The 144,179-nt window shown below is 37.8% G+C and overlaps 1 protein-coding gene across 1 annotated transcript; it reads right to left on the reverse strand.

The window, feature by feature from the left end:
* Nucleotides 1–16,016: 16,016 nt before the first annotated feature.
* LOC114479365 (vertebrate ancient opsin-like) lies at nt 16,017–88,965 on the reverse strand. Its single transcript, XM_028473033.1, has 4 exons — nt 88,475–88,965; nt 76,308–76,636; nt 34,968–35,201; nt 16,017–17,215 (listed from the first exon to the last, which is right to left on the reverse strand). Exons 1-4 carry the CDS (start codon nt 88,878–88,880, stop codon nt 16,931–16,933), a joined length of 1,254 nt encoding a protein of 417 aa, XP_028328834.1. The 5' UTR covers nt 88,881–88,965; the 3' UTR covers nt 16,017–16,930.
* Nucleotides 88,966–144,179: the final 55,214 nt, after the last annotated feature.

Here is a 144,179-nt window from a genome sequence, read left to right on the forward strand (position 1 = left end):
AAGAGGGATTAGGAGAAACTTTGTGATATAGAAAGTCAAAGAGGTGACCTAATGTTCTCAATAGAATCAATGTTTTTGCCCAGACTGCCTTCATCTGGAAAGTAATGTAAGGAAGAAATGAAACAAGTGGATATCTTTAAGCTTTCAATTTATGATTGACATGAACCATTGGGTTTGGCAGATGTGATTACATTTGATCAAATATCTGTCTTCAAGTCAAATAATGGTTCACTCAAACCTACGATCGCAACTACCACTAACTACTATTCCCTGATACTGTGTGTGGGTTTTCTTCAACAGAAATGATTTCTGGATGATAAAGGAGCTCAGGTTCAAGGGTCTCCCAAAAGCCCTGATTAAATCCATCAAACAGCCAACACAGTGGTTTCCTGGAGATCTGTACATCTTGTTAAAACGAGGGTCAGCGAGGGAAATGAAAGCAGAGAGAGAGGCAGAGTGAGGAGATGAATAGTGACGTTTAAATTAGGTTGAAGTGGTAGGTCTGGCTCTAAGTGTGAGGAATAAAATGGAAAGAAATAGAACCTTTTTCCTTGTATCATTAGGTACCTTATGATATATGAGAGATTGAGTACTTCAATCATCCATCCATCCATCCATCCATCAAAACACGTTAATGAAAAGATCAAATTATGAAGAAGAGAATGTTTGACTAGGGAAGAAACGAAGTTTGATGTAAAATTATCTGTGTTCAAATCAGGGGACGGATCTGGATAAGCATAATGCTTTTTTCCGTCGCCCTTTCCGGCATGCAAAAGGACAAAAAAAAAAAAAAAAAAAACAATGATGTGATTTTGCTCTGAATGTCAAAATGAATTTCTGTGATTGCAACCATGTCGGAAATGAACTGAATAAATAAATAAATAAATCAATTGATTCCCAATCTCAATGATCTCTTATGATTTGATATTTACAATGTTCTTAAAGGCTTGGTGTTCAGCCCTTTTTTTAATTATTATTTTCATTTTTTGAGAGCATTAAAATACAGTGCATACCTTCAGACAACATACACTGGTATATCTTTTGCTACTCACAATTAAGATTTTTGTACTGCAAAACAAGGAACAAAATACAGAAGGTCAAGTAAACTCAAGAAATGGGAAAGATATACAAATCTAATGTAAATAAATAAATACAATCATAAATATGGTAATACAAACCAATCATTAGGCCCAATAGGACATCTAACAATAAAGTATATGTACAGAATTACTGAGTCATCATCCTCTCCTTCTGTCTGTAAAGGGTTAACACCATGGATCCTTTCTGTTTAGTGTCTGCATGTTCCTCCCTAACATGTTAGGTTAATTAGAGTCGATGGATTGCCTGTAAATGTTGTTATATTTTAACAACGTAGTTGTGAAAATGTAATTACCTTATTTTGCACGATCCACAAATAAAATATCAGGGTTATAAACACCATTGAGTCCTTATTTAGGATGTTATAGTACTGAGTGTTTTATTCTCTGTGAAGGAAAGGATCTGAAGAATCGCACACATTGGGGTGTTCGTTACCCTCGGTGTCAAAATAACAAATCACGCTTGACAGCTGATAATTATTCTGAAAACTAAAGATAAAAAAATAATACTGCATCTTTATATTCACATTCTGTAGGCACGTTCATTTGGCTTCTTCATAGGAAAGCTCTTTGGTGCCTTTGGAAAACGACCCACAAGTATTGATTCCTTTCTGGTTTTTGGCACCACCTCAAACAGCACACGATGGGACAACTGTCCACAGACATGTTTTTAAGGAATCTTGGAGAAACCAGTATTTCTGTTTACATGAATGGTTATAGTTGCCCCAATGATATGAAACCTGAATTTAGCCAGATGGTGTAGTCTATCAGAAACACTACATTTATGGAATACACTTCCAGAAAACATCAAACTGTGGCAATTACCCAACATTCAAAGCAGTTATGTAGCCATAGATAATATTGTACTGTTTTCTTGTGTTCTTAACTCCTGAGTACTGTTTTTTTTTTTTTAATTGTAAATAATATACAGTATGTGGTATCATGTTTTCTGTCGTCTGTCAGGTTTAATGTTTGTCTCATTGTGTCATGTTGCTTAACTGTGATATATATATATACAACATTTAACACACATATTTAACTGCCTTAGGACAAGTGAAATTTAGCTATTGTGCTAACTCCAGCATATTTATATTGACGCTGTTTGCCGACGCATTGATTAATATGTAATGTCCTAATTCCAGAGGTGAAAGTAATGGATTACAATAGGTACCCACATTACTGTAATTGAGTTGCTTTTATGGGTACATTTTAAATCAATAATTTTACTTATACTTAAGTACGTTTTAAAACAAGTAAAGTGATTTGTTAAATTTCTACACCCAACCATTACTGAGTAAATAATTATTTGTTTTAAAATGATCAAAGGAAATTGGTCATTTTATTTTTTTGTAGTTTCACTGACAACAATCGAATGCATCACATCATACCCGACCAACCAGATTAAACGTAATGCACAGCACAAAAACAGCACTGAATGGAGGTTATTTTCTCAGTTTTAGAGTTCATAAATTAAGCTGGAGAATATTTAAAAAAAATTTTTTATTGAGTTCATTGGTGTTATTTTATCAAAAAAAAAAAAAAAAAAACTACAAAGGCGTTATGCTGATGCCTTTGTAGAAAATAAATTGCAAGATGTTTACTGTATGCAAGAAAGCCGTAGATTTTGTACCATAAATAAATGTGAGGGGTGACAATAACTAGTAACATTTACTTTGAGTACTATTTAATTGAGCTACTTTTTAACTTCTACTTGAGTATTTTATGCATGACTTACTTGTACTTCAATCACATACCACACAGTACTTCCATAGATTTCAGTACTCTTTACTCCTCTGCCTAATCCAAATACATAAATAAATGAAATGAAGCTGAATCCAAATGTTTTTTCTTTTTCTTTAGCTATTATACACTTTGTTTTTGTTTATACTTAAATTTACTGAATCAAATAATCTCAAATCATTTGTTTGGTGCTGCATCGTGTATATGAAAGTTATTTGGTTGCAGAACAACAGGCTAATTAAAATGTTTTTGCCCTATTCTTTGTTGTTTTTCAGTGGTGCCACCTAAAAGCCGCTATTCCTATAAAACTAGGTATCACATTTTTCCCGGACGCTAATGCTTCATATCACCAAATCGCAGAGAGCTAAACAAAGCATGAATGATTACCTCAAGACTTACAAATATATATTTGTGCCGCCCTGTTTTTTGTTACTGTAACAGCAGGATTCCACTGCTTTCTTTGAGGCAGCGATTGTGCTGATGTGAGGCCCATAAATCATGGGGCCTGTGATTGAAGATCATGTGAAAGAAAAGCAATGGAAACGTAGGGGTGAAAAAGGACAAAGAAGATGGAGAGAAGTGGGACTGGGGTAGGTATAGGTAGGACTGATGAAGACGGAGGAAGGTGCGCAAAAGAAAAGTGGAGGAAAGAAGCGTAAGGGAAGCTGATGGAGACTGACGTAGTATCCCGGCGTTTCCAATTTAGTCTAACTGTCGTCCTTGCTGGTGATTAATGAAGTATGAGATGCCATCTGTTTTCCCTTAGAATTTCACCTCTCTGTGCTCCAAGATCACCCTTCACGATCCACCCACTAAACCTGTGCTTCTTTTCCTCTACTGTAGCTTTTCAAAGCACAGTCATATTGGGATCGTCCAATTGATTGCTGATGCTAGATTTCATTTGTAGATGTAGAAGGAGAGGGGGAGGCAAGGAGGGGAAGACCAATGCATGATACAGGATGTTCAGAGAAGGTTGAAGACCTGATGGCACGAGGGAGAGCTGGAAAGATTGTCATCTACTGTAAACACTACTGCAAGCACTACCCAAAGGTATTACCCGCAGCAATGAACTATGATGAGAAATATGAAAACACGATGCACTGTTTTTCACTCTAAATGTCATTTGAGGAATATATTGGGTCTTGTTGTAAAAAAAGAAATAAATAGCTTTGGTTCATGTCCTGTTTTCAAAGAAATAAATGCAAACGTTTCTATCCCAAGGGGGGGTGATATAAAATTGTCAATCATCTAAAAAAGTATCTTATTACTTTAAACAAACTTTGAACACTTCTAAGATGTTTGATAGACTTATTCATGACAAGGAAAATCCATGGGGCTCTTTTTTTAATTAGGTTTTCTGCAACTACCCTGATATTTTGTTATTGAGTTATCATTAATATTCTAAACTTTGAATAATTTTCACAATCATATTCCTTTTACATCCTCCAAGATTGGATTCCCCATCAAAGGAATGATAGTGTAGACTTTATTAATATTATTTCAATACCTTGCTTCCCAAAGCCTTGAGGTCAGTATTAAATCACCAATACTTGAAAGGATAAGACTTTAGTCAGTGGTAAAATCATTAGAGTGGCTTGTTTTGGTCACACAGGCACCTGTTGTAGTCACAAATTCATTTTCCTTTTGCCTTCCAGAAAGAAATACAGCAACCTGCATTACAGCAATGTCAGGTTCAACAAAAGTTTTTCACACATTTCTTTTAAGTTACCAAACAAAGCAACAAAACGCTGACTGTGTAGCGCTTGCATTTCCTGCATAACCTGAAAGCCTGTTGGGAACACAGGCAATTACAATGCTGTACCTTTAACCCTGCTTTGTGTATCAGGTCAGATACTGTGTTTACTTGTACTCATAAACTGTTCTCTGACAGACCATTGTTGTGAAAGTTAATTTTCTATATGAACTATTTCAAAGTCTCATTCAGAAAATGTTAAAATTAACTATTTCAGTAAAGTTCATAGTTTATAGTTCAACATTTTGAACTAAGTTCTCATTTCCAGAAATTAGTTATTAGTTTTTTCAATGTTGCTGCAAGAGATTCCCCTCAGAATCCTGGCATTTTCCTACATCTAACTAAAGCACCTGGCTTGTATGGGCTGAAATGGAATTTGATGTGAATAGTTTACAGGTTGAAAATGAATGCACATTTTAGGACCACTGTTTTGTTTTTGTTTGAATCATTTCTCATTAAAAAGCAAGTTTTTCCCACTGTTTTTGACAATATACTGTAGGGGTGAAAGCTACAGCTGCTTCTTATGGACTGAATGGCTGCTGTTTCAGGTTTGCCGATAACATTGTTGATGTGTGCAGTTGCTTCTTGAGAGCTGACCTTTTAAGTGACGATGCCTTATTAATCGCGGAAACAGAATCTGAGGTTGAGCTGCTGCCTCTGGTGGCTAGGGTTGCCAGATGGGGTGTTTTAACTCTACATAATTAAGACCCGTTTATGGTGTGTTTTTGCCTGGAAGGCTCTATAGAAATCTGGCACTCTGCTGAACGAAGTTAGAACGTCAGAATGAACGCGCTCACGATAACGTTCATCAAGCAGAAATACCGTACGTTCAGTATATGTTCATCCAACGGATGATTGGTCATTGAACGAGTTGAGGCTCAACACTGCCACAGACACCATTTTTGCCTTGACCGGTTGGACTTTTTCTATTAACAAAGAAGTTTGGTGGTGACCAGTAATCATAGGCTATGGACACACTGCAGGTCAATTCCGATTTTTTTATTTATTTTTTTTTTTTTTATGCCCAAATGTACATGTATTTGATTTTTTCATGTCAATGTGAACAGTACAATTTGGATTATTTTTAAATCTGACCCAGGTCATATGTGGATATACAGGTATATCTGATAAGTATCTATAAGGAGAAAAGTAGACAGTGGAAAGAGAGCGAGTTCTTAAAATGAATACATATTTATCATGATATACATGTTATCATTCCCACACACCCTGAGATGAGATGCCTCCATATTTATTTACCTAAGCAGTGCATGCTTGCATGCGCATATACACTAGTCCCTCGTTTAACGCGGGGGTTACGTTCTAAAAATCACCCGCAATAGTGGCAATCCGCAAAGTAGTCAGCTTTATTTATTTTACAATTATTATACATGTTTTAAGGCTGTAAAACCCCATCCCCACACACTTTATACACTTCTGTCAGATAGACGTTGACATTGTGAGTTTTGTCGGGGAGAAAACCTGCAAACATTAAGCACTTCAGAGAGCGCAGGATCAGAAAATGTCTCAATTCGCTTCATATGCGAGTTTGAAGCGAAGCACCGCCCACCAGCGACACATCCAACTCGGTGAGTTTCATTGCCTGCTGAAGCGAGAAGCTGCGTTCTTTTTTTCCTCTCATGAAAATAAACCACCAGTGAAAAAAGCCGGTGTGATTAGAGACTAATGCTATCCTAGCTCAGTGCTACAGAGAGAACTTTTACCTGCTACTACCACCTCCTTGTTGATTCTCCTCCGCGCCAAATCCTTCCTAGTCCAGTCCCGGTTATAAAGGCCGTGTCATACAGCTCCAGGTGGTCACACACAGCTTCGACTCCATGGTTTAATGGGTGAACAGACCGGTATCTGTCTTCTTAGACTTCTGTAATCTGAGTTCTGTGTGATAATGCATCTTAACTTATCTACACTACAATCAAATCTAAAAGTTTGTAATGCTGCAGGCACTTTGTATTGATCTAACAGCAGAATCACAACCACAACTAGAATATTTGCATTTTTTAAAGAAAATGCAAGTGAGGAGGCAGGTGCTGCTCCACGTCACACATAGCATTAGCTTAGCATTAGCCTAGCATTAACCTAGTATTAACGTAGTGCTAGTGTTAGCATTAGCCTAGATTTAACATGAGCTAAGCAATAGCTTTATCCTCGCGTTAGCACTAACTACTAACCGATCATGTAGCATTAACCTGGCAATCTTTTTAGCCTAGCATTATCACTAACTTAGCATTAGCCTAGTAATATCATTAGCATTAGCCAAAACAAACATTTGCACTAATCTTGCACTAACCTTGCAACAACATTAGCCTAGTGTAGTGTTCTACGAGGAGGAGATGATGCAGGTACATGACAACATGGAACACATGCGTGCTACAAACTTCACAAAGCGTTACCCTGAGGTGTCAATCATGACATCACTAACTGTAATTTGGGTTACAGTTTAAATGTGTGGCTAATACACCACACCTACCATTAGCATTAGCCTAGCATTAACATTAGCATTAATCTCGTGTTAGAGTTGGCATTAGCCTAGCAATAGCATTAACCTAGCATGTCTCCTGCATCCTCACTAATTAGTTGAAATTACTACCGTACTACTTGGTTTTACTGTGTACGCGCAGGAGCTAAAGCTATGCTTTGTTTTAGATGCTGCATAGGTTTCCAGCTTGTTTCCAGTGATGATGCTGAGCTCTATATGAAAGAATTGACACAGCTTGTCCCAGTGGAGCTGAGACTATCTGAGAGAATTCAATCAAACTCTTCTTAAAGAAGCTCCTTCAGTGACCAAGGGAATACTCAGCGATATGAACCCATATAATCAATACATGAAACTTAAAGATGACGTAGGTCTAAGTGTTTTTTTTTTTTTTTTCAATGCTTTGCTGATTTTTCACATTCATTTGTAAATCATTGTTTTTTTACTCCAGTATTTTTTTTTTTAACTTGTGGTCATTAACATAACAAACACCAATGTTTGCTTTTACAACCTGGCTGAAGGATTTTGAAGATTTACATGCCTATAGCTACTTTAAAATACCAATGATCACTATGAGATAAAGAATATGTTGAAGGCCAGTATTAACCAAAACTCATATCTCAATATTTTTTTTCTCAAAATTGCAACATTAGATATAAATAAATATTTTGAACTTAAAGATCTTGAATCTCGATATGTTGTCCAGGACTATATCGACTAGATGACACATATTAGGAGGTTTTAAGCAAGTTTTACTCTGTTAGTATCATTTGAATTTCACATATTTTATAGAGACTTGGTAAATGTGTATTGCACACATTTATATAAATACATATCTCTATATTATTGTGTAAACGGATACTTTGACATATGGATTATCACCCAAACTTTATTAGAAAATTGGGAAAATGTAGAGACAATTCTAAACACAAATACATTTCTCCCTGTAGTGTTGTTTTTTAATACTGTATATACAGTATACATTTTTGCATTGTCTTTAACTTTATTACATTCATTGATCCATTCATCCAATTATCATGAGGAGACATATTAACCTTCCATTTTTGCTACTTTTCCAACAGCTAGTCCCTACCAGCCACTGTCTGAGCAATTATTGAGCCCTAGCTTGTGCATGTAAATAATTACAAAGACCTCTGCCATGAATCATTGTGACAAACACACAAAGGAATAGACTCATTATTTTTTTTGCTCTTAAAAATATAAATTGATTTTGTTTTCAAGGTTTTTTTTTTTTTTTTCAGTCTTCAAATAACTGATGTGTTGTTGTCTGACAAGCTCACTGTCTGGGCCTGGTTTATAACTACATGGGAGACTACTGAGAATTCCAGGTGCCACAATGGGGTGACAGTCACCCCAGGGCAGCTGCGGCTACAGTAGTAGCTCACCACCACCATGTGTGGAGTGAAAGAATAATCCCTTAATTCTGTAAAGCAACTTTGAGTGTCCGAAAAAGTGCAATTTAAATCTAATGTATTATTATTATTATTAATTTGGATATAATCTATACCTGAATGAACACAAATTATTCATAATTGCACATTGAAAGAGATTTTAGTTTAGACATCTGTTTGCATCTTGGCCTTAAAGAGCCTGACCTGATGTTTGGCATCTTTTTAGTATCACATGACTCCAATCAAAGTCTTATGATTGGCATCAGTGAGCAGTAAGCTTGTCAAACTCACTGCAGCACACAGGAACAGCGTAATGACGAATGTTCTGTCAAAGTATAGTGTCAGCTAAAATTGCGCAGATTGGTCATATTTCATGCCAGAGGTTATGTTTTTTATTTCTTTGACAGTTTTCTAAGCTCCTAACAATACTGGACACAAAACATTCCCCATGCACCAAAAACTGTCTGATATGAGTCAATGCATTATAAACGGTAGATACTGTAGACAATGATTTTTAATAGTTTAAAACATAGTGTAGGCAACATACTGTAGATCAATAAATAGAAGCTTCTTTTTTTTTTTTTTTTTGCTGAAAAAAGGTTAAAATTGCTGCTAAAAAAGTTTGTGTTGATCTTTACTGTAAACACTTGTATTGACAAACAAAACAAATCACGGTAAGAATGAAAGGAAAACACTTCCATCCATCTGTCTATGGCAGAGGTTATCAACCTTGGGTCGGGATTAAGAATATTTTCTGGACATTTTGAGCCCATTTTTGTTACTCTAACCCTTTTTCGACAACTACACCAGACTTTCCATGTTGTGACCTATTTTCATCACTTTTATATTTATATATCGTATTTTTGCTTTTTTTTGGTTGCATTTTTGCTACATTACTCCCATTTCTGCCACTTCATCACATTTCAATGCCATTCATGCAAATTTTTTCCACTTCACACATTTTCAGCACTTATAAACTCGTTTCCCACCTAATGCCACATATGTTGACCCATTATTGTCACTTCTAAGAAAACATTGACTCTTTGAAACCTTTTTACCCATTTTTCTCTCTGTTTTTAGCCACTCTAATTTGCAACTTTCAACCAATTTCTGTGGTTTTTAAAATCCCATTTCACCACCTTTTCCACCATTTTTGGGTATTTTTAACCAATATTATTTCTGATTAAAACAAGGATTTACATTTTTAAGATGACTACATTCGATGGCACAAATACTAATAAACTTCCTGGATAACAGTGGATATTATTCAGATAAATAAATAAATGTGGTTATCACAGATTCATAGAACAATGGACCATCATTTTACTAACGTTGTGGATGAGCCCCAAAAATCTCTCCCCTTATTCCCCCTTATAGATGGCCCTGTCTCCACATGACTGTTCTTCAGTGTTCATGCCTGTGTTCATCCACCTTCAGATATAGTGGGGGGTCCCTGGTCTCTGGCACCTTATTTTGGGGGTCGCGGGCTGAAAATGTTGAGAACCACTGCCGTAGAGGGATGCTGAAAAGTGTTTTTCCTTCATTGTTTCTTTGTCAGACAATGAGGTATTCCTCTTGATATGACTTGGCTCCTTAAGATATTCTATTTCAGCCCGATTAAAAAAATCTGTCATTGTTTTGCTGCAATTTTTAATCCATGAAAACACTAGAAAAGTGTTTGAAAGCCCCTTTAGCAGAGTTTTTTTTTTTTGTGGACAGACACAAGAAAGCACGGTAAAATTGAAGTAAAAACACTTCTATGCATCTGCCTATAGGACTGTGTCTCACAATTTAATGCGTGAAAGTTTTCCGACAATGTCAATAAACAAACTTTCAACTGACAATTTCAACCTTTACACCTTTTTTTTTGGATGAATCTATTAATTTATGATGCCTACACTACTGATAAAAGATATATCGTCCTTAGCAGCTTTAAGATAGCAGTTATTATCATTATTATTAATAACACATACCCTTTTAGTCTTAACAACATTTTCCCTCTTAAACGTGTTAGACCCCCTTATCAAGAGTTGCAGCTTCTGCTCTAAATGGATCTCTGTCAATAATGTGCCGGGTGCATTGGACTCAAATGAAGAAATGAATGTAAAGCATTGTCATAACAGCAATTATTATGAGATAATTAATGTTATTCATTTTGGATGCAGTTTTACTTCACTCAAAGAGGATCATATGGCAGACAAGGATGAGTGCCATTATGTACAGTATTGCACAGTCTGATCAAGGTCACATCTAACTCTCTGAGTTCAGAATTTAGATGCTATAAAAAGTTAACACAGAAACCACAAAGTAGGAGACTATGGCATGGGAATAAGATAAATGTAAAGGGAGGATAATTAGATTTGCCTGTGAGGTTAGCAAAAAGAAAAAAGAAAGTCATAAAAAAAACTGCGTTTTCCTCTTGTATTCATTTTGCCAGTTGGAATTTTTATGATGTTTACTCAAGAACACCTCCGCATCTTATTTAGTGTTTAACTTTTCATTTGCATTTGCGTCTCCCTCTTTGACTGTGACTTCCAATCCCCTTAACTAGTTTGGGCTTGTCTATTAAATAAAGCCATCAAGAATCTACAAGCATATCCTCCAGCAATTTATCACACCATGGGTTCTGGCTGGAGTCTGTCTTGGCAGGGAAAAGTCCCTCTTCACCTAGTTAATATTTTATTATATTAATGAAACTCATTGGGGCCAAACTGTCAAAACTGTTTTGGATATGGTTGATAAACTTGACAGCGCACAGACAGTAAATGTCATAAAGATGAAGAGTATTTAAGGGACCAGTAGATCATGATACTTTAATTATCTTTATGGATCAGATTGTACTTTACAGGACAATAAACATGTTGAAACATTATGAAAATGATTATTTATAGTGACAGCACGGGAGCTATGTTGTGGTATGACAGAATCATTGTTGTGATTTTATTTTCCAGACTTCCTATGGGGCACTGAATGTCAAAAATGTGTCACTGTTTCATAGCCGACATATTTTGAACATTTTCTCACTTTCCTCACATTTAGCAAATTTTTTATTAAATTTCAGACTAATTCACTTAAAACAGCATGTTCTATATCATTGTTAAAAATGTGGAAACATGAAAAATTTATGTAAATATAAATGTTAATTTAAAAATGTTATCTAAATTTAAAAGTTAAATCTAAATGGTAAATGTAAATGTAATAGTTGAATCTAAATGTTAAATTGGTCGCCAACTGCCTACTTTACACTTGATGACCGATTTAACATTTAGATTCAAGTATTATATTTACATTTAACGTTTAGATTTATTTGGACTTAAATGTCCTAATTTAATCACAAACCAACCACCCTTAAAATAAATTCAATGGTTTTGTGTTGACTTTTGTGTTTGTTCTGTAGTGTTTTTTTTTTGTAGGTTTCTGTTTCCAGTGTTGAATGTTTTGGGTTCAAGTCTGAGTCTGACTTTTTTTTCTGTTTCTCTCTATTTTTTATTCTCATTCCTGGCTTGTTTTTGGCTTCTCTGAGTTTTCAATTTGTGTACTGTTTGTTCTTTGGTTATTCCATTTTAAAAACCATTTCACAACAACAAATAGTGTGGTTATTTTGTTTTACTGAAAAATAAAAAAAAACAGATGAGCGTTAACTGATGTCTGCTGCACCTCAGCACACACAGGACTGTTTAGGATTTATTTCAGCAAAATATAAAAATAGAAAATATTTATTTTGCAAAAACAATTAGTTTTTTTGAGGGCAGTAAAAACATTTATTTTGCATGTTATAATACCGCTAGCCACTAATGGGAGCGTCAACACACACGGAATTTGATCACAAGAAACAAGGAACATCAGTAGATTCATTACACCACCTTGGGTTCCTTTAATCACATATCATGTGCATGCTTTACGTAGCATTTATTTTCTTTGTTTGGATTCATTCATGTATTAATAACGTTTAAATTCACCAGTAATGTGACTTAAACAATAAATAAATATCCAAATATCTCACAAACAGAAGATTTTATTTTTAAACAGAAAAATGCTGCTTGTCTGGTTTTTAGTTTTTTCTGTATTTACGTTTTGGTTTTAAGTCAGTAAAACAAAATAACCACACTGTTTATTTGCTATTTTGATTTGGTTTTAAAACTGAATAACCAAAGAACGAACGGAACACTGATTTTTTTTCTCATGGTCTTCGTTTCTAGTTTGGTTTAGTCCTTTCTTGTTTAGCATCCCGTATCTTCTCTGTGTAAATGCTGAGTTTTTCTTCTCTTCTGAGCCTTCACAGGTGAATCCCATTCCCTTAATTAACTCCCTGCACTATTTTAGAGGCGTATGGTTGCAGTGTTGCTGCTGCTACTGGATTATCTTCTACTGTATGTTCTCCTCCTGTCAGTTCTTCAAGGTGTGTTTCTTGGTTTTGTTTTGTTTTTTTTGCAATTTCTTTTTCACCTGTGCCTTTTGGTTCTCTTGGATTTTGTCATTTAGACTCTTATATATAAGTTTTGTACTGTGAGATTTTGGGATATGTTTTATTTTTAATTTCTTGTATTTTTGTTTGTACTTTTAGATTTCCATCAAAAGGACTATAAGTTGATACTATTCCTGCCTCCACCTCATCCCTCTGCATTTGGATCCCTCACATACACCTTCTCCTATCTACATAGTGGTAAATAAGATGATTTTTGATAGATAAAAGGATCAGAAGGACAAGTCGTTGCACTAATACGCTATTACTGTACGAATACCTGATTATTGTGCCAGCAGCTCCTTGTTTTTCTTTTGTGAGCCTATTGTCACACTTTGAAGAAAATACGTTTTTTTTTTTGGTTGTTTTTGCATTCATGTCAAAGTTTTCCGTTTGTCTGTCTGACCAGGTAGTGCTCACTTCAGCTTGTTTTCAGAGCATGAGGAACATTTTTACTGCTCCACTTCCACATCAGGTCAGTTTATTAATTCTTATTATTTTTCTTTATCTTTGGATTCACTTGTATTATTTCCACTCACTTGCCGTCAGCGTGCCTGTGTGTCAGTTTCCTCTTGCCTGTTTCTCGGCTGTATCGCTTTGATTTATTGTACTTAATCATTACGGTGTACGGTTTTCTTTTGAGTCTGTTTGAAACAGAAAGGGTTTTTCTTTGTCGGCTTCTTTTGTTTGGAAGTCCTTAAAACTTTTCGGACTTCCTGCAACCAAACTGTCAATTTCTATGTCTAGACTAGTCTAGTTTTATGCTGCCCCAAAAGAAAACATAAGAAATGACAGAAAAATACACAAAACAAAAGCAACAATACATTAAAAAAAATACAAAGAATTACAACATTGCAGGAAAATACAAGAAAAACATAGAAAATTGAACAAAATGACAAAATTAATACACAAAATTAGTCCAAACAACACCAATCGACAACAAAAATCCACAAATGATGACTCCAAAAACTTGCCTTGCCCTAAATGCTGACATGAATGTTGATAATGTGGTCCTTTGATCAAACAAACACATTTTTCTGATTTTGCCCACCCCTGGCCTAGACCCATACTGCAATGCATCCATGTCCATTTCCTCATAGAGCCAAACCTTTTTATTTTAAGAACTCTCCCAGTGAAATGAAAAAGATGAAAATGTTTTATTGAACAGCTTCCATCAAAAATAGGAAAAGGGGTTAGCTTTGGCATCAATGCATGTACATCAATAGTAGACAAGATCTTTACAGCACATACAATAGTAAGGAGTGTGTGCTTGAGATGATATACAAAAAAAGCGCAAACTATCATTGTTTGCAGTAGGAAATTGTACTGCGCCACTTTGACATTCTCTGACAACACGGTATCCAAGCCCTGCTTTCAAATCCTTGTCGTTTTTTTTCTTCAGATGTTAAACTAGCTATCAAAAACTAAACACATAGCAAAATATGATACATACATGCCAATATCTGTCTGCCCCTGCAGAATTTGGTTCTTTTTGTTGAGACATTTTGCGGAGATTTTTCTGTAAGATTTCATTGCTTTCTACTAAATTATTCAGAATCAAGACACTGACACCTTCTTGCAACAAGTGGAAGTGTGTTATGAAGTAGGTAACATTTGTCCAGGCTGCTTGAAGCTATTATTTCAGGGTCTTGAGTTCCCACTTTTTTTTTTTTTTTTTTTTTTTTTTTTTTTTTTTTCTTCTTCCCTTGTCTGCACATGCTGTCAAAGGTCAACACTACAAGAAGTGCAATCATTATGAGACAGCAACGCATGTTTTGTTATTGCAATAAAATAAATTGATTTATTTTATTGCTTAATTGTGACCATCACCAGCCCTCCCTAAGGAAGGGTAAGAAATCTTTTATTATAGGGAGGATATAAAAAGGGAGAGCAGTGTTACACCTAAGGGGAGAGGAAAGGGAGCAGGGAGGAGAGACTCAAGATAGGAAATAAAAAGGGTGGGGAAGAATAGATTGTTATACGGTGAGGGTGAGATGTGAAGTTGTAGAATATATTGTGCTTATTATGTTGTGTGTTCAAGCTAGTGACAAGTGTGAAGCTTAGTTATAATGGTGGTGGCTGTGGACAGGGGGAATGAGTGAGTGGTAGTACCTAAAGCAGGTATTTGGGATTAATGTGTCTAAAGTTAAGCCCTGTATGAGTTTTATCCCCCATCCCAAGGTGTGCCAGTGCATCGTATACCAGTATATGTGCAAAAACCATTACCGCAAACCCAGTGAGTTCCCACTCTGATGAAATACTGTACATAAAAAAAATACTGTACATTACACAACTCTGATGAAAAGAGCATGAGGAAATTTATGAAAATTTGAAATCTATCAAAAGAATCAGAGGCATATCATTTAAAGACTTGGCTAGTACTTTACTTAGTACCTATTCTAACACCAGCAGATCTAAAATCCATTGCATTTACTGTAAGAGGACACATGCACAGTGAGTCATGCACTCTTTTCATTGACTGAAATGTGTCCATTCCTGAAGATGCTCTACTTGCTGCTAGCAATGCTACATATACAACCGACCCTTTATCTGCTCCAACTTGATGAGTAGTAATTAATCATAACAAAAAAAAAAAAAAAATCAGATATTTGGAAGTAGTTTAAAGCATTAACCCTCCTATTATCCTTGGGGCCAATTTGACCCCATTCAATGTTTATCATTCAAAAAATATATTTTTTCTAATTTGATGGATACAATTAATTAAGCATAATTTATCATGATATTTTTTCAAAGTGCTGAACACATATTGCACACAATGGTATTCCTCCAGGGTCAATTTGGCCCCAAGCTGTTTTAGCTGTGCAAAACTTCTTAATTCATGCAAACATACTGTATAAAAGCTTGCATGGCAGCCCTTTATTTAAATAATTAAAAAGCAAAACATAAACAAAAAAAAAAAAAAAAAAAAAAAAAAAAAAAAAAAAACTTAACTCTGCCAATGCTGGTCCATATAACAAGAGTATTTTATAGTAAATAACCCCATATGTTACAAAAAAGGAGATAAATATAAGTAAATATGTATTAGAGGAAAGAGGGGGTTATCAACATCAATTTTGTGAGATTCATGAATGTGCATCCCAAATTAGAAAAGACTTGGATGAAAGATTTTAAGATACACTAACTCTAAAACTGAAAGTTTGACCTGTGCTGCAGAAAAGGTCAAGTCATCACCATTTGTCAATAAATTTGAGAAGATTTGGATGAAAACTATTCAAAATAATTTTATTCTAATTTTAAAAGTTTGACCTGATGGTGGCGCTAGAGAACAGGTCAGGGTTTCATTATCAAGGGGTTATTTGTTTATTCAACAAAAAAGTGCCTGACAAAAACTTGGTCAACAATTTTCTGAAAATCCTTTTCTGTGGGCTGATATCCCTGGGGTCAGATTGACCCCAAGGGTAAAATGTGTCAGTAATATTTGGGGATAATAGGAGGGTTAAATCACATTTAATATTTGCTGTTGTCCAAACCAACCATGTATTTTTGCAGTAGTCAAGGACTTTTTATCTTGCGGTTAAAATTGACACAAAAGTGCAACTTCTTCCTCTGATACCTTTCTAATATTTTAATTGTAATTAAAAAACGACCGTCGCACAAAATGAAAACATCAATATTTACCTCAAGCTTCACAACAGGAACATTATTAAGATTAATAGGGTATTTCTTTCTTGGAGGATTATAAAAAAATCTTTGAAAGGTAATACATTCTCCAAACCTCTCAGAGGTTTACTGCTTGTTTTTTTTTTTTTTTTTTGCTAATGTTATTTAGAGGGTGTCCAATGTTTCTGCAGGGTTACAACCAGTCAATCATCTGCACAAACAGGGCTCAGCTGATGCAAAAGCTGCCTTAAATCCTACTGGACTCCCTTAGTGGTGCTCTTGTAGCCTTGGTCACACTTTTGCTTTTATTAAGACCTTCCTGAAAGGAAACTTTTTGGGTTTTTAAGACAATCATCAGCCATCAAAGTGAGCCACTAGTGATACCACGACTGGTTTGTTGTCCGAGGAAGCCGCTCTGGTGATGTCAATGGTCGGCTCACACGAGGGGTTCAGCTGGGGTACCGTGACTGCCGGCTGACCCAGTGAGGCCACCATGAAGAGGAAATCGTTGGTCCGGCGTGGACCAATAGCCGCTGTGCCCCTGGCACCCTTTGTACCTTGTACCTTGGAGGAGCTCTTTACGCTTGAGCCTCGTCGAGGATTTTGACAGTGCAGAAGAGCTTGGAAACATCTATAAAACTGGGACAAGAACACAACAGACAAGTACTTAGAATTGTTCTGAGGCAACAGCGGACACAACTACAGAATGAAGTCTTTTTTTTTTTTTCTTTTTAATTTACTACATGCAGCACAATCATGCCTTGTGGTCCCTTGCAAAACAGGTATACATATATATGTATATAAGACAAATGTGAAATAAGTTTATCACCCTATAGTCTGTAATACTTGACCTTGTTTCTCGATCTCTCTCTCTGTTCTTCTCTAGCTACTTACTGTGTTCTCTCTCAACAAATGAAACATCCCCCATATTTTCCTTAATGTCAGACTCAACAGCTCTAAATGATTGATGACCTTGGACAGAAACCTGCATCAAATTTTTATCTGGAAGAAAATAGGAAAACAATTGAGGAAATAAAACACAAGAGCTACCAATACCTCCTAAAATCAGACCAAATAATTATTTCATGTCTAGGAAAGGCAGTGACGCTTCAAAATGCACCACCAAGCTTAATTCACGATATTAAAAACAAATTGAAACTTATTAAACTTTATGAAATAAAAGATTAAGATTATCACTAAAAAATCTTCAGGTTATGTATAGAATTCCGGTTCTATGAGTAATATGAGTGAGATGCAACCTCTATCTGCATTCCTCAGAAGCATTTATTTCAATCGGCCAATCCTGATTGGCTGGTGAAGTGCGTCTGTCCCTTAGGGGGTCACCCACCTCCTATAAAAGGACACGGACAGATGGGCACTATTTTAAAATAAGCGCCTCTTCTCCTTGCTCAAGCAAGAAGGATAGTCTGGTGAGACATCTCACTCATATTACTCATAGAACCAGGGTTATATACATAACCTAAAGTTATATTTCATAATATTTTGTGAGATGTCTCACTATGGGATATGGAAACTCCCATAGTGCAGACATGCTTATCGAGCAGGTCAACACCAGTGTTCATTTTGACAGCATGTTTTGATTTAGTTTGTGAAAGACGTTGGACTAAAATACAATGTAGTTTTAGTCATCAAGACTATTTCAGTTACTGTATAGTCTAGTTTTAGTCAACTAAATGACATTCAGTATTACTAAATCTGTTATAGATATAGTTGAGTGAAATATACAGATTTTTATTAAAATAAAATGTAAAATGGTAAAATGAAGAAAAGCCTTGCACTCAAATAAATGTTACTCAATAAATGGCTTCACTTAATCAGTTATCAATAATACAATACATCGTTTTATCTGAAAATCAGCAGTTGTTTGTTTAATTTTGGAAAAAAAAAAAAAGAAACCACAAAAGAACTTAGTACGAGACAAATTAAAACAACCTAAAGATAAAGCTGTAGCCTAATTGGATTCTTGTCAAAATTAATAAAATAAATAGTTTACAAAGAAAATTAAAAGGATATGGTTGTAGCTTATTTGAGACACATGGATTCAAAGTTTTGCTTTAATTTCAAGCAAATTTGCTGTATATATAGACAAAATAAGTCTGGTTAACTTATCTAAGATACGAGGATAGAGACTGGTTTCTGTTTCCATTCTCATTATTTGTATACATACAGTATATTCATACTAACAAATACCCCCACACCCATATCTAGTTCATAATAGTTTTTTCAGATTTATTAGTGGTCTTTGAGCTCCCACCCAGTTCCTATGACTTAGTATAATTTCCCTGTTTGTCAGCCTAAAACTATGGGTGAACAATTTATCTCACATCCTTTCTGACAGCATTCTTAAAGAGCTGTTTAATGAACATGTGTAGTTTATGTACCAACACACTTACTGTCCCTCCAATCATAATGGTGTACATTTCTGTTGGGGAAAGAATGTCCCACTGGTTTTACTCAACAGCTGGTGCATCAGCATTTGGTGTCTCAGTGGTTCTGTGGCAGATGGTGAGCCCTTTGGAGATAAGAGACGAGGACCTCTGATGTCCTCCTCTGTCTCTCTCCATCCCTATAGATGTTATAAATAGAGTCCGATGAAATCTTTTCCCCTCTAAATATCCTTTCATTATGTCTCAACAGCCGTAGGCAGAGAGGGTTGATGTATCCAGGTTTTCCCTGTACGTTTGTCCTTCCTATTCACACAACATTGGAAGAACCACTCTAGGGAATTTGCCTCACACATTAACCTTCAAGAAGACTGAATTATTGGAATTGGCTGGTCAAAAGGTTTTTGAACTTCATATGGTTTCGATTTAGGAATTTTAATGCTTATTCGAGCTAAGCGAAGCAGTTATTTTATGGACAACTTTGAATTTTCAAAAAGATTACTTGTCTATAATTCTCATGTGTGTCAAAATGTCATTTAAAGATTTAAAGTTTTTGTATGTCGATTTGTGGAGTAAAGTTATGGAACAGAATGAGCGTGTAGCTAAAACAATGTTCGAACATAATACGGTTTAAAAAAGGGGTTAAAGAAATGCTTTTCACAAGATATATGATTAAATCTAATCACTAATCACCAGTAATGTAATTTTTTATTTTTTAAACTTTTATTTTATCATTTTACATGTTCAAAATAAAGACCTCAATCAAAATCATGCGGTGAGAAAGTCAGGCCATGAGTGCTGTTCCGAAAACATCTTTAACGTTGCTCTAAATATATTTAAATTCATTTTCTGCCCAATTTAATATTATTTTAGTGTTTTGTATTCCTGTATAACATTTCAAACCATTACTATATCTTGCATTGTAAATCCTTGTACGGCATTGGCCCATATACTATATGCAATACAGAGTATACGTATAAATTAAGGTTAAAAGATAAAAAATCAAGTAAAACGAACTAAATGGCATGAACCTTTTGTGGCCTACGGAAGCGTAGCGCAACCCATAAATGATCAAGCTGTTCAGCAAATGGATTGATGATGACCTGAGAAGTAGAATACGGCGCACACTCGCACTTTACAAGGTCCGAATGCACGCGCACCCACCCCTTCCCACACTGCCTTAAAACACATCCTGCCCTGGCCCCTAGAAAACGATGATGTTCGTCCTCCATGTGGGAAAGCCACTCCTCAGACACACAAAGATTACACAGAAACCGTAATAGTGGAGAATCCATATTTTGACACTCATCTATCACTGCATGTGTACATCAACTTTCTAACTCCTTTTACGATATAATATTAGTATATTGTTTGTACAATATAATATCACATTTGTACAATATATTGTTCATTCAATATAGTGATCCAAAATATACGCTTCTGTAGTGGCCAATGAAAAATGAGCAAATATTAAATATTTATTCAGTTAATTTCATTTATTTAATTAGCACACATTAAAAAAACAACATCAAAGGTACAAGGTGGGAACGAAGCCCAAAGGGCTTGTAAAAGAGCTCCACTCTTTTCAATAAGCACAAACAATTTAGAATAAGGGCTAACTAATAAACACTTACACAATCAGGAGACAAAATGTCCAATTAAACTTTGTTTATACATTATTTTTCCTCATATATCAAAGTATATATCAATATCAAAAGACAAAGGAAAATATTAATTGAAAATCAAAAAAGTAAATTTAAAACATTTATTGACAATCATGTTTCCATTGTTAAAAACAAAATACCACCTTTAATTTATTTAACCAAAGGAATTGTGAAATAACTCTCCTCCACCATCCATCAACATTGTTTCAGTGTGAACAGGTCCACACCCGTCACGTGTTACAACCTGCATACTGAATCATACCGCATCACAACGTACAGTGCAAAGAAAGGACAGGTTGTCCCTGAGGTACAAAGCAAAGGCATCACGAATGTATACACACCATCTGTCAGGGTGTAATAAATAGTGAATATAACCCTTGATACATTCCCCCAACCCAGGGACCCCATCTGGAAATCTTAGTGTTAAGATTTCATGCAGATCTTTGTTTTCTGCTGACCTCTAGACACAAAGCACACTGACTTATCCGTCATAAATTCAGGGATCTTGTCAGTCTGATGGACAGCTATATATATATATATATATATATATATATATATATATATATATATATATATATATATATATATGTATGTGAATAATTTAGGAGTGCAGGAGCAGATTGAAAGCATAACAATGCCTTCTGTGTATTTGGCCTTTTTTTCAAAACATTTTAAATTGAAGTCATTTCTACTTTAATTTGCCAGGTACTCAGAATGATAAAAACAGAAATTGGCACTTCAGGGTTTCAAGTCAACATTTCCTGATATGAATGCAGAAGATGCAACTCTTGAGTAAACGTAGTATACTTAGTATACTTTTTTAATAGTATGTATACTTATAGTCTACTACATTTTCTCATGGGAGCAAAATTGACGATATATGCTGAAACTATCCGTCAGCATCAGCCCAGACTGGAGGTACACAAAAATCAGACTTTGCAGTACATGATGAAAAATGGAATGGAATTCTATGTATAGATGAAAGCAGGAAAAGTTCAAGCTGTCGACACATTATTTAAATTCTTTACAAAAGCAGACGTGGAAAAGTAAAACAATGGTGACTAAAGCATTTGCAAATGTATTGGTAGAGTTAAACATGACAACAAAAACTCTGCTCGAAGGTTTTTGAGAGATCTATTAAGTAAGTAAGTAGTTTATTTATAGAGCGCTTTTTGCAGATAAAATCACAAAGTGCTGTACAGAGTTGTGGTAAGAGTACAAGTGCAACACAATAGAATAATAAAACAAGAGTGCATAAATATCATAAGAACAGCAACATTAAAGGACGAATAAAAATTAAAATCCAGTTAACTAAAAGCTTTACTGTAAAGTGTAGTCTTCAGCAGTTTTTTAAAAGTGTCCACACAGTTGAGCTCCCTGAGAGACTGGTGCAGGTTATTCCAGAGTCTGGGAGCTACAGCCTGGAACGCCAGGTCTCCTCTGGTTTTAAATTTAGTTTTTGGGGTCTTTAGGAGACTCTGACCTGAAGACCGAAGGCATCGCCCTGATGAGTAGGGGCACAACAAGTCCGAGATATATTTAGGGGCCTGACCATGTAATGCTCGGAACGTGAGAACTAATATTTTATATTCTATGCGAAACTTAACTGGAAGCCAGTGTAGAGTAGCAAGAATGGGGGTGATGTGGGATGTTCTGGGGGCACCAGTTACTACATTTTGTATTTAGAATGAAGTTTGCACATAAAATGAGGGCCGAGTATCATCCGTAATCACATTCATTTAATGCTAAGCGATTTAAATAGTATACAGGTTTAAATCCTCTGTCTTTTTCTTTTTTTAAACTATGAATGTTTGCAAAGCACATGCATATGCTTGCTTTTCCACAGCCGTATTAAAAGACATAATAGCAAGTGTTATCATGTAAATGTCAACTCTCAATTGCGTGAGTCCTCTTATTTTATACAAAAATAAATAAATAAAAATAAGCGATGCTGTGGATTTAATTTATTTGAACTTATTGAATATTTAAAAGAGAGATTGCACATTAATAGACAGACATGCTGCAAATGAGCCAAATTTAGCCAAAAGAGGCTCGGTTTCATCTGGTATCCCTAGTCAGATTTTAAAAGGCAACCTAAAATGTAAAAGGTATTAACATACAGAGAGAACACAATACGACAAAAGAGAACAGTCATGACAATTAACAAAATATTACTGATGAAACAAAGCACCAAGCCAGGACTAAAACTCTCAGAATTGCCACACAGTAAATTACAACAGGAACACAGTTCAACCAAAAATAGTTAATCCATAGTTCACACAAAAGAAACAAACGATGTGCAAAAATCCAAATAAAATTGAATAAAAGGCTGTCAGTGTGAACATAATTGGTGGTCAAGAAGCCATATGTGCCATTGCCATACATTACCTGATATCCGACATGAAAAACAAGATACTTTTTGGATTAGTGATCAACATTTTTTGTATACACTTGAGTACATTTTCTTAAGGCTTAAATCATGGGTTTGACAACCATAGAGTTAGGAAGTTGCACATCTTTAACTTTTATTTAAAAAAAAAAAAAAAAAAATAGATGAAGATTTGTTTACAGTATGAACTCTCATCTTGTGGGGATTGACAGTCAGTTGATTTGTCACTTGAACTTCTACCCTCACCATGCTGGCTAGATGTAAGGATTAAATGGAAGTAAAGGCTCACCAAACTTTTAGGACATTTGATCAACAAGAACTCATTCCCAGTTTACCTGTTAGGTTGGCTCTAGTGTTAGTGCTGTGAAGACTATCAATAAAAGGTCACCACACCATACGTGCAATGCTTTTGGGTATAACAGCTGCGGGTAGGTGAGGATAAAGTAGGTCAGAACAAGAGCTGTGGAGGGGAGTGACAGATGATGGGATGACAGTGGGATGCACTGATGGAGTATTTTGGACAGGGTGCATGATGGGGTTTGGGATTGGCTCCACATGGGTTCTATTAAACTTGTCATTTTATGTTTGGATCTTTGAAACTTGTGCAATCTGCGCCTATCAGGTAGAGGATGTGCCAGCTGTTAGCCAACATACAGTTAAAACAGAAAATACTCAGATATTTGTAACATTATATTCTATATTTTATGGTTTACCATTGAAACGTAATTCAATAAAATGCTTTTCACTAAATTGGTTGCATACATTTTTAAATCCTTGACAATCATATTGTTAGTTTCATGAGCATTTTTCATTAAGTTTGTGGTAGTTTGGTTAATATAACTTGTCTATGTCCTTGCTTATGTCATTTGTGGAGAGGGGACTTACTTTGTAGAGTAGCATGATTATAAAAAAAATGTAAAAATCATGCTGGTTTAAGAAAAGTAGCTAAAATTACATCTCAGAACCAAATATTGGACTGTGTGTAACAGAGAATGAAGGAGAAAAGCGATGTATAGGATTTTTGTTGTTCTAAAACTGTCCTGGGTTGCTAAATAGTTATATTTTGGTATTCTTGAATAAAGTACATTCTTCATAGTGTAAATAGGAACTTTAGGCATTGAACAAATGAATTAGTTAAACCAAAGACAACTTTTTCCCCAAACATAGTCAATGTAGTGCCATGCACTCGATCTGCAGTAGTTCTTAACCCAAGTTTGGCCGAACCCTAGCGGTTCACTGAGTCAGTTTTAGAGGTCTGGATGGAGTCAAAACACCACAGTAAATATATATTATATAAAATAAATTTCAGGCCCAGACCTGCTTAGCTTCCGGGATCTAACGAGATCAGGCAATGATGGGCTGGTGTGGCCATGTGTTTGATAGAACTGCTTGCCTTTAAACCAAGTTATGCTTTGGCTCAGTCAAAGGACAAGTGCAGCTTTGGTTGAGGTCAAACAAATAAAAAGGAATCAAAAGGTATTAGAGAGATATTCCCAGTTTTGTGATTTAACATACTGTATTGTTTTCATGTGAGCAAACGGTTGCGTTTCGATAAAAAGCGAAGGCAAACTCACCCATTTGTTAGAAACTTATCACTGAAATGAAGATTTGAGTGTGACGCCACTCTTCACTGTGTGAGGAAAATTATTAAATACAGAAATATAATGATCGCGGGCCAGCCTGAGGGATTGTGAATGTATGTAAGAATCCCAAAGCGAGTCAGATGATTGTTATTCTGTTCACAGGGTCCTTCATGACCATCTTTTTCTTTTTTTTTTTCCAGGCTCCTCAGATCTATTAATTTTTACTTCTGTTGATTGATTTGCATGAGATTTCCTGACACATGGGAGTTTATTGAATCAAATGAAGTCCCCGAACTGTCAAATGAAACAGTGCTGAAGCCTATAACCAAGGCTGAGGCTTCCTGCCAGTACATACTGTAACTTTATCACCTGCATGTATAGAAGTTGATGAATAAAAGATTAAGAAACAACTTTGCTTTTAAGCTAGTTTTTAGCACTTCAAACATCCATAAGTAGTCGTATAAAACAGCACTAACATTGACACTACCATCATACTACATAACATAGGCAAGGCAAGGCAAATTTATTTGTATAGCGCATTTCATACTCAAGGCAACTCAATGTGCTTGTTTAAAATCAATAAGAACATTTAAAATCATCAGTAAAATCAATTAAAATCATCAGTAAAATCAATTAAAATCAACAACATGTCTAAAAATCTCTCTCTCAATCATATGCAGTAGAGAAAAAAAGTGCCATTAAATTTGATTTAAAAATGTTCACGTTGGATGCTGACTTCAGCTCTGCTGGCAGTTTGTTCCACTTCTTTGCAGCATAACAACTAAAAGCAGCATCACCATGTTTACTGTGAGCTCTGGGCTCCACTAATATAGAATACAATTATAGAGGTACCGTCTCCTAATAAAAACTATGCAAAAGCTCATTCCTTTTGAGCAATTATAGTGAGAAATTAAAATATGTGACAATCAAGTTGAAAAAATGTACTGTTGACATTCAAGATTTTAGGATCAAACATTTATTTGCTTCTTAATCCTACAACAACCAAAAATACAGTAAAAATACTCAATCAGTATCCAACAGCTTGCCAGTAAACCAAAATAATGAAGCAAATTATCGCTACAACCTGTGTTAATAATGTAATGCTATGGAAAGTTGTATTTATCAAGATGACCATATATTACGAGTTTACCAGTGTGCGGGTACACTTGTGAAGCAAAGTGTCATTAGTAGTATTAGTGAAGTGAAAAATGTAAGTACTTGTAAGCATCACATGCTAATAGGGGAGCAGGAAAAAGAAAATTTAGGCTTGCCACTGGCTTTTGTAAATATTACAACCAATCAGGTACTGGATTTAGTTATAATTTGCATTTGGTTTACTAGCACTAGTAGTGAATCTTTTGGCATTACCAGTAAACTAAAAACAGTCTACTCGTACTAGCTACTAGATCTGTTCTCATTCTATTGGATCTAAGTGCTGCATTTGACACTGTAGATCATACAAATTTGTTGCACAGATTGTAAACATGCATTGGACTAAATGGAAAAGTAATGCAATGGTTTAAGTCCTACTTGGAGGAGCGAAGTTATTTTGTAAGCATTGAAAACTTTGAATCTGACAGATTACTAATGTCCTCCGGGTGTTCCTCAGAGCTCTGATCTTGGTTTTGCCTTTTTATGCTTCCTTTATGACAAATTTTACAGAACTGTAAGGTTGATTATCAGAGCTACGCAGATGACACACAACTATATCTATCACTGAACTCAAATGACTATGGTCCCATAGAGGTGTTGTGTGACTGCTTAGAAAAAGTAAACTGCTGGATGAGTGAAAATTTTCTTCAACTAAATAATGACAAGATGGAGGTGATTGTCTTTGGTAACAAGGAAAGTGTCAAGTATCTTGAGTCTCAATCTTTAAAGACCAAGTCAAAAACCTTGGTGTTCTGATTGACTCAGATCTGACATTCAGCAGTCAGATCAAATCTATCACAAAAACATCTTCTACTACCTAAAGAACATCTCCAGAGTGAAAGGTTTAATGACTCAGAAAGATCAGGAGAAACTGGTCCATGCTTTTATCTCCAGCAGACTGGACTATTGTAATGGTCTTCTGACAGGAATCCCCCAAAAGAGCATCAAACATCTACAGCTGGTTCAGAACGCTGCAGCTCGGGTCTTAACCAGAATAAAGAGATCAGAACACATTACTCCAGTTTTTAAGTCTTTTCACTGGCTCCCAGTCAGACTCAGAATAGACTTTAAAGTTCTGCTGCTGGTGTATAAATCTGTGGATGGGTTTGGTCCAGAATACATCAGTGAGATGTTGGTCAGGTAGGAACCCAGCAGGTCTCTCAGATCTATGGATAGTGAAGCCCAGAGCTCACAGTAAACATGGTGATGCTGCGTTTAGTTGTTATGCTGCAAAGAAGTGGAACACACTGCCAGTAGAGCTGAAGTCGGCATCCAATGTGAACATGGTGATATGACTTTTTAGTTTGAGTGAATGTAGTTTGAAAGTCTTCCTTTCAAATCTTTAACAAATTGGGGTGGACATTCATGACCGTATTGATTATTACTTGCATAAATATATATATATTTACTTATTTTTTTATCTAGTTTTTTGTTACATATTTGGGTTTATTCACTATAAAGTTTAACTCCCTCCCATGTCATGTATCAACTAGTTTTACACAGCTAAAACAGCTTGTGGTCAAATTGACCCCGGGAAACACCAATGCGTGTTCAGCACGTTAAAAATAAATAAATAAATAAATCATTACAATTTTATCCTAATTAAAGTTGACTTCTGTAAAAGTCTTTAAATAAGAATAACTATTAATTCTAAATTCTAGCCACATGTATCAGGTAAAGCAGCATGATCACCTGACATGACCCTTTAAAATTATAGCTGGAATGGATGGAAAAATGAGAGCAGAAAACAACTATTACAAAACATAACAAACATTAGAGAATATCAAACCTCTCTGCATTAAGAGGAGCAGTGTGTCGTTGGTAACTTACCCACGTAGCGTTTCGACTGTTGGCCCTGCTGATGGTTGATGGGACAAAAACACACCAGCTGCTACTTGTATCTGTACAGCATTTTTAGTCTTCAACTCGCCTCAACTCACAGTTTCCATAGTAACGGGCTGGGAGGAATTGAAGACTGAAAATGACATACAGGACAGTCGTTGTCCCTCTGTCTCCATCTCCATGTGTGGGCTGAAGTGGCCCCCTGCAGGGTCAGTTAGCATAGATGCCGAGGGCCCCGGTGAGAGATGAAAAGTGACAGAGGAAAAATGGAGCATCTCCAGATGACAGCAACATCTGGACCCTGTTCGTATTCAGAGGATTCCCTATTGCACGTTGAAATTATTCTTGACAGGGACCCTGGGAGGAAGATTAAACTTCAAAAGTAATTGTTACACCTGAAAGATTTCGGAAAATGATGGCGTTTTGTCTTATACTGCTGTATTTAATGCTTTGTACTGTATGTTTACCTCTTTGACTTTAACTGACTGAGTATTTGCAACATAGATGTCAAACTCAAGACACGGGGGCCAAATCTGGCCCTTCAGAGCATCTGATTCGGCCTGCAGGAGAAAATTAAAATGACAGAGAAAAAAATAATCATTGTGTAAATTACCAAAGAATTCAATTGTAAATTGTTATTGAAAGAACTCTACATTTTTCCCAAATCCTGCAATTTTTCCACTAATCATTCCACAAAATCCCCTCAAATTAAATAAAAATTAGTCAAAAAAATATCTATAATAATAATATCTGTCACTTATTGCTTAGATATTGATGGTGCCTTCCGTACTAAATATCACGTCAGTCTACAAGTTTGGGACAGTTGTGCAAAGTGTTTTTGTCTTTATAAATAACTACATTGATATTAAGTCGACTTTAAATAAAAGCAGCTATAGAGATGATACAAATCATTTCACCAACGGCACCAACTGAAGATGAATGTTGTGATCTGCACTTGTCTTTGAATTTTGATCTTAATTGTTTTACTGTGATCTGAAAATTAAATCCCAATTTTTGGAATGTAAAATACACATCAAACCAAATCAGTGCAAGTGTTGTTTCTTTAGTCAAGAAAAGATGGGAAAAAAGTAAGTATTTCAAACTCCGTTTCGATTCAAACTTCAGCCAAAGTTTAAGTATAGCACCTGTCTGCGGCCCGCGGTCCTGCTGTCAGACATCTTATAACAGTATTGGGTAGAAAAGCCAAAAAAAGAAGAAATAATGCTTCAGCAGCATTCAGTGTCGGGCGCTGCTTGTGTATGCAAACATTTCCATCTTGTCATATTGGCTGTTCTGTAAATACACTCTGTTGTCACAGAATAACATTGGGATTTACAGTGTTGTGGCCATATTGATGGAAATCTGGATATATTTCTATGGCTTCTTTTTTTTAACACCTTGTTGACAATGTTGATGTATGAACAAGCATAATAAACAAAGTATATAGAGTTAATGTCTTAGCCAGGTGTCACTTTACAAAACACTGATCAATGGATTTATTTTCTGGATAGTGATCAGTGTCATTCAGAGCATTCGAGGATTGTGAGACATATTTCATAACAGGATTTCTAGTTCCATTTGTTATTGATGTTGAGCTATATACAGTGGGTACGGAAAGTATTCAGACCCCTTTAAATTTTTCACTCTTTGTTTCATTGCAAGATGGGGTGCTGAGTGTACATTAATGAAAAATAAAATGAACTTTTTTGTAGAGTGAAAAATGTAAAGGGGTCTGAATGCTTTCCATACCCACAGTCTATATTGGATGCTATGAAGTCCTGGATATGTTGTATTGGCTGATGGAATTACTATTTTGATCTGTTGGCTCCGAGCACAGTAAAGCCACTGCTGATCAGCAGCTTAACTTTCATATTCTTTTTAAGGGATGTTGTTTTCAGTTGTTATCCAAGGTGAAAATCCAAGGGTAATTTATCTTTGGTATAGAGTGCATAAAGGATATAGTTTTGCTAGAACATTTTGTTATTGATTTACCTCGGCCAGGTGTTGTCATTTTATGTTTGTTAGATTACATTTTTGATTAATTGTAAAGGTGGGAGTCACAAGGTAAGTTTGATAGGATTTTGTAGAAAACACAAGCACACAGCGCGCTAACCTCAGCCTGAAATAAATAACCTAATAAAAGTTGACTTTCTGTAAGCATCTCTTATGATAACGGGTCTGAAGACAGCTGTAAAATACACTAACAACAAATCTTTCAATTCTAATGTTACCTTGTTAGGCTTCCTAATCAATAAAAATATAGATTTTAATATTTTTGGCGTGGCTGTCTGAGCCTTTTTTGTGTTTGTAAATCCCTCGATTTCAATTTAAGAGGTAAAATGTGGGAAAGCTTGATATGAAACATGTTTTAATAATTGCTAACTACATATGTGTAAAACTGTACATACAACTGTAACATCGTTCCCCAGTTTTGAGTTTAGTTATAATTGGCCATTTTTATAGAATTTTCATGGCAATTACAATGTAAATTATCTTATTAACTCAATTACAATTTAATTATGATTATGACAGCAACAGACTTAAATTTACGATTACAATTATAATTGACCCCAACCCTGCCATTAATAACCATACAGTAGGTCTAAATGTGGGCAATGGACCACTATTTTTAATAAAAAATTGCAATGAAATGTGATTTTTGGATATGATCTGGATTAAACTCTCTGGGTTAATTGACCTTTCGCAAAAGCCCCACCCCCCTTGTTTACTTTTGCGAGGTTCGAGAGCTCTCTCATCTGGAATGGCTGGAAGAAGTCTACCTGTGCGTGTTAGCGAGTCTTTTTGGAGCAATACCTACACGATGCCCTCCAGATCCCGGAAAAAGGGGTTACAATATGCAGTAGAGGGATATATTTAACATATTAAAACAAACGACGAAGGGGACATTACAACTATCGAAGCGATTCACCGAAGGTCTATCTTTGTTGAAATTTGTCAAAACGTAATCTTGCTAACGGACAAAAAAGCAAACAAACACTGGCTCCTTGTGATAGAGGTAATAATCAAAGTTAAGAGGTGAAAAGCAAAGGAGAGAGTATTTTGAACGGGAAAGAGAAGTACAGCAATAGACTCCGGAGGACAGTTGGTGTTGTCAGATGACTGGGACAGTAAAGCTACTGTACTCAGGGAAAAGGGTGGGAGGGTGTTTGATGTTTCATCTAGACTGTGCGTGTGCATGAACTGTGAAGTCCAAGGCAACAACTCGAATAAGATAAAAAAGGATGTTGAACAAATTAGAAAAACTTGAGTGAGAGGAGGATAGCAATAAAAAAAGGAGCATAGAGAGGTTTAGAAGGATTTGTATCTTCAGGTAGAGCTGCAAAACAGGATGTATGAAGAGATCAAAAGTGGATAAAAAGTACAGGAAAGTGATGAACATGGAGAAAAAAAATCTGCGAAAGTTGTAATGAGTGTGGCTGAAGAGACTGCTGGGTTTAGGGAAGGAAGACTACTGTACATCAGGGACCAGTTCTGAACCCCTTGCCTTTTTGCACTGATGATGGACGGATTGAAAAATGTCAGGCAGGAGTTTCCAGATGATATTGTCATCTTTAGTGAAAAGATCACGCGGATTTGAAGTCTCTGCAAACTTGGAGGTGTAGTTTCATGAGAGACGCACGCTATGTTCACAACGCAGGCAAATGAGACCCAAATCCTATCTTTTTACTGAAAGAGGAGGCAGATTAGAATTCAATTGGACAAATAGATAAAGATGATTGGTGATACCAATAATGCAAAATATGGCACAGGTACTGCGACAAACAAGGAGAAGCAACAAATGATCCTTTATATTGTGTGATCCCAAAAATTCCATTAATAATTACATCCAAAACACATGGTCCGATAACTAGATGTTTATGGAACAAAACTTCATCAGTTTTCCTACGGGTCAGTAACATCTGATTTAAATTCATCAAAGACCTTTCGCTGAAAACAACTTAATCTAATGTTAAGAAGAGAAACTCTGGGATCAATTCCGACCATTGTTTTAGCTACAAAGCTTGGCTGAAACCTGAAAAACTCCAACTCAATCATTCAACAAAAGACAGCTTGTTTACATCAGTCTGTGGATTAAATAAAGTAACACAAACTGGAGATGCATGATAAATGTGACGGTGCTTTTAAGGTCTACTGTGATTATTTTTTGCACTACAAAGGATTGATGATCAATATTTTAGTGTGTATATACAGCAAGTTTATAATCAGATGTGCTTCTCCACATGTCAGCCACTGGAGACATGATGTGAGGAATGACTGAGTGAATGCTTGATGCTGGAGCTCACATCACGACCCTGGCAGCTTTGGCTTTCATCCTGTTGCCTGTCTCTCAGGCACTTGAGCCATAAAATAAGAGCAGGGCCTTTGCTGTCTAGTTGCTCTGTTGACAGCTCGGGAAGTTTAAGTTGCGGAATTGTGGTTTTCACCATTCGACTGAACTTTCAGATGCTTTTTGGCCTCAAATGCTCGAACCCGGAAACTTTAGCCTTTTAAGCCAATATACAAGTGTCTGAGTGGCACTCAAATGCAACTAAATTTCAAATTGAAACTTTTCTGATTATAAATTCAAACACTTTTGTTGTTGTTTCTATACATAAAATTGTGATGGGATCAAGCACCAGGTTCAAATATTTTAGTTTTTTCTTAGTTATTTTGTAAATAAAGGTTGAAGTGTATAAAAAAAAAAAAGCAAATCCCCTCTGGGATGAATAAGTATATCTGATTCTGAAGTTACAAAGGTTTCAATTGACTTTATTTGTTTTTTTTCTTGTTTTTTTTTTACTGTATTTAATATCCAAGAAGTGATTGATAATTAGCATGAGGATCAGATTTTATTTTACGTAACCTACACCCGCATATTTCGGTAACACTTTACTTAAAGTTTTATACATAAGGCTGACATTACGCTGTCATTATCTGACATGAAGTCTTTCATTAAAGGAGCATAGGGCAGGATTTAGAAATCAGATTCCATAGTGACACCACGGTGGTTAGTGTAACTGCAGCCATTAGCCAAGCCACCATGGGAATGCGCATCAAATGTTTTATTAACGCAGCTGATAGTGTGGATGGATGGACACCCGACCGAACCCTGACGGGACCCGACGGTAGTGGACGGGCTGGGTTCGGACAAATATTTAGAACTGGTGGTCGGGTTCAGTCACATAGTGTCGTTTGCGCGCAGTCTGAAGTAAGTGCTGTAGCAGCCACAGCTGATGAGAGCTATGATCCGCGAGCCATTTTAAAGGAATACATTCCTTTTACTGCACAATAACATGGATTATCCTTATCTTTGACACTCTTGCGTGTCTCTTGTTTGTGTTTCACTTTTACTTGTTACCCGTGCCCTAATCTGATGTTGACATTAACAGTTGTTTGTTAATAAAATTGGTGCTTATCACTAAAACAAACATACATATCTCATTTCTTTGAGAAAAAAAATGAGGTTTTCACTGTTGGGTCGGGCTAGGATGAGAAAATGCTGCTTGATTCACACTAACTGTGACATGGTTATTTATTTACTCTCGGTTCATTGACTGTTTACTGCAAGTCCTGTGCACATGCCTCTGATTACATCTGTGAAACCATTCAGTAGTGTAGTCCACTGTGCTTGTCTCCAAGCCGTCTTTTTCTCAATCTTCTTTATTTTCGGGTTATTGGGACGGCTCTCCAAGCCGTCGTGAACACGCACCAGCGTCATTTGACGTCACCATTGGCGTCATTTGACTCCACATCTGTAGAAGTGGGCGGGAAAATCAGACTCCAAAAAGCCGTACAAAACATATCACGCAATCTTTCAAGGCAATAGGTAGAAATATGTGTCTCTTCGGTTTAGAGCGCTTCATCATCCATTCTCAAATCCTGCCCTATGCTCCTTTAACTGTTGTTCGCTAAATGATGGCACCTTTGGAGCTATGATGGCATTTTTTTTGGTTAGGTGGAGGGATCTAGTGGGGTTAAGGTTCAGGGTTAGGGCAGGGGTCACCAACAAGGTGCCCGCGGGCACCAGGTAGCCTGTATGAGCACTTGAGGGCCCCTCAAGCCTGTTCTAACAAGAGTTGAATACTACTGCACTTCATATAGTTTTTGTGTTAAATGAACCATCTTTAAATGACTTATTTTCACCGAAACATTGTTAGAAATGTGTTCAAGTATCACAGGTAGGACTTTGTTAAAAAATGCTACAGATTTGGTGTAAAGGAGAGTTTTATAAAATGTACATGATAAATTGTAAAAACATGTTTCTATTGTGGCTCGTAAAATAGGATATTATGATTTCCTATCAAACGTTTCAGAAGTGTTACCCATATTTATTTCAATACTAGATCCCTTTGTCATTGATATAATTATCGGCCAGCAATACAGTGATGACCCTTTTTCCCTTTCCTTTAGGGCAATCTCGCCACAGTTATAAAGCACAGGGACAAATGAAACATGATAGCAGTCCCTGGCCACATTAAACACCAACCTAAAAATAAACCTGAGAGTTAAGCACAATAGCACTGGCTGTGTCGGAAGCTGGGGGTCAAGGGTAAATGAGACCTACTGTGAGCTTAATTATCAACATCTCTCTCACAGGCTGCTGTAGGCATTGTAACTTTCCTGTTCTGGGTTAATGAGCAGTTGCCAGGAGTTGCTTGAAATCACATGGAGATCTCGAGTTTGGCAATAACAAAATATATTAGATTTGCTCAGTAGGAGATGGGATTCACTTAAGATTGTGTCGTGTCAAAGCCAGAAATTCCTCCTTTTGTTTTTTTTTACTTTGTTGCAATGTTACTTACTTTAATAACCATTGGGCTATATCAATAAAGCACATGTGGCAAACTCATGGCCCGGGGGCAAAATACGGCCCATTGAAGCAATCAATTCGGCCCCCAGGAGAAAGTAAAAATGACATCATTGTATAAATGAAACTCAACAATATTTGTATGACTGCGGTCATTTTTAATATTAAACTGTTGAAAAACACTCAAAATTCTTACATAATCCTTCAATTTTGCTCAAGCTATCACATATTTAACTTATTTAAATAGAAATTGGTCACAAAATCTAGGAAATTTAAAGTGAAGATCCTGATATTTATCATTTATTGCTTGGATATTGTCAGTTCCTTACATATTTAGTATTTTATGTGTATATAGAAGTCCAAACTAGGGCAGAATAATGTTGAAATTACTAATTTTCTCACTTAAAATGTGTGGCCCACTTGAGATCAAGCTGCTCAGTATTTGGCCCCAGAACTAAAATATGTTTGACGCCCCTGCAATAGAGTGACGACAACAAACTTGTACGTTATTTTAAAAAAGCACCAAACTCCCTTCCTTCTACACTCACCTGTTTATTCATGAAGACATAGATGACTGGGTTAATGACCGTGCTCGTCTTGGCGAAGACTGACGGGATGATGCTCGCCTCGGGTGTGACCAGCCCCGGGGGCCCAAAGGTGGCCAGCAGGGCCATGATGCCGTACGGCAGCCAGCACAACAGATAGCACACCACCATGATCACCACCATGAATAAGACACGCTGCTCACGTTTCCTGCTCATCGATGCATTGATCCCGCTCACCTGGAAACAGCACGGAAACAAAGGAGGAAGAGCAGAAGTTAAAACCAGAATCCCATGAGACAACATAAAGGGGTCGTTACTTTGTGTTTTGTTTCTTTGATTTTTAATCTCCCACAAGCTGAGCTATCAAAGAAAAGAGGACGAGGCTGGAACACAAAACTCAAACGGACGAATAACATTATTGATAGGGGACGAGAACAACGCCTTTGTTTAATGAAAACACATTTAAATGACTGAAAGGTGTGTAATTGTCAGAGGTGTAAATAGTACTGACATATCCTAGTAGTAGAAGTACTGTTACTTAATTGGAATCAAAGTATCTCAATTAAATCGAATTCAAGTAAAAGTTACTAGTTACTTCCCCCACGTTTATTGTTGGTAATAAATCTTGCCTCGGTTCCCTTGCATACAGTAAACATCTCGTGTAGAAACTTAAAAAGGAAGAGACCATATCTTACACAATTGGAGCTTAATTTACTTTCCACAAAGGCATCTGTAAAAATAAAAGGTTTGTCAACATTTGCAATTATTTCTTTAGTAAAATAACACCTACTGTATGATTTAAATAAAAAACACTCAGGCTCCAAGTATAGCTTAATTTCTAAACTCTAAAAAAGTATTCAATGCTGATTTTTTTTTTTTTTTTTTTTGCGGTGCATTACTGTATGTTAAATCTGGTTGGTCGGTTATGATGTGATGCATTTGATTATTGTCTGGTCGTTTTCATTTTTTGTCCGTTGATCATTTTAAAACAAATATTAATAATTTACTCAATAACGGTTGGGTGTAAAGATGTAATAAATTACTTTACTTCTTTTAAAACGTACTTAAGTACAAGTACCAAAAAAAGCAACTCAATTACAGTAACGTAAGTACTCGTGATCTGTTACAACTATCCTCTTTTATATAGTCTAAACCTTGCTAACATGTTTCATCTGAGGGTAAAAAAGAAAAATGGAAGAAAATAAACCAATGAATGATCTCCAAAAGTAAATCCCTGCTTGTGACTGACTTACCCTGTGCAGTAACAGAGCTGACTGTGTATCAGCCTCAGGATACAGGGAGTCACTTATTTACTGCACAGGGTGAACCCACAATTTTTATTGCACTATATAACAGCCTACATAGTTAATGTGCTTCTTATAGGCAAGCCTGTAGACTGGAAATACATTAGTACAAGCAACTTTTCGCTAGAGTTAATATTACAAGATCATATTATCACTACATTAAATGCTTTCTTTATTAAAAAAACATCTAACCAATTAGATTAAATAACATTGTAATAACCCCCCCATTGTTTTATTAGCGTATGTCTAACCCATCTGATTCCCCAATTAAATTCATTCAATCACTTCCAAGTGTCTGCTCTAAATTACCTTCTGTCACGTTATTTATTTTTATTGTTTAAGGGGCAATTTTGGCTTGGTGGTTAGAGAAGTTATTTGATATTTCTTCAACATAATGACACATTGAAAAAGTGGCTCCGGGAATTTAAAGTTTTTCAGATACAAGTCGTCTTTTCTCTCAACATGTCGTCAACAGAACAGGATTTCAGTCTAAAAAACATGAGGTAAACACTTTTTTGACAACATTACAACCTATATGATAAGTCATCATTATCTAATAGTTTGTGATGACGTGGGTAAATGTACGTGCCTCATCTAATTTTCTGCTACTCCATCAAATATTGATATTTGCAGAAGTTCTTCTGTAAACGCTGAGCTTTCTCGTCTTTATAACATGTTATGTGAAAATGTCTTTGGGTTCATTAAGCTGCCAATTACACTGACATTTGCATGCATATGTTCACTAATAATGAAGTCATCCAACCATTGTTGTGTGTATCTGCGGTAAAGAGTAAAAAGCAAATTCTATTATGGCAAATTCATTAATTCATTAAAAATTAAAGACACATAAGAGAAACTGAATGCCACAAAAAAGCTTTTTTTTAGGTTTAATTTGTGGCATGACTTTTATTCTGATTCAACGCATTCAGTGTTGTATTATTATTAATGCAATTTATCTTTGTTAAACTCATAATGAAAGTCAACAAGCTTTTCTCTAATAATATAGACCTACTATCTTTGTCAGCTCAGGAGAAAAGTTTATTTTATTTATTTATTTGTGACAAAGAAAAATGCACATTAATGGACATGAACATGTAAATGTGTCAGATTGTAGCCACAGGCAAGTTTCCATCCGTAGTCCCAGGCAGGTTGATGTTGTGTACAACAGAAATTAAATTTTTTTAAAAAACAGGCAACTCCAAAATTAGACAGTGTGGACAGTACAATAAAATACACAAACTCAAATATAATGACATTTAGCTAAGGACAGATGAGAAATAAAGGGACCTTTGCAGCTAAAGTGCATGAGGCAGATGATACAGTGCTTTAGTAGTTTAAGGTAAAGTAGGTCATTTTCTCAAGATACACTTTTTAAGTTTTTGGTTGAAATTTTCTTTATATCCTGACAGAAATTAGGATCTCGTCCTTCGCCTGGTCAGTTGTTGGTTAAATGGCTAACCATTGCATATACTGTAGCGCCATTGCACATGGTTAGTCATAATAAATGTGTTTATGTACAGTTTATTATTATTGCACTGAGAGCAGGTTGGTCCAAATGCAGCAAGAAAATAGTAAAGCGTTCAACTGATGAGTAAATAAAGAGGAATGTAATGGAAAAGGGTAGCTTAAATAGGCAATATGTGGCAAAAAATAGTAAAAAGGGCAAAATGTGGAACAAAAAGAGGTAAAATGTAGGGAAAAAGGGAAACAAGTGGTATATATTGGGCATAATTGGATGAAAAATGGCCAAAAAAAAAATTAAAGAAAGGACAAAAATTTAAAGTGTCAAAAAGAACTTGAACAAAAAATTGGAATAATAACTAAAATCAAGACACAAAGAGGTACAAGTTGAGCATTACTGGTGTCCTCTGATAATGTAGTGGGCTGGTCTGGACAGAAAATGCCAAGTCTGAATTTTTGTCCCAGTCTACCCCTGACCACATCACAACAAGTCTCCGAGTGTCCCTACCACCTTTTAGCAAAACTTTGCAAACTGCATGCTTGATATTGAATGGCTTCATAATGGTACGGTTTTGATGATGTTCAACATGATGTGTTAAGCAGGCAGTTGGTTAACACAATGGCAGATTAAAATGATGTTAACTGCGTACAGTGGTTTAATGCTGCTAGAACATTTACAAAGCATAGATGGATGAGTGGGGAAGACTTTGTCAAGATGTGTTAGACAAGGGATTCTTGTCAAGAGAGATTCCTTGCCGCCTTTGCAGACTTAATTAAATATTCGACGGCTGTTTTTCCTGTATGCAAAGACAAAGGCGGCATTGTTTTCCCTTGAGTCCCCCGCCTGGCTTTCACTTATTCAGATGAATCATCTGGCTACAGTGCTGCAAGGCTTAAATTTGTGTTTTCTATTCAAAGTAGAAAAAAAAAACCAGACAGGTACGTGTCGCGCTTAGGTGTGCATCCATCATATGAGGTCTATTTTCTACTGTCTGTCTGTGTCACACACATAGAATACAAATCGGAAACATAGACAAGTTCATGTTGGTTTCAACATTTTCTGCAGCTTAAAGGTAATGTTTCTTTGATAAATGACCTTTTCGTGTCTCTGTGAGGGCCACTTTGAGGAGAAACAAATAATACCGCGGGACACCGTTGGTCCATTACAATGACTACAAATGAGAGCGGACCCTGTAATTTCTGCAGTTCGATAAATAACTGAACAACTGCTGGGAAATAACAACTACTTGTCATGCTTTTATAGCGACAAGTTTAGTTTGTTTGTAAGAATCATTAGAAAGATTGTGCAGCAGCTTTTAATGTCTGTAAACATGTCTTCTTTCATGAGAATGTAGCCTACACATGTCTGGGAAAAAAAACCCAAATCAAATTATGGTGGTTATATTTTAATTTTATTCTTCTTACTGAAGCTTATTCACACTCACTGAAGCTTTTTCTGATTAACTCCAAATCTAAGTTAACACTCGTGGGGTATGCTATGAAGCAAGATTACCTCTTATCACGCTAACTTCCGGGATTTATATGGTATGTGCTGGAATACGAAGCTCGCTAACGTCTGATGGAGCTAAATCACCATGGTAACTTAGGCTGAACCGGGGCTACACAGGGGCAAGAGGGGGCAGTGCCCCCTCATATCAAAGATTATGATTCCTCACTCCATGCTCAGATTTCACGAGTGAAGCATCTATTACTCTGTTGATGCACATTTTTACACATGTATTAGCAAGCCTGCCTAATGAAGGTCCTTTTAAGGACCGAAACGTTGCGATACCGGCTTGCTTTTTTTGTTTTAATCCTGTTATGGATAGACAGCGATATGAGGGTGGGTGGACGATGGTCTCCTGCCGTCGAGACCTTGACAAACACCGCCGCAGCTCCTCAGATTGCTTCTATGACAGCCACGAGCGATGCACCTTTTTTTGTGGGTTTTTTTACCAACTTTTGTAACAGTTGAATCACCTTTGCTGGAGGGGTAAAAAAACAAGGTTAATTCTGCAAGCTGTAGTTAACTAACATCTTCAAATGTAATTATAACAAATTTGATAGAATTTGATGATGAATAAAATTCCATTGTCTGAAATGTTTATTTTAATTTAATGCTGTTGTTGACTAAACTAAGAACGTAATTGACTTTTATCAGTGTGTAAAACACTGTAAGACCATGAATACACTGCAGTTTTATTTTCATTGAGTATAAATTGTGAAATTGCAATGGCAAATTAAGAAAACAATGGGGGTGCAGCGCAAATGCGCTCTTTCTCTGAGGCGCTATGAATATAACGTTGTTCCATGGTCAAATATGTCTCTGTGTGTGTAATAATGTTGATATGAGATATAAAACACAACCAGTCGTCAATGTGCAAGTCAATTTAATCTACTCTATAAATGGGTTCAAATATTTGTAAATCTGACTCTGAAAAAGTCAGTGCCTCACCAGCCACGAACCACACGGCACGTCAGTGCACTACACGGTGGCCTTGGAGGCGGAGTTTGAAACCCTCATGGGCAAGCCCACAGCAAACTGGCGAGACCCCTTTCAGACAGCCTCATCCTGGGCTAGACGCAACCTGGGGATGCGTTTACAGGATAAGACTCTGGAGCAGGTGGAAGCTCTCATCATATCTCGTGTAGAAGATGTGAATGAGCAGGGGGAGGAGGTGAGAGAGGACAGAGAGAGAGGGGGACACAGGGCCTCATTACCACTAGAGAGGGCCCAACCATGTCCCACCATCACCACCAGGCTGAGGTGCACATTTCAGCTGACTCCAGCGCCGTAGCAGAGGTGGCCAGGGCACACCTCCAAGTACAAAGCCTTCCCGGCCCCCCTTCCCTCATTTCACCCCCTGTTGTCACCAGACCATACTCAACCATGGCTACCGTGACAGAAGCATCAGGGGTTTGGTCACCTTTAAGGGAGACTGAAAGAGCCACTACTGTTGAAATTCACTTCCATCCAACCCAAACAGTTTCCCCAAAACTCCAGAGGACCCCACGGCCCCTCCCTCTGGGTGAACTCATCAACACAGAATTAAAATCAAAATCATCCAGTTGAGATATATGTTGTTGGTTGATAAAATCTGAAAGAAGAATATTTTTATTATTTTATTTTAGTTTTTAGTTTTCCCCCTTGAGGGATTGCCACCTTATTGTGGTCAGGGGGTTTGCAGGCCTCAGTGACCTTAAGAGCTATACCAGCAGGAGCTTAGTCTTCAAGTGGGACACCCAAGTGGGACAGGTCTGAAGGTAGAGGCCTGACTAAGTGCTTACTGTTACTACAGTCAAAACAAAGTACTGGAGCATGATGTTTCCCCTCATATATGCCTGCCTACAACCGGCCCTGGGCTGAACAACTAACCTAGTCGGGAGCAGGTTTTGTTCTGGCTAGGATCTTAGCGAATACTAAAGCCCCGCCTCCTGACCAATCAGTTCTCTTAGAAAGTGAGCTGTCCCATAAAAGGGAATGTGTGAACATGTCACTGTGTGGATCTAATCAGACAGGAGAGAGAGAATATTTAGACATCGATGCAATCCTTTCATTTATCAATGACGTCCTTTAGGAAACATAGAGATTTACATCTGATGGAGTGATAAAGTAAAATAAGTTAGCTGATAAAGCCTGTGGGCATCTGGCACTTTTGGAGATTAATTCAGGATATAATTATCGAGCTTCGTAGCATAGGCCCTTGATGCCATTCAAACCTGATGAGATGGCTGTATTTCATTAAAAGTATTAAAATAAAAAGTACTGCAAGAAAAATTTAAATGACTTCCAACGGTCCCACATGATTGACATGAAAATAATATTCTTTAATAAATGTGCATGGATGAGTGTTACAGCTGTTTCTGTTATACTAGTTCCCTCTGAGTCAAACACCCTGCAATTATACCAGCTCAATAAAACCCGGCCTGACTTTGCCTGATTATTTCTTTGAACGCTTTTGTGTTTTAGAATGATTGTACTCGCCTAAGAAACAAGTTCTTACTTGATACTTCACCAAATGTAATGACTTTCTTGGTGCAAAATTTTAAACTTTAACAAAGCAAAAAGACGCAAGACCCAAATGACATTCACACGGAAATGTAAAATAGCAAATTTTAAGAAATTTGTATCTGTAATAATTGATCAAGGCGCTTCTTGGTAGGTTTCTTAGCATGGTCAGGCAATCATATCTATGCTGCTTTTCCCATTTCCAATTTATCAACATCATAGTGCTAAAAACTAAAAATATTTTATATTGAGAGAACTGCAAATATCTGGCAAAGAGTAAAATATTTGGTGCTTGGTGGAGGTTTGTACTCTTAAAAATCTGTTTAACTTCCTTGGTCTCCATTTAACTACACAGAAATGGCATTATACTATATTAGCATTTCTAACTAGGGGTGTCACTTTAATGTGTTAATTGCGATTAATTAACTAATTCAGTGCCAACCATTTTCTAAATTTCTACCCCCTCAGTGCCAGCCATTTTAGAGCTTTTTGACTAATTTTAAAAAACCCACAGAATATTTTGTACTATGACAATCTGACATCTGAAACCAGATTCACACAAATCACCAGTTTGTGACAAAAAGCTGAAAAAAACAGCTTTTTCTGAAAAAACCTATTAGTGACTTTGAAGCAGTTTTGCTTTAGGGACACCTCAACATTGGTTTCCTTCTATAAAACTATGTCAGAGTTGAATGGATTTCTTACTGTATTTTGGCCTTCCTCCAAGTCTGTCCCCCTGTTAATTCCCACACACGCAACTTCCTCCTCATCCCGGACATGCCGAGTGTCAGCGCTTGCCCCGTTTTTTTTTTATCGTTTTATCTCACCATCGCGACACTCTCAATAGTCCACTTAGTTCCACACATGCTCTGGTCAAGTGTGAGCTGCTGGGAACTTCAGCATCAACTCTCGTAGCACCATTTTCTGTCTTGTAAACTCTTTTCCTCTCCCTCTGAGCTCTGCCCATCATGGATGATCTGTAATCCAAAACTGTGCTGTTGCCACCTACATGTCACCAGTTGGTCACTACATCATGGTATAAGTTAGATATTCACCGGAGAGCTTCGTCACACTGTCTCCTAGCAACCCCAGCCGAAAAACACAATTCACATCTATAGACGGGAATGGCACTCCACGTTACTAAACCAATTCTCGTCTATAGAAAAAATAACGCACTGAGTTGCTTCTTTTTTTTCCTTTTTTCCACCGCAAACAGCACAGATCCTTTCTCCATTCCCGGTATACCCACAATACTGATGCACCGGCTACAACAGTAGAAGCTGAGAAGTCTGAAGAGTCTCTGAGTGCGTTAATTTTAGTTTAAAAAAAAAAAAAGACACAGGATGAAAATCGGTCTTTTTTTGCAAGAAAGTTTGTGGCTCACTGGAGCTCTTCCTCCTCCAGTGAGCTTTTCCACCTCAATGCTAACTACATAACAGCTAGCACCTCAATGCTAACTATGTAGCAGCTAGTACGGACAGCGGTTCTTCGGACGGTACCGAGCAGACAGAGTGGCACATACAATCCACACTGAACTAGAACTAAATGACAGGGTTTAGAGCCAAAATGAATAAATCCATGAGTGACAAATGAACAAAGTCAGTGGATAAATGATTGTAGTGTCGACCACTCTCAGTGGTAGACGATGTGGGCGGGGCTACTTCTACTAGAAGTGATTGCTTGATGTTATTACAGTACTTTATTTTGTGATGAACAATGTTATTTTTGATGCGCTAATTTACAGCACTGTGATTGACGGGTCTGTTTTATTTATTCTATATTATCTGGAGGAGAGAAAAAGCAACAAGTTTGGTATTCATTAATTGTTTTGCTCAGAAAATTGTTCTTACTGTTTATGTTATGCTAACTTATAGAACTATATATGGACCTGATGTTTCATTTAATTTGTATTTTCTATTATTTGGAGATTGACCAAAGTAAACATCAATATTTCCATGGTCTAAACTAAAGATGTCGGCAGCCCTTGCTGCTAGTCTCACATACAGAGGAATGGAAATGGTTCATGTCTGTTCAAAATAATAAATGACTTCATAAAGCCACTTTGTTATACATCGATCTTTCGATCTGCCACAATAATGTAATTTAGATGAAAAAACCTCACGTTTATCAGCATTTTTTAGTGAGATTAAAAAGAGATTAACTATAGAATCTATTAACAGCACTGTTTCTAACTAAAAATACAGAAATTCCCATCTGATAAAGTAGAATGTGTATTTGAACAAAATTATATTGGATGATATTTAACCTGTAATTCGCATGTGTGTTTTCACTTCCTAGTGCACGCCTATATGTTTGCAGACTTGTGCAATTGAGTCATTTTGTCAGCTGGATGTCACCGAGGGTGACATTAACAACAAGCTTTCAATACATACGCTGGGGTCTCTCTGTGGGGAAAAGAACAGTCACTTTGAGTTCGTCGGCTGTCACACCGACATTCTGTTATGGAAATGCTGTGTATGTAGGCAACGCCATCTATTCTGATCACAGCGTGTCAAGTAAAAAGATGAATGATGAGGTGCAAAGTAAGCAAAGATGGATAATCTGGACCTGTGGCCTGTCACTTGAGAAATATGACAGCTCCAGTCAGTCTTTCATAAATAACTGTGCAGTTTTTTGTTAGTTGTGTTTTTTCCAAAGAATGAAAGTTATAAATGTTCCTGCGAAAGAATTCAATAGTTTTTTTTGACAAGGGGTTTAAAATGTGTTGTCAGAGACTTAGGGAAAAATTGACCACAGAATTAAACAAAAACACTTGAAGAGAGAGTGTAGCTATTTATGTCATTCTTTCTAAAGCCTTTCATTTTGTGTGGCCCCCCAAACGCACAAAATGACAAGAAATACATAACAGAAAAACAGAAAAAATATATAAACCTACTCAAAAAAAATACAAAATTACTAAAGATGACACAAAAGGACCACAAAAATACACAAACTTAGTCCAAAACAGCTACAAAAAAAAGAAAAATAAACAAATTGAGAACAAAAGTGACTCCAAAAAGTCACAAAATGACTCATAACATTCAAAACAACAAACAATACACAGAATGACAAAATATATATATACAAATCGACAACAGAAATACACTGACTCAAAACATGTAAAATGAACAAACAAATGCAAATAAGTCCAATAATATACAAAACAAACACAAAAATAACAACAAAAACAGACTAAACCCAATATTGTTCCCTGTATTGATCTACAGATTGTTTTTTCTGCTAATGCTGAGCTCAGGCCCGGAGTGGCTAATCGGGAGGACTGGGACAATTCCCGATGGGCCGGGCTGATGTTTGGGCTGCCAGGGCAGGTGTTTATGCGCAATTCTCAGTCATAACACTCGGTTGATCACGCTACTGAAGTCACTGCGCCTCCACTGGCCGCTCTTTCCTTTTTTTTGTAGACTCATTACATCCGTGCACTCTGTCAGTTTCAGGGGTGAGAAGCATGGAGAGCCCAGCCTACACGCAGACGAAGCGGCTGCTTTGGGCCTCCAACCTGGCAACCACACTTGCATGTTACTGGTACTGCTGTGCATTGCGTGCATCAAAACTGGAATCGCCTACTACTCAAACATGTTCATAAATTATTCCTTACCCCTTTAACACCAAGATAATATCTGTAATATTACGTGAATATCTGTAAAAGACACATTTTTCTATTAGCTCTGTCTGCTAGCATAGCATCTCTTCTTCACTGCTAGAATAGCTGCACGCCAACCGACCACTGGGTTACCAGCGCCCTCTGCTGGTCAATACAAATGTAAATACACTACACTGACTAAAATGGAATATCTATTATGAAATAACTAATAGCTTTCACATTTTTTATGTTGTAGGCTTGTCAATCAGTAAAGCTTCTGAGTTTCCTGGTTTTACTCTGATTTATGTTAATTTGTTTTACTTTTAAATGTGACCAGCAATGACTTAACTGAAAACAATTGATATTCCTTATTATATTTGTTTTTTTTTTTTTTGTGTGTGTGTCTGTGTCTGTGTGTTTGTTAAAACCACATAACAACACATAATAGTCATAATTTCAAAATAATGCATTTATCTTCCCATCTGTTTTTTTAATAAATGAAGCAGGTGATTAACTATAGCTAAAGTTAGTGTAGTGGTCATGTTCTAAATATATATATATATATATATATATATATATATATATATATATATATTACCGTTTTGTCACAACAGAGGGCCCTGAGAGTTTTTCATTTTTCTAAGAGGGCTATAGCACAAAAGGTTTGTAACCACTGCCTTCATTGATAAGTTTAGATTCTGCTATTTTTAAAATGAACTTATGTTGGAGATGTACGCTCATCTTGAAATAATTCTACATTTTGAAGCAACTGAATTGAAATATTTTAGAACAATGCACTGAAATACCAGGCTTTACAGAACAGCATGCTACTGTAGACTCAACATGTAAAGTTAGAACATGATTTTTATAATCATATGTTTTGATCTAAAGTGGGTCAGTCTGAGGTATGAAGCTCTAGGGCTGAAAACAAGTCCCACTCCAGACCTGGCTGAGATGATATTCTTATTTGGTCTTGCAGCCATCAAAGTAGCAATGAGCTCCGTGGATATTTGATGACTTCTATCTGATAGATTTTTTTTTTTATATAGAAAGTGAGTCCCCCAGTGCAGAGGCTGCAGCTGTAATACGGGTTTAATGGGACACTCTGTGGCTACGAGCACAATTGGGCTTCAGTAGGTTTCAAGCCTGAGTCATTATAGGACTGTCTGCAATGATTGAAAAGTCTAATGAGGATGGGAGAAGTTCATCTGCGTCTGAACATCATCTGTCCTTTCCATATGGTGAAGAACCAAGACGGGCTATTAACATGAGAAATTAAATGGAAAACACTAAAGCTGCAGCAGGATTCACCCACTACTCTCATGAGAAAACAAGGTTTACAACATTATGATATTAAAGCTGAACAACATTTTTGTCTTCTATATTAGTTTTAGCTTTTTAGCACATTTCATCTTACTTCTACATGACTCCTCAGATCTTTACCTTTAGCCAGACATAGGCAACTAGTGGCCCTCTGTCTAATTTAGTGCGGCCACACTAGTAAACCCACAAAATTACTTGAAAAAAACACACAAAATAACTAAAAATACACAACATTTTGAAAGAAATACAAACAAATAAAATGAAAAATTATACAAAACAACATCAAAAATGACTTTTACAACACAAAATCTTGCAAAAACAAGATACACAGAATGACAAAAAAACATAAAATGACTCCAAAAACACAAATGACAACTAAAATGCACAAATTGACTCCCAAAACACACAAAACAAAAATACAAAACAAATAACAGGAAGAAATACAACACAGAAAACATGCAACACTTGCAAAATGCACTCCAAAATCATGCACATGATTCCAAAAAAACAAGAAAATTAACAAAACAACAACAAAAACAAACTGTTTTTCTTGTATCAATCTTCAGATTGGTTATTATTCTAAATGCTGACATGAACGTTGATAACGCGACCCTTTGATCTGGTAGTCACTGACAGTGGCCCCGCTGTGATAATACCAGCCTTAAGTCTCTCTTTCAATTTAACTAGAGCTTAGAATCTACCTGAAATATGAAAATGTTTTTTTTTACTCTTATAAAATAAAATTAGAGAAGTGACAATTAAATAGGTCATAAATTACAGGCAATCTTAATCTAAAAAGGTCAGATGTAACAAATGATGGCAATGTTTTTATGTTATGTTTCCCTCGTGGTCAAAGAATAAAAACTAGCTGGTGCAGGGCCATGGACAGTGGCATGGCTGGAGGGGTTGCCGTGGTAACATGGGCCACTTAGACCTAATTAGACAACTCAAAGGCCACCTTAGGCAACAAGCAACTAAACTGTAGGAGGAATTAGAAATACATCTGTCGAGTGGTAATTTTGGAGGAAATTTGGAAATAGTGGTTTCCACATGAATTTTAAAGAAGTAAAAGTTTGATTGCACATGTGGTAGTGCTCAACTGTGCAAATAAGAAAACCATATGAGGTTAAAAAAAAAAAAAAAAAAAAAAAACATGTTACAAAAGATATTTCGAGATTTCAAACTAAATAGGTTTACAGAAATCTTGTGGGGTTTGAAATACTGTAAAACTTGCTAACTTTCTGAACATTGTGTGTGTTAAAGTTTTGTTTAGCTTCTGCCCTGAGAGACAAACGCTCATTCATGCATTTGTGGAAAAAGTGTTGGCCTGAAGAAGTAATCAGATAAATGATGCCACAACACTCATTACATCATAGTTCTTTCCGTATAAGGCCACACAAGAAGGGTCTATAGGCTGGTTATTTCAATGTATATACTGTATTAGAATATAGCATATTTAGCTCATAATACGTTTAAATATTGATTACATTGTGCCACATGTACAGGTATTTATTACAATACAAAAGGTTAAAAACATGGCACAATTTGAGAGAGAACTGTCTCAGGGAGTAAAATCTGAACTGCGCTAAATAATCAGCTGTCTCTGCATTTTTGTCCCAGTCCTCAGTTTGGGTTAAGAATATAGATATATATGCAGTATATAAATGTTGATTGCTGCTCTAGTCATCTTTAAAATTAAAAAAAAAATTAATAAAAAATCCTGCTATTTTTAGAACAAGGAAGACAAGTTTGTAAATATTGGGTAATGTAGAACTTTAGATCATACCATATGCCACTCATGGACGTGGCTGTATGTGTAGTCTCGGCTCACAAAAAGGTAGAAATAAGAGACTGAATGGAACCTTTCGTTGGTATGACGGTTTATTGGAAGTGAACCAATGATGTGTATTTTGTCTTTATTTCTAGTTACCATCCTTATCTTAATGATGTTTAAAAAATAACCAAAAATTGCATTGGTATCATAAGCAGTGAAATAAAAAAACAACAAAAAGACCGTACTAGTGCACACCTCCACTAGTAAGTTTTTATTTTTTGTTTTTTTTGGCACACTTCAGTACAGTAGGTGGGAATATGCAACTATTTAAGTTGGTTGTAACGCGCCATTAACGAAGAACAACAACAACAACTTCACAGAAAACCAAACGAGAAAACCAAAGAGATCCCAAGTTCTAAAAATGTTTTAAAACATTCTAACAATAATGTTAAAGCAGAACTAAGTAACTTTTTCACCTTAATAAATCCTTCTCTTAGTCCATGTGAGGGTAATACGAGTGTTTATGGGATGATTGGGGGGTCTTTCATCTCTCCCTACTATCTCTGGCCAGAAAACAGCACTTGCAACTTTTTCTGCCTCCGACCCGGTGGCAAGACGTACTGCTTTACAGCAGCCCAATACAAACTAATGCTGAAGTATGTTATGCACACGGTTGTCTCCACTTTTCTCAAACTTATATCATGACGGAGCCAGCACAACGCCGACGACAGTGTGTGATTGCGCAACACACACTTGCAACACAGCGCTCCATCAGGCACACACACAAATATCTATCCATCCAACCACCAATTTTCAGAACCAAGTTGTCAGCGCACAAACAAACACATCACACATTTCCACACTCCCTTCCGTATTACTCCCACATCATTCATTTATTTTACTTATCTCTCTCTTCCTCATATTGTTCACAATCTCATGGGATTATGTGTGTGAAAGCATCCTTAGTGTCACTCTTGTATTAGGATTTTTTTTTGTCTTGAGAAACCAAAGGTGCACATGTACAGTAGCTGTGGGTGGGGCAGACGGCGGGGTGTATGGAGTTTTTACAACAGTGACATAACCACAAGGGACCTTTAGAGGGAGCACTAAGCGCAAGTTACTTAGTTCTGCTTTAAGGGACCCTCATATCTGCCTTACAGCGAGAAGGTCTTTGGTTCAAATCCTGGACCTTCCAGTATATTTCTTTTGTATGAAAACTAAAAGTTTGCAAAGTGATCCTTTAACAAAAGCAGGCTTGGATAGATTGAAAGTGATCATGTTGCAAAATGTCTGTTCAAATACAGAGAACAATTTAAGAAAGGTGTCTGAATTTTCCAGTTCTAATAAAAAGTGTTTCCGTACAAAATGAATTATAGTACTTAAAGTACTAATTATTTTTCACAATATCATCAGCATGGATCTATATTTGTTCTGTTCACAGTTAGGGTAAACCCACCTAATTGTTTGGCATTGTGTTGATAATTAACCTATAATCAGTTAAATAAGTGTTCAGGGGTACTGAGTTAATCACATGGAAGGAGCAGGCATCTGCCAGACTGGCAACTACAGCCTCGGGAGGCTGGAGGCAGTCAGAGTACCTTCTGTGCCCTCCCCAGCTGCTGCGTGCATTCAGTCCCAGCAGACAGACACCATGAAAATGTGTGTCCATGAGATAGCAAGCAGGTGGTGGGTGTCAGACATAAGGGTGGGAACAGACAGCATTAGATGAAGGTGGACTGAGTGGTGAGGAGGTATTGAAGGGAAAAGGCATTTGGGAGGTAAAAATGTACAACAGGAGGAATTGGCAGATCAAAGTTGAAGTAATGAATTCCCCAAGGGGGTGTAAATGAAAGAATGCCAGCTCCATGCAACTATATTTATAACTAATATCTCCAGCTGTGAGACCAACTCCAATGCCAAATTAGCAGAGATGGACTAAAGTGCAGGTGTCAGTGAGTCCCTCTTTTTCTGCTTTTGTCTCTTTCTATTATGTGCCGCCGCTGTGGGTGTCTGCCTCCACGCTGTAACCAGCAGGTGAAGCTTCCAGCTTGGCCAGCTCTGCCTGACTTCTGCAGTTGCACTTGATTCATCGGTTACGCAAACGTGTGCTCGCCCTCCAGAGCTGAGGTTGTCGGGTAGGCTCTTCACAAAAATAGACTAGACAAAATAACAGTCTGACTATCGTGCCTGCAAATTCATGAGTGCATAACAAATGGACACCTTTACTAAATATTTCACAGCGATTAGTCTGTAGGCCACTGTGCCACTAGAATGTTTTCACAAGACAGCACAGTCATTGCTCACAAATCACCTGTAAAAAGTGAGTCAGTCAGCATCTAAAATCCCCCTGAAGCATGAATAGAACAATAAAAGTCATGGAATATGCTTTGGACAGTTAACTGCTATTCTTTCTACTATTATATCATAAATACTGCATTAAGAGATGTTGTGGCTGATCATTTACACACTATGACTATCCCTGGCCACCCACTGGCATCGTCCCTGTTCAGAGCAAGGCTTTCACAGGACATGAAGTCTAGTGATCGTAAACGCGTTGTCTGAATATGTTGCTGTTTGTTTCAACGATTTCTTAATGTCTGCACAGCATTGATACTTCCCTGATATTCTTTAAAGCCTACCTACTAAAGCGCACTTAGACCATTGTGAGACAGGTTAGTTTTACCCTACTGATGATGTGTTGTTGCAATACGCATACGCAGAGCTTACTGGGGTGGGGTGGGCGGGGGGATGCGGAGGGACCAGGGAAATACTTTTTAAATGGTTCAACACTTTAGAGACTTTAGGTTGGTTCTTCTTCTGTTGCACAATGTATGGTACTGCAGCAAATGAAGCAGAAAGCAGCCGCCAGCTTGATTTTATCATGAAATTCCAACATTAAATGACGCAAATTTTTGTAGTCAACATTATGACCAATGTTACTAATAATTTTTGCATTATTGTAAATGTTACACACATTGTGGTTCGCGCAAATCTCGACGGTCTATCTATTTAATTCTATTTTTTCATTTTACCCCATTGGCAGGAATCACAAACTCCGCCTATGTAAAGTCCTAATACTACTTATCACTAAAATGCAATGAAGGAATGGAGATGACGAAAGTTAAAGACATACTGAGAGTCAAAGGAATACATTAGAAAGGTTGTACAAATAATAGTATAGTTATGGTGCAGCATTGGTGTGCTAATTGTGCCCAGAATATAAGTCAAGTCTTTGCACTGCAGGAGGTACAGTATCAACACAAGAGTAAAGACACTGTCAAGGCGCATTTCACAGTTTTTCAATTTTTTTCTTGTTTTTTTTTTTTTTTGCCTCAGTAGTCAAGCATTTTATTTGCTCTGCCAGCACAGTTGTTGGCTCTTAAACATGATTGATCACAGGATTTGTCTACTACGTTAGTCCCATAAAACCCCAGCCTCATGTGGCCTGCCAAACACTCTGTCTGCCTGTCGCTTATCAAAGGGTCCCCTCTCACAGCAAGTATCCTAAATGCTCTGCTGGGTCGCCACACAAGCTTTCTTTTCCCACCCTGTCGCCAACACGTAGAAGTGTTGGCAAGGTCAAGCAAAAAAAAAAAAAATAGAGTTCCAGGGTGAAACAAGTAAATCCAACAATCAGAAAACAAAAGCTTTGCTTCTAGCAAAAAAACTACTTTCAATAAAGAGAATCAGGAATGAAATTGAGGGTGAAGCTTTCTAGGGATGCTGAGGGAATTCAGTGGCATAAACTGATGGATAATACAGCTGTGTATGGGGGAGGGAAATAAACAATGGATTTTATTTATAGAGGGGAAGATTAATGGACAAAATTTGTTAGTTTAGTAAAAACGAAAACTATCAAGTTAGTAATTTTTTGCTAATTTCGCACCAGATTTGGTGTAGAAATCTTTTATTTGATGCATCTTCAGGAATTCACCTTATTGATGACATATACTGTATGTGCACACTCACATAATCAAATAGAATTGAACAAACAAAAGGAAAGCAACATGCAAAAACTAACCATAACTAAATCCCCTAAGTTCATTTTGTCTTCTTTTTTAAAATAATATGTTGTTTTCATTTATTCAGGAAATTCACTTTAAAATGTACTTTGATCTCCTGACACATTTGGAACTAGAGGTGATTTACAAGCTGAATAGATAATAAAAAGCACTTGAAGCACACGCTTGTGGAGGTCGAAATGAAGTGAATTAGTGAAATGCACTGTTTATATAAATAAAAATGGTTTTATGAGGTTAAAGGCATTCAGTGGTCCTGATGGTAGCTTAGACTTACCCGTTTTAAGGTGTTTTCCTTGTTCAGCTGGAAGCATACCTGTCGAGTTTTGGATTTAATTTTTCAGTACCCACCGCGATCCGTCCAACCGCACCAACCAAGCTTCAGTATCAGTTGCATTTCAGATGTCAAAAAGATTTTTGGACGGGAAAAAATCGTATTTTAAGAGATGTACAAGAAATCTAAAATACCACCATGTCAGCCATATACAAACTACAATTGGTTGATTGGCTTATCTTTCATTAAAATGCTCATATTTTGTTAATATGGGAACTGACGGGATAATAATACGGGAACACAGCAGGAAAGGGGAGTGAAATACAGGAGTTTCCTGGCCAAAAACGGGATACTTGACAGCTATGGCTGGAAGGCATACATGGATATGTTGAAGGATGCAAAATAGTGGCATCCAAATGTGGCACTGAATGGTATTTTCAAAGTCTCATTTCCTTGTTAGTGCAACATCAAAATACATCCACCACAATCTTCCTGGTCTTCTTCGGAATAACGTCATAATGTCCAAGGAACTAAATAATGGATAACTCAGCACTAAGATGGTAGTGGCATAACAGTTTAGGAAGCGGGCTTGTAATCGGAGGGTCACTGGTTTGAATCCAACTTGGGTAATCACTGTTGGATGTTGAGCTGGTCCCCAGCTGCTCAAGTTGTATGTTGCTTTGGATACAACTGTAATCTTGTAAAAGACGTGGGGTAGAAATGCTATTTCACCGTAGACTTTCTAAGGAAAGCACGTCCGCCTCACAGCAAGAAGGTCCTGGGTTCGAGCCCTGGGGGTGGACACTTGCATCCTTTTCTGTGTGGAGTTTGCATGTTCCCCTTGTGCTGCGTGGGTTTCCTCCTGGCAATTCAAAAACATGACTGTAAGGTTGCTTGGAGTCTCTAAATTGCCCGTAGGAGTGAATGTGTGTGTGAGTGGTTGTCTGAGTGTTGCCCTGCGCTGGATTGGCACCCTGTCCAGGGTGTACCCCCGCTTAGCGCCCAGTGTGAGCCAGAGATCATCTGCAGACCCCCGCAACTTTGAAAAAAGGCACAAGCGGGTCTGAAAATGGATGGAAGGAAATGGGAAGTGGAAATGCGAAGTGTTAGCCTGTCGTGACAACAACACTGATTGGTTGAAATCTCCAAAGTGGTGATGCCCACATAAAAAGGTATATTAGATGGACACGGAGCATGTGATATTTTCACGTTTGTTTTGTTAACTCCGCCAAGGAAGGTAATGTTTTCACTGGCGTTTGTCTGTACATTCTTCTGTCTGTCTGTCTGTCTGGTAATGTTAGCAGGATATCTCAAAAAGTTCTGAACGGATATAAAATAAATTTGCTGAGCAATGTACTGTAGTTGCTAGTTGCCAAAGAGTTTAAACTGATTTGAGCTGCACCAGAACAACAGATGCTAGATAATAAATCAAGCTTCTAAATATAGCCTTTTGTTTGCAAGGAGTTTTCTGCTGTCATACAGTTTCATCCTCTTTAAAGGTTCTGCAAAAACATTTGATTAGTAATTTAACCAGGAGTTTCTCATTCACTCTATCAACTCCAATAAACCTAATTTTTAATGCAAGGTGCTCATACCAAAAACATGCAAGTTAAGATGTGCATTGATATATGCATTGCTGACAATACAGGTATTGTAGATATTTTTGTTTTGGAGGAAAAATCGCTAAACTCATTGAGTTTTTAGGACAGCAAATCATTGACGTGGCAATCTTCCAATGTGGAGACAGCAACTTCTCACATCTAAATTACATTTTCTTCCCCAGAGCAGGACCCGTAGCGTGCAACTCAACAAGAGATGATGATTAAAGTTTCTTCCCATAATACTTCTTTCAACTGCAACATTATCCATCTGAAAGCATCTGTAGCGATAAAAAGCCAACTTTTTTACATCTGCTATGTAGCTCTGGCATTCGTGGAACCTGGATTTAAGGAAAGCAGTGTGTTTTTGATCAGATCCCTTTGATCAAAACTGAACTCACGAGTTTAATTTCTACCATGAAAACCATTCAGATGGAAATGAATTAAGTATTTCCTTTTATTAGTTCTCCAACACACAAGGGTTCTGTTGTAAGCTCTAATGTGTCTTCAGTGAATTTTCACTGAGCTAAGAATTGCCCAAAAAAAATAGTGCAGCTTCCTGTTATTTTTCATCCTTTTTTATTTCTATTTTGGCAGATAAAGGGATTTTGAAATAGATTGCAGTCAGCATGTGATTCTCCACATCCCACAATGCCATGTGTGGAAATTTCAACAAATGGAGTATCTACAGTGGGGAGAAATACAACCTTTCAAGTTGCAATTTCAACCTTTTACTCTTTTTTTGGTGTAAATTATGTTCGATTCATTGATCGATGAGGCATTAACTATGATTTGACCTACATCTGATAATCTTTTATCTATTTTATCTGCTACCACCAATAATAAAAAAGATATAGGGTAGCAGCATGTTTGGCATAAAATGGGGATGTTGTTACTCCATTATTTTAGTAATTAAATCAAAATCTAGAAAGCCGACAAAGTGTAAATAAAATGGAAATGGTTTATACCCTGTGATGGAATTCTGGAAATGAAAAAATAAAAATAATACATCATTGTTTGAGATCTAAATTGATGTCCCAAAATGTATTTACCCAGTTTGCCTCATTATGTTTAGCTGTAATTATGGTCCAGCTTGTTCCCTGCAGGCCACTGTAATCAGCACAGAGGTTCTTATTATTTGCTGGATATTCATTCCTTGGAGCAAAAACGGGGGTCAACAAAACACATCCCCCAGCCCGTCACCTGGAGTGCTTAACATTTATGGTTTTGTTTTGTTTTTACAGAGAGGGAAGGAAACATAAAATCTCAATGTAACCTAATGTTTTAGCTGTGACGGCTCCCTTTTTTCTGTTGTCTGCTTTTTCTTTAGTTTTTTTCTCTTATCTTGTCTGCAGCTTGCCCAGCCGTATGTACACCATATACTTATAATGGCTGATTTGGTTGTTAGAAGCACATACATTTGATTTTATGTTCACAAAAGGTGCATCTACTACCGTTCAAAACGTAGTGCTACTGGAAAGAAAGAAGAATGTAACCCTAGGGTGTTGTAACACCGCTATCTTTCATAAACAGGCGTATATACAATGAAACGTGGACGCAGACACTTTATTGTAAGCGACTACAGTTATGCCGTTGTGTTTCATCAGCGAGCAGCAGGGAGCTTCAAGCTCATCGCTCACAGTGTCCTATAACTGCTTGAAAACAAAAGAACGAACAAGAATGCACACTACACCAGTGGGATCCCAGAATATACAGGTTTAACCACATTCAGTGCGCGTGTTATTGATTGCCCCAGTATGGCACCACTTTAATACATTTGGGACACATTACATTCCAGCAGTCAATTAATTACCCACATGAATATTTAATTAGCTATAATGCGGGCAAATGTAATTAACCCAGAATACACGCACACTGAACATTTACATATTCTTAAACTTCAGGGCTGCGAAAATTATTTTGAATTGTTGGCATGTAAAAGCATGTTTAAATTAGATGACCTTTTTATTGCAGTCAATAATTTTGTTGCCAGTGCAGAACGCTACTTGCATTTTACTCATGAGATGCCAGCAGTCATGCAGTGCAATTGATTTCAATGAGTGTAATGAATAGAGACGGAGTAGAACGGCTAATTTATGTGTAGGGCGGTCAAACACTGCAAAGCACATAATTAGTGACTATCCAAATGGTATTTACATGGGTTGAGACTTACCGATCTACATTAGTGAAGACATTATTCAACAGCATCTATTTAATTAGTATTAAAACTGTTTACATGTTTATTATACTCCAATTTTCTCAGGTTGTCAAAATGGATGCAATTGTTTTTCGCCCAGAAAAAGTTAATTGCAGTGCACAGACTTGCATAGTCTATACCAGTGGTTTTCAACCTTTTCAGTCCGTGGCCCCCAAAATAAAGGTGCTAGAGATCGGAGACCCACACTGTAGCTGAAGGTGGTTGAACACAGATATGAACATTGAAGAACAATTATGTGGAAACAGGGCCATCTATGAGGGGGAATGAAGGGGAGAGATTTTTGGGGCGCATTCATAAAGTCAGCAAAATGATGGTCCATTTTTCTATGAATCTGATAACCACATTTATTTATCTGAATAACATCCACTGTTATCCAGGAGTTATTTGCACCCTAGTATATAATTATCTTAAAGATGTAAATCCTTGTTTTAGTCAGAAATAAAATGGGTTAAAAGTGACAAAAATGGTGGAAAAGGTGGTGAAATGGGAATATAAAGTTGCAAATTAGAGTGGTCAAAATTGTATTGAAAGTGGAAAAAATGTTCAGAAAAGACATTATAATTTGATGGAGAAGTTGCAGAAATGGCAGTAATGTAGCAAAATGCATTGCAAGGAGCAAAAATATGGCAAGAAAAAGTTATGAAAATAGGTAAAAATATGGCAAGTTTGGTGTGGTTTCAGAAAAAGGTTAAAAAAAAAGAAAAGTTTTTTGAAGGCTTCTGACGACCCCCTCCCAGTGTCCTGACACCAAGATTGAGAACCTGTGCTCTATACGATAGATGTAAAGCTGTTACATGAGATTACAATAAAGCCATAGAATGAGAGATAATTGTATTTTTGCAGACTTCTCACTGTAATAAAGTGCAAACTCATGATTCATGTTGTTATATTTTTATTAGTTACACCCCATTTTAAAAACCATTTTTGGGATTTTATGTTCGTCTCCCACAGTCTGAGAACATTAATGTTAGCTAAGGTAAAGTCTTTATCACTAAATAATTATAATGCTCTGATCATTACCGTAAATGTGATTTCCTTTACCTGCGCGTGTCAGCCTCTTAATTGAATGCCAACTTTTTCAAAGTCTTGCCCTTTTGAGTTGTAAAATTAAGATTTACCGGTGTAAAGAAATTGTTTTTTTCTTATTTTCTTCCTTCATCTCGTTTTGTCATTCCAATCTGCACAACATGAACAGGGATGCTGGGAATCCTATCATACATACAATACAACAGACAAACATATACTGTACTATTACAGCCAATTTATGAACTTTAAATGAACCCATTATCTGCACCTTGAATCAACCCAATACACAGATTCCAATGGCAGAACATATTGAACTTAACTATTCGTACTCAGACATGTAGGGTTCTCTACCCCCCACCCCCCACTAAGTTTCATCTTCATCTGGAAGATCTTTATACAACAGGAGCCCCAAAAATAATTTGTAATACAGTAGACAGTAGCCTCAGGTGGCTCTTTAACTCTTTTGCAATGGCTCCCTATAGCTTTAAAAACTAATTTATATAAAGAATTGTTTTTTTGGTTTTTTTACAGAGGGTATTGATGATTAATGACACTGACAGCTAATAAAATCATGATGGAACAATTAGTCAATCTAAAAAATAAATCACATTCTGGAATAACTCTCAATCTTTCTACTTCACCATCCTGCAACCTCTACAGACTATCAACTTACTGTGTGATATGTGATTACAGAATTTCTCCTGGTCAGTTGTGGTCAAACTGCCCTAAGCAGGCCAGATACTCTCGTACTGATAACATTTGCCAAGGCCTCTACTCAAAGAACTCTGTCATTGTTATGCTTAGCTCTATCAGCAACATACAAAAACCATGAGAGCACAGAACAACTACAGATTCATTGAGACACACACACATGGAAACGTCTGAATCCCAGACCGGTCTGTCTCTAAAACCGTTTGACCAAATAAACCCAGTGTCCGCATCTGACCAGTAAACCTTACAACTTGACTTTGTCTCATTTCATTCTTTTTTTTTTTTTTTTTTTTGACTTTGTCTCATTTCATTCAAAACCGCCAAAATACCTTGAACCTGTGGATAACCTTAAGTTTTAAAGGTGCAGTCTGCGACTTTCAGATCTCTCTCTCCCCCTCCCCTTGCTCTCTTGTACTGCTCCAAACTTTCCAAAGTCCCTCCCTCGGAGGAGCTCTACAAGCTAATGTTAGCCAGACAGCAACATCACAGTAATAAAACATGCACTGTTAAAAGCATATTACTGCAGCACTTCTCTCTCTCAATGTGCACACACCTCAGCAGCAACTCAGTGTCACTTACAGCAGCACACATGGAGGCTGCTACGCACACATGAACAGCACATGCTCTCCAGAGTTCTAGTGTAACAATTACAAATCAAACATAATGTAAATCAAGCAGCAATAATTACCTTTTAAGCAGAAAAGTCACCAATTCCATCTTCTACTCCTCCAGACCATACACTGTAAAAAAAAAACGGCGCTCTAGCTCCGGGAAAGGGGCGGGGTCTGTGAGTAACAGCAGTCAGACAGCCCATCAAACACAATCCTGGCTCTGATTGGTTCTTTTTGCTGAGTCGCGGTGCATTCTGGCAATCTGCCAAAGGCTGCAGGAACAGCAGGGGGGCTCAGTGACCCTGTTTTTTTCACGCAAAGCTGTCCTTACATAGTGACAGCTTTAGCAAATATGACAAAAAGTCACTTTTATAAGAGTTGCATACTGCACCTTTAAGTCCCTGGTAAAATAACTAACAAAAAGACTATTCTGGAATAAAATAAAGACTTTTATTGTGTAGGGACACATTCATTTCCGACTTAATATGCATGCTCAATATGTGGCAAGAAATTAGCAATTAGCATATGTTGACCGATATGATCATGTTACCAAATTCAATTTATTAGTTTTTCTTTGCAACTCTACAAGTACATAAACTATAATAATAATAATAATAATAATAATAATAATAATAATAATAATAATAATAATAATAATAATAATAATCTTGTTTAGATAATATTTTTGGTATAATTTTAACTATGTATAGAAATTTATACACTTCACTGAGAAGGTATTTTTTGGCTCCGGAATGTCCAGGTGAAATGAGGGAAAATGGCTTTCTTGAGAGTAAACGTTCCAGACCGCTGTAATAGATGGACATGAAAAACAGCTTTTCATTGAATTAAATTGATCAAAAAATGAACAAATTTAATTTATTTTATTTTATGCCAACTTTTCTATATGTGACACTGTGAAGTCTATAAAATTGGGCCTGGGAATAAGTGAACTTGTGAAAATAGGTTAGCCAATCCCAATCAAATAAATATTTATGTGTGTGGCCACTGCTCCACTTCTCATACAGAATTCTCAGGAGGTATAGTATGTTAGATTTATAGCCCGAGGAGGCAGACGAATGAGGTGGAGCTCAGCAGTCGGATCACAATATGATCTTGCCATACTGGAAAAAAAATAAATAAAAAATCCTGGAGCCTTCAGAATATTGAAAGCACTGCTATAATTTCAAGAAATGCTGTCGAGCTGCTCTGCTGAACGAAAAAGGCTGAACAGTAACAGGCAGCAGAAAAAGCTGCTACATCTTCCAGACAGATGGTTGCAGAGACATGCAGTGCCAGAGCAGAAGCTGTGGAACATTTACATATACCCAAATTAGGCCATTGCTTCCTGGGTCAGAACAGCAAGACAGCCAGGGTGGAGTTTTTGTCATTTTTTCACTTAGTTATCCCACAAGCAGGTCCACTGTTTATGGACGTACGTTTGTAAGACCTTTAAAGAACAATCGGTAACACAAACAGCCGACTCAGGACATCTTTATTATTAGAAAAAACTAAAAAAAAGTGCTTTGTTTTTATAAAGTCTAACAGAACTTTGGGCTTGCTCTAATACTACATGACATAGTTATGAAAACACTAAGCAAGGATTCAATAAATACATTTAAAAAAGAACTTCAGGCCTTCCCAGTCAGTAATTGTCCCTCGTCCGCTTCTGTGGATTTGACTTTAATAGCAAACCTTCGACTTTTATCACAACCTGTATTTTGAGTATATTTTCGAAATTTTGACTTTAATCTTGTTTTTTCTACTTTGTTCTCAATATTTTGACTTTATTCTTGATTTGCCCAAAATGATTTTCTCTATTTAAATTGGTCCTAATCAACTCCCGTAGTATATAATTAAAGAAGAAAAAAAAAAAGTCTGAAAGTGTCACTGTCCAAAAATAATTCTACTTAGGATTTGTGAAAATGTGTGTGTGACTGAAACTGAGCCTTTGTTTATTTGAAGGATGACAACAGTATTATTGAACAGCAGTTATTGTGAGGGTTATTCCGACATGCCAATTATACGTTTCTGTTCAAACAAGCACAACAAACTGTTGTTGTTTTTGTTGTTTTATTCTTTGTTTGTTCTGTCATCCCCCTTTCAACAGAATTATAATACGGCAACTTTGAGATAATTGATGTTAGCTGTAGCCGAACTCTGTCTCTCCCTCTAAACAGATTTATAGATTCTGCCTCGTGTCTTTTTATTCATAAATAAGTGTTTTTAATTTGCATCGTATTTTGATGCATTAATGGAATCAGGTTAAGTACGTCCATGCTCTGTTTATTCTTCATTTGGCAATGAAGTCGGCAATATAATTAGTGCAGTTGTCTTCTCTTTCTCACCACCCTTGTGATTATTGCATTTGGACATTATACATCCTTTGTTCAATTACTGGACTAAATATCGTCATCCCACATCTGTCTATCTGAACGATGGCACAACAGCAAAGCTCATGGGTAAATCTACATCTCGCTGCTTTAAATCCTGTTAATGAGCTAAACTGGCAACCTATTCTGTGACAGGGCAGCAGGTACGATAACGCTGCTACAGTTTATGGGTTCAAGCAGATCAGGTAAGCATTTTGTTCGTCAACCAAATGTTAAATTCTGGCCCACTTTTATATATTTATTTATTTCGAACAAACAAATAAAAATTAAAAAAAACACAAGAAAACAAATAAATCTCAACAGAAATCTCTATAAAACAAAAAAGTTCATTTCAATATGATACGCATTTGATAAATTTGCACAAGGGATATGAAGAATCCTTGGCTTGTCAAAGTCCTGCCTCCATTCTACACCAATGAAATAAACTAAAATGGACAATACAAATAAATACTCCAATCGAGCTATTAAGAAAAACAGAGCAAAAACAAACAAAATTAACATGCACCATCAACAGTGGTGAGATTTACATTCTCTTTCTTCATTTCTGTACTTTTCAAAAATATATCTTTTGTAAGAAATATTAAACTACATTATATTCATACTATGTTCAATCATTTTATCAAGATCTTTCCACAAAACCACCCCACAAATGGAAATGCTTTTCCAATTAGTCTGAGCATATTGATGTTCCAGTCATAAATAATTGTTTTTTTGTTTTTTTTTTCATTCTCAAAAAAGTTTCAGGTTTAAGTTATGGCTATTGTAACATGAATACTGTAAGTTTCCTGGAATCATAAGTCATCATCTAAGTCATTTGCAAAGCTGCCGCCAAATGCACAAAGAGCAACCAAACTTATGTCTAAGAAGAACACTCACTAATCCATGTATTATTCGTTTTTCATTATGCAACAAAAACATGAAAAACGAAAAAAAACACTCGTTATTTGATATTTGTTTCCAAGAACAAAATGAAAAAACAGAAAACGCCTTGTTTTTCAAATTCAAGCTCTTTTGCTTCGGTACAGAAAACAAAAAACGGAAAATGAATTATTCGTTTTCTCCATTACCGATTTGCCAAAGTACGTGACCAGGGAATTAAGCGTTACACATTCCGTGATATCTTTAGCTCTGCAACACTTAGGAGTCTCTAAATCCTCCGAAATGTCCGTGAGGAGGTTATGTGCCCAACACCAGCTAAAGCAAAAAGGACACGTTTCGGAAGCACAGTTGGAAGCAGCGTTCTTGTCATGCCGACCTACCGTTAGCATAGCCGTTAGCGTCTGGTGAGAGTACACTTCTGGGTCATGTACTTTGGCCAAACGGTAATGGAGAAAACGAATAAAGGTGTTTATTTTCCATTTTACGTTTTCTGTACCAAAGCCAAAGAGCTTGAATTTGAAAAACAAGGCGTTTTCCGGTTTTTTTCGTTTTGGTTTTGGAAACAAATATTAAATAACTAGTGTTTTTTTTTTGTTTTTCATGTTTTTGTTACACGATGAAAAATGAATGAACGAATGATACACGGATTCTCACTTAAGTTGTGCAGCCAAAACCTGACAGAAGCAAAACATATTCTAGTTCAGATGGTCATTGTGAGTTAAGTCGGCTTTTTTTCTCGAGGAGCTGCTATTACCTAACCCTCCTCTGCAGCTATAGATTAAACTCCTTGTTGGCTATAAATTGATTACGTATCCCTAAAGCCCTGCTTTTATCGGCTTTTTCTAATTCTAAGTTGTTCAAAGGATTACTGTGTTGTGAACTGTCAAAAATCGATGAACAACAGTTACAAATAATACTGTCAAAGCAAAGTTCAGTGAAGAAATCCACTCTCTTAAACTGCCCGGGGGATGTTGAGGCAGAGCATCCATGGTGATGGTGGTTATAGAACAAAAAGTCATGTATTTGTAGGACTACTACTTAATTTACTGTGAGTGATGATGGGTGGGACAACATTGTCTGCGTTTGTCATGTTAGGTTACTGTGTGAAGAACTATGCATTTTTTTGGGGGGAAAAAACTTTATAGTTGCATAATTGTGACCGCCATCAGCCCTCTCAAAGGAACGTTTATTAGGATAAACAATGTGAAAAGAGAGAGCAGCTGAATGAGGGAGGAAATAAAAGGGTAACAGGTTAAGGAGGACAAGACAATCTAGTAGATTAGATAAAACCGTATGTCTGACTTTTCAAAGGCACTAAGTTTGTACACTTTTTGTTTAGTTTTTGATCTCAGTCTATGTTAAATCCTGTGAAACAAACGCTAAATTGTAGCAAATAAATGGAGAATTCTGCACTTTACATTGACATTGTTGTGTAATTTGCACGAAGTTGCTTTGGAGCGGCTGTGGCTAAAGATGGGATTTCTTCTTTTCTCGTTACATTTACGTATGTTACATAGATGTTACATCTCAAGGGGCTTTCCAGAAACTACATGAGTGAATATTCATCCTGTGCCTTTAGTTCCTAACCAGAAAAAGTGCCACATTTTCAATGAAATTAGCACTTTTTTTGCACCGCAATTTAGTTTTTTGCCTCTCGCGGGTCCAGTCCTGACTCTACCTGGGAGGGATGCACATACATATGCACACTTGAACAGAGCAGACGGTTCCGCTGACACTGTCATTTGGCCCGATTCGAGCACTTTTGGAAAACCAGTGGGAGAAGCAGTATCTATGCTGGAGCCACTTTCACACTGCTCTCTCCCATAGACGGTACACGGAGGCGGCGCCCTTCTTGCGCGTGGGCGTAGTTCCAGCGCCTCTCACTGACACGCCCCCAGCGTTTCAGAGCAGAGAGAAGTGCTTGTTTTTCCATAATTTTGAGACCTAATTTTATATACTTAGCCAAATTTGAAAGATGAAAAAAAAAAGATAGTGAGTTATTGCCTTGAAAAGATTGTGTGATACATTTTGTACAGCTTTTCGGAGTCTGATTTTCCCACCCAGTTCTGCGGACGTGGAGTCAAATGACGCCAATGGTGACGTCAAATGACGCTGGTGCGCATTCACGACAGCTTGGAGAGTCGTCCCAATAACCCAGAAATAAAAAAGAATGAGAAAAAGACAGCTTGGAGACCAGCACAGTTGACTGAACTACTGCATGGTTCCACAGATGTATGCAGAGGCATGTGCACAGGACTTGCAGTAAACAGTCAATGAATCAAGAGTAAATCAATAACCGTGTCACAGTTAGTGTGGATCGGCCGCATTTTTTGTCCGAGTCCGACCCAACAGGGAAAAACTTTTTTTTTTTTTTTCTCAAAGAAATTACATATGTACATTTTGTTTTAGTGGTAAGCACTGATTTTAGTAACAAACTACTATCAATGTCACGGCTATAAAGTGAAAGTGAAACACAAACGGGATCAGTGCACACAAGTGACCCATCAGATCTATTTTCATAATCGATGTATCAAAGATAAGGATAATCCATGATATTGTGCAGTAAAAGGAATGATTCAATGATTGCTCGTCCGGTCGGGTCTCCATCCTCTATCCACAGCATCAGCTGTGCTCCATGATAAACAAACAGTTGATGCACTCCCCCGCAGTGGCTGTGTTAATGGCAGTAGTTACACTAATCACCGTCGTGTCACTATGGGGTCTCATTTCTAAATCCCGCCTATGCTTCTTTAAAGGACATAGTGGTGCTACAGTGGGGAAAAAAAGCTTTTTAAATCATTTATTTGTAATTATTGCATAAAATAAGTATTTGGCAAGAACACTAGCTCTCACAGACCCTCACAGACTTCTTCTTTCTTAAGAAGAAGATCTTGTTGGGTTCTTTTTCATACTATGGACTTTATATTTTGTTAAGAACACTAAGATGACTTTGTTGTAATTTGCGCTTTATAAATAAAGTGGAGTTAAGTTCTATCCTCCACTTATTACCTTTATTAATGGCACCTTTTTGAACTTGTTATCTCTCTCTCTCTCTCTCCCTCTCTCTCTCCCTCTCTCTCTCTCTCTCCCCTTTTCTTTCTCTCTCTCTCTCTCTGTTCCTCTCTCTCCTCTCTCTCTCCGTCTCTCTCCTCCTCTCTTCTCTCTCTCTCTCTCTCTCTCTCTCTCTCTCTATATATATATATATATATAGTTTTTTTTTTCCATGAAATGATTTCTTTGCAACGTTATTGAGCTTTGCACATCAAGTAAGAAGGACCAATCCCGGTAGGTTGGCATAGACCAACCAAGGTCAACAAGGTGAGGAAAATGGATAATATTGTCACAGTGAAAGAAACACTATCTGTGAACAATGCATGAAGAGTGGCCGACGATTAAGATAGGAAAAAAGGACGAGAGAGAGAGAGAGAGAGAGAGAGAAGCGAGAGAGAGAGGAGAGAGAGAGAGAAAGAGGAGAAGAGAGAGGGAGAGAGAGAGAGAGAGAGAGTAGAGAGAAGAGAGCGAGAGAGCGAGAGAGGAGATGGAGGCCATTGGTGCCTGTCGGTGCACATAAGAATCAGTTTGATTTGAATGCACACAGAAAGTGGGACATTGTCAGTCATACACTTTGCAAAGAGCCTCATTTGCACATCTTGCAAGAACTCACAAATGGCTTCCGGTGTGAAGCCTCTATCAGCATCTGTCACTCTCCAACTAAACTCATATCAAGCAGAAGTAATTGCAATTTTTAATCCTACATTTTTTTTGTTTTGTTTTTTAATTAATCACTGTCTGTATTTTCTATCGCTCAGTGCCTGTTATTATTATTATGTGGTTTTAGAGCCTTGAGGTACTGTTATGTGAAGAACAGGAAATAAACACAGAGAATTGCAGATTGGACATTGTATTATTTAATATGTGGTGTCCATTACATTGAGTAGATTTTCTTTTCTTTTGAATCTAATTTTTACTTTATGATGATTCAAGCCAAACTATAAAGATCTTCCCAGCAACACTAATACCAAAGATGTCCATGCAGCAGCTCTATCTTGCTTACATCCTATCTCTCTATCCAGTACAGTCACTGCATCAGGACTAAATGGAAAAAAAACAAAAAACTTTGCTCTTACTAGTGTGTTTTCTTCTTTTACTAACCAGCTTCTCTCAGTTCTTGTAACATCAGATGCACCAGGATGTAAGCATTCCCCTTGCACTCTTTTTTAAACTTTAACATTCATATCTTAGGAACGCTTCCATCCGTAGCTCTCAGTTCGAAATGAAGTCCAAAGCAGCAGAATGTATCTTCTCAACCATCAGCAGGAGAAATTTGCTTTCTCTCAACCAACTTTTTATATGCAACCAATGACTATTGGCATGACTATCACCTCAAAAGTGTTCATACATGGGAGCACTGCATTTTTTCAAACCCTAAGTTTTGGGGAACACTTTGTTTGGATTAACAAATGCATTTTTATCCATTGATTGCAATTTTAATCTTCATTTTTATTGCCTAAAAACAACGCTAAAGGTTTAGTCCTAAACAGACATTAGCAAAATACTTAAAATTTTCCAGCAAATAAAATATGTCAAAACAAATTCTGTAAGCAGGACAAGATTATTATTGTTATCATTATTATCACAAATTAATCAAAATTGTGGTGCCCCAGTTTGCACTTCCACGTGTAACAAATTGGATTTCCTTGAATTTCCGATCAAGTTTCTTCAGATTTGCCATGTGACTTGCCAGAATTGTCTGATTTTGTGCAAGAATGTTTGGGGTTATTTTAGAAAGAAATTCCTACAAATTGTGTTTCAATATTACTGCAAAAATTGTACTAGTGCAAGCTCCATTGTATATTGGGTGGAGGCGTATTGAATTGTGACCTTGGTGGGAGTGAGATATTTACAAATGATATAGTGATTTACATAGTCATATTTTTTTGCTGTAACTTTTTACTTCTAACAAAATCTTCCTTTGAGCCCAACTTGATGCTCTAGCGGAGGAGATTTGGCCCGTGCGCCTCGAGTTTGACACACCTGCTCTACCCTCAAAGTTAGCACTAATTTTCATGAACAGAAGTGCTACCAACTCTCTCATGATCAATGGTTGGAGAATTAGAGGACATCCCAGAATATACTGTGTTTAGACTGGGCTTTGTTATTGACAACGTTTTATTTGCTTGTCGTTTTTATTGAACTGGAATTCAAATGTTTTCTCTAACACTAAATAAGAGGCAATCTTAGCATTGCCACTTTGTTTTGTGTCTTGACGATAATTTGATTGATCGTTTTCAAACCAAAATGGAACAAAAATCCTCCTCAGACGTCGCTAAATAATCAATGCAGAAATACTATAATAAATTACATTTTCTAAATTAACTATGAATTCAAATTGATAGTCTTGGCAACTAGGTTTTGCTTTTAATTCCAAAGAGGAAAAATAAAACATGGCCTGATAGTTTTAATATTTTTTGTTTAATTATTACACTCATCCTGTGGAAATCCATATCAAACTTGTCTTCTGGATATGGAAAAACTTTTTTTCCTTTGAAGATTAAAAAAAAAAAGGATCAGTTTAATTTGTAGATCCACATCACAGGGACCTTACTGCTAAATAACTCTTTCATCTCTTCTTGATATCTCGTCTCACTGTCGCCGTCCATGCCGCTGTTCTCCAAACCCCCAGGATGTTGAGAAGTGCTTCAGACAGATGTTCCTGTGGATTTCCGGTTTCACTCTGAGTGTCAGAATGAATTCAGGTCCAGGGTACGGACATTGAGCCCAAGGAAGGCCCTTCCTTAATTAAACACAGACCACTTGTTAGGTCTGTGAGTGGAACTGCATGTTCCATTCTATTCTTCCTTTTTGTTCAGTCCAGAGTTGGACATGCCTTGTTTATCAATTTAATTCTTTATGAAGACGTAACATGAGACGGTACTTTCTGTGATTTCTAGATTACATTAAGTTTTTTGATTAGATTTTCTTGTCAAATAAACCTAAAGCCGTCGCTGTCCTCATTTGAATTTTAATTAACAAAGTTAACAGGCCCCCTGGTGCCTTATGCGGCTTGGGGTGTGATCGTCCTCCCTGGGCGGGCTGCTCCTGGTGCTGCATCCGTTCCGGGTCCTTCTGGCCTGGGGTCGGGCCCCTGCTGGCTCTGGGCTCGCCGGCGGGTGCCCACTGGCTGCCTGTTCGGCGCGGTTCTGGTCGTCTGCTGGGTGTGGGCTTCGGCTCCTCAGCTGGGGCCTCGGGCAGGGAGTTCTCGGGCCCTCCCCTTGGGGGTTGGGCGCGGGGGTGGGGTGGGGGGGTGGGGGGGGTCGATGGGGTGGGGGGTCTGGGGGTTGGGGGTGGGATCGGTGGCGTGGTGCGCTGGGTCCTTGGCTCGTTGGGGCTTTCTCGGGTGTGTATGGGGGGGCGATGGCTTGCCTCTCGGCTTGGGATCTTGGGGGCGTTCGGGGGACTGCTTGGCCGTGGGGTGGTCGCCGGGGGCCCTTAGGCCTGCCTGCCTCTTGCTGCTGGCCTGACTGCTTCTTCGGGCCCGGGGGCGGCTCTTGGGTTTGCAGTGGCGGGTACTTGGAAATACATTTTGTCATGGATGCACTGGCCTTGGGCTGTGGGATAACACTCATACTGGGCTCAACCTTAGACACGTTGTTCCCAAATACCTGTTTTATGGAATTTCCACTCACCTCTTCCTCTGTTCACAGCCACCACCATTATTCCTAAACCACACACTGGTCACCAAACTGGCTTGACAACACAACAATAAACACAATATACACAACCACAATTTCACATCGCATCACTTAAAACTATTCCTCACCCATTCCATATCCTATCTTGTATCCCTCTTCCCTGCTAACTTCCCCACCCCCCTCCAACCCCCCCACCTTGGTGTAACACTGCCCTCCTTTTTTACATCCTCCCTTTAATAAAGTATTTCTTACCCTTCCCTAGGGAGGGCTGGTGGAAGAAAAAAAAAAAAAAAAAAAAAAAAACAAAGTTAACAGGCATTTCTTCCAGGTATTGTTTAATCAAAGTTGCTGGATGGAGACGATCATTTTTCATTAGATGAAGACATAGTTTAGACCTCATAGATCAATAAGTGTAAGATAATTTGCTAGAAAAAGATGCAAAAGGGTGAATTTTCTGCTCGAAAGTTTGTCCTGATCTCCACTGAAAAGTTTTGCGCGTTGCATTGTGGGATGGGGAGTCTAGTACACGGATGCATGGAAGGATTTATACTTCATTCTTACTGTGATTTTAGTTTTTGTGTTTCCCCCCCAAAACACTACTAAAATCCAACCAAAAATGGGGTCAAGCGAATTATTGCCCTCTTTAACTGGTAAAAAAACACAAAAAATCCCAGTAAGATTAAAGTAAAAACACTTTTATGAATCTGTTTACGAGACTCCACATCCAACAATGCAATGCGCAAAACATTTCCAACGCTATCAATAGCGAAAAGGTTGACTTTGCATGTTAGGTATTTTTCAAAAAGATGGACTATCATCCATATCACTATAATAACTCAAGAATGGAAATCCAGCAACAATTCTTCCTTTGAAAAGGGTTTAGGTCTGATGGCAAAAACCGCAAGCTATGAAAGGGTGACAAATCGACTCAAACAAAGACAGGACATTTTAAATAATACATGGACCACCTTTTTGGACATTCTCGGGGGAATCTGAGGATCATGTAGCCCATATACTTTAAAGGCCCTATGCCTGTCATTTATTTTATTGTATTCTTATTTTTTACTGTATAGGGTGACATCGTTTCTTTTGCCTTATTGATGTGTGTTATAGACGTAGTGGTTTATAATGCAATTAGCCTGATGCGTGGAGCTTGTACCGTGCTGTGATCTGTTACTGCTGAATGTGGTCGGCCCAGGTGGTCGATATGGAACAGACAGGGATATGCCCCTTTTTCTCTCTCTCTCACATACTGACCCCTAAGGGCGATCATAGCGGTGGAAATACCCATCTCGTTACATAGGTATAGTGCATAGTGCCTTTAAGATGTTGTTTTTTTTTGTTTTTTGTAATGTATCTGTCTACACTTATAATGTTGCTGTTGTTGTGCTATTTTTATTTATTTAGTTAGTTTTCCGTATTTTGTCTGGGTTTGGAGACAGTGGTGGGCAGGATGTAGGGAACACGTTGTGTACTGTGGACCATGTGACATGCATTGTGAATATTTCTGCTTGACATGAGCACAAAGAGCTATAAAATAGTGACAAGGTTTTCCAGGAAATGTTTATCTCCAAACATGTTTCGACTGTCAACTGCCAGTCTTCGTCAGAGGAGTTCTGCTGATTGCTTTTGATGCTTCCTTTGAAGTTTCAATTGACTTCCGTGTAATAGTTCTTGCTGGAACTGGAAGATAAAAAATTTCCTGAAAGACATTGTCTGAATAAAAAAAAAAAACCCTAACTTAACATACTATTGAAAAAGAAGACAAAATGAATCTTTCTGGAACTGCTAATAAGAGTCTTGACAGTGAATAACATTATCGAGCTTTAACTGAATGCAAATGCATGCCTTCATTGATAATTATCACCTTAGATTTATTCCAAACTGATACGTCAACGCAACTAATGTAAAAAATGTGCATCAGAATGTATTATTTAAAATAATAGAGCAAACTTTTTACAATGGACTAGCGTCAGTGCCTTAAGCATTGTTTTTTTTTTTTTACTGAATCGGTACCGGTAGTAGGTGCCAGTATGAGGGACAAAACGATACCAATGTGACTTTTGTGATTATTTGTTGTGTCGTGGGATTATTCTCACCCGCACACAGTGTGTCATGTCTTGCAGTTAAGTTAGAAAACTTTGGTTTACATGATCAACCCATTTCTTCACTGAGCTGTAAACATTTTTCAACATATAAACAGTTTCTTGATCTTACAAGAAACAACAAACATTTGTGATTGTGCCCATCATCAATATAGACAATGTGAAAGTGCCAAACACAGCTGAGATCAGGCTGTTTGTGGCTAATGGCTTTAGACAGTGAGCATTCAGAGGATAGTGTTTTCATAGAACCATCAACATATCTGCATCTATTAGCATATCCAGTGTATCCAGTTTACTGTTTGATTTACAAAATCTAAAACAAGTGCGACAACAGAATAAAGCATCTTATTTGAACAAAGGGAAATTGCATTTGGATTAATATCATATTGGTGCACTTAGGAACTGTATGATATGTTATTTTAACATCAAACATTCACAGTTAAACCAACACTGATTGACACCGTGAACACATTTCTCACTTGTGGTTATTTATAACTATCCTTGTCTCTGTGACATTTAACAGATTCATTCTGAATCACAATAATTTCACTGTCAAAATTGTTGCTATAATTTACTTTTGTTGAGAATTTGGAAACACCAATATTTTATCCTCAAACGGGTCCAAACGAATATACTTGTTGTTCTTTAATACAAGGAAGAAGCTATTCAAACTAGTTACAAAGTGTACTTCTATTACTTACAGGGAAAGTTTCAATATGAATATGTATAATAAGTATATTAGGCTTTTTGCTATACATCATGGACATTATAACAAGTACATATTTTTCTATTGTTACACTGTTGTTTAAAAAAAAATTACTTTTTTTTTTTGCGAGATTTTATAACTTCAAAAAGAAGGCGCTACCGTATCCATCAGGTTTTTTCTACTTCTGGTTCTACAAGCACTTTATAGAAAGTTACCTGAATAAACATCTTGTATTGACTATGTTATTTTGATAGAACTTGCAGTTAAAACTCACTACAGGTACACTTTAAGAATGGCTGATGGCTATTGATGACATATGGCTATGTTTGCAGATCCAGTAAGTGAAAAACAAAACTGCAAATAATATTTTTTTTTGCCAAATTACAATTTTACCCCCAAAATATTTTAGTTTTCTTCACAATTTACAATCAAATTGCAACAAAACAGGATTGTGGATTTCATCTCTCTAACCACCACGTGAGTTACTGTAGCGTAATAAGTAGAAAAAGGTGTGATGAAAAGATGTGTGCGTGTGTGTGTGTTGCTTACCTTGCAAACATATAGAACAAGGCTCCGATATGGAAGGCAAGTCAGCATATTCTTCAAGCAAAGTTCTGCTGTAGGATGCTGAGACCAGCATAGAATGTAGACTATACTTCTCTTTTGAAAATATCCCCAGATGGAAGTGACATCCGACAGCAGGAAATAGTTCCCGCTACAATGCAGAAATACGATGGTAGGAATAGCTTGATAAATATGGCTAATCAGTTAAAGCTGCAGTATGTAGAATTGTAAGACTTGTATAGAAACAACCACGCTGACAATTCCCTCCCTCTTTTGAAACCTATCGTCCCTTACCAGTATCCTCGTGAACACTCACAACTGTGGAGCTCTGAGCAACTTTTTTTCTCAATAGAGACTAGTAACAATTGTAGAGACTTTATCTTGTGTTATTGCAGTTTCTGTTGTTTTTTTTAGGCTCTGCGTGAGCTCCTCTCCCACCACACAACTCTGCATCCAGACTGCAAAATTAATTGCATCTGTTCTCTCCACTTTGGAAATGCTTCTCTTAGGTTTACATGCTCTCTGAAACCAGTACATAGGGCGGACCTTGCGCAGTCACGGAGGTCCGCACGGACTCAAAGTGGTATGTTTGGGGCTTTAGACTGTCTCTTCACCATGCCAGTCTTTTTTTTTTCCACTTGCTTTTGCCGTGTAACTGTTAAGTGATGGGGACTTGTCCTGCTGTAATCTCTGCCATAGTACCTTACTATAGAGGACGTGAGCACCCATCGACTTTAGTCGAGCAGCCAATAGTAACACCCCAAAACAGCTCATGGAGCACTCTGTAAAAAGATCTCTGATTGGCTTAAAAGTCGCGTCACGCTCCTGGATTTCTAAAGCTCATATAGAGAGCCAAGAGAAGGTGCAAAAGGCTATTAAGCTCAAAGGTAATTATGGATTTTTGAACAAATGAAGCCAAAAAAACTTACGTACTGCAGCTTTAAGCATCTGAGGACCCATTTGTTACTTTATAAAGTCATCCAGGGAGTTTGTAATTGAAAGGGCTTTCTATGAATAAAAAAAATGGAAAGAACAGCGAGGCAGGTGCTCCTGAGTAGAAAGATACATTGCAATACATACAATGAACTTTCACTTAACCTGGAATACATAAAACCTCAGACATCTGGACAAGAAATCCTTAAAGATTTCTACTAACAAGGCTTAAGGCCACAATCATGTTCAGCAGTTTGTGCTGCCTCACAGGTTAGAAAGATTCTTGGTTCACATGTGAAAAGGACTCGGGATTTAACTAGATTTAACACATAAAATGATATAGTTGACAAAGACAGGACAAGGAGAAAAATAAAACAAGAAGCTGAAAGTGACAAGAACTAGATCCACATAAAGATAGTTGGAGCCTAAGTACCAAACACAATTACCTTCCCCATCTGCTTTCTCAATCTAGTCAAACAGCTGTGTGTACTTTCCACTTGGAAAAGATTCTGTGCTCAGAAGAGACACTCAAAGGATATGGTGTGAAGTCCCCACAGAAAGGAGTTTAAAAAGAGTAAGAGGCACTTTGTGTAATTAGATACAGTGTCGAGTTTGCAGTGCACACTTCCTAAATGTTGATATCTCTTATAAAAGAATTAGAAAAAGATGAAGATGGATGGAGCCCCAGTTGTACTTCTGTATGAATTTGATACTATCTCCTCTCCTGGTTCTGCGTTGGGTTTACTGGGATGAATCATTGTGTACCAACAAATTCAGTTCCAATATCTCAGGCCTTGCATTTACACCAACTCCACAATATTTGCCAGGGCACACAGTGATCACATGACGGCAGTCATTCTTAATCTCAATTTGTTGGAAGAACTCTCAATTTTCTCAAAATCTTTAATTTTCCTTGTTTTCCACAAAATTTTCCCAAATTTAATTTGAAATACGATACAATACGCAATACAAAGCTCACGATTACTATTATCTCTCTATACTGCGATTATCAATATATTGGTCAGAAATCAATCTACGATAATCTGACATCACAAGAAAAAAAAACATTTTATATCTCTAAAAGACAATAAATTGAAAAGGTGTCCTTTGAACAGTGACACTATTTTAGTGCAACATTTCTGTAAATAAGTGTCAACATGCCAATGTAAATGAATATGTATCCCAATAGTGCTTTCTGTAACAAAAAAATAGGGTCTTTTTTTACCAGTGACGCCATTATAGTGCAATATTCCAGTAAACAAAATATTAGTTCCTTCAACAAACAGTGACAAAATTGTGAGGTCATTTTGGTGAGAAAGCAGAAAAGGTTTTGAAACAAAAAAATAAATTAAATTGGTACTCGATAATCGATCGTGCAGAAAAATATTGCGATACATCGCCTTAATTGAGATATCGTCACACTCCTAGCACAATAAGGTGGAAATTGCTTTTGTTTCCTCCCTATAATCTGTGGCCCACTTGTGTTGCCTGCCTTTCACCCATTAGTATGGATAAAGTAAATGCATTAGTACACTTACAATTCACTAATATAATACAGAAGTGTTTATATCATTTATATTAAACCTCCTTTCTGAATTGTATATATATTTTATTATTAAGTATATACCCTGAGGTGATGAAAAACACCTCCTTAAGCCACATTAGTGTGATGGGTGACATGTGTCTTCATGACATGCATGTGTATGACACCTATTTAAAAAACAGCTCCCGACATTGTTCGTGGAAAACAGACTGAAAGCATTCACCAAGTAGCAGCAGGAGTAGCTGCTCCGGAAAGCTACTCTGTCTCTCTGCAAATAACCTTAATGTGTTTCAACGCCTGTAGGTGACTGTTCTACCATCTACATTTTCTAACATAGATGAGAAAAGTGGGGGGTGCAATACAGATGAGGGTCAATAGTCCCTCCGAGTCCAGACAGAGCGATTGTGGTACATTTTTGGAGAATCAAATGCCTAATGCCACACCATTTTTGAGGGTGTTACATTAGCCTTGTTGAGCCTTGCTTTTCATGACTGCCAGTCTATCTTTGAAGACTGTTGCATTTTAGCATATGTCACTATGCCAACACCCCACACACCCCACATTTTGTTGATACCACATGAAAGCTGAGAAATCACAGTTGCACCGTCTTGCAAGCAACCAATTATTGTATGCAGTACGCCCAGCACAAGAAGATAAAATGTCTTCTCCCAATTCTCTGGACACTCTCTTGTTTCTGATACTCGCCTGCGTGTTGTGTTTGGAGGAACAGTAGGCCTGCTGCTACATTTGACTTCTGACTAACTTAATAAACTACACTGAGAAAAGTGTTCCTCTTGTCATTTTTACTCAGAGCTGTTCAATTAAAATATCCGGGAATAAGGTAGAGAGAAAAAACCTTATATTGTAATAAACTGTCAAAAACATTGCACTTTAATATCTGTAAGCAGTAGCTTCAAAACATGTTTCCTGTCTTTTAGATATCATATAAGCAGTGACGTGCCGTGACCACTAGGGTTGGGTAGGCAGGGCTTTGCAAATCGAGACCACCAATGACAATTTCATTTGTTTCTGCTGGCAACTGTTAATTCAATTCAATTCAATTCAACTTTATTTGTAAAAAGTAATTTACAACAAAGTCATCTCAATGTGCTAATCAAAATATACAATTCATAATAAGAAAGAAAGCTAAGAAAGCTGTGCGCTTTTGGTAGGGGGTGTGGCCTCCTCTTGCCTTACAGCGGAGTGAGACGGCAGCCGTTCCAGAAATAACGCTGTTTAGTAATTTGGGCTATGAAACACACAAGATGCGGACACTTTCAAATAGGTACTGTAGGCCATCGGAAATGGAAAAATAAACAATTTATAAATATATCATAATTAAAACAAATAATCAAAATATCAATTCACCCTTGGGTAGGCACTGCCTACCTTGCCTACCCTGACTGCACGTCACTGCATATAAGGATCATGATATCTTAATGATCTCTAGAACAATTTAAACCTAGTCTTGCCATAACAAGTAAAAAAAAATCGCTGTTCTTATTAACCTGAGAAAGAATCTAATACTACATCTAACATTAAGTGTTTGCAACTATTGCAACTATTATTTAAAATCTCCACCCATTCCAGCATCAGCCTCACCTGTCTGATGGCACACAGGAGCTTCCCGTAGCAGAAGACGATCACCAGGAACGGCACAATGAGGCAGAAGATGAACAGACAGATAATGTAGGAAATGTTATTCATCGTCTTGGCCGTCCACTCGACAGAGCAGGTGGTCCCTGGACCCTCTGGGCCATAGTGGCTCCAGCCAAAGAGTGGTGGTACGGTCCAGATCAAGGAGTAGACCCATGAAAGGATGATGCCCAAGGATATCTTCCGGTAGTTAGAAGAGTCTGCCTCAGTCGGGCCCATCATGGTGCTGTAGCGCTCATAGGAGAGCACAGCCAGGGAGATCAAAGAAACAATACCTAATGTGAAAACCAGAGAGAATAAACATTTTACATTATATTCATCAGATTCATGAGGAAATACTCTTCATGTGTACTTTCCTTTAGCATGCAGGGTGAGGTATATTTAACTTTAATGGGACCATAAAACAGAGAGAAGTGATGCACCACCATTATGACATAAACCATTATGTATTTTACAGTAACCATTTGGGCTATGAAGCAGTTAAAGGTCTTTAATGGTTTATCGGTTTAGGTTAAGAGGTTATAATTTCTGAAAAAATAGTTGCCCGAGCAAAGTATGAAGCGTAGCACGCTCAGAGGTGTAAATATTACTGATAAAATGACACCAATGAATTCAATTCAAAATAAAAGAAGATTAGTATATTAAGTATAGCTACATTTATGAACTCTAAAAGTGAGAAAATAACCACCATTCAATGCTGTTTTGGTGTGGTGCATTATAAATATAATCCGTCTATTGATAATTTTAAAACAAACAATAATAATTTACGGTTGGGTGTAGAAATGTAACAAATGACTCCTTTTAAAAGTAGAAAATTACTGATTTAGATATATACTCAAGTACTTGTAATCTGTTACTTTCACCTCTGAGCACGCTTTAAGCAAATCTTGCCAGCTTATTGAAGCAAACCAGCAAATAAATACTGTATGTTTGTCAACCCTTAAAGCTGGGGTATGTAGAATCTGAAAGAAGCTCTGCATGCACGCACACACCGTGGAACTCTTTGTAACTGTTTTCTCCATAGAGGCTAGTAACAAATGTAGGGACTTTATCTTGTGCTCATGGAATTTTCTGATGTTTTAGAGACATGAAAGCACATATCACTCACTGCTGTGAGGACTGTAAGAGGGTCAGAGTCACAGCTGCTCCTCAAACACAACCAGCCGATCTCAGCTGATCAGAGCAGACACACTCTGTCCACACTGCAGATGTATTGGGTCTGTTCTTTCCACCCTAGATCATTTTTATTAAGCTATTTATTCCGTCTGTTCTCACTCTTTCTCACTGACTCGGGGCGTACTGCGCTGACTGAAAGCGGATCGCTTGCAGTTCGCTGCACGACAGGGTTCCTCCTGAACACGTTTATGCCTTTATTCTGTTGCTTCTCCACCTCAGTCTTCCTTTTCGCTCTTGCTTTGCCATGTAACCGCTGTGCCAAAACCCACATTAGAGACTTCAGCTGTCCCTATTCTCAGAGCGAGAATGCGCATCGACTTTTGACGAGTAGCTCGAGCAGCCAATAGTAATGCTTAAAACAGCTCATGGGATCTCCCTGTTGGTAGAAAGATTGGCTGAAGTCCAGCGTTACGTTTCTGTATTTCTAAAGCTCATTTACAAGGCCAGGAGAAGGAGCAGAGATTCACTGTCCACTCAGAACACTTTGGATTACGACATGCAATACAATATAATGAGATGATTATAGATTTTTGACCAAATAAAACAAAAAAAAAAACATACATACCCCAGCTTTAAGCTACCTGAAGTATAGTGCCTGTTAAACACAACTAAGAACTCTTTCATCTCTGCCTCTGTGAGCTGGTTCCAGGTTTGTTTTGATGTGATTGTCATGTGCTTTTTCTTAATGCTCATTGATTTTTTGGCAGTGATGAAAAGGACCTGAAGTACCATCATCTTTAAGATAGTCCAGGCCTTTCACATTTACTGTGTAGAGAGGGGGGAAAAAAGTAAAAATTGGAAGCAAATGTTTAGTTTTACAGCAACAGCTGTTGGGTTGTTCAAAGTGTTTTGTTGTTATGTTGCTCTGCGTAAATACACTGACCACGCCGTTGACGTCTTTGGCAGGAGGATATCTGCCGCACAGGCTCTGGGCCTCTGTAAGCTTTACTAGTGAAATTGAACAGGACCAACATAATCTTAAAACAACCCACTTGTGTCTATTGTTTGATCATAAATGACGCACGGCAAATAAAACTGAATATTATTATTTTTCCTCGTATATTTCCGAATAGACAGCTGAATCCTAATCCTCTGTTGTTCACTGTGTGCTCCCTGTGAAGTCTGAAGTGAAATGAGGAGATGGCTGTCCTCAAACAGCAGGTGTGCGGTCAGATGTTGCCTTTTCAGCTGAAAATTATGGGAGAGGGTTGTTACTGGGGCGCCATCTGTGAATACTGCAGTAGCAAAAACTAAATAGCAAAGACTAAAATACAACTTTAGTTTGATGTTTCACTTTGTTTACACAGAATGATAATGAGAATTAAGTGAGATATACCATTGTGTCAAGGAATAATATATGCAGTGTGCCATGAAAGTGACACTTCATTTTCATTGTGGTTTCAATAGTGATTTATTTTTGTTGTAAACACACACACACACACACACACACATATATATAAACTCACTACATTCTTAATTAGGAAGGACACAGAGTTTGCTACAGATTTACAAACTCCTGACATACAAAACAAGTATTTCACCTATAATATCCACACCTTTTTTCAGGCTTTTCTACCTAACAATTGTTATTTTAATTCAGGACCCAGACTGATTTGAGTCCCAGAGACTCATTCTGTCCTGCGTTGCCAGGTTTGGGATATTTAAGTCCATTACACTACCGGCAAAATGTCATCACGCCAGTTCCCATAGTGTAGATGCTTTTGGACATAATCCAAGTAAAACTAACATCCTGTTTTGTTTTATTAAGGGTCCATACATGCTGTGAGTATGCAGTTTTGTTTTCTTTTCTCTTTTTTATTGAGAAAAACATTTTTTTCAAGGGAGACCATCACAGTATACAAAAAAGCAGACAACATATACTGTAACTTAAATACAACTAAGATATCATAAAATCATTTGAAATCCAGTTAAAGCAGATTGCACGCTTCTGTTAAACGGTTTGTCATGGTTTTGCATTTAGCCCGAGAAACAAGACGCTGGACCTGAAGAGACTGTTCCATGACCAAAGAGTATCAAACCAATTTTAATATCTCACAAAGACAACCCAAGGAAATTTAAAATGCAGTTTTTAAATGAGGATTTTATTTATTAATTGGAGAAAAAAACCAAACCCATCTGGGCCGATGTGAAAAAGTAATTGTCCCTGAACCTAATAGCTGGTGAGGTCCACCTGCGCAGCAATAACTGAAAACAGTTGCAATAAGTGATAACAAGTCTTTAGCATCGCTGGGAAGGAGTTTTTGCCCTCTCTTCTTTGCTGCATGGTTTTAACTCAGCCATTTTCTGGGGTTTTTGAGCATGAACTGCCTGTTTACTGTCACACTACAGTTTGTTTGAAAAGGTTCTATTTAAGTGAAACAGCATTTTATATTTACTTGGGTTGGCTTTGTTAGATTTTAAAATTGGTTTATTGATCTGAAACATTTAAGTATGATAAATATGCCAAATACTGTAATCAGGAATTGGGAAGAGGGCAAATACTTTTTTGCGGCACTGTATATAGAAAAGGAACATTAATGCAAGTCTACAAAAATGAAAAAAGTTTACACCCATAAAACTGTCACTCAAACAATCTCATGATGTATACAAAAAACCTGTAGTATTAGTGGAATACTATGTAAATGCACCCATGTTTTATTATACTATTATTTTGTTGCACATGTTGTATTCATTTCTCCACAGCTCTGTATAGTACTTTGTGATTTTATCTGCAAAAAGCGCTTAATTAATAAATGTACTTACGTACTTACTTACTTACAGAACCGATTTAGCCCATTCAAGGCTCTGATTTGTTTGGTGCTTTGATTTTACAAGTCAAATGTTTTTGCTTCTGGAGCCTGAGAGTGATTATTACTACAAACTATACCTAAATACCACGTCCTTCTCAGGGTTTCTCTCGCCAGTGTGAGTTTGTTAGTCTGTTCGAAGGATTATATCAAAAACACAAAACATTTTTTTTAATTGTGTCTTTCATTTGGAATGGACAAAAATATCAAAATGACATCATTTGCATAAACAAATACAAGTGACCATCCAATTTTGTGATTTTTTTTTTTAGTCTAAAAAGCAAGCAACATCATCCATCCACTTTTGACCAAATTTTAACCAAAGTTAGACCATACGGCATGGAAGATTCCATCAACTTTTGGAGGGGATCAATTTAAAAAAATCCCTATGTCTCATCTTTGGCATCTTTGAATTATTTCCAATAATACATATCTTAGTTCATGATTCAATCGATTTTCACAAAATTTGACTCCACAATTATCTCAGATTGGATTAGGATCGCTCACTTCAGTGCATATCTGACAGAAGATATTTGGCGCTTGGAGGAGGATTTGGCGTCATATATCATCTGTCAGATTTGATATTTGCTCATTTACCTTGTAAATCTTTGCATTTGGCTCTAGAAAAAAAAGAAACGTTTAATAACTATAATTCTAGACCACGTGTAATCACAGAAAACCTAAGGAACAGACAAACTAGTTTGACCAATGAAGCGCTTATATTAGCGCTACATCAGCATGTTGGAGAATAAACCTGCATGTTACCGGCAAGAATGTTTTATTATGTTCATGTTAAATCTATATAAAAACAATAAAATAAAAAAATCTAAAACCTCATCTACATATATTTTAGTTGTTTAATGGAAGTTTTAATCATTTATAAAGAGGCAGGTTTGAAAACAGACACTAGGACAACATTGTAGCCCGCTTATTTACATATTTTCTTGCTGTTTATTCAGTCCACAGCTCCTCAAAGTAATTTCCCTTCCTTAATTACAATGACTAATCACGCCTGTTTATAAAACGTAATCACGCTTAACTGCATTACCTTTGCTACGGAAGAACAAGAAGAAACCAGAGACTTGGCTGCTTGAGGTGATTATTTTTCAACCAAAAACACTTATTTTCTGCTCTTTGACAGGTGTGGTGTAATTAATATTTTTAGAATAACATTTAGCTCTCTTTGCTGCTACCAAAATTGCTCTGCATGCCTTAATGAGATAATAAACAGCAGACATGCAGGGAAGATGTTGGCAGCAATAGTTCTGACTAAAGAACATTATACATTCATCCTATGCAGGCAGCTGCTTGGGTTCATTTGCGTTAAGTCAGAGAGGGACGTGGGTTGATGGAAATCGCAGAGACGATAATTACATAAAATAACTCCAGTGTTTGCAAACCATTACAATTTCAAATCTGTGCAATCTAGGTAGGAAATGTTTCACAAAGTTCACAGAAGACACTTCCAAACTAGTCATCTGTCATGATCACATCAGGGGGTTGTCTGCCAAATGTTGTGCTTGATTATAATTTATCACTCCTGGTAAAATAAGTCAATTATCTCAGCTAAAATTATTCAATTTTCATCCTGATGAGTTCAACCTTGTCTATGGTTGCACTAAGTGCATCATATTGAGGCTATACAATGTAATAAAAGACTGAGGCTGGCATTATGCTGTCATTATCTATCATTAGCATTAATAAGATGTCATAAAGGCTGTTATTAAGTGTTGTTTGCTAAATTATGACACATTTTGCTAAATCATGACACCTTTTGATCCATGTTGGCATTTTTGGGGTTAGGTGGAGGGATCTAGTGGAGTTAGGGTTATGGTTATGGTTATGGCAGTGGTTCTCAAACTTCTTTTGCTCCAGTACCTCCTTTCTCTTATTTCTGAATCAAAGTACCCCCTTTTGCAACATTTCACTTAGAAAACTATTTAAAACTTAAACTATAGAGCATAATGATGGAATGAATGAGAAGAACACCACACTTTTTCCATTTTTTTTTTGTGAAAATGATTGTCATCGCACGCTGAAGTGAAAGAATAGAAGAAATAAGCAATTTGAGTTGAAAAATAAATCATGGAATCCATGAACAATACTGTCCACCTGATGCTCATGAGGGTCTGGTACCACAGTGTGTTTTAACACTGCTTTTATGCAGTTTTGGGTAACCAAACCTTTTTTTAAACCTCTGGTTGTTCAGTACTTTGTACCATTTCAAGCTATTCATTGGACTTGCACGACTTGAATTGCAATAAATAACTGGAAAAGTTAGGGTGTTCTAAAACTTTTGACCGGTAGTGTACATATTACTGCATTTTAGTTGAAGTACGTTTATATTTCACAAAGTGAAAGTATAGAAATGCAGTTGTTTAAGATTGTGAGTTGTTTTAAGAACATTTTTAAAACTTTAAAATCTATTCTAATTTTTCAGAAATTTCACGCAACCCAATTTAAAGTGGGTTAGAATAACGCACGACACTTATTGACAGCCTTCATGACACCTTATTCATGCTAATGACAGGTGTCATGTCATAATAATGACGGCATATTGTCAGCCTTTATGTATGAAACTTTAAGTGTTACCTAAAAGGCAGCTGCACAGGTTGGATGTAACTTCACTCCGTCGAAAATCAAACATCACCCTCACATTAATCATCAAGTCTGAGTCAAAGGAAGTCTTTGGATCAAATCTTCTAAATAATTCATATTCCCTCAGAAGCTTCCACAAATTGTTTCTATGTTATTTGTTTCTTAGGAACATTATTATCTACACTGTTTCCCCATGAGCTGTAATGTTTCAGCAACATGAGAAAGAAGACAAATATACATTTTTTAATTAATGGCTGCACCTTAAGAGCTAGTAAACAAAGCTTGCTTTTTTATGTCTCAAAATACATATTACCTATAAGTGTTATTCTACTACTACATCATCATTTTCATATTCATATTGAACTTATTAGGCTTAATGGTGAAATGTAACTCCACCAATTTTTATACTAGAATAAAGTCCGTATATATAGATTTATGATTCCAGTTGTCTGCTTCAATAGGTGTTGCTGCATGCCATGTGCAGCCTCTGACCTCAGTTGAAAACTCAGTGTGGGGTTAATCGAGTGACTGTTACGAGAGCTACATTGCTTTACCAATGTACATTCCTTACAGATTATTTTCCTTTTTTTATTCTTATATATTATTCCTCAACAGCATAGGTAAATAGCTTTTTTCCATTACAGAGACAACATTTTATTGTAGGGCTACATTGTATGTGACATTACATCAGTGGTTGACGTAAAAAATTTGGTTGTGATCCCATTTTCATATCACAAATTAAATTTTTGGCCTCTTTTTATTTTTAAAATTAGCTTTTGATAATCTTTGTTGTTGCCATGATTAGTGCACAAAGTGACAAGATGTGCCAGCTCAGATATTTTTATACAGCATTTTATTTGAACTAGATTTACTGTATTATGTTTTTTAATAATAAAAATAATGCATTGGATTTTTTTTAATCTAAATTATTGATATATTAGGGTAAGCCCCTTGAGGTGTATCACCTCGTTGTCAAGGGGGTCCCAGTTTTATAAAGCACTTTTTCATAGACACTCAAAGTGCTTCTACATTGATGTGCATTATTCTTTCTCTCCAGTGGTGGTAAGCTACTATTGTAGCCACAGCTGCCCTCAGGCAGACTGACAAAAGTGAGGCTGCCATAGTGCTCCATCGGTCCATCAACACATTCATACTAGGCAATGTGGGTGAAGTGCCTTGTCCAAGCACCCAACAACAATGACTTAGAGTGGGATTCAAACCCCCAACCCTTCTGTCGTTGGACGACCCACTCTACCACTGAGCCACGGTTGCCCCAAAGTGTGCAGTGATAGGAGGTTCATGACTAATTGTCTGAAGGGGTACAGGACTGTGAAAAGGTTGGGAAACACTGATATAGACTTTTACAAACAGACTGGAGTCAAGGGAAAACATGAGTGAGAGAAGAAGAAACATATTGGCTTTTCTTCAATGTTGGGAACAATATCTGTAATAGTTTTTTGTTTGATTTTTTTCTTTTAACTTCAAAACAGCAGCACAGATCAGCTTTAAGAAATGACACTACAAAAAGGAAAAAAAGCAACTTCATTACAAACAAGCTTCAAAATGACAACAAATATAGCACTGAAAAAAAATTCCCCTCCAGTGTCTCAATTTCCTCTCAGATGTGCCAAAAAAAAAGCCCAGTGTTCTGTTAGAACAAGCATCACAAGGCTTGGTGTTCAGGCTTGACGGGTAAATTAGTTTAAGCTGCCCCCCTTAAAAAAGGAGACCATACACGCATCAGGAGAACACACCTTTTAGAGGGAGGTGAGAGGGAAGCCTCTGTAAATGATTTATAAACCTTTTATACAGTCTTCATTAGAGCAAAGCTAAGGGTGCTGACTGTGTGTCCAGGGTGCTGTGTCCTTTTGCAGTCCTGCAGAGCAGATCAGGGCTGAGTCTGATAAGCTTTAAAGGCCAAATGTGCTTTCTTTAGTCTCCCCTACATCCACTCTCCCTTTTTCATTGTAGTTACAAATCTTCATGAAACATTAGATCTGAATACTTGTTGGAAATGTGTAATGTACGTTGCATAAAGAGACTTTAAAGAACCAACTGAGGAAAAATAAAGGAGCACTTTGGAAGTGTTCAATATCTGCTCCCACACAAATACAACTTATTTACCATAACATTCCTGGAGAACCTGATAATAAATAATTACCTTTAACGCATTCCTTTGAAATATGACTTAGAACTGTTGAAAACTGGGCAAATGACCAATTTAAAACCAAATATCTCATTTTATTTCATTTATTCATTTACTTATTTAAATTAGGACAATACATATGAATCATTGTCAGCAAACTGCGTCAACATAAATATGCCGGAGTTAGCATAATAGCTCAATTTCATGTGATACAATAATAACATGCTAAATAAAATGTTAAACAACTTAACATCCAGTTAAGCAACACGACACAATGAGGCAAACATTAAACCTGACTGATGACAGAAAACATGATAGCACATACACTATTTACAATAACAAAAAAACAACAATCAGGAGTTGAAAGAGCCCAAGAAAAAAGTACAATATTATCAATGTGTTGCATGACTGCTTTGTTTTCAACCAATCTGGGATCTGGATTGTGGTTAAACTGAACGGTGTAGTTTGCAAACAGCTGACTATACTTATTATAATTACTGTATATTTCCATTATATATGCATGTTTATTTAATCCTAATTATTGATGTTTAGTCCTTTCGGCGCCACAGTAACAAAAGTAATTTCCCACAAGGTTTATTAAATAATTCTGAATTTCAATTAAACTTAGCTCCATTCCAGTTGGGGTTAGCTCTGGTTTAGGGATAATAGATAATAATGGAGAAACCTACTAGTTAAGTTCAAATGTTGAACTTGTCAAACTTGGACTTAATTTGCGCTTTTACAATATCAGCTCCTTCATCCATTCACATTCACAATCACACACCAATGGGACAGAGCTGCCATGCAAGGCACTAATCAACCATTGGGAGCAATTTAGGGTTCAGTGTCTTGCCCAAGGACACGTCGAAAAACATAGACAGGTGTAGTATGAGATGGAACCTCCAACCTCTGGATTAGAAGACGACCTCTCACTTGTGCCGTCATCGCTCACATGATCATATGTTAGCTGTTTGTTTGTTTGTTTGTTTGTTTGTTTGTTTGTTTGTTTGTTTGTTTGTTTGTTTGTTTGCACCATTGGGGGGTTTGTAAACGTGAGCATTAACTTGTAGTGTTTGGTCAAACATCAGGTGACATCAGGTCAAAGAAGAAAAAAGAGGAACTCAATAAATGTGAAACTTCTTACATTTAAAGCAGGGATGGACTACACTATCACAGCGGGGGCCACACAAGTGTGATTGTATTTGATTCGAGGGTCACATGATCAATATTCATGTCAGCATTTAGAATAATGACCAATCAAAGCATTAATATGTTTTGATGTTTTGTCGGTTTTTTGTCATTTTGTGGGGGGTTTTTTTTGTCATTATGTGTGTTTTTGTTATTTTTTTGTGTTCTTGTTGTAATATTGTGTATTTCTCTGTCATTTTACCCTTTTTGTTGTTGATTTGTGTATTTTTGGAGTCATCCCTGCCTTAAACTTCTTACATTTAAGGCAGGGAAGGACTACACTATCACAGCGGGGGCCACATAAGTGTGATTGTATTTGATTCGAGGGCCACATGATCAATATTCATGTCAGCATTTAGAATAATGACCAACTTCTTACATTTAAGGCAGGGATGGACTACACTATCACAGCGGGGGCCACACAAGTGTGATTGTATTTGATTTGAGGGCCACATGATCAATATTCATGTCAGCATTTAGAATAATGACCAATCAAAGCATTAATACGTTTTGATGTTTTGTCGGTTTTTTGTCATTTTGTGGGGTTTTTTTTTGTCATTATGTGTGTTTTTGTTATTTTTTTGTGTTCTTGTTGTAATATTGTGTATTTCTCTGTCATTTTACCCTTTTTGTTGTTGATTTGTGTATTTTTGGAGTCACTTTCTGTATTTTTTGTTGTTGTTTTCTGTATTTTCCTGTCATTTTGTGTAACTTTTTTAAACAGTTTGTGTGTCTTTGTAGCTATTCTGATGTCATTTTGTTTGTTGAAGTGATGTCTGTCTTTGTTCTCATTTTATGTTTTACGTGTTTTTTTGTTTTTGTGTACTTATGATGGACTTCATGTTCCTTCAAACTTCTTGAGTTACATTTTTGGGGGATTTGCTTTGGGGGCTGCAAAGGATTAGACTGAAGGCCCAATGCGGCCCCCAAGCCGCCAGTTGCCGACATTAGATTTAAGGGATCAAGGGTATTTTTTCCAGTAATTGCAAAACCAATTACCTTACTGGTGATTTATAAGTAACCATGCAATCCTTTAAAAAGTCCTTTTTTTTTTTTTTGGCCTAGTTCCAGGTGAGTAGATAAATGCGTGCCCTATTCTTAGACATATCATTGTGTCCTATTTGCGTCGATATCAGCAACAATCCTGACCAACGTCCCCTCTCTCATTATAGTCCCTCCTGGGTGCGTTTATCCTGTAGCCAATGCTGCTGCAACCCAAAGCACTATAAGCACAGCTCTGCACAGGCAGCTCAATGAGGCTTCTTTCTTCTTTCCTTCCTTTGCCTGGGGCTCACTCACTCAGACTGGATGTAACAAGCATTTAGCGGCCATTTATTAACGAGTTGCGCGCATGCACAACGGCCAAATCACCAGCTGTGGTTCATCATGATTCATCATTTGAGGACATTGACCAAGCGCCCATGGCAAAAAATATATCTTATTAACCAATAAAAATAAATGAAAGAATAATGCATGCATGCACATGGAGATGTAAAGCTGAGTGCATGCACCCAATGCTGTAGATAATGACCAGTGATGCTGCAACATGAGCCAGTTTGAGCCATCAAGCATCACTGATGTCTGTGCTTTAACACTTCACACATTCACACAATGATCCTCTTACTGGATTTTTTCCACTGTCTGCAAACAGGATAATTCTCTGTGGATAAGTAAGACATTAGGTGTGCAGGATGATCACACCCAAAAATTAAAAAAAAAAAAGAGGCAACATGGAAGGAATACTATATATATATATATATATATATATATATATATATATATATATATATATATATATATATATATATATATATGTATATATATATATATGTATATATATATATATACGGTATAAATCAATCATTAGATATCTTATTGTTTCATGGCATTCATTCAGTACTATTTGGTGTCACATTTTTCCACTTCTGATGTCCTGGCTTTTTTGTGTATATACTAAGTTTGAACTGACCATAAAGTAAAGACGCCTATAGTCATACAAACCCTGCACATTTTAGACAGTCTAGCATCGTTATAATCGCTCAAATGTATTAAATACACGTTTATCGCGCACAGATCAAGCCCATCGTCATTTATATCCAGCACAGGATATGTGAACCACATAGTTATACGTACATCTCAAGCTATTTATAGCCAATTGAGGTAGTTTTAAAACACAATATTTTATCATATCTACTTACCGAACAGGGAGTTGGCGAACCCGTACCACACGCATCCCCCTTCCCCGATGAGCCACCGTCCCTGCGTACTGGCTGCGAAGCTGAACGGAGTCCCCAGTACGCACACCAGCAGGTCGCTGATGGAAATGTTCATGAGGAGCAGGTTGATGGGCGAGCGCAGCATCTTGTAGCGGCAGAAGAGCACGATCACCAGCAGATTGTTCAACAGTCCAAAAGTGCCGATGAAGCCCAGGCACACGGCCACCACCAGGTTCCCCGTCGGGGTGAGTGTGGTCCGGTATGATCCGCCCCCCTGGTGCCCATCCCCGGCTCCGGTGCAGCACACAGCCCCGTCGCTGCTGCTGCTGCTGCTGCTGCTGCTGCTGAGTCCCGCGCAGCCGCCCAGGCTCACGTTGGACACGATCATGGTCACTGCAGTGGAAACAACAGGACAGGACCGGCCACAGAGGCTAATGTGTCGCCGACATTATGTTTTTTCTTTTGTTTTCTTTTCTTCTCAATAGCAGAGACACACTCCCGCTCAGAGCCAACAACACTTGTTGCTTAAAAAAAAAAAAAAAAAAAAAAAAAGCCCAAAAGCTGAGGCTGGTTGGTTGGTGAACAATCTGCTTGTGTCAAAACTTTGGGAAGTGATTCAGAGGATACAGAAAGTTTTCAGCAACATGCACTGCACTCTTTTCAGAGACGCGCCAGTGTCTCAAACTGACACCTTCCCACTCGGTCCGTATTTAAACCACCGCTGCGCTGCCCGCCATACACCGGCTGACGCTGGGGGCTGGAGGAGGAGGAGGAGGAGGAGGAGGAGGAGGAGGGAGGGGACACTCCGTCGTTGGGTTGGGAGGTGAACGCCAGAGCTCCAGCAGCGCGAAAAATAGGATCGTGGTCGACTCAGAAACATGATGAACAGGAAAAACTAAGCGGTAAAAGCCATTCCTGTGCCTTCTCTGCGCACGGTGATCGGAGCTGTCCATGGTGCTGAAGTGCCAGCAGCTAAACAAACAGCAAGGGATTCGGGTGATTGTGTTCAGTCACATTACAATGTTAGGCTGTACATATCATAAGATCAATTGGCAGTGTTGGCACTTGCCAGTGCAACACAAACACTTTCAAAGAAGCAAAAGTAACGTTTCCTACTGCCTACAAAAAGTAATAAGAGTAAATTCTACTGCAAAAAGGAGAAATCAACCTACATACACAAGGAAGACCACAACTTTACTGTTTCTGAAACACTAAAAACCTGGACGGATATCATTAGAAAATATAGATTTGAAGGTGACTGTTATTGCTGTGGCAGACAACTCACCAGGACAATCTGACAAAACCTTTACAACATGGATAGATAGAGGTATTACAGCCATGTGCACACTAACAAAATGAAACATGTTTGAGTCTTTTGAAAAGGTTAAAAACTAATTTAGATAACAAAAAAAAGACTTGTTTTGTTAAGGCACTTTTTTTGATGCACAAGTAAAAACAAGTATATCATCAGAAAGCAACGTGCTGGTTAAAATGATGATGGATGCCTATGAGGAGATGCCTTCCAAAGCTGCCTCTAAACTGTATGCATGTCTACAGAAATGTAATGGTAATATCTCACTGTATGTAAAATCTAAATGGGAAGACAAACTGCAGACCAAAATTTCAGAGTGTGATTGGCTTTTGTTTTGTAAGACACTCTAAACGCTAGAGAGAGTTCAGGCGGAAAAATCTGACACGCTTCTTTGTCACGCCGCAAATTAAAAGCAAACAGACAGGACAACAACAAAAATGTTGGAGACAATGTGGAAACTATAATGCTAATCACAGTCATATATTCTGGTCAAACTATAACACTTCTGGGAAGACAATACTGGACTTTTGGAGGACATCCTGAAATATAAGGTTCCCAGGGACCCACGGGTTCTGTATCTGGGATTGATCCCAGAAGGAGTTATTATGAAAGAAGACAGGTACGTCAAAATAAGGATTGTTGCTTATAAGAAGGCCATTACTAGGAACTGGTTAAAATGTGATGTTCCAAAACCAAGGCACTGGATGGTCATTATGGAGGAGATCTATGCAAAGGAGAAAATAACTTTGCACAAAAATGGAGGAAATGGACATTATTCAAAAACAAAGACAATGCTTACTCAACAGACTGAGAATTTGTTTGCCTCCTTTGTGTTACTTTATTTATTTTCTCTGTTCCTGCTGTCTCTGTACAAACAAAACTAATGAGTGTTTTTTTTTTATTTTTATTTTTTAAAGGAGACATATATAATAATTTGCGCTCTAACACAGAGAAAAAAGTAAGTTACCGGAGAAGTGTTCTTGTGCACCTTATTGTATTATGCAGTCTTGCCAATATAACTTTTGAAAGCTAAATATCAGTGAAATGTTCATAGTAATATGCTATTCCCCATATCCTGTCATATCCAAGTACACATTTTTAAACCAATATTGTCTATATGTCACAATATAACTATTTAGTGTTGGTAAAAGATTGATGTGACATTTGTGAAATACAAATACAAGTACCTAACTTTTTCTTATCCTTTCTTCATATTTCTTCGATATTTGTCTTTGTCTGAATTCATGAGCCTTCAAGAAATGCTAAAAATGTCCTCAGTGCCCTATAGTTGCACTTAAAGGGGACATATGCCATTTTAATTTGTTCTAAGAACCGCAAAAACATAGTATTTGAGGTACATTTTCATCAGGTTGGGGGTGGAGTCCATGGGTGGAGATACCAGCGGAGGGGAGGGGATTTTCTTTCCCGATTTCACTTGTGACATCACAAACGTAGAACATTTGAAACGGAGCAATTTTCTTAGTGATGTAATTAAACTTACTCAGACCACAAACAAACGACTGGATGGATTTATTTCATATTTTGTGTGCCGTGTGGACACTCAGGTTACCTTATTTGTGTTCAAAAAGACAGCACAAGTGGATTTTTCATAATACTGTATGTCCCCTTTAAGACTGAACAAAGCTGCAGCCTTTGTGTGTTCACCTTCTTTTTAAAGTATTGTTTTTGTTCTTTCTTTCTTTCTTTCTTTCTTTCTTTCTTTCTTTCTTTCAAGACATCAAAACCAATTCTTTTCTCCTCCACATTGCAAAAAAGAAAAGATGAATGAAAAGGAGCCGAAAGAAGTTAAACTGCCCCCTCCATAAAAAAAAATGGATTACATTAAACAAAGGCGAACTGCCAACTGTCTCATATTTCTTCAACATAATACATTGCACATGCTTTTTGAACATATTAAAGTGATATTGACATTTTGATGTCATCATTTTAGATTGTTCCATAGCCTGACCTCATGAAATGCACTTTTATTTTGTCACTGTTCTCATTTTGGGTTTTATCGAGTATCTACCACTCGCAAGTTATAATTACTTCCTCTTAATGTTTTTTTTTTTTTTTTGTTGTTTGCTTGTTTGTTTGTTTGTTTTTTTACTGTAAAGATTTTTGGTTTGTACTTTCTCCCCTGTATCAACTTTCACTAATAATTCTCAGTGCTTGTTTCTGTAAAAGAAAAATATATACATACAAGGCTTTTTGATTCAGTGACTGTTGTGCCTTGTGAAAAACAGCCATAATTTTGGATATTTTAACCTTTCTGTGAAGTCAAAGTAGAATTTTGGGCCAAACTTACTGCTCAGCAGTTTTTCTATTTTTTTTTTATTTGTCTAATAGCAAAATATCCACCGTTGGATCATTTATTTCTAGTTGGTAATAGAGTATTTAAAAAAGTTTGAGTACACATCAATGACTCCTAAAGACGGCGTTCATGTTGAGCAGCAAGTAAAGAAGATTTTAATCTCGTCTTAAGTCACGTTGAAATTGACCAAAAGGAGAACACAGGTTTGAAATGTCAGCCATTAGATAGTAATTAAAAGCAAACTGATGTGGTTAAATGTTGGCATTCAGTAGGAAAATCTATGAAATCTTGAATATGCATGGTGTGCCCTCTACATCTTTTGACTTTTGATGATACAAAATCTGAGAGAGTAACTTATTCTTTCCCGTAAGGGTTTTTTTTTTTTTTTTCTAACCTCTTCTCTGCCAAACAGCCGCCCTGTCACACCACAGAAAGGTAATTACCCGTTAAAACGGCACAGCGGCATTTACTCTGACAACATCCTTCCTTTACACCAACCTAATTGTGTTGAATTAAGACACCTGGGCTTTTTTTCTGAATACAACTCCAGTTTAATCATGGCAGTGAGACTGGGCAGTTGGTATTCAGTTAGTTTTGGGGTCAACTGTGGCTTTACTCAAGAAGATGTCTTGGAACATAAAGTACAAATGAGGAAAGGACGCCACTGACGTTATACGAGTATAAATCAGAGAGAAGATGACAGTAGAATGCTTTAAAGGTGTTATCCTATTCACAGTATTTGATATTTTGGTTTTTATCATTTAAAAATATCTCTGGTACCTCTTTTCCCCAATTTCTGATTATTGCATAGTGCATTAAGACTATAGTCATGCTGCTGTCTGTTGTACACTCAGATACTTTGTACCAACACTCTAAGTTTTCATCAGTTGTTAAAGCAACTCAAACCTCTTTTCTTCCAACTTAAAGTTTTAGTTATAAAGCAAACTAAAATTTTATTTTAAGCTTACCACAAAAAGTGATTTTTATTGAACCACGGTATCAGGTTAGAAGCAGAGCACTATTTTACTTTTGGATGTTAGAAATTATTAAGTTTGAAAAACTGAAAACATTAAGTTGACTTGCCTTCATTTTAGGTTAAACTAATGCACATTGCAGCATTGATTTGAGAACAATTAAATTATGAAGTCTTTCAATCATGTCTGTTTTGTTATGCTAACATAAAAATACCTGATTATAACCCTATACAGTTAAATTGAGTTGGTCCAACTATTTTCTATTTTCAGTGCGGTGGCTGATTACCGCATGTCCTCATGTATACAAGCCAAGTCCCATCTGAGCCCTTTGGTTGTTCACATTTCTCACTGTTATCATAAAGAAAAACAAAGCAATGAAAAAAAACACACATGGGCCAGTCCACTGTGTCATTAAATCTGTGTGTACATCAGCCTTGTTAATTGTGTTCATAAACCCCGCAGAGCTTTTCCATACCTGCAATTACACTTCGGGGTTCAACTCGGAAACAATGTTTGGTGACAATTCCAGATTCAGAAGCTCTGTGGCTGTCATCAAATCATCCCAGAAGAGACAACTGAGACGTTCTCAGCTTTGTGTCTAACAAGAAGTCCCACTGATTTTGACTTACACCTCAGACTTGCTGTTCGTGTCATAACATATGCTCGAGAAAAGATTTTCTTCTTTTGAGCCTCATCAGGTTTACAGACTTTCTATCACCTCGATAAGGTTGTGTTACCAAATTGCACCACATTTAAACACCATTGAATGTCTAAAATACTAAATCTGAATTGAGCTATTAAATTTATCTGTATTATTATCCTGAATTAGTTCAAATCGGATTCCTCTGCAGTGGGAAAACATACATTTTTTTGTTTATAGTTTTATTTAGCAGGGACAGTGTACATTAATATCAATACTACAGTCCTTGGACAGAATGTTCAATTGTCACCCTAAAAGAATACTAATTACACAAATTACAGGGAATTTGTGTAAAATATACGATGAAAAATGCAACTACATAATAATAACATACTGTATAGCACTTACATTTACATATCAAAAAACAACAACAGTATTTGAGAAGAGACAATCATCAAATTAAAGACATCAAACCTGTCAAAAATGACAGGTTTAATAGTAAAGTCAACTATTTTTGTGACCTCCATCGTTTTCATAATAACCTTGCACTTCTTTTACCGCACTGCAGGGAAATGAATACATTTGTTACTTGATTTAAAGGTAACTTTTTTTTTTTTTTTGGTGGAAAGCGTGATCGTCAATAAAGTTTCACTTAGTTTGTTTATTATTGCTGCTTTCATTCTTTTTCTTCTGCTGTTTTTATATTTCATTTTTGATTCATATAAAGGCTTTTTTTATTGTATTTCCTTTTAACATTATGGCTGAATCACAGTTGTTTATCCCCTTGAGCAGAAAATCATGTAAAAGCTTCAGTCTTTTGTATGTGTTGACTTGATGGCGGCCCTGAGAGGATTACAGTCCAAGGTAAAAAAAAAAAAAAAAAAAAAAAAAAAAGGCATTCTGTATTAACACCTGAATACAAATAATTCACAAGTCCAGTGCACACAGTCAATCTTTGTAGACAAGTGGTCTAAGCAGGTTTAGATGAGGAGAACACAAAGAAACATTAGTATATGACATTACCAGTGATGGGCAGTATCAGGTTAGAAGTAACGCGTTTTCTCAATTAACGAGTAAAGGATTATAATTGAAGAAAAAATAACATTATAGTTATTTTTCCGCAAACAGGCTGCATTAGTGCGTTCCTAAATTAAACCATCTAGATTTGCGGTCCAGTCGGCCACCATAGTCTCAAGCCAATGACGTAAGCGGCGCGACATCATTGATGAACAACACACAAAAATGGGAGTGAGAGAGCATGTCCAAGCAGCTTTTAATTCTTGGAAGTACTGACTTTACTTTTAGTTTGACTTCATAAAAGACGACAAAAACATAAGCCTCTGCTATGCACTTTGTGTGGCATTAAAACTTTTATCTACATCAAAGAATTCTACCTCAGATCTGAGTAAGCACCCAGTAAGCCGGCACAGGAATATAAAAGTCATTGAGAAAGCCCCAGATCCCACTGCTGCTACAGCATTCACTTCCACCGAGGACCCATCTCCTGCTGAACAGGTGAAAATAGATTGAAGAGCAACGCGAGTTAGTGCTGCTGAACAGTCGAAGCTCATCGCTGGCTATATTGTCGAGGACGTCTTGCCAATTTCCACCGTACTGACCAAATATGGCATCAAGCTGCCAGAGAAAGTCAGAAATACAAGTTAAAAGAAGAAATAGTTGTTTTATTGTCTTAAAATGTGGTGGAACAATTTTCTTCAAGTCAGAAACTGTTGCATTTAATTTCTTTTTTGCTTAATGCAATGTGCATAGTGTTGGAAAATGAATAAAACAAGATTTAAAAAGAGACTTTAATTTGATTACATTTTTTTTTATGTAGAACATACCAAAAGCATAGAATTAGGCTGAAAGGTCTACTTATTGATATTTTGTGCATCACATTTTTAAATAAGTAAAGTAATTAAAGTACCTAGCTACGTTTGAAAATAAGTAATCAGTAGAATAACTGGATTATTTACTCAGAGGAGTAATCACTAATCACTAACTAATCCCTAACTAATTACTATTTCCTAATAACTTGTCCAACACTAGACATTGTGCAGAGTCAGAGAGGAGTGAAGGATAAAAAGTGTGATGAGTAGCACTGAGCTTATACCCAAACGGCTCTGGTCAAAGAGTTTCAGTAGGTTACAAATGTTTTTGTTTCATTGTGTTTTTTTCTCTGGTAAAGCTGTGTTTCGAACCTCCATCCCATTGGCATTTTGTTTTACCATCTCGTTCTCCTCCTCCTCCATCTCTCTACTGCCCTGTCCACTCACACTGACCTTGGGAGAGTAGCCACTGTGGCTCTCAAACTTTATACGCCCAAGGCTTTTAGGATGGAATATATGACATGTGATACATGGATCATATACATTTATTGTCCACAGGCCTGATAGCCTGCATGGGTTCACTGCATCCCCCTAGTTTATCTGGACACATGCGCTGTTCAAGATCCATGCTTTAAATGTTTGACACACAGCCTGTCATGACATGATGCAGGAGAGGAGAATATGTCTGGGATGATGGGTTGTGGAAAGGCAGGAGGGAAGAGACGTCAGAGTGTAGATTGCAAGGAGCAATCCATGATGTAGCACAGCACAGCACAGCATCTCATGGCAAACTGACAGGTGTCAAATCCAATGCGTTCATGTAGACCATACTGTGGTTGTCTCCAACTTTATCGATTCTCCACTCTGCAGGAGTTCCGTTCTTCATTTCCAGTTTAAAAGATGGTGGAAGTAAATAAAGGTGTAATATTCAAGTCAGCTTTGTGCTCATCAAAATTGTTCAGTCCTTTCTTTCCCGTCATCAGCAAAGAAGATAGAAAAGATTCCTCAGAACACACTGTTCACATCATCAGCCTCCATTTCTGCTTTACTAGATGTAAATCAGCATCCTTTCCTTACCGCTCTTATTGTATATCAGACTACTAAGACTTATTTTAGTTCTGAGGTCATATATCAAGTACATTGATCTTAAATGGGCCGCAGATGTTAGGTAGGAAAACAAGCAATTTCAACAATAATTTGCCCAAGTTTGCACTTCTACGTATAAATGATACATAAAGTATGTAAAGCACCAACAATAGGTGACAGATATCAGTCCCTGCAGGATTTTCTCTTTTAAATTTCATTGATTTTGCGACTAATTTTTCTTTCATTTTGAGAAATTCTGAGAAATTATTTCAGGAAAATTGAGTGATAAAATCATAGGAAATTGAGATCCTCTAAATATTGTGAACTTTCATTGAATTAGTGTATTTTGAAGGGCTGAGAAATCTACAACTTAATTATTTGGTAACTTAACCTGATTTGACACCCAGTCCTTGAGTTTGACACTTGTGACTTAGACAAATACAAACTAAATGCCCAATACTGTGGTGCTAGTTCTTACTTTTGACAACTTTAGCCTTTAAAGTTACATGTCATGATTAATGACAATTCCCAGAGTTGTTTCCTGTGTGAGCTGGCAGCTTGTTAGAAATCAAAAATCAAGTTGTGCTCAACCTCAGTTTAAGCTCAGCATGGCAGCAAAACAATAGTGCGGTGACAAATTTTCTGCAATGCCCAAAGGCAATGCAATGTGTTCCACTGGGAGGTGAGAGCACTTCCAAACAATATACCATGATTCTTTCAAAGAGACTGAGCAGTGTAGTGAATGACCTACACTAACTGTAAAAATAACGATAAAATCTTTTCTTCTGCCCTCTAACCTGTATTTCAGTACTTTACACGTTTCAAAAATAATAGTGCATTAGTAGAATTTTGATTTAAGCTAGGCTAGTGCAATCACTATGTAATTTTGCTCAAAATCGCATACCAACATACTACACACTACATACAACACACTCAATGAATATATACTGTCTACTATATTCTAAAAGTAAGATTAAGAGGATTAGGATGGTGACCGTTCCCACTGAAGTATACTTCCAAGTTTTCCAAGATGCATTTCAAACCTACAACGACAAAAACCTGAAGCACACTGAGGCTAAATATCTCCTTTGATTCGCAACCTTTGAAAGTTGTGAAAACATTTTCAGTGAAAAAGTGACCAAGTAAAATATCAACATCTGGTTATTTGATCCATAAAACTCGCGGAAACACATTTTATGCTGACATTTTGGAGATTTTTGGAGACACGTCATTATGCTACTGACCAAACTTTTGGTAAATTTCAAAATAAGAGCCCTATTTACAAAAGCGTTAAAAACTGATGAAAGATAAGAAGAGTTGCTTTGTTTTGAATAGAGGATGTTTGATTTTCAGCTTGAAGCCGGTCCCAGGACGATTTTACTTTTTGCTCGCAATGCATCATGGGGTGGTTAAGAATGACTATAGTGTACCCACCCTGCATACTTTAAAAATGTCCCCATGTAGTATACATCTGGGTATTTCTAGAGTACTCCATTTTTTCATATTATCTAATGTGAATGCACTACACTCATTTTGACGTCAGACTTATTATGAGTAGTACGTTAGTATGCGATTTCGAACACAGCATCATTAATCATATGTATTTTGACTTGTCGCATACATGAGAAAAATGACTTACCATCCAATTTTTAAGTCACATGATATATTTGTCTATGGAAACAACAGGTCAAACCTACTTTTGACGTGATGCCCAACTCCATGTTTTCCACAAATAAACATAATCTATGAAAAATAAGAATATCTTTTCTATATGTTGTCTCAAACATATCACTTTTACAATATTGGTAGAAATCGGTGAAAAAGCCAATATCAATATCACCGGCTAATATCAGCCAATAATATTGATGGGCCGATAGTGTCGCCCACACTTCAGAACAAAATAGGAGAAAGCTGAGTGGGGAAGGCACCCACGTGTTTTCTTGAGAGAGTTTTTTTTTTAATTTCTGTGGTTGTGAGGGAATTTTGGAGTTGATGTTTATTGGGGGTTAGGGAGATCTTGTTGCTTTTAGTAATAAAAAGCCTTGTGGGACACTGGACATGTAAATATTGTATGAAAACAGTTCAAGGAAAAAAAGAGTGTCGAACCTTTCCTCCAATGATGAAAGAGCTTCACTGCTAGTAGGAAAATAGTCCAAGCCTGGCCACAGGTAAAAGATAGGTGCAGCTTTGAGTGTGAAATGCGGGCGATTGGCTTTGGCTGTGTGAAAATGTCTCAAATTTGAAGGCATTACTTGCTGTACAAACATATCATTTATGAAGAGTTTTGGCATCTGCATCTTTTTTTTTTTTTTTTTTTTTTAACCTTGTTTGCACATGCTGTTGAAGGTTAACACTACAAGAAGTGCAATCTTTTAACAGCAATGCATATTTTATTATTGCAATTAAATAAATGAATTTATTTCATTGCATAATTGTGACCATCACCAGCCCTCCCTAGGGAAGGGTAAATACTTTATTAAAGGGAGGATGTAAAAGAGAGAGGGCAGTGTTACACCAGGCTGAGGGGGGTGGGGGGGGGGAGTTAACAGGGAGGAGGGATACAAGATAGGAAAACGAATGGGTGGGGAATAATCAATAAGTTTCAAGTGATGTGATGTGAAATTGTGGTTGTGTATATTGTGCTTATTGTTGTGTTATCAAGCCAGTCTGGTGACCAGTGTGCGGCTTAGGAATAATGGTGGTGGCTGTGAGCAGAGGAGGAAGTGAGTGGAAGTTACATAAAACAGGTATTTGGGAACAACGTGTCTATGGTTGAGCCCAGTATGAGTGTTATCCCACAGCCCGAGGCCAGTGCGTCCATGACAAATGTGATTCCAAGAGCCGCTACTGCAAAACCCATGAGCCGCCCCCGGGCCCGAAGAAGCAGTCGGGCCAGCAGAAAGAGCGAGAGATCTAGGGGCCCCCGGCGACCACCCCACGGCCAAGCAGCCCCCCGAACGCCCCCAAGGTCCCAAGCCGAGAGGCTGCCATTGCCCCCCCCATACACACCCGAAAAGCCCCCAAGGAGCCAAGGACCCAGCGCACCACGCCACCGACTCCAACCCCCAACCCCCCCAGCCCCCCACCCCCCCACCACCACCCACACCCCCGCGCCCAGCCCCCCGAGGGGAGGGCCCAGAGAGCCCCCCGCCCGAGACCCCAGCGGAGGAGCCAAAGCCCACGCCCAGCAGACGACCAGAACCACGCCGAACGGGCAGCCGGCGGGCACCCGCCGGTGAGCCCAGAGCCAGCAAGGACCCGACCCCAGGCCAGGAGGACCCGGAATGGATGCAGCACCAGGAGCAGCCCGCCCAGGGCGAACGACCACACCCCAAGCCGCATAAGGCACCAGGGGGCCGCTGGGAGTCCCCCCGCCGGTCCCCAGGCACCCCAACCTAGCCCCCCGGGCGCCCCAGATGCTGATGCCGCCCGCGCCACGAGCTTCAGTTCTTTAAAGCCAGGGCCCCCTCCAGAGGCCAAGCCAGACCGCCCCGCCGGGATGTGGCCCCCTAATCTAACCCCGACACTGCCCAAGCAGGGGCCGCACCAGAAAGTATGCAAGGGCGCGGCACGCGCCACCCGCCCCAGAAGACCCCCGCCAGGACCGGCCCGGCCAGCCGGCCAAGCACCCCGGGCCCCAGGAGCACCCCCAGGGACCAGGACCCCCCAAGGGCAAGCCCCCGGGCCAAGCCCCCCGGGACCCGCCCCCCACCCCAGCCCAGGTCCCGGCCACAGCCCAGCAGGACCGCACAGCCCCAGACGGCACAAGGCCAGCAGCCCAGGGCCCGCCGCCCCCCGGACAGCGCAAGCCACGGGGCAGCGCCCCCCGCCGGCCCGCGAGCAACCGGCGACCCCCACCGCGGGGACGGAGGCACCCCAACGGCACACATCCAGCGCGGGACAGCAGCCCCCAGCCAAAGATGCCCCGGACCCACCCACCAGTCCGCAGATGGCAGGACATACCCACCAGGCGGCCGAAAGCAACCTCAACCATCGGAACAGCTAACGCCGCCCCCCCAGTAAACAGCATCATCCCGAGGCGCCAAACAACCCTGCCCCAACCCCGGTGAGGACACCAGCACCCCCCCAGCACACCCACCCCCCAAACCGGCGAGGCAGGCCGCCCCGGGCCCGCACACCGCGGGGCCCGCCCCCGAGGCCACCAGGAGACAAAGCAAGCACCAAGCCACACCCAAGGGGGAGAGGCACCCCCGCGCCCCACCCGGCCGACACTGCCCGGAAAGACCCCGCAAGGAGAGACCCCGGCAAAGCCCCCCCGAGACCCACCGCCACGCCCGACCGCACCATCTTGATGTGCTTTTACTCTATGCAGTGGCCCAGCCACCAACAGAGGGGCCAGGCCCCCACCGGAGAGGCCCAAATATGTGTACCAACCCACCACCCTGTTATGGTGCCTCTCCATTCCCCAATGGAGAGGCACTTCCCGATCCCCTGTGTGAATGTGTGTGTTTGGTGAATGTATGGGGTTGTAATTAAAAGAAGGGGGATGGAGGGGAGCGGTGCTCCCCCTCCAGCCTCTGTGGATTTATGTGTATGTGGTGTAATAGGCCGGAGGGTGTAAATGATGATACACCCTCCGGGGGGTGACATGTTGAGATGCGATTAAAATTGGAGGGATTAGTAGGGCAACTAGAGGTGGGAGGGCCGCCCCCACGCCACTACATAGTAACACAGGTGGCGGCCCCCTCCACCCCCAGCCCCACCATCCAGCCCCCCAAGGGTTGGGTATTGGTGTGTGGTGCATTTTGTGAGTTTGGCATCTGCATCTTTACCTGGTTCAGTGGTTTCTTTTTCACTTCTATCTGGTCGTGAAAGGAAAACAAACAATAATATAAGATGTCTTGATTTTTTAAATTCTCAATAGATTTTCATGTATGGATAGAGGTCTTTATGGTAATTCTGATAATTCCACAGGACACAAACTGAAGTCAGTGGTGTTGTTGAGGTGACTGTTATAGAGAATAGATAGATGTACCGACCAACCGTATGTCTCACGTTTCTCTTCCATTTCCACACTGATGGCACTATTGGCCATCGTGAGATTTCAATGTATTATCTACAGTTTTGATTGTATCTTGCACTGGGTTCATAATCCTTTAGTGTTACCAATCTCTTTGTACTTCTTCCATAGAAATTTTACTACACACCTAGAAACCTCTCGATGTTATATTATCTATGTCATCGTTCAGAAGGATTACCGTGTGTCTTGTTGTATGGCTTCTAACATGAAACTCTTTAACAACCTGGTGATTGTTAGCAGAATTAGCTTTGCCTCACTCACTTTACAGCCTCCAACATAGCCAATCATTGTGTTTCAACCAATTCCCCCAAACCTAAGGATTTTGGGGGAATTTATTGATTTTGGCTTTTTGGTAAGTAAATCTAGTTTGCCTTTAGTTGAGCCTAAAGTTTATTCTTTGTCTTGTCTCTTTTCTTTGTTCTTTTTTGGCAAATAGATTTTCACAAAACAAAAGCGATATTTCTAAATGTCGACAAAACATAATTGCGCTTTGAACGTGTTTCCTTTGAACGTTGCTTTGGGGAGGAGCCTCACAACTCCCGTGAAATCTCACCCCGCAAGATTTTGCTGCAGAAAGCCAAACGCTCAAAACCTCCTTATGAAACTCTGTATTCCTTTGTTGTTTCATGTCTAATGTGGCAGCAATAATTTCAAAATATAATGCTAAGAAATGTCCCGGAGTCATGTTTTCTCTGAGAGAAGTAGTCATGTGACGAGGTACGTCACATTCTGTGATGTGTATTTGAGGACACATTTCAATATCGAAACGTCTGAAATACCTCTTCGTGAAAGCGTCAAAACTTTTTAGCAATATTTGAGTGTTTTTTTTGGAATTTCAGGTGTTTCCAATACAAGGTTTTACTGCGCTATTTAGATTTTGCGCATTTCCAAGGCTAATGGAAACCCAGCTACTGATTTTATTTAGCAACATACGTTTTTCATAATAAAGTTAGCACTTTTTTCCTCTCTCAAATCCTGAAAATTCAGTTTGCAACTGATAATCACCGAGAGTGGTTTATTTTGTTGGTTATCCATCCATCTATCCATCCATCTATCCATCCATCCATTCATCCATCTGAAAGTAGGTTCTCCAACAATGACACCTTAAGATTTTAGAGCAAACCATGCTATTTGTTCTGCTCCTTTTAAGTTTCCCAATTTATTTGTTTCCTTTTTACTTTGGTAAAATACACGAGGTCATCTGTCAGCTGAACAACTGTGAATTCCCTTTACTCATCATAATCACAATTAATTGGTCCTGAATTTTTGTCAGCTACAGGTTTTTTTTTGTTTTTTTTTTTGATGCAGTGAGCACATAATTCAAGGAAATAAAAGAAAAGTTTAAAAAAAATGGGCGGAGAGGGTCATTGTGCCAAAGCAAGCAATAGTTTGTGGATAATTACACAAATTACATTAAAAAGTTAATTAGTACCTCTAAAATTAGACTAAATAATGAAGTTTTGGCTGATAGGTATAGGTTGGAGTTTCAAAAAATTTCTTACTTGTGGGCGTGGCTCCAGGAGCAGTTAAGACACACCCAGTCCAAACTATAAAATCTCCAAAGAACAATCTATGCTATGCTAACTAGCTACTCAATACTCACTATACCTCTCTATTCACAATTTTCTCAATCCAATCTACTCACCACAGCATGCGGAGTCCAAAGATGTTAGTTTTTATCAGAAGGGCGGAGCCAACAGTGGTGGTTTGTAACAAAAGAAGCCACCAAAACATCACAAACCACCATTCTCAGCCATTAGCAACATTTTATTGTAGCCTATAGCTGGGTTTCAACACATAGAAGGCAGTCACTAATTTTTACACCAAAATATGCCAAAATGAAATACTTTGACTAAAATGTCAAGAGTTGGAAAATAAGGTAACACTTTACTTGAAGTTAAATACATAAGACTGACATTACACTGTCATTATCTGTTATTAACAAGAATAAGGTGTCATTAAGTGTAAATTGTGACACCTTTTACTAAATGATGACACATTTGGAGCAATGTTGGCATTTTTTGGTTCAGGTGGAGGGATCTAGAGGGGTTTGGTAGCGTTAGTGGCTAGAGTAAACTAGGGTTAAGGTTGGGGTTAGGGTCATAAATGACACTTAATGACACCTTATTCATGCTCATTCATTTATTCTATTCATACACATAATAATGACAGCATAATGTCAGCCTTTATGTATAAAATTTCAAGTAAAGTGTTCCTGGAAATATTTAATCAACAACACTACTTCAAACCCAAATACATTTGTTTTCAGCTGAAAAAACAGGTGGTTAAACTAAATCAATACTTGTTTTAGTTTAATCAAACTGGTATACTAACATCAACGTTGGTCATGTTACGGCTCACAGTTTTATCAAACACATGCAGCCTGTTGAAAGACTGTGCTTTCCTTTTGAATGAAGCTATAACCATTCCACTGCACAGTGTTAGAGCTTCCCCCATAGCTGATTTTAGCAGCATGTCGCTTGGCAGGATGCACCTTGAACAAGGTCACCACTTCAACACCAGGAATATACAGACAATTAAAGGCACACATTATAAATCTAAAAACTTTAATATAATGATGATTTTACACTCTGCGAGATGTGATGATGTGGCTTCATTTACACACATGCGTGTATTACACTCCCATTCAACACAGATTGGTATGTCCCTGAGTGCTCCTAAATGATGACGCTCTACATCAATACATTCCTTATGAATAGTCCTTTTGGTACAACACATTATTTTGATTTCATAACGACTTTTTCTGGGACAGCAGCAATATAAATCTCACAAACAAGAGGCTTGACGGAGTTATGTCATGGGCTAAGTGAAAAATTGAAATATAGCCGTTTGATGTTCATTGGGTCGTGTAAAAAAAAAAGACTCAGAAAGAGCTCGGCACTTCTAAGCCATGGGTGAAAGTGATTCAGTGATGCTCATAGTCCTGAATGTAGGACACACACAAAAAGGTTTCCCTGTCACCTACTACCCCCCACAGAAGAATGATGATAAAGGCAGATGATGGATCACATCTGCTCGTATATGTCATACTGCAGGTCATTACAATATCAGGTCGTTCGGTTTAAGATGAAGATACATTTCATGGACATGGCCGGCAGCTATTAATAATAATTTATTGTATTACATTTTATCTCAATAGATTAACATCTTATAGCCTATATTTGCACCTCTGATACCAATGGATGATGTTATTTAATTCAATGTTTTGAAAAGGAACAAGTTACTTTAATTAGCACCAGTATGTTACATATCAGTGTGCATAAATGTGTGGTGGGTTTCACTTCACTGTGTGGAGTATGTTTATACAGTATATATATATATATATATATATATATATAAGTATAGTTTTTTCCTAATACTCTGGTTTCCCCATCTCAAAATCCTATATCCTGCTGAATTCAAATTGGTTTTCCTGATACTTAAGAAAAAACTCATGATCTCTACCAGGGTTTCTCAACCTTGGGGTCGGGACCCAATTTTTGGGTCGCCAGACACTGGGAGGGGGTCACCAGATGCCTTCAGGAAAATAGGAATATTTTTTGAGCCCGTATTTGCTCACTTTTACCCTTTTGCTGCAACTACACCAAATTTGTCATGTTTTAACCAATTATCACTTGTCATATTTTTGCTCTTTTTATTTCAGTGCATTTTTTGCCACTTCTCCATCAAATTTCAATGCCTTTTCTGCACATTTTTTTCACTTTCAAGACATTTTCGGCACTTATAAACCCTTTCAAAATAATTGCTCCGCCTAATGTCACATATGTTGACCCATTATTGTCATCTTTAACCACTTTTTCTTTTTTTGCCAATTTAACAACATTCATGATCTGTCATGCCCATAATTTGCCAGTTTAAACTAATTGTTCCAATATTGACAGTTTGAACCATTTTTACCGTCATCAGTTTTGGCCACTCTAATTGGCAACTTTTAACCAATTTCTGTGGTTTTTAAAATCCAATTTCACCACCTTTCCCACCATTTTTGGTCACATCTTTAAGATGACTATATATATATATATACTATGGCCCAAATAATCTTCAATGTTCATGTCTGTGTTCAACCACCTTCAGGTACAGTGGGAGTCCCCGGACTCTGGCACCTTTATTTTGGGGGTGGTCGTGGACTAAAAAGGTTGAGAACCACTGATCTATACAATTGTTGTTCAATTATTGCCAATATAATAGATGCACTTTTGCCAGTCATTAAGGCTGCTAATTATGTCTGTCTACTACCCTTTTAGCTAAAAGCTATGCTGTATATTCTCTAATTCTGTCAGAACTTCTTTATGAAGAAAGATAATTGAGAATCCTTTTAAGAAAGGAACCTCTTTTAAAAACCCATCTTGACAAATGTCAAAAAATAAAGTCAATGACATGTTAAATATCTCAGTTCACTGAACACATTCAGGCTGAGTGTGCTGTCTTATTAAAGCAGAGGTGGATGGGAACACAAGTTGAAGAGGTGATTTAACATCCAACCATTGTTGTATGATTTACCGTTATTGCTTTAAAACACACAGTCGCTCTCAGGCTCTTAATCCACACTTATAATGCAGGAGACAATCTGAGCAAGAAGTCGATGGATGGACTTTCTTATTGTGCATTTGTCCCTGTAGCCTTACACTACAGAAAGTGTTGTCCCTTTTTAGGTGAATGCTCTTGTTTCGGAGCAGCCAGCGGTTTCCAAAATCAGATGTGAGATTCAAACCTTATGCACTCAAAGGCATCGACGTCCATCATCACCTTTTTCTTAGGGACAGTCATCCATTCCTGGTGATGGTTTCAACTTCCTGTGTGATAAATACTCAAAATAACACCTTGAAGAACACAAATGTTATGGAAATATTGTTTATTGTTCATTGGGATCCACATTAGCTTTCACCATAGTGGGAACCTCGGGTCCATAATTAAAAGCAACACAATATTTTCAAGAAATGTACATCAGCAAAAATAGAATAAAATACAATTACATACATTAATAAAAATGGTGATAGAACAATACATGTCTTGATCTTAAATGTACAACAGGGTTTTCAGTGTTATTTTTATATACATGCAAATTTGTTGAGTTCCTCAGCTTTTTAGGCAGTTTCTTCCATAGTTGAAATGATCTAATTCAGACAGACTTTTATAATAACTTTTTTCTAGGCCGATTAATGACCAAATCCTTATTAGAAGCATACCTGAATGTGAGGTGTTTGGTTTATACTGTATATCTATTATTTTCACACAATAAAGCTGGTTTACCGTCAGGATTATTTTCTTTAAAAATAATAGTAGGTTAATGTATTTTGTCTTGGAGCATAGGCCCAGACGAGGTACAATGCATTTCTGAGCATTAGTAAAGTAAGGACACTTTAAAACTATGCAGGCAGCCTTGTTTTGGACAACTTAGAGCTTTGCCATACAGTATCTGTTCTACTAAATAGTCCTTATATTTTATGGAAAGCCTCAACCCTTGCTTTCTGTTAAAACATGATGAAATTGCTTGCATTGTTTGAAATACCAAACCTAATAATTCGTTTTAAATAGATGTAGTCATTATTATTACTAGTTGTTCACTGACAGCTTCTTTTTTTTTTAATCACACATGAACATGTGTGAATACAGGCGATCCTTTGCAATCATTGATATTGTTGTTGTTTCTCTTTTCCAAATGCTAATCTTTCTCAAACCAAAGCAAAACATGTCAAATCAGCTTGGTCCAAACCCCGTGTGTATATGATGAGAGGATGTGCTCTCCTCCATCATCAATGAGCATTCAGCTGCAGGCGCTTATTTACTGCTGTGTCAGCAGAACACACATCACAACTGCTGCACCTAATCATAGTTTCAATTTAAATTAAATGTAGCTATTATGGAAGCCTTGAATCGATGAAAACGCAGGCTGGTGTGTGTGTGTTGAGTGTTTGTGTGTGTGTGTGTGTGTGTGTGTGGGTGTGGGTGGGTCTGCGTGATCAAATGATACAGTTATTCCTCAAGGGAGAGATCTCTCCTGAAGCATCATCTTCTCATTTGGCAGTCATTACTCTTTGTCACTGGCAATAGAAGAATGAAAAAAAACACAAACACGTGCACAAAGGTCTCTCCATCACAACAGCTTCTTGAGCTTCAAGCTGGGAATGTGGAGCTCTGTGATGTGTCTGTTTTCCCCCAAAAAAACAAAAAGAAAGATGAAATTACAGGGTGTGTTGGCGTGTTTTGTTATTGACATTTTAGTGATTTGTCAAATGTAATCTAATATCTTTTTTCAAAGCCATTTATTCAAAGCAAAGGACATAAAGAAAAAAGTATTTCAAATACATTTCAGGCTCCAGCATTCCTTGCGATCCCAAACAGAATAAGAAAGACAAAGACAAAAAGAAAAAGAAATATTCATTGTGAAACTATATGGATTTTCTGGATACTAACACAATAGCATGTTACATGCAGAGACAATTCTGTAATCAATTATTTTACTTGGATCAGATAAGGGGCTTAAATCAGTTTTGCATAACAGCATGTCAGCATTGTCTTGCACTCATTAACCTCAGTGCAAAATTGGCTTTTTCAGTCAATGTTGAAACGCAAGCACACATTACTCTCATTATATAGTGATGTAAGATCTCTCATTGCAACAATATATTGAAAATGTATACAATTTATTCTGATAATTGGAATGCCATTGTAGCAAATTATGGTATAGAGTACTATCAGTAGGTTATATGTATCAATACCGCATGGATAGATATAAAACACAGTTGTAACACTGTTGTAATTTTATCAACAACAGGCCATGAAAGAAAGAGGTGCATGCCTATCCTATATATACCCATAATGCTTCCACTTACAAGCTTTGCTCTACTGTGGGCAATTTTCAGATGGTCAGTGACTGAAAAAGTGAGCAAAGGCCACTTATACACAAATATACTATAAGAATATCTCTGAAAAGCTGCAATGTGTCAGTATCAATCAATCAATTTATATACAGCACTTTTAATACAAAGAAAACATAGAATATATATATCGAGAGAGAGAGAGAGAGAGAACTATTGTTTTACAACACCTACACCTGGAATCCATAATTCATTAAACGACCAGAACATAATGTACTACTACATAATCGAAAAACAATTTACCATAAACCTCATTTGAATTGCAGATGTAATAATTCTTTAACACCTAATTGTTTTATTTTTCTCCTAATAGAAACAGTGAAATGCTACAAAAAGCCTTGGTTTTCAAACTTTAATTATATAAATATTGAGTTATTTTTCTTTCTTTTTTAAAGTGGATTTTGAGTCCTCTTCAAAAACATTTCTTAAGGTTTAAAATTTGTATTATACTAAACAAGCTTTAGCCCATTTTACATTTTGTAAGAATAGATGTCGCTCGGTTCATATATAATGAATGTCTCTCTTTTCATCCCAGTTTGACTATGTAACTTAAACTCACCATGTATAGCACTCCTATAGGAGTTATGAATAGTTTTATGCTGCACAAAAAAAAAAAAAAAAGAAATGCTTCAGCCAATCAGATGCCTGCTGGGGTTATTCCACGTCCCTCCACAGATGACTCCTGCACCTAATTAATTCACTAGAATGATATACAACTCTTAGAGGCCCATGTCCTCACCTGTTTACTTAATGGGCTTCTTCTTCACCAATTTCCTTCACCTGTCTGTTATTCCTTACCCTATCCTTGCTTCTCCAAGGGTCCCTGAGGATGTGATTAGATGTGTCCAGGGTCCCGGTGGGAAATCACTGGCGTTGCTGCTGGTATGTCTATAGTGACAGATTAGGGCCCAGGACTCGGTAAATTACACCGCAGAACTGACAGGGTCCGAGGAAAATGCAAGATGAAGGAGGAGGAGGAGGAAAAGGATGAGAGACAGAAGCAGGGGGAGAAAAAACAAGGGAATGATGTGTGCAAAGAGCTGTCCATTGAAGAAGATAAGAGGAATGTGGAATTGGGGAAAAAAAGGCAGAGCTGCAGGGATGACTGAAGATGACAACGAGAACGAGAAGGAAATATTTATACGGGATGAGGAAAAGAGAAGAAATTAGAGCAGGAAGTCTGAAAAAAATGAAAGGAGATGGTGAGGAGAGGAAAAACTGAGTTTATTTGATGTACGGAAAAAGAAGAAGAAACATCTCTACGACAATTCAGTGTCTGTTTCAATAATACGGCCATTTTTCTTTCTTCTATTATTACACGTTAGGGATTTTTAAACCAATTTTCCCAAAAGTAATACCATATTTCATATTAAATCAAAAACTAAAATAAACTAATTACCATGCATAAAAAAAATATATGGAAAAGTGCAGTAGTCAAAATACAGGAAATAATTAAACATTGTTTGCAATTTGTGACAAAACGATTAAGAAAACCAAAAAGGAAATATTTTTTTTAAGTAAAGTATTAATGCAGTGAAACAATGTAATCCTCTTTTCATTTTTTGGCTATTTATTATTACTATCTTTGCATGTAGCCATTTTGTAGAGTTAATGATCTGTATTGTTAATGAAGGTTTAAGAAGACTGGTATGAAATTGAAAAAAGAAGTAAAATAGCATCTTTAATTTACACATGTGCACAAACAAAGAACCTAGTTTGAGTAAAGCCAGTGAAGCATGTGCCGTTATGCGTGTGTGTGTGTGTGTGTGTGTGTGTGTGTGTGTGTGTGTGTGTGTGTGTGTGTGTGTGTGTGTGTGTGTGTGTGTGTGTGTGTGTGTGTGTGTGTGTGTGTGTGTGTGTGTGTGTGTGTGTGTGTGTGTGTGTGTGTGTGTGTGTGTGTGTCCCTTCTCTGTGTGTGTGTGTGTGTGTGTGTCATCTTTGATTGAAGGGGAAGGCGACCTCCTCTGTCAGCCTTCGTACCACATTTAGAAAAAGAAGACTTATGTCCACATCACTCCCCCATGGGTTCCTTCCTGATTAAGAGATAGTGGACAGAGAGGTGGATGGAGAGGTGACAGAATAAGCCCCACGTTCATTATGTATGTGGATGCGCTGCTGACAGCTCTGATGACTGATGGGGAGAAGCTGTGGGTAAACCTGGTGACAGCTGAACCTTATATTCATATTGTCTGCATAAATATTGAGCTCATATGAGGAAAGAATGTACATATTTCCACGAATGCCCTTAAAGATCAATAGCCTTTTTTCATGCAACGAAGCACGTGCAGGAAGTGTTTTTATTTTTTTAAATCTAATAATTCATAAAAAATTGCTTGCAGAATCACTTTTAGAATGATAGCTGCTAATAAAAGTGATATAACATGAGACAGATCAGTGGTTTTGCATGTTTCACCCCATTAATTGTAAATGGCATCATTACAGATGACCATTTTCTAAAGCTTATCAAACATTTTAGGTTCGCTTTTGACCTCCCTGCCAGCTACTGACTGATTATTGAATGATGTATTATTGTCATTTTAACTTAAAGCAAACATGCATTGCATAAAAGAATAGAAAACAGCACTTATATAATAATTAAGGTCCAATGCTTGCAGTGTTGTAAGGTGTGATGTGGACAAGTTATGCTGTATGAGCATCTTGTGTTGCCACTTTCCAAAATTAATTTCATGCATTGCCAAATTTCCTCAATTATCTGAGAAATGATGTGTAATTCTCTGAAACAGGGACTAATCAGCTGTCTTTATTCAGCAGAACTGTTCCAATATTTTTCAACTATTGATTCGGACATCAGGCTCAATAAATCCTAAATCTTCAGCACAGAAAATATAATGTATGTAAATATAGAAACACAATGAACTGTGCTGCATCAAGTTTAGTTTGTATATTTTGGCCTGATAATGTACTGGTAGTACTTATCATGATACTAGGGCTATATTAAGTAATGTTTGTGATTTTGTAAGCAAAATCAATGTAATATGTATTAAATCCAATTTCATTGAGATCAAGCTGTGCCAGAATTAAAGTGAACATTTTTAGTTTTGATAATTAAAAAGAAGAAAAGAAGTGGAAAGTGAGTGAGTGGAACCAGGAAAAACAGATTTGGCAAATTTTGTAAAAACATTTGGGGTTACTTTCAGAAAGTCAATAGCAATGCAGCGCACAAAAGACAGTTTTAGGGAGGCTGAGTCACTGAAAAATTAGTCACTCAAAAATTAGTTTTTTAAATTGTTATTTTTTTTACAAATTAAAACAACACACAATTCGTGGATATTAATAGTAAAACGGAGTATAAAAATATCTGAGCTGGCACAACTTGTTACTAACACTGGCAGCTTTGTATTTGTAATACAATTTTTTCAATTCGATTCAACTTTATTTGTATAGTGCAATTTACAACAAAGTCCTCTTAATGCTCTTATCAAAATAGGAATGGTCGCAGTATATAATACAGAATAACAAACTTGACACAAAAACTAATTCAAGAAGAAATACAATGTCATTTGGGTCGCCAGAAATTCTTGATATCAAAATGGGGTCACGATCCAAAAAAAGGGTTGGGAACCACTGGGTCAAAGCAAAACTGTCTTGTTGTTTAATGAATAACTTTATTGTCTGCCCTGGACCATCTGGTTTGTTTCCAGCCCACAGTTTTAAAGCCAGGGTCTCTAAAGACTTAATGGTGCATTGTTTGCCTGTGGCATTGATGGTTTTTAAAATCTACAGAGAAACTGGAAAAAAAGAAAGAAAAAAAAGTGGTTTAAAGGAGAGCGTTTTCTCCCCTGCAGACCTCTTTTTTTGCGCATCTGTCAGAAATAAAACTACAACCTCGAAGAGGTGCCAATTTTTTTACCTACAGGGTCACAAATACTGTCGACACGCGATAAAACCCCTTCATGCTGTGAGTTACTTACCCAGCAAGCATCAAGGAGAGTCATGGACTTATGCAAAAGAGAGAGATTAACTTCCACAAAGGCATCTGTATAAAATAAAAGGTTTGTCAAAATGTACAATTCTTTTTAAAATTAAATAACACCAATGAATTCAATTACAATAAAATCCTCAGGCTCTTAGTATAGCTACATTTATGAATTCTAAAACTGAGAAAATAACCTCCATTCAATGCTGTTTTGGCGCAGGGCATTCCATTTAATTTGATTGGTCGACTATGAGGTGATGCATTTGATTGTTGTCTGGTCATTTCATTTTTTTTGTTGTTTCACAATGTCCGTTGATCATTTTAAAACAAAAACATATGAATTACTTTACTTTACTTTAAAATGACTGATTCAGAAATACAGTATATTCAGAAATGTACAAGAATAAGTATCTAATTCATTCAATCTACTACAAGAGCAAAGCTTGTATGACACATTGACAAATTGTCCACCCGGCTGCGTTTTCACATTCCCATTCTTAAAATACAGCCCAATCTGTGTGTGTGCTGAAGTGTATTAGCACAAATGCTGCCAACTTGTTCAAGCTGAGTTACAGCCTTGGACTCTGAGCAAGCTAGGAGAGAACACATTGATTCAATTCATTTTAAATATGTGGTCCATCCATCTAATTCAACATTCAAGTACCGGTACATCACCTTAGTTTAAGATGCCTTAAAGTGGAAAAGTAGGGACTTGATTGATTGAACGCAGAGTTCACTTTTAGAATTCATGTTCTCTTTATTTATTTAAAGGACCAATATGACACAGCAATGAGTTACATTACATGCATGTTTTGGGACAATATCACACATTTAAATGCTATTTTTCTCCTGGAAACTGGGTGACTAAATGTCTAGCAAGTGTAAAAAAACAGACAAATATGTCAAATTTAATCACACCGCTGCATGGAATTTTGTGCAAAATGAAATAGAAGTAGCTATGACACAGACTAAATCCTCACTTTCATGTTTTGGGGCAACCAAGTTGTTCCAAATAATTTTTGGCATACAACAAGCTTAGCAAACGGACGTCCAATTTATCATGAAGTAATCTTGTGTGATTTCAGTGTAACTCTCCTAGCTTTTGTAAGTCATCTGAAGCATATAAATGTCAAATTATTAACAGTAGTTGACTCCATTAACCCTATTTAGCATGTTTGATACAATTTTGGGACATTTATTAGCCAGCACGTCTTCTGAAAATGGAAATGAAACGGAAATGACTAAACAGATGTAAAACGGAATTGAGGAAAGTTTGAAACAGAAAACAAGCGTCCCAAAAAACGTTTTACATTAGCTTAATATAATTCTACAAGTATTTCAGGACCAATAGACATACAGCACATTATAGTACAACTATTTCAATCACTCATTTTTCAAAGTTACACAAAGACTTTTTTTACTCTCCTTTTAAACTACGTAATTACCTTGAATGTTATATAAGCATATCGAATTACAAAAATCTGTAAAATTTTGTTAAAATGTTGAGGGATGACTTTATTTGTTCCAGAATATTACTTAATGGTCTCAATCTGTCTTTCCTACTTTTCTAAACAACAGAATCTTAGAGAGAAAAAACAGCTTACCATTGGATATTAATCATTCTCATTGGATTAATGGCTCGCTTCTATTCTAAAGTTAATACTTGAAAGCTCTCTGAGTTTTCCTGTTGTCCCATTAATAGCTCCTAAACAAGCTGGGTACAAATTTATAGTCAGCTGTAACTTCTCCAGCTGGCAAGGCCAATAGATGAAATACAATTTAGAAAAGAGGGACATTATAGGAATCCACATGATGCAACTGAAAATCTAATTTTATTTTACACCAAGGTGAACACTAAATGCTGTCTGCCTATTAAAGCCAGTATCATAATAGACCAGGTAATCATGATTCATAAAATCATCAGATAGACATGAGCAAGCTGAATGAATGACTCAATTTCTCTTCAGTTCTTTAGATGAAAAAGTGCCTAACTTTTTGAACAAAGGTGTTGATTTAATTTGCTGGCACTACTTTCGACTCACTCACTTGCACTTGATAAAACAAAGACCTTGTGCTTTTAAAAAGTTGCCTCTCTTGGAGGCTAACATTGTGACTACTGTCTTGCACACTTCTAAGAGTGTGTATTCACAGCCAACTAAATTTTAGTCAATTACTTTAAAAACAGGTCATCACCTCAAATGGAGAAAATATATTTCTTTGTTACGCTAAAAAAAAAAAAAAATAGGATCACGCCTGCTTTAAACATAATAAAAGTGCTATTTGGGCTTCATACACATGCCCAAAGTGGTTTTTTCATTGATTTCCTCAATCGTTAGTTAGAGGGTGATTTGCTCCTTTCTTACAACAGGGTGAGCCCAAACACCTCGCTCCAATTTGATGACATGTTCCCACTTTGATGACGAATTTGACGCGGCACTGAGCTGGAGAAGCCGCGCCTCCAGGAAGCTCTCTGCCATGACTGACATGTAAACAGACACGCCCGTGAAAGTGAGCATTTTAGCGTCCTTCGCGCAGTGCTATGTATGTATTTTCTGCAGTCTATGTATGTACCAGAAAACACCCCACCCCCACGCTCTGTCTCGTGTTTATGAAGCAGCATGAGCTCGGCTACGGTGTGGGTGGGAGGGGGGCAGGCGGGGAGGAGGAAGTCAGTGTCCCGTTTATAGACATGCCCACTCATGAATATGCATAAGTAGGCCGCAAATCAGCCTGTTTGTGTAGAGTTCCTCAGAAAGTGACTTTTCAGAGGCTAAAACTCTGGAAAACATGCGAGTTTGGGAAAATAAACCTCAAATACTATGTTTTTGGGGTTCTTAGAACAAATAGAGATGGGTGAAAAATAGCAGGATATGGGACCTTTAAGAGTGTGGTGCTGTGCTTGACTTTATTTTGTTATTTTATGCAAAATAAAGTAAGTTAAAACTCTAACTTCTTTTTTTTTTTTTAAATGCATTGGGTTTTTACCTTGTCCTGATTTACTGGCGTGTGTGCATATGTTACTGTGCATTTCTTCACCCAACCTCAGGCCATGTTCAGGCTATGTAATGAGCTGGAGGAGCGTATGGAATAGAAAACAGTAAATAGTTGAGATTCTGATGAAGGATAGCAGCTCGAGGTGAGGAGGTAAAGAAGTATGAGGTGGGCCTCATTACAGGGACGTAGTCACTGGTCAGGAATAAATAACAGTGCAGGAAGCACACTGACATATTGAGAGCACTTCAATCATTTCTTGGTGAAAGCCATGCCTTTTGTCCAACTGTAAGTGCAAAATGGCTGTAAGATGTAATCCGGAGAGGAGGTTACTTCCACTGATGAAACAATGTTTTAAAACAGACTTTTTTTTCTATCTTTGGACTATCAGAGGAGAATTGTGCCTTTCAGCTTAGCGAGGCTTAGATTTAAACGTACAGTCTAGCCAACATGGAGTTCAACGTGTGTCTGTAATTGTTTTGCATCACAGCACATTTTATACATAGTATAAATACATAGTTATACAGTATATGGCCTCAGATGCTCAGAAGATTTCTTGTTTAACTGTTGGCTAATACCCTGGACTAATAATGCTTCATATTGACATCTACATTATGACGTGGTCTGCCTGAATCCATGACACCTGGTATCGTATTATATATATTTCATTTATTTTTCATTTATTTATTTGTTTTTTCGAGCAAGGACTAGAAAACAAAAACAAAAGGAACAAAAAAAATAATATATACATCCTATGTACATTTATAATTGCAACAGTTTGCTCAAAATACAATTTCAAAAAACTGACTAACTAATAATCAGTAACTTAAGATATACAAGAAAACAATGCAAAATTATAATAAATAAAATAATAATAAAATGATTTAAATTCAAGGGTCGGGAAGGGATAAACAAAACTTTAAAAACCAGATGACTTTTAATTTCTGTTTCAAAAAACAAAAATGTAAAGTGCAAAGACGGCAACAACAACAAAAAACTCTGTGCGACCAGAAGTGGTCGTTTTGATAGTAAGAGCTTGTGTTGTACTAGGTGATTTTGTAACTGTAACATCCACGGGCTGTTATTTGCACTTCCTGTTTTATTTTCATTTTTTATTTTATTTTCCCCTGCTCGTTTCAGATCACTTCAACTCCTCATTAGTCTCACCTGTTCACCCAGCTGTTCCTTGTTACTCCCTCTTACTTACCCCCAGTTTCCACTGGATGCGGCTCCACGGCGTTACGTCACCGCCACGTCACTGGAGCTGATAGGTTTCCACTTTAGTCTATGTGTTAATTTCCACCGGGTCCGCTGCGGTGCGTGTCTGCTCCTTCCCAGGTGAGGTAGTCCGGTGCCCTCCGCCCGATATACGCAGGGCTTCTATTTCTGGTGGACACCGGAGCATGACGCATCAATCAGCACAGAGCAAATGAAGCAAAACAGGAAATTAAGCACGTACTCCGCAATAAAATATCGGGTTACTTTTCAAAACAAAACACTTCAGATTATATTTCAAGTAAATACATCACCAAAATGTCATAATGTGTAAAAACAAATTCACATCCACTATATTGATTCCTCTCATACTGTAACTGTACTGGAAACTGCAGAAACTTTGATTTATTTTGTGTTTTACTGAGAGTCCAACCTTCTTGTACTCCTTCGTTAGGAGCACTGACCTGTTTATCTGTTTATTGTTGCGTTTATAACACATACATTTAACCACGTTCTCGCACGATTATATAAAAAATCGTGAGAACTGCTCTGTCTCGTGACGTCACAGTCGTTCAACCGGAGCGCACCGCCGTGCACTCAAAACGCAACCGATGTGAATTGCCGGACGGCGGACAGCGGTGAAATACCGGATTGGTGCCGTGGCGCAGCGGAGACGTATCCAGTGGAAACCTCGAGTTAGTGTTGGCCATCTCACTACCTGGTAGCCTCTTTTCCTTTGATATATATTCAAACCTTGTGATATTTGAGATTATATCAGCGGTTAGAGGCACAAAGGAAAGTGTTATAAATGTACTTTTAGTTGTCAATTTTCAGAAATTTGTAGTTTTTTACCCACGGCAGACGTCACTAACCCATCACCGCCCTCATTACAGTAACATTATAAAAAGCAGAAATTTCTAATCCGGACACAGCAAGTTCCCCTGCAGTGTTAACCTAAAACCATCATTAGCAAATGGCCTGGAGATGACCACATCCTAACGCACAGGGGCAGACTTCTGTGACTGTTCTTGTCACATGACCAGCATGCAGTCTGCTAGAAGCCCACGAACAGGCTGCAGACTGCCATTTGAGAGCTATTGTATACTTTCTATCTCCAAAACCTTTATTACAGTAATACCTAATCTCTGTGCACATTGAATAACGCACAGGTGCGTTAAACACAAGGCTATAGGATTATTTGATCGTCCATGTGGAATAGCATCTGAACACAGATGGAAGAAAACAACACAGTTCAGCAGCAGCTGAAAAGTAGTAATTTTGGCAGGGGGTCAATTAACATCATCCCTTACTGGGCATGTTTTCCAGGTCCAAACACCTGCCAGTGTCCTTGCTGCTCTTTTGTCTTGTTTTTGTTTAAACTAACAGGAGCCTCTATCAGCATCCCGATCCTGAATCTAATCATGGAATTGATTATCTGGTCTTTCTTTGCTTTTGGTTAAATCTCTCTACGAGAAGGATAGGCAATGAGTCTGCAAGTCCTGAGGATGTGGAAGAGGTCCACCACTGCTGATTGGATGCGGCATTTTCCTGAATTATTGCAAAAAATTGGATTACGTTGGCAGCACTATTGGAAGCCGCAGTCATCGACAAAAGGAGCCAAACTCTCCGAACTCTCTCAGAACTCTCAGATGGAATCCAACGTGGAACTTTTAGAGGAGTGGATAGTTTGTTTCACAGGAAATGGCCACACTATTGGATTACTGATCGAATTGACCAGGAATAGTTGGGCTGGCAGTCATGCTATGGCTAGCCCGTCTCAAAACACCTTCTCTATTCTCATTCACTCTACACGGGCCTAGTTTGGATTTTGCCTTTTTTGCCTCTTCTTCCTACCCATTGTTTGATACTTCTCATCTAAGAAACGGGGCGCCGCCCTGCAGCTGGCTACTCCACAGTTCTCCCGTTCCTGTTTCCCCATGTCATATATAATTAGGGTTGGGTACCAATATGGCACCGGTTCTGACATAAACAGTAGTAACCAGACAGAATAAGAACAAACATTTCGGTGCCTCATTTTGGTGCCCCGCCACCCCTCCGGTTGTTGATCGTGACATCAGATTCAGCACACCTGTTGCTCATACCTGATAGCGAGAGGATAAAAGACCACATGGAGTTAACTTAAAAGCCGAACAATGCACCGTGTTTGATAACCTACGTGACCTAGAGCCAAGCACATCAACAACAGCAGCAGCCAGTGTCAGGCCCCCCGGACAAATTGAAGTGAGTCCCGCCCCCAGCGCTGCCAGTGTGACACACGTCATCACAGATGATGAGAGCAGCATTTCCTCTTAGCAAACATCATTGCCGTTCAACATGTGACAACAACATATGAGCTATGTCTATACTTCAACTCAGTGGCCGCTGACTTTTTGTTTAATGTTAAGCTCATAACAAGCCGTGTTTGTAGACAAACTGTTGAATTTAAGCTTTAACACCAGATTTAAAAAGCACAGTTTAGCATTTACACAGGAATGCAACAGATTGGCTAGCTCAGGGGTTTGCTGCAACCTGTGGCTCAGGAGCCACATGTGGCTCTTTGACTCTTTTGCAATGGCTCCTTATAGCCATTAATGATTATTGACAAATAAAATCATGATAATATTCATCTCCAGTATTAAATAGTTTAATACAATATTGTTTAATTTGATATTATTTAAAAGTTTTTGTTTATTATTTCCATATGTTACTTGTATATATATTATTTAAGGTAATATTGTGTTCAATTTGGCCCTAAAAATAAAAGAGTATTGTATTTTGACAAAGTGTATGCAGTTTTTTAAAAAGTACCGGTTTAAGCACTGTTTAAGCACCGGAACCGTTTAAAAAATACCGAGTTGGCACCGGTATTGGATAAAACCCAACTGATACCCAACCCTATATGTGATTGTCTTTTCATGTTTCTTGGTCGGGATGTAACTGAAACTGAATTTTCCCTCTGGGATTAATAAAGTATAATCAATCAATGAATCAATCAGTAATGTATGTGTGGTTATCAACTTCTCATTTACTTGCAGGAAAAGTAATGACCAAATTATTCTACATCATTTTTACAATGCCGAAGATGGGAGCAGACTCAAGGTTCCAAAAGGTGTGATGGAAAAAAAACAAAAAAGCCACATAACAGTTCAGTATTGAGATAAAAGCTGAAGTGTTCCCAGTTTAAAGACATCAAGAGGAAATAATGGTTTGTATAAACTCACTTCTTGACCTTCGGTCTGATTCTTGCAGCTGCCAATGAAAGTTTCTATTGCTTTCATCAACATGTAAAACTTCTCTAAACAACATATTTATCTTGAGCGTTAGGCTTTGAGGTAATCACTTCACTATTTGTGAATAATACATTTATTTGTAAGTTATTGTTGGTGTCATAGTTACTGCCACAATGTGCTTTAACTGAACGTAGCAATTTTATTACAGGTTATAATGATTTTGCAGGAAATAACAGTGCGGCTTATTATTCGTCTTTAAACTTTTACTTCTTCACAATAATGCAACTGGTAAAAGTTTGCTACAGTTAGATTTTTCATGGTATGTTCATCCAGAAGGAAGAGTTTCTTGGTGTTTAGATACATGAACATCATACCTCTGATATATGTGCACTGTAGTAGGATACAGAAGATCTTTATTAGTGTTTGGAAATTCCTTTCATCTTGTTTTTGTAATGTTTTGTAGAATTTGGGTATTTTTCACATGCTGACTTCTGTGTTCAAGAATGTTTTAGGGCTTTATTAATCCTGAAGTACAGCCTTTCTCAAACTGGGGGTCACTGAGTAAAGCCTAGTGGTCTGTTTATTGGGCGTGGGGAATCAAAAGAAAATGAAATAAAAACTCTGACACAAGAAGGAAAATTTGTTCTGATGATTCAGACGCCTCAAGTAGTTCAGCCTCAGCAACAAGTGATTTTGAACCCAAGAATAGCTACAATAGCCTTGCTGAACCTTGAACATAAAAATTTGAAAATATTTATTTCTTTGCACTTCATTAATATTGAGCTTTATGCTGTTCTAAAATCAAGGTTTGAAGGATAGTCCAAAACAGAAGAAGAGAGGCCACTGACATCACTCTGCTGCGCCGACTGGGATTGCAAAGTCAAATTGATTAATTGATTATGTTACAGTTTGCGCAGGAGGTGGGGCATGAAAATGAAAATGCAATGACCTTTTTGCTTTCTTTAGTTGTGTCACAAAATGAGCAGTGTTGAAGAAAATAAACATGCGATTTTGATTACTTATTGCCAATTTGATTTATGAGTCAAATAAAAGAGCTACAACCTTCAATGCGTTCGCCTTTCTGCTAATGCATTTTAATTTTCAAATTTTCCATTTCAAATAGAATTTTGGTACCTATTTGCTGGGCCATCTTTTGAAAATTAAACCTGAAATGTAATTTCCTTTATCATTTTCATTAAGTTACAAAATGAGCAAACCTTAAAGGCACAGTCTGCAACTCTTATAAAAGTGACTTTTTGTCATATTTGCTAAAGCTTTCACTATGCAAGGACAGCTTTACGTCAAACTAGTAGTTTGTGTAAAAAAAACATACTCATTAAGTCCTGTCTGCTGCTCCAGCAGCCTTTGCCAGATTGCCAGAATGCACCGTGACCGAGCAAAAAGAACCACTCAGAGTCAGGATTGTGTTCGATGGACTGTCTGACAGCTATTGCTCACAGGCCCCGCCCCTTTCCGGTGGCTGGAGCACCATCTTTTTTTACAGTGTATGGTGTGGAGGAGTAGAAGATGGAATTGGTGACTTTTCTGCTTGAAAGGTAATTACTGCTGCTTGATTTACATTATGTTTGATTTGTAATTGTTACACTAGAAATCTGTAGTGCATGGGTTGTGTGTGTGCAGCAGCCTCCGTGTGTGCTGCTGTAAGTGACACTGTGTTGTTGCTACTGGTGCTGAGGTGTGTGCACATAGAGAGAGAGAAGCACTGCAGTAATATTCTTTTAACAGAGCATGTTATATTACTGTAATGTTGCTGTCGGACTAACGTTAGCTTGTTAGCTCCTCTGAGGGAGGGACTTTGGAAAATTTGGAGGCAGGGCAAGAGAACAGCGGGGAGAGAGGAGGAGAGAGGGATCTGAGACTCGAGTCACGGACTGCACCTTTAAAGAAGAAAATGAAAATGCAGTTTGAATTATTTATTATTCATTTTATTTATGAGTTAAAAAATGCAGCTATTTTCTGAAAATGAAAAGGCATTTATGTTAATCCATTTTAAATTGAATTATGGTACAGATATGCTTCAATGGATAAAGTTTGAAGTGCATTAAATTATCCTTTGCGAGCTAACAATAATATGAATTGAATTGAACAAAGGCACCTCTACTTGTTGACAGCGAGTGTCTCCTATCACATTTTAATTGCTTTCTCACATTTATTGTCATTGTCTTTCTTTTTCTCATTTTGGCATCAGTATCAGATTCCCTCATCCCACTAATGAGGCACTTCTTCTTCTCCTCGTGTTTAACCATGACATGGTTGGCATTATTGATTGTTGTTTGATTTGGATGCAGCTGATCTGTCAGTAATGCATTCAGCTACATTCAGTCAGCTGCTCAGTGCACATTAAAAGTGGTGTGTTTATAGCATGTCTGTCATAGCAAGAGCACAAATTGATGTGCTTCTGGCCAAATTACCCAGTGCTGACAAAAGGAGCAAATAGCTGTTCTTAAAAGCAGCAGAGATGTTAGACTAGCAGAAAGGTTCAATCGCACAATTGACCAGCTATTAGGACTTCAGGCACTCTCCGACAAAGCATGGATACAAAAGTGATTTCAAGGCTGAAGAAACAATAGGATGAGATCACTTTTACCTTCTGCTGCCTTTGATGAAATTGTTGTGGACTTAATTGTTGTGTATTCAGGTTAAACATATCCAGTAGTGTCCCTGTGGGAATATGTAAAAATGACATGAAATGCATCTATATGCTACCAGCAGCAAGAATCTTATACTACAGAATCAGAATCAGAATCAGAATCAGAATCTTTTATTGACCAGGTACAGTTTAGAACAATACGAGGAATTTGACTAGGTAGTTGCAGTGAAAGGAGACACATCAACACACCGGAGCAGCCATTTGCGGCGCCCACATATTTAGGTGAAAAGGGATCAATAACAGGAGGAGAGGAGGGTTGAGGGGAAAAAAACTGCCAGTTTGAAACTGATTTCCCTAAACAGAGAAAGCAGTGTGAAACCAGGAAAAAAACCGCCTCTGCAAACATAATGTAAGCATGACAGAGTCAAACAACTCGAGACAAGGCATGTAGGAAGGGTTGGGTTGAGGTTGGCTGGGGGAGGGGGTCAGGTGGGAAGAACAACAGGAGTCCAGCCGTTTGGGGACATGGGCGTGCTGCCAGTCGGCGCTGCAACCACGCCTCCATGCAGCTGCGGATGGGAGGTGGGGAAAGATGGCCGACGAGGCATTTGAAGTTGAAGACCTGTAGCTGCGTTACTGACAACCAGATGACGTGTGGAAAAGTTCAGCATCAACAGTTCCAGGTGGGAATGTAGGGAAGGAGCGGGGGGAGGGAGTGGGGGTAAGAGCCGCCGTCTGCAGAAACTTCCTGGTGATAAGAGTTGAGACAACCTTGGCTTTAGCCTTGGCTAGCTGGGGAGCCGAAAGGGAGATAAGCAATGTGATTTGATACAGGCTATGTTAATTTCCAATAGCCTTCTGTCCTGGGTCTCTCTGCTGTAATCCAATGAGTGGCCTAGTATTACAGTATAGTAAACTAAAAATGTTGGAACCTTAATGCAGACTGACTGCATTTTACATGTTAAAGGGGAAGTGAAGCATTCCAAGAGGTGCCCTATATTAAGTCCTTTGGGGTCTTTGCTATATATTACGTTCATTATGTGATGTTATGTAATTTTTATTCATCTAGCACTTTTAAGCAGCCTGCAGGTGACCAAGGTGCCTTAAAAAAAAGGCAACAATAAAAACACACAGCATGAAAACAGAAGCATAAAAACAATTACCATGGGTATTAAATGCCTAAATAAATGTGTTTTAAGTTTTGATTTGAAGAGGAACAGGTTGGGAAACTTATAACAAAATATATACTCGTCTGAGTTGTCTCACCTTCTATACTTGCTTATCCTGTACAGGGTTGCAAGAGATGCTGGAGTCTGTGCCTGCAGACATAGGGCGTAAAGCCTGATATATGCTACTGCGTCACGACATACGCCGTAGGTACGGTGTCGCCATGATGCAAAGGGTACTGGGTGTTGTGGCTGTGTGAGTGGTTTCAGAGCATCATGTTGGTCATTGTTTGCTGTTAATGAAACACAAACACACTGTATGTACAAAGATGAGGCAGAGTAGCAATACTAACAGATGAAAGGAAATAATAAAACACTGGCACTTTTGGTCCGTCAACTCTTGCTTCACTCCAGAAAAAAGTTGAAACATTGTGGTGTTGACTGGAAAAGGCAATGACTGGGGGTGAGGTTTGGAGTGGACCAATCACAGCCCTTATAGTCCGTATCGCGCCTCAACGCACAGATAGGATTTTTGGGAGGTGCACATTAGGTTATGACTTAGGGGTCTGCGTTGAGGCAGAGAGCTAACCACAGTAGCATATATCAGGCTTTAGGCTGTGTAAACCCACCTGGAAAGGACACTAGTCTATTGGAGGGCTTCACAGAGACAAGTTGGGGGTCACCTGCAGGACTTGAACCCACAATTCCTTTATTGAGAGGTAGCAGTGCTCACCAGTACACCACAGAGTGACCCCAAATATATAATTATAATCAGGGCTTAAAATTAATACCCACCAATTAAAACGTCATTAGTGCATAAATAAATCAAAACCAAAAAATGAACATGCACGTGATATGTGGAATCACAGGTGGTGTAATGAATCTACTGCTCCTCCACGTTTCTTGTGATCAACTTCCGTGTGTGTTGATGGCTACTGTTAACTGTATTTATAACATACAAAACAAGCATTTTTACGGCCCTTAAAAAAGCTGTAATTGTTTTTGCGATAGTGTCAAATCATAGAAATTCTAATATTTATATTGTTCATCACACCAGCCTCACACCGTAGCACCGCAAAACAAAACATAAACATGAGCAGCTTTTTACAAGCTATAACATCCACACACTGAATGAAAACATGAGCAGGACCAGAAAACTGCTGAAATAAATCCTAAACAGTCCTATTGTGTGAGAGGACCTGGTGAGAGAGGTGCAGCGGACTTCAGTTCTCGCTCTAATTTTCTCTTAAATATCCAAATATCTCACAAACAGAACAAGTTTAAAAAAAAAAAAACACACACACACACATAATTGTTTTTTTCTGTATTTCTGTTTTGATTTTAAATCAGTAAAACAAAATAACCACACTGTTTATTTGTTATTTTGATTTGGTTTTAAAACGGAATAACCAAAGAACAAAGGGTACACTGATTTATAATGTTTCCTGTTAACAAATCTGTCTTCTCTGTTGCAGCGGTCCCCTAACATCCAGCTGCAACATTCTCCACATGCTAGCGAAGGACCAGGGTGATGACATCATTAATCCTGCAGCATTGTTCTAGCTCATCCACTTGAGTCTCCAGGTAGGTTATCATCTTCTTCTTCTCAGCATTCTGCATCAGCCGAACATACATGATCTGAGGCTGTTTTTTTTACAGCTAGTGTTAGTGATCATCTGTTAGCAATTAGCTGCTCGCCATGCTAGCTTAACTTCACATCGGGTTTGTCTGTCTCAAATAGTAAGCCATGAATCTAAGTAGACAACTGAAATTGCAAATCTCTCATTAAATCAACAACAGTTTTTCTTTGCACTTGTTGAAGTGTGAACGTTGCTAGCCAGGTTGTTATGGTTGTTTACGGACACACGACGACTTACGCCAGCCGATGACGTCACACACACAAAATGTCGGTCGCAGGCTTAAAAATTGTGACTTTCCAAAGGCTGTGCAAGAAAAAAACACAAACAACTTAACATTGTTTTAGTATCAATTAATAAAAATATATACACTTCTACTTCTTTTAAGGGAGAATATACAATCCACAGGCTCTTGACATGCTATCAAATATTGTATGATTTCAGTGAAAATTGATAAGAAAAAAGAAAAAAGCTCATACTGAGATAAGAGGAGGAAGAAGTAAAATAGAAGCAAGGGAAAGAACAGGGGAGGAGAAAAGCCTAACATGGAGAGAGATGGCCCATTTAGATGTCCTCTACATGCATGTAACAGGACCACCCACACAACAACACGGCCCACACACACAAGCAGCAAACACACACAGTTCCTCCTAGAATACCACTTCTCCCAGTCAAGAGTCTATGGGGGCAGATAATAACCTGCCTGTGGCCCATTATGGTCCTTCCTTTCACCATACAGCAGGCTGAAGCAGCAAAGAAAGTAAAATTGGAGATTATGAAAGCTGACATGTGTGTCCTTCAGCGCAGTGACTAGACAGGCCTAATGTATCATCTTAGGGGCTGTAAAAGTGTGTATGTTTGTGTTTGTGTGTGTGCGTTCCTCTGTGTCCTTCAAACTCTTTATTTTGCATTATTAAGGAAAAACTATTTTTTATGAAATGTTATACTGATAAACATTCATGTTACTAAACAAAAGGGAATACACTTGTTTTTGCTTGGAAAGTTCAATCTTGATTGTGACTGCGATATAATTCAATCATTGAATGAAAAATGTTTTTTATAGAAAAGAAAGATGTTGCTTATTTTGTGTTTGTTTTGTTCTGTTCTTATGTTCGAACCAAATTTTGGAGGCCAAGTTGCTGTTGAAGTGCGTTTCACTTCAGCCTCACAGCAAGAAGGTTTTGTGTGTAGAGCTACTGTGCGACCCTGAACAGGAACACGCAACTTTGACAAAGAATGAACGAATGGTGAATAATTTCTCCGAAAAAGTGATGAACGATGATACATTTTGAGAGAACAGATCAGTAGTCACCCATACAGAAAACCTTAACATAGGAATGAGTGTGTGCTTTAGCGAAGGCAGAGGGGTTGAGAGTGTTGGATTTGGCATTAAGATAAATTACAAAAGTATGGAAAGCCAAGACATCAGCTGAAAGCAACTAGTAATTACAAATTATTCATGTCCCTTTCAGTGCAAATTCATATTAGCTGGTTCAGTCTCAACTGATGGCATCACAATCACAGTCACATGACATAAATTTGCTTTCATGCTTTATTTGGACATTTAAACAAAAGTTAAACAAAGACAAAAAAGTGATACGAATTTTTTTTTTTTAATAAGTCTCAATAAACGACATCTTTGGCACATGCAACACACTCATGCTCAACAATATTTGAAAGGGCTCACTGTTTTTTCAGTGCTTATATTGCATGATTGCAGTCATTTTTAATGATGATCTCATCAAGGTGTGGCACAAGACACATCTCATGGTGGGTAAAAGCAAAGAGCTTGATGGCATTGGTTACGGAAGGATTTCTACATTTCTGAATGTTCCACTAAGCACTGTTTGGGCCATAAATCCGGAAGTGGAAAAAAAAACATTATTTCAACATAAACTGGCCACAACCAGGTGCTTCTTGCAGGATTTCTGTAAGAGGAATGAAGATAATTATCACAAGAGTTGTCCAAGAGCCAAAGATCACTTTCAGAAAGATCTGGAATTAGCAGGTACAATTGTTTTAAAGAAAACAATAAGTAATGCACTGGCTTGTATGCAACCTCACCACTCAAGACTCCATTGCTGAAGAAAAAACACGTTGAAGCTTGTTTAAAGTTTGCAGCACAACAATTGGACAAGCCTGTGAAATACTGGCAGAATATAATATGATCAGATGAGACCAAAATTGAACTCTTGATGCCATAATACACACCATGTTTGGAAGACAAATGGCACTGCACATCAGCCCAAGGTACTGGCTAACTGACAAATCTGCTGCCATCCGCCAAGATGATGAAGATGAAATGAAGGTGGACATTTCAGTAAGACAATGATCCCACACAGCAAAAAAACAAAACAAAAAACTCTCAATTGGTTTCAGAGACAGAAAATAAAGCTGCAAATGGCCCAGCCAATCAACTGACTTGAAACCAATTGAAAATCTATGGAAAAAAACTAAAGTTCAGAGTTCATAGAAGAGGCCCACAGAACTTGCAAAATTTGAAGCCAAAATAACACCTGAGCAATGAATGCAACTAGTTTTTCCATCAAGCAGACGTCTAAAAGCTTTCATTACCAACAAAGTGTTTTGTACAAAGTAATAAATACATTTCAATAAGCATGTTCAATACTTTTTCCCTGTGCCATTTCACATTGTTACACATACCTTAATTTATGGACATCAGTGGTTAGATTTATTTGCATGTGTAGAAATACGTTTATTGAGAAAAATGTTCAATACTTATTTTACCTGCTGTATGAGTGTGAGTAGGTCAGTTTTTTATATGACATTAGACTCCTAAATATAAGTAGCAACTTTTTAAAAATCAACCGTACGACATATTAATAATTTTGTTAATCAGCCAAAATGAGGAAAATATTGCAAAAACAATTTAAATGTGCTAACAAGTTTAGCCAAAACAATGCTGCACACAGGACTAAAGGCAGTTTTTAGTTTCTTACCTTCTTTCAAGCTTTTAAAATTCTAAAAGTCACTTCATAGGCCAAACTGGACCCCGTGTGGACATATGGTCTGCACGCCATGGGTTTGACAACCTTGTGCTGTTTGGGTAATACTGTGAAAAAGACCCTGAATGTCTTGCAATTCCTTACTTGCCATTCCATTTCAAAGAGTGAGCCTGATCTCTGTTTTTGCAGTTTTATTTTCCTGTTTGTTTTTATGGGTGATATTTAAGCACAGAAATCAATAATAGAATTAGATTATCTGGACTAAGTGTAAGGAAATTCCTAAAGGGGTTTGTAAAGCGATAACAAAGCCTGTCCATACCGGGCAAGGTCAGGCTGCTCCAATCAAAGGCATCATCAATCAATGAAAGACCATTTGTGGTGACAAATGCATCACCTCAATAGCCAACAAGACAGGGAGGAAAACGAAGGTTGATGGAAAAAGTGTGGAAAAACGTAAAAAGCAAAAGCAGAGATAATGATCTTCTCCCATGCGGGAAAGAGAAGGAAATTGTCAGAGGTGTTAGAAGGAGCAGAGACCCAAGGTGGCATAACTTGGCAAACGTATTTGTGAAATATTAATACTTGACATTCTTCAGCCAGATTCAAAATGACATTATTGTGTGTGAAGAGGTGACATATTGGGAAGATTGGGCGACGATGACATTCACTGTGAAAACACACTTCCTATGCACACTCACTGTCACTGTCACCTGCTCCACACATTTCTATACATTTTCATGAAAAACAAAAACTAACTCCCCTCGTCTCTGAAAAGTCGAGGGGTGTGTGTGTGTGTGTGTGTGTGTGTGTGTGTGTGTGTGTGTGTGTGTGTGTGTGTGTGTGTGTGTGTGTGTGTGTGTGTGTGTGTGTGTGTGTGTGTGTGTGTGTGTGTGTGTGGTGCGTGCGTGCGTGCGTGCGTGCGTGCGTGCGTGCGTGCGTGCGTGCGTGCGTGCGTGCGTGCGTGCGTGCGTGCGTGCGTGCGTGCGTGCGTGCGTGCGTGCGTGCGGTTAATTTAGTGTACTTGTGGGGACTCAAATCTAGTTCAACACTTGCGAGTGCTCAATATATGTTGATATATTTTTTCAGGTTAATTCATGCTTTTTAGGGTTTTATCCTTGTGCGTTACCAGAATAACTCCTATAATCAATTGGAAAGGTATATTTTAAACTAAACACATTTTTTTTTTTTTTTTAAATGCACTAACGACAAAGTAGCTCTTGGTGTGAGTTTAATGCTTTTGAACACATCACTCTTTGTAGATCTCAAATCTGAACACATTTCCACATAGACACACACTCTGTACAGGCAGTGAAAGCAGGAGAGAACTAAACACATGTGGCACCCAACACCCATCAAACTGTGTCCAGGTGACAAACACATGAAAGTTCTGGCATTGCCACAGCAGCAGAGACAATGGCTGTAAAGCATGTGTTGCTTCTGAGTGGACTTTTACCCAATTGCTAAAGACAATCTTGAAAATTATATTTTTCCCTATGTTTCCTATCATTAAACATCAGGTGACAAAAGATACTAACACTGACGAAAACTTATTTTCACTATTATTAGTGTGTTATTGTCATTTAGTTTGGAGAAAGTAGACATTTTGTAAGGCAACCTGTAAAACCCTCCACAATCTATATATATATAAACTGTATATATATATTAAAAAAAAGGAAGTTCAAGCTCATATTTGAAATGCTCTTACAAGCTACATACACCATATATGTCTGCATTTAGCATTGTGTTTCCCAAGATTTCATGAGAACATGAATCATTGTGTAAATATAACTCATCAATATTTAGAGAGGCTCAGTTTTCCAGGTGCTTCTGTCATGTGATTGCAATCATTTTTAATGTTACACAGTAGAAAAAACTCAAAATTCTTACAAAATTCTTCAGTTTTCCTCAAATTATGACATAATGTTTCCCTCAAATAAATACAAATTTGTCACAAAATCTAGGAAATTTCATGTGAAGACACTATTGGGACCAATATATATGTCACTTCTTGCTTGGATATAGTCGTTTCATACATATACGTAGACGTGCAAACTAGGGCACAATAATGTTAAAAAATGACAAATTTTTCCGCATAAAATCTGTGGCCCACTTGAGATCAAACTCCGTATTTGGCCCCTGAACTAAAATGAGTTTGACACCCCTGCCCTAGATGGTTAAAATGTTAGATTCATTTCTAATAGTAGCAGTTGTCATTTTCTGATTTTCCTCAATTGCTTTGTCTCAAAAAATATTGTTGCTTTGTGTGGTTTGGGAAGTGTTTGCCATGATTGGATTTCGGCATCACGCAACATCAGCATGATTGTGATTCGCATGAGGTTGTTACAGTGCCGATATTTGCAAATTCAGTGCTCTGTACGCGACGGATAGAATTAATGTGCTCTCAAACTTTGGTCAATATAGAGAAATAGTTCTTACGGAAACCCCTGATGAGGTGAATCAACTCACCTTTTCTTTCAGGTGAGTTGATTCAAAATATTGCAGAGGGTGAGAGGGATACATTCTCAGGTCTGTACTGTCACTTTTACTTGTCCAGAGGTGTGATAAATTACCGGTTTCAGTGTGAGTGCTGCACAGTTGACTATCCAATTCCCGAGGCTTGTAAATCAGCAAATGAGCTGTTGTGGGTCGAGAATGAGAAGGTCATCATCACAACTCACTGTATACAGCTGTTATTGTAAGTACCTTTAAAATGCAAAAAACAATTTACTTCACTCTAATTTTACACAATGGTTAGAATGATTAATGGTTACTGGTATTTATTGTGGGATATTTTTTCAAAACCCTTTCCTTATAGGATTTTTATAGGGTTTCTTGTGTCTGAAGTCAGTGCTATTGTTGTGGTGGTATAATGGAGATTTTAGAAGACTTTCAAAAATTTAACAAAACACCAATTTCACTAATAATCTAATGAGGATGCACATATTTGTGACACTGAGGGTAAGAGATGAGTTTCAAAATTAAAGCTGCCTGGGACAATAATTTTAAAAAAAATTATAACACAGAAAGACGTAGTGTAGGCCTTATAGATCGATTAATTGAAGGTATAATTCTTCTGAAAAATGGGAGACTTTACTCAAACAAATGTCAAAGGTTAAAATTTCCACTCGCAAGTTATTATCCATCAGAAATTATGGGTTTGTTGACAAATGGTCATGTGACTTGAACTTGAGAAAAGTTTTGCGCATTGCATTGTTGGATTGGGAATCACATAGAATGTTCAAAGATACATTTCTGATTGAAAGAAGTGTTTTTACTTCATTTTTAGAGTGATTTAGAGTGAAAAACAGGGCAAGCGGTGACATTCGGCATGTCCGGGAGGAGGAGGAAGTTGCGTGTGGTTAGACTGACGGGGGAGAGACTTGGAGGACGGCCGAAAATACAGTAAGCCATTCAGCTCTGACACAGATAGCAAAATAATAATAATTTTGCCATCAAAAGCCCAGTTTCAATGTTGTTTTTGTAGTTTTATAGTAGGAACCCAATGTTGAGGTGTCACTAAAGCAAAAAAAATTGCTTCAAAGTCACTAATAGGTTTTTTCAGAAAAAAAACATTGCCTCTATTCAACTGCTGATTACGGAACAACGAAACAAGCTAGAAACAAAAAAAATTCTGATGAATCTATCAGAATCTGGATTTCAGATTGTTATAGTGCAAAATATTCTGTGGGTCTTTAAAAATCAGTCAAAATCATCTAAAACGCCTGGCAATATGGGGTTGGCTGCTCTGAAAATGGCTGACAGTGAATGAGTTAATCATACAAAAAATGAAATGAATAAACTGTTAAGAACCAAAGCCAGGGTTTACTAGAGAGCTGGCAAAATAAAGGAGTCCAAACCTAACCAGTCGTGAAGCGCTGCACATCACTTAGGGTTTGTGATGGGAAGCCACCACCAGGGGAATACATTCTTGTCTACGTAGTCCCACTATCTGGTCCTAATACAAACCAAATTGAATGTCAGTGTAATGAACCGGAGACGGTAGCTTTGCGCAGTCAGCACACGCTTTAGTGTAGGAAAAAGTGAGAGATACATTCGGCGCAGTCGCAACAATACACTCACACCTCTAGTGTGTATCGCTCCGCCTACCAATTAAGGTATAGCAGCTGGGACAGAGTGAGAGGAACAAGCCTGTAGCAGAAAGCCCATCCTGTCACATTATACACACTACTGCTATCCACATTTCATAATCACATTTTGACTAATTAATAGCTAAAAACAAACACATGCTCAACTTTGAAATATAATCAATACATTTCTCCGTAATAAGAAACTAATGAGATATTTGTTTCGCCAGAGCAATCCTTTTTCTGGAGTGTTAATGGATACGGCTGTTCAAGGATTTCCGATAAATATTCGGTGTGAAATGACCCCACAGCATATGGCCATTTCAAAGAAGCCTGAGCAATGTAATTGAGGGCTTAATATCAACATCATGTCAACAACTTTCAATCTGTGAAAACACCAGAAATATCATTTTGGCTGTATTTTGGGGTCACACTGGCATAGTGGATGAGAACTACTCTTAAATGAAATACAGGTACAGTTTAAAAAATGAGATTCACGTGGTTAAGCAGCGGTAAATACGAGTGAGGCTGCATCGACCCATAGTATAGTTGGCAAGTACTCTTCCACAACAGAGACTAAAGCATTGCATAAAATGTGTTTAACTTTATTAAACGACAACCTAAAATGGTACATGTTAAGTTTTTACTGTTGAAATTGTATAAAAATAAAAAAAACAGTAACTTTCCAAGAACCCATGCACACACACAAACACAACAGCAAACAAAATATGAGATCCCAGACTACATCTTTACAGAACTTAAAGAACTGAAAACAATGTTGCTGCCAGGGTTTTGTTGTAGAACAGGTCGAGAGAGGAATGTACCAAAGTAAAGAGACAATGGAGGCAGGCAGGACTAGTGTGTCAACAATGTCCATTTACTACAGAAATCAAAAACCAACAAAGAACAAATAAAATACTGTCAAATTAATAAACAAGGATAGAGCTGTAACAAAAAGCAGTGTGGCAGCAGGATCTTGGTGGCGACAGGCATTATTATTATTTACTGGAAAACACATGGGAACAAAGAGATAGAGGATGAAACAAAGAAAAGCAGGTATTTCTATTACACTGACAAAGAAAAACAACTACTGAACTGAGTCGACGCTCCACGCTCTGCTTCCCCTCTTTGTTTGACCCTACCTTTTCTCTCCTGCTTCTCGTGAAGACGCTCTCATTTTTCTGTTCCTGCTTTCCTCCCCTATCTGCCCTTGTTGCTTCTTTTGTCTGCTGCCTTGTGAAGCTAATAGGAGACTCTCTCTGTATTCATCTAAAAACTGAAACTATGGAATTGGTCAGCTGGTCACTTACTGTGATTGATCAAATTTTCTCAATGAGAAAACCAGGCCGAGGTGAGCCTGCGTGTTCTGATAGAACGTTTGCAGCCGGACACAATATGGATTCCTGGGACCTGTGGAAGGTTGTATGCTTGGCTTTACTCTCCATTGAGGACGTTGAGGATATTTACATGATTGGAATCATGGTAGCAGGGATGCTGCTAATTGGAGCTGGCGGCTATCTGATCTATCGTAAAGTCCGTTTTACGTTGGCAGCTGTGTTGGGAAGGCTACCAGTCATCTCTGAACGATAGGGCAGGGCACTTAACTCTCAGAATATCATGATGAACAAACTCAAAAGTAAGCAAGTGGCTACTTTGGAGCATTTGCATGGAATCAATTTTGTCGTTGAAAGGATGGAAAGGATGTCTTGGCCAATTGATGTTTGATCCCACACTACTGGATTTAGTGTGACCAGGACTTTCAGGACTTTCGAGGCTGTTGAAAAGAGTGCTAGCCTGTAATGAAAACAAATCATTATCACCAATTGGCCTCCCCCAACACGCCAGCTTAAGGATGTGTTCAATATCACCATGGATGTTTACAGATCTGACGCTCCGTAATGCTCCTCCCCCCTCCTATCCCTGATTACCAGCTGGACTCTCGTCTTCTGAATCATAACATCTGACTGTATCAGAGGAGAGCAAAGTGTATTTTGTGTACACCTTCTCTGGCCCCCCACCCGTCCCCACTCCCCTCCATAGCCATAGAAGGTTCTGGAGGAGCGCCCACTGGCTGCTCGCCCGCGCCCCCTAGCGGCTGGATATCCTCTCCCAATCACCGTCCAGCCCTCATCCCCAATACCCTTCCCCAGATCCACCACCCACCCCCACCTGCCCACGTGCTATGGTTTTCGTGACTGTGTGTTTTCCTGACTGCGTTTTTGTAGCCGAGAGGTTTTTACCTGGTTCGGGGCGCCTCCAATGCCCTTGGCGACCCACAATTCTCCCGCTCTTGTCTCCCATGTTATTTGTGACTGTTTTTCCATGTTTTCTCTAGACGGGATTTTACTGAAATGTTTGTACAGCACTTTGTAGTTTTTACCTGTGAAAAGAGCTCTATAAATAAAGTTTACTTACCTACTAGTCATAGTTCGATTTCAAAAAGAAAAATTTACAATATCCGATCTGCGATTTTGTCCAACACAAAATTTTCAATTTCCAATATTTTCCTATACCGATATATAATGCACAGATCCCCTCCCAACAACCTAACTTTAGGTTGACCAACCTGACAAATGTACTATCTTAGCCTGATGCATCACTGACGTATTAGATTAATGAATATCAATTAGTTTATTATTTTTTCCATTCTTACATGTTCACCCACACTTTCAAACTGAACCGTTTCATTATGAATCCATTGAGGTGGCACAATGAGCTGAATTAGTAAATATTGAGTCATTTAACCCTGTTTGTACCTATATTTGAAGAAAATATATTAAAAAAAAATAGAATAAAAATATGGATAAATTGGCCATTTAACCAGTAAAATTGCTAAAAAGGAAGTAAACACTAGTCCGTCCAGTAAATGAAATGTGAAGATGAGTGTAGCTCATTACTCACTGTCACAGAGCGAGTGATAGGTACAATAATCTTCAAAGTGTGTGCACTGAGCTATTCATAAATAATGATGACAGAAACTCAAAGCCCTCCCACTACTATTTTCATCGAGCTTCTTATCTCTCAACACCTGGCACAGATGCAGGAGATCCCACGTGGAAACACATCAAGACAATAACCTTTTTCTATGTAATTTTCGTCCGTTTTATAACATGCACATGCGGTGAAACCAACATGGCACCCTTATCCACCTGTCATAAGCTCGCATGTAATCCTCCCTGAGAACAGCTTCTATTCCCGTCTTCTTTTAATTGGGTGCAGATCTCTCCGGAGTGGAAGCGGTGTCTATCCTAATGGTTTACAATGGGAGCTGCACATTAATACACACGCATCGTCCATGTCACCAAGGAATACTTGAGCACGGACGGTGCCTTGCACAGCCCACCCTTATGTATGTGTGTTGTTCAGCGATCATGGAGCACCCACACCGTACTATCAGTCTAAGGTCAGAGTAATAAATCTACAACGTTTTGATTTATTTTTTTTCCCAGACATTTCTCAGTGCTTGTGTCAAAATCCACCGAGTAACCTCGACAAGACAAGTAATACTATGTTGGCCTCTTGGGATCAAAGTTACTTGTGAGGGAACAAGCTTACAGTAATAGGTTTGATAATGACCTTTACACTTCAGGGTTATGTAATATCTAAGGTCGATGGAAAATTCAATAAAGAGGGAAAGTGTCCCCAACAGGCCTCGGTGACCAGTGATTGGTCGACTCGTTGGTTTTGAGGTGCTCATCGAATTATATAAAGTATGTACGCTATTGATTCTTTTTTTTCCCTTTTATAACCTGTGAGACACTGTGAACATTTCAATTTGTCATATTCATTTGAAGTGTGGATTAGACATTTGAAGGGATTATTTTGTCTGAAAGAACACAATCTAAATGCATGTGACTTGACTTAGAAAACAGTAATCAATCTAAGATCATTATGTTACTGTAATAATAATATATCTGTTCTGTTGATAGATAAAAAATCAGGGGAGAGAGAGAGAGAGAGAGAGAGAGAGAGAAAATAAAGTGTCAGTCTTGATCCCACCAGGTGTGAAATGGTAAAAACTATAGAAATTAATCTATTCAGGAGCCACTAAATCAGTGTTTTTCAACCTTGGGTTCGGGACCCCATGTGAGGTCACCTGAAATTTCTGAAAAATGTAAGTACATTTTATTTTTCAAAAATTAGCTTGATTTTGAATGTAGCCTCCCCTATTTGTTTTTAAATAGTTTTCAAAGCGAAATGTTAGACAAAGGGGGTACTTGGGTTTAGAAATAAGAGAAAGGGGTACTTGAGCCAAAAAAGTTTGAGAAACACTGATCTAGCTCATGAAACTGCTTAATAACAGATAAAGAAAGAATAAATAAAGAGAATGTCACTGGTAGAAAATAAAACATATAAACAGTCTTTAATGCACTTTCCCCTCAAACAGGAAATATGAATTTGTAGGAATATAGATCATTTTAATTTGTTTTGTTCTTTTACTTATAACTAGTTTAGTCTGTATTCATCTCAAATACATGCCTATAAATAATTTAATCACTTTCATTTTGTAGTAAATTGGCTGTAGTTTTCCAAGGGCTTCTAACATTTAAACATGAGCAAAAAAAGATCTAAGTTATATTCTAAGAATTATTATAAAATCTTTCCATCATAGCAGTCGGGTCACATAATACATGTCTGATTCATCTTAAATCAATTATTTTGAGAATATTTGCATGAACAGCAGAAGGCTGCATAATATTATTCCTCTTGAAGGCGAAAATAAACAAGTGTCCAAAACACATGACAGAGAATCATTGAAATCTATCTCCAAGTGCACACCGACACAAAAACAATAGTGCTGACTTCTCCTTTCACAGCTACTGTAGTCCATTAACTTGGAATATGTTCCTGCATTTTACAGACCTAATGCAGCATCTACACTAAGGCTGAAAGACTGGCCAAATAAAGCCACGAACGCACTTCAAACTATGGGTTCAATCATCTACCGACAAATGAAGGGGGCAAAGAGAGGCTAGTGCTTCGAACAGTAGCAAGTTTTGTACATTAAAACTTATCACACACACACACACACTCGCATGTAAAACAGAAACCATGTCAAGTGGATTCAAAGCAATTCATCATGGGTGTCGGTTGGATGCCTGTTAGGACGACTCCAGGGTGAGAACCCCTTGAATTAGAATTCTACTTCACGTGTCTATTCGTCTCTCGCTTGTTGGCAAGGTCTGACACTCTGCAATTAGGTTTATCAGGGACTAGAATGAAGAGGCTCCTAGCACAATGGGAGGCAGGGCAGCATGATTTGGATACAGTTTGAACAATAGGGTGTGTAAATGTGTCGTTTGCTTGCACAGTCTAGGAGCATCTTTGTCTCCCGGAAGGTGCTCGGTGCAATAAATCATCCATGAAATATTTTCTCTGAAATGTATCTTTTGGGTTAGCAAGCTCCATTATCCTACGAAAAGGCCGAACCCCTAAAAATGGCACTTACTATGAATTACATCTGATGTGAAGTCATGGAAAAATAAGCCCATAGTGTTCTTTTAAGGTATACTTTGAACAATAGTTGGACATTTTCCTCTAACTTGTAATGCTAAGAGAACATTTATCTTAAATCTAAAGTATAAGCTAAGTTGGGTTTTTGGCATTGGTTGTGATTTTGATAACTCAATCTCTGACTGCTGTTAGAAACCATATTATTATTTATATAATACACACTCACTTGCAAATAATTAAAATAAATACTAATGATGAACACTCTAGGAGGAGTTAGCTTTTAACGACGGTGTGGTTTGGCCAAAAATTGAGAAAAAGTGCCAAATTTGGCTCGCTAAATTAAAAATTGCACACTTCCTGTTGGGTTTAGGTTATGGGTTCAAATTACATTTTTGCTCGGCACAGTCTACTGCATATGCCAACCAAATGCCGTTCAAACCAGTGGAAAGTTACAAACTTTGACGTAAAATGTTTCACAAAACTACACCCACCTGCCATATTTCATAAAATTGCACCATCGTGAAGGACCTCAAACATGCAAGTTAATTGTCAGAAGAAGAAAAAAAGAAAAAGAAGATTAAGAAGAATTTGTACAGAATCAATAGGGCCTTTGCACCGCCTTTGGTGCTCGGCCCTAAATATTACTGAACTTACCAATATCATCATTTAATTTTATCAGATAGAGCTGTCGGCCTCTTAGATAAATAAAAAAATAAATAAAGATGTAAAAGGCTGAAATTGCAGCTCAACAGTTAGTTTTAATCTTCACCGTAAGCACCATCTTTTTGACATTGTTGGAAAAGTTTTGTGCATTGTATTCTGGGATGTGGAGTCCCATAGAATAATGCATAGAAGTGTTTGTACTTAATTCTTACTGAGATGTTTGCGCCCCCCAAAAAACTCTGCCAAAGTGACTTCCCAACACATTTCTGGTGTTTCACGGACTGAAAGTTACAGCAAAACAATGGCGGATCTTTAATTTGAAATCTGAATTCGGCCAAAATTGAACGTCTCATTGAGTTAGGGGATGTCAAACCAAAAATGTTCACATTAAGATTGAAATGAAAACCTTTCAATGCATCCGTCAGTGGGACTCAACATCCCACAATGCAATTTGTACAACTTTTCCTACAATGCAAATAAGAGATTGTTTCAAATGGAGATCAAAACAAACTTTCAAGCAGCAATTTCCACCTTTTACATCTTTTTCTGAGCAGATGATCATGATTTAATAAACTCTAAGGTCTACACTATAACTTTTAATTGACTCCAAATATATATATTACCCCCTCCATTGAAAAAATGCAATTGCATTAATAATTGGTTGTAATGCAAATGTTGCATTACAACCAATTATTATCTTTCTCTTTATAACCTGAGCAATTATAATGTAGGGAAGAGCTTGCATGAATGAAAAAGGGACAGGTTGTCAGGTTTATGGCCTTTGTAGGTGCCACAAACCACCCATTCAATTACCCCAAAGCACATTTCAATATCATTCTGCACAAACACAAAGACCAGCCAAATAACTGTGTCGGAATGTGTATACCTGGTAATAAAGAAGGTGAATTAGCTTGGCCTTCATGAACAAACATAACCAAGAAAACAGCTCTATTGTTACAGTGTCAATAATAATGTAATGGCAGCCAAATCATACGTATGGAGCCAACGCACTAAGATGTTTTGGTACCACTTTGTATTAAGATACTGTAATACATACATTTTTGCCCCTTTTCAAAAAGCTCTGACACTTTTTTCAGATTTTAGCTGTTTTTGCCAATAAATAGCCATTTTTTTCCTATTTTTGTCCATATTTGCAAGTTTTTTTTTGACACCTTTATCCAGTTTTCTTCCTTTCTTTAATTTTTTGGCCACATTTCATCCAAATAAGCTAACTTTTGCCCAGAAAATACCACTTGTTTCCTTTCTATCCTACATTTTGCCTTTTTTGTTCCACATTTTTGCCCTTTTTCACCATTGTTTGCCACATTTTGCCCATTTAAACAACCTTTAGTCATTACATACCGCCTAGTTCCTCTTTATCTGCCCATTTATTCGCCAATCTTGACTGCTTTTGGTCCCATTTTAGTCACTTTTCGCTCTTTTCTTGCCACGTTTTTGTCAATTTTGGACCATTATTGGCCACCTGTTACCATGTTTGCCTCCACTAACTCATCAAAAAAAAAGAAGTAGTGGACCGAACCGGATCAGCCCACTTTGGGTCGACAAACCACCGGGACAATACCCGGTATGCCAGATGGCCAGTCCACCCCTGCATATACCTACATTTGAAGTCTGCTGTAACAGATCAGGCCCCTGGCTTAGACAAAACAAAATTTAGCATTTTATAATCACTTTCTTCGCAAGTACAATCGCACAACCCAAAGAATCACATCATTGCTGTTATCCAGGACAAATTACATACCATGAGTTTTTGTACTTTGTGTCTAAACCCTTAATCAACAAAATGTCTTTGAATTTACAGAGATTGGATGAGATGATGAATGTACTCACCATGAAAAAAGAAGGAATGGGATGTCCATTTGTGTTAGATATCCTCAGTACAGGCAGTCCATTATCTACCACACACACACACACACACACACACCGACACACACACTCCGGTAACCTTGCTGATTCATAATGACTGTGAACTTTGGCTTTTTGTTTCTGCTTTTATTAAACAGCTGATTTACTGCAGAGAACAGAACATTGCCAGAATGGTATCTCCACATGGATATAAATACCTAGTGTGTGTACCTTTTTTTTGTACAGGCAACCTGAGGCAATCGCTAAAGGAGGACTGGACATCTTTCTGACAGATTGCAAACATTGTGGTTTTCTACTTGCAAAAAGGAAACTTGTTTTTCACTCTGCGGGAATCCCAGTTCATCTTAGGTGATATCACTCACACCGATGGGGCCACTTTTTGCTCCAGGGTAATTTTTGTACTGGCAGTGGCTACTATAGCTGCATTATCACTGACATTTACATTTTCACCTCTGCTGAGTAGTGGATGGTTTCTGATTGTGTCCCTATGTGTGCACTCAAAGGTGACTGACTCCTTTGACCTCCTTTGATGAAAAGGGTGAGCTGTCTGAATGTTCAACCCTGTAATGGAAAACGAGTAAGCAATTTGTTTTTGATTTGTCCATCAATGAAATAAAAGTCTTTCATGCTCTGAACCTTAAAAAAAAGACCAAATACCATAAGACACACCTGTCAGACTTTAATATCCACAGTCTGTTTGATTTTAATACCTTGAGTCAGCAAACAAAGTGGCATTTGGATTTCAAGCAATGTCAGTGGTAAAGTGTGTGAACTTTCACAAGCAAATATGCACAGGAGCTTTTTTTCCATTTCAGTTTTACATTATCAAGACATTTTCAATAAGAGGAAGATAATAACGATGTAAAACAAACCATATAATGGAAAGCTTTGAATGATTAGAGCTGGTGTTTCTGCTTTTGGCCAAAACTGTTTTGTTGCACGTGTGATTAAACAAAGGAATATCTGAGTGTTGTTCACTCAGTCTTCATATATCAAATGTTCAGGACGGCATTAGCGTATAGGACTGCTAAATAGAACAATATGGATATGATGACGCTAAATTGTTACTAATAATGATAATAATAATAATAACTAGTAATGATAGATAAATTAAAAATATATATATTTATGATAAAGAAAATAAAAACAATATTCAATGACCTGAAATGATCATGTTGACCCCAAAACCTAAACATTTTTGAAAAAAGAAGAAAAACAGAAAAAAACTAGAACTAAATTAAGGCCAAAAAAGAGGTACAAATCTTTAACAAAATTTATTTTTTAGGATTAAATCCTGTTTTTTCAGGTCAATTAATGAATTAAGAGTGTTTCTCTAAAATAATGATAATAATTTCAACACCAAAAATACATAGGCATTCACAAAGATTGTTTTCTGTCGCATATACGTTGTTTTAAGACAACCGTCAAAATCAGTTGTGTAGAAAGATTTCTTATTCCCTATGTGGCAGGATTATCTGCCACTCCCTACACAGGTGCTGGTATTCTGCTTACAGTTTAAACATGCCAAAGACACTTGAGATTTGGATAAACAAAATCATAGTAAGTCAGTGTTTTTCAAGCTTGGGGTTGGGACCCCATGTGGGGGCACCTGGAATTAAAATGGGGCCGAATGAAATGTGTGTTTTTGCTACAGAAATATACATCCCTTTAGCCTCATTCAGAGGATCAAAGTTGAAAAAGTTCTGTTTCCTTCCTCCCTTGTAATTTCACATTGTGTAAAAAGTCAGCTCCAATTGGGCGAGATGGATTTTTCTCGCTACTTGACGTCACATAGCAGAAACTCCTCCTCCTGACAATCCTGGCTCCTCCTACCCTATAAGAATGTGAGCTCTTCCTTTTCAAACTACCTCACAGTTAAAACAAACACTGTGGTTTAATATAGAATACTTTGTCATATGTAAAGCTATAAACACAAAATGTGTTCTCTGCATTTCACCCCTCCCTGAGGAGCAGTGAGCAGCAACGGTAAAGCACCCGTAGCAGTTCCATTTTTAGTACCCGTTATATCGCCTTGTATCTCCTTTGACATGTTTGTAACCCAATGCAACGCAGCAGTTGGACTAAACAGTGGACTATCACAGGGAATGGACTATTCCTGTAATAAGTAGTGGCGAGGATGACAAGAAAGTGACGTAGCAGCTCTGGTAAGTGTTTGAAGCAGCTGATTGACTCTGCTGCTGCTGCTGCTGCACACAAACACCCTGAAACAGTGTTTGTCTGACTCACAATCTCAATAACTGCTAAATAGCCATGTGTTTTACTGTAATGTGCATTTTTTTTGGCTGAAAACAATAACAAGAGTGTGTGGATAGCAAAAGAAAACCACTAGTGATCAGCTGTTGTGTGGACCTAGGGTCTATAGACACGCCTACTCATGAATATGCATAAGTAGGCCCCAATACAGCCTGTTTTTAGAACTGCTCAAAGTCACATTTCAGAGGACTAAAACACTGGAAAACATACAAGTTTGGGAAAATTAACCTCAAATACTATGTTGTTGGGGTTCTTATAACAAATGGAGATGGGTGAAAAATAGCATAATACTGAACATTTCAATAACTGTATCATATGCTTAAACTTTCTCAAACAAAAATTAAAAAAAAAAAAGTGCTGTACAACAATGTCTGAGGTGGCACACTTGTCATTTTGTGCACTAATCCTTTAATAAAGATGACCAAAAACTGATTCTCAAAAAAGAAATGTCTCTGGGGTCACCAGACATTTGTGATATCAAAATGGGAACACCACCCGGAAAAAGTCGGGAACCTCTGGAATAAGTATTTAGAGGAGTTTGAAGTTCAGAAAAATGTCTTTTGGTTCAGCATCACCCTTCGGTATATACACTATCTGTGATTTACATCGTCCATTCTAAGAGCAGGAAGATGCCAAGCTGCACTTTTCCTTTCCTGCCCTCCTCTCCTCCTCTCCTGTCAGCAAAACTCAGTGTTTTACCCAACAGCCTCGGGCATCCCTGATGGCTATTTACTGCACTAATGGGATCCTAGAGCAAGAGAGCCAAAGGTAGAGAGAGGGACAAGTACAGACAGATGATTGAAGCATGAGGAGTGAGGTAGTAGAGACAGACTGATCAATACCAAAGGCCCATGGGCAAGGCAGCAAAGCTAGTACATAGAGGGTGATGTTTGTTCACTCTACTTTCAAGAGCTTGATTTGCCCAAAAACCCAAAGTTCACAAACGGTAATTTACACCCGTATGTTTTTTTCGTTTCGTTTTGTTGTTTTTTTGTACAAAAGAAAAGTATGTAGCATATTTCTGAAAATCAGCTTCACTTTTACAGCACAGTTGGATTGTGAGACAGAAGAGCAGAATAATCCAACTCAGTTATTACACACATGACATGCTGTACAAATGAGGAAATGTACAACATGATTTACTGAGGTCCTACAATTTAAGTTGGAAGTGTATTAACAAAGAAACAAAGAAATGTCAAGGATAACTAAAAGTTAAACAGAGAGAGAAATGTATGATCTGATGGTGCAAAGGCTTTGTGATCAGTATAAGTAGGATAAGATGAAGCATGTTAGTCCAAAGTTGAGTTAGTTGAGAACGTACACCACTTAACAGCATTCTGCATCATTGCTGATGCATTTATGGTAACTAAAAGAGATAGGAATTTGGCATCAATGCAGCATTGACTTCAGTCTGTCTTAAGGATGTATTTTCAATATACAATAGCAGCACTATGATACATTGGCTGGTTGTAAACC

Source organism: Gouania willdenowi, chromosome 17 (assembly GCF_900634775.1).
Source record: "Gouania willdenowi chromosome 17, fGouWil2.1, whole genome shotgun sequence".
NCBI classification, from domain to species: domain Eukaryota; kingdom Metazoa; phylum Chordata; class Actinopteri; order Blenniiformes; family Gobiesocidae; genus Gouania; species Gouania willdenowi.

What these genes read in the sequence shown, in the direction of transcription:
- LOC114479365 (XM_028473033.1), bottom strand. Translation starts at nt 88,880, where the DNA reads ATGATCGTGTCCAACGTGAGCCTGGGCGGCTGCGCGGGACTCAGCAGC. An exon ending in GTTCGCCAACTCCCTGTTCG is followed by an intron (nt 76,637 to 88,474) that starts GTAAGTAGATAT and finishes TTTTCACATTAG; the next exon opens with GTATTGTTTCTTTGATCTCC. An exon ending in TCCTGTGTGCCATCAGACAG is followed by an intron (nt 35,202 to 76,307) that starts GTGAGGCTGATG and finishes TGCTGTTTCCAG; the next exon opens with GTGAGCGGGATCAATGCATC.